The 137771-nt window shown below is 48.4% G+C and overlaps 24 protein-coding genes across 24 annotated transcripts; 12 read left to right on the top strand and 12 right to left on the bottom strand.

Moving 5' to 3' along the window:
• The first annotated feature begins 36086 nt into the window (after positions 1-36086).
• On the top strand, positions 36087-38366 carry MYCTH_2313070 (uncharacterized protein). The gene has a single exon (XM_003667292.1). It carries the CDS (start codon positions 36329-36331, stop codon positions 38324-38326), a length of 1998 nt encoding a protein of 665 aa, XP_003667340.1. The 5' UTR covers positions 36087-36328; the 3' UTR covers positions 38327-38366.
• A 1168-nt stretch (positions 38367-39534) lies between these two features.
• MYCTH_117145 (uncharacterized protein) lies at positions 39535-41995 on the top strand (the record flags this gene model as incomplete). The annotated part of the gene is made up of 5 exons (XM_003667291.1): positions 39535-39573; positions 39876-40082; positions 40142-40495; positions 40553-40896; positions 40940-41995. 5 exons carry the CDS (start codon positions 39535-39537, stop codon positions 41976-41978), a joined length of 1983 nt encoding a protein of 660 aa, XP_003667339.1. The 3' UTR covers positions 41979-41995.
• Positions 41996-42508: 513 nt separating this feature from the next.
• On the top strand, positions 42509-43991 carry MYCTH_2313065 (uncharacterized protein). The gene is made up of 2 exons (XM_003667290.1): positions 42509-43421; positions 43503-43991. Exons 1-2 carry the CDS (start codon positions 42662-42664, stop codon positions 43538-43540), a joined length of 798 nt encoding a protein of 265 aa, XP_003667338.1. The 5' UTR covers positions 42509-42661; the 3' UTR covers positions 43541-43991.
• Positions 43992-44453: 462 nt separating this feature from the next.
• MYCTH_2313064 (uncharacterized protein) lies at positions 44454-46616 on the top strand. Its single transcript, XM_003667289.1, has one exon. The coding sequence runs from the start codon at positions 44553-44555 to the stop codon at positions 46308-46310; it is 1758 nt and encodes a 585-aa protein (XP_003667337.1). The 5' UTR covers positions 44454-44552; the 3' UTR covers positions 46311-46616.
• A 400-nt stretch (positions 46617-47016) lies between these two features.
• Positions 47017-49805, bottom strand: MYCTH_2313063 (uncharacterized protein). The gene has a single exon (XM_003667288.1). It carries the CDS (start codon positions 49536-49538, stop codon positions 47067-47069), a length of 2472 nt encoding a protein of 823 aa, XP_003667336.1. The 5' UTR covers positions 49539-49805; the 3' UTR covers positions 47017-47066.
• A 905-nt stretch (positions 49806-50710) lies between these two features.
• MYCTH_117146 (uncharacterized protein) lies at positions 50711-56248 on the bottom strand (the record flags this gene model as incomplete). Its single annotated transcript, XM_003667287.1, has 12 exons — positions 56145-56248; positions 55967-56054; positions 55627-55908; positions 55110-55452; positions 54079-55015; positions 53499-53990; positions 53078-53440; positions 52822-52933; positions 51814-52029; positions 51528-51758; positions 51400-51473; positions 50711-51337 (listed from the first exon to the last, which is right to left on the bottom strand). The coding sequence occupies exons 4-12, from the start codon at positions 55169-55171 to the stop codon at positions 50711-50713; spliced, it is 3114 nt and encodes a 1037-aa protein (XP_003667335.1). The 5' UTR covers positions 55172-55452; positions 55627-55908; positions 55967-56054; positions 56145-56248.
• Positions 56249-59756: 3508 nt separating this feature from the next.
• MYCTH_2313040 (uncharacterized protein) lies at positions 59757-60892 on the top strand. Its single transcript, XM_003667286.1, has 2 exons — positions 59757-60184; positions 60354-60892. The coding sequence occupies exons 1-2, from the start codon at positions 59898-59900 to the stop codon at positions 60844-60846; spliced, it is 780 nt and encodes a 259-aa protein (XP_003667334.1). The 5' UTR covers positions 59757-59897; the 3' UTR covers positions 60847-60892.
• Positions 60893-61825: 933 nt separating this feature from the next.
• MYCTH_2313038 (uncharacterized protein) lies at positions 61826-63830 on the top strand. The gene is made up of 2 exons (XM_003667285.1): positions 61826-62806; positions 62934-63830. The coding sequence occupies exons 1-2, from the start codon at positions 61892-61894 to the stop codon at positions 63810-63812; spliced, it is 1794 nt and encodes a 597-aa protein (XP_003667333.1). The 5' UTR covers positions 61826-61891; the 3' UTR covers positions 63813-63830.
• A 727-nt stretch (positions 63831-64557) lies between these two features.
• MYCTH_2313036 (uncharacterized protein) lies at positions 64558-67394 on the bottom strand. The gene is made up of 2 exons (XM_003667284.1): positions 66878-67394; positions 64558-66762 (listed from the first exon to the last, which is right to left on the bottom strand). The coding sequence occupies exons 1-2, from the start codon at positions 67203-67205 to the stop codon at positions 64727-64729; spliced, it is 2364 nt and encodes a 787-aa protein (XP_003667332.1). The 5' UTR covers positions 67206-67394; the 3' UTR covers positions 64558-64726.
• A 5919-nt stretch (positions 67395-73313) lies between these two features.
• On the top strand, positions 73314-75476 carry MYCTH_96411 (uncharacterized protein; the record flags this gene model as incomplete). Its single annotated transcript, XM_003667283.1, has 3 exons — positions 73314-73419; positions 73648-73799; positions 74235-75476. 3 exons carry the CDS (start codon positions 73314-73316, stop codon positions 75474-75476), a joined length of 1500 nt encoding a protein of 499 aa, XP_003667331.1.
• A 97-nt stretch (positions 75477-75573) lies between these two features.
• On the bottom strand, positions 75574-76299 carry MYCTH_2313034 (uncharacterized protein). Its single transcript, XM_003667282.1, has 2 exons — positions 76155-76299; positions 75574-76064 (listed from the first exon to the last, which is right to left on the bottom strand). The coding sequence occupies exon 2, from the start codon at positions 75874-75876 to the stop codon at positions 75682-75684; it is 195 nt and encodes a 64-aa protein (XP_003667330.1). The 5' UTR covers positions 75877-76064; positions 76155-76299; the 3' UTR covers positions 75574-75681.
• Positions 76300-76375: 76 nt separating this feature from the next.
• MYCTH_2313032 (uncharacterized protein) lies at positions 76376-77217 on the bottom strand. The gene has a single exon (XM_003667281.1). It carries the CDS (start codon positions 77172-77174, stop codon positions 76401-76403), a length of 774 nt encoding a protein of 257 aa, XP_003667329.1. The 5' UTR covers positions 77175-77217; the 3' UTR covers positions 76376-76400.
• A 1798-nt stretch (positions 77218-79015) lies between these two features.
• On the bottom strand, positions 79016-80031 carry MYCTH_2313031 (uncharacterized protein). The gene has a single exon (XM_003667280.1). It carries the CDS (start codon positions 79933-79935, stop codon positions 79147-79149), a length of 789 nt encoding a protein of 262 aa, XP_003667328.1. The 5' UTR covers positions 79936-80031; the 3' UTR covers positions 79016-79146.
• A 1088-nt stretch (positions 80032-81119) lies between these two features.
• On the top strand, positions 81120-82391 carry MYCTH_2313029 (uncharacterized protein). The gene has a single exon (XM_003667279.1). It carries the CDS (start codon positions 81399-81401, stop codon positions 82368-82370), a length of 972 nt encoding a protein of 323 aa, XP_003667327.1. The 5' UTR covers positions 81120-81398; the 3' UTR covers positions 82371-82391.
• Positions 82392-83487: 1096 nt separating this feature from the next.
• MYCTH_117150 (epimerase/hydratase) lies at positions 83488-84878 on the top strand. The gene is made up of 2 exons (XM_003667278.1): positions 83488-83510; positions 83587-84878. The coding sequence occupies exon 2, from the start codon at positions 83611-83613 to the stop codon at positions 84769-84771; it is 1161 nt and encodes a 386-aa protein (XP_003667326.1). The 5' UTR covers positions 83488-83510; positions 83587-83610; the 3' UTR covers positions 84772-84878.
• A 15-nt stretch (positions 84879-84893) lies between these two features.
• Positions 84894-85585, bottom strand: MYCTH_2313023 (uncharacterized protein). Its single transcript, XM_003667277.1, has one exon. The coding sequence runs from the start codon at positions 85420-85422 to the stop codon at positions 85204-85206; it is 219 nt and encodes a 72-aa protein (XP_003667325.1). The 5' UTR covers positions 85423-85585; the 3' UTR covers positions 84894-85203.
• Positions 85586-86602: 1017 nt separating this feature from the next.
• Positions 86603-89014, bottom strand: MYCTH_2313022 (uncharacterized protein). Its single transcript, XM_003667276.1, has one exon. It carries the CDS (start codon positions 88444-88446, stop codon positions 86746-86748), a length of 1701 nt encoding a protein of 566 aa, XP_003667324.1. The 5' UTR covers positions 88447-89014; the 3' UTR covers positions 86603-86745.
• A 450-nt stretch (positions 89015-89464) lies between these two features.
• MYCTH_2131264 (uncharacterized protein) lies at positions 89465-91292 on the top strand (the record flags this gene model as incomplete). The annotated part of the gene is made up of 5 exons (XM_003667275.1): positions 89465-89481; positions 89547-89772; positions 89904-90013; positions 90768-90833; positions 91037-91292. The coding sequence occupies 5 exons, from the start codon at positions 89465-89467 to the stop codon at positions 91290-91292; spliced, it is 675 nt and encodes a 224-aa protein (XP_003667323.1).
• Positions 91293-91775: 483 nt separating this feature from the next.
• On the bottom strand, positions 91776-93981 carry MYCTH_2313019 (uncharacterized protein). The gene is made up of 4 exons (XM_003667274.1): positions 93424-93981; positions 93285-93346; positions 92815-93230; positions 91776-92755 (listed from the first exon to the last, which is right to left on the bottom strand). Exons 1-4 carry the CDS (start codon positions 93601-93603, stop codon positions 91839-91841), a joined length of 1575 nt encoding a protein of 524 aa, XP_003667322.1. The 5' UTR covers positions 93604-93981; the 3' UTR covers positions 91776-91838.
• A 730-nt stretch (positions 93982-94711) lies between these two features.
• Positions 94712-96116, bottom strand: MYCTH_112399 (carbohydrate-binding module family 1 protein). The gene is made up of 3 exons (XM_003667273.1): positions 95944-96116; positions 95248-95886; positions 94712-95149 (listed from the first exon to the last, which is right to left on the bottom strand). Exons 1-3 carry the CDS (start codon positions 96086-96088, stop codon positions 94887-94889), a joined length of 1047 nt encoding a protein of 348 aa, XP_003667321.1. The 5' UTR covers positions 96089-96116; the 3' UTR covers positions 94712-94886.
• A 9059-nt stretch (positions 96117-105175) lies between these two features.
• On the top strand, positions 105176-107049 carry MYCTH_96419 (uncharacterized protein; the record flags this gene model as incomplete). Its single annotated transcript, XM_003667272.1, has 7 exons — positions 105176-105260; positions 105763-106165; positions 106305-106323; positions 106386-106473; positions 106632-106705; positions 106768-106785; positions 106948-107049. The coding sequence occupies 7 exons, from the start codon at positions 105176-105178 to the stop codon at positions 107047-107049; spliced, it is 789 nt and encodes a 262-aa protein (XP_003667320.1).
• A 272-nt stretch (positions 107050-107321) lies between these two features.
• On the bottom strand, positions 107322-108895 carry MYCTH_2313014 (uncharacterized protein). Its single transcript, XM_003667271.1, has 2 exons — positions 108579-108895; positions 107322-108521 (listed from the first exon to the last, which is right to left on the bottom strand). Exons 1-2 carry the CDS (start codon positions 108813-108815, stop codon positions 107334-107336), a joined length of 1425 nt encoding a protein of 474 aa, XP_003667319.1. The 5' UTR covers positions 108816-108895; the 3' UTR covers positions 107322-107333.
• A 1-nt stretch (position 108896) lies between these two features.
• MYCTH_2313013 (uncharacterized protein) lies at positions 108897-109492 on the bottom strand. The gene has a single exon (XM_003667270.1). The coding sequence runs from the start codon at positions 109055-109057 to the stop codon at positions 108902-108904; it is 156 nt and encodes a 51-aa protein (XP_003667318.1). The 5' UTR covers positions 109058-109492; the 3' UTR covers positions 108897-108901.
• A 3061-nt stretch (positions 109493-112553) lies between these two features.
• MYCTH_2145809 (uncharacterized protein) lies at positions 112554-114716 on the top strand. Its single transcript, XM_003667269.1, has 3 exons — positions 112554-114001; positions 114128-114269; positions 114344-114716. The coding sequence occupies exons 1-3, from the start codon at positions 112794-112796 to the stop codon at positions 114524-114526; spliced, it is 1533 nt and encodes a 510-aa protein (XP_003667317.1). The 5' UTR covers positions 112554-112793; the 3' UTR covers positions 114527-114716.
• The last annotated feature ends 23055 nt before the right edge of the window (positions 114717-137771 follow it).

The following is a 137771-nucleotide window of genomic DNA, read 5'->3' as shown; positions in this document are numbered from 1 at the left end:
TAGTAGAACTAACTAAGAACCGACATTAATACCTTAGAGGCTAAGGATTAGAAGGAAGATAATAACCTATCTAATAAAGAAGATAATAAGTAAGGAAAAGAGTAGCCCCTAAGCAAAGTCTTATAAGGGGGCTAAAAGACTATAACTACCTAGAAGATAAGTTTATAGAAATTAACAAAAGAATAGATAGACCTTCTTTTCTCATTCTAATCTTCCTTAACTCTACCGGCTTCATAAACGCCTAAGTAAATAGTAGATATTCTAGCTATGGCGTTATTAATAAGAGAATATACTAGAAGCTCGGAATCGAGTAGATTAGTTTACCTATCATACGTACCCTTAGAACTATAACTAGGCTATAATAAGATTAGAAGATTACTCGGATAGCCTACATTATAATAGATATCAATAGCTAGGAGAGTTAGGCCACGTTTCATATAGTCCTAGGACTTATATATAATGTTATACTAGGCCTTCTATAGATAGAATACTAGGAGGTTAAACTAGATATATATCTAGGTATTCTTGAAATTAGGACATAACTAGGATTACTTATCCATAAGATCTCTTTACGGTCAAGACAGATAGGAATCTCCTAAATTATAGGTATAGTCTTTATAGGCATGGTTTAGAAGGTATAGAAGAAGAAGACTTCCAATACCTTCCTAGTTACTAGTATCTAGGAAATAACAACTATCCTAGAATCAAGACACCAATTTAATAGAGAAGGTATAGGGAATAGGGGCACCTAACTAGGGCCTAGTACGGAGTTAGAGGTTACCTTACTAGACAAACTTTACAACTTTACTAACCTCTTTAACAAGGAGAAAGCTAGCAGACTTCCCCTATATCACGGCACGGCTAATCATTATATCAAATTAAAGGAGGGCCTAGACGGAAAGATCCCTAAACTCCCTTAGGGGCCTCTCTATAATATGCTATAAGATCATTTATTAGAAGTCCGAAAGCAAGTCATTAACTTACTGGATAAGGGATAGATCCAAGCTAGCTCCTCTTCGGCTACTACCCCTATCCTCTTAGTAAAGAAAGCAGACAGAGGTTAGAGGTTCTATATCGACTATCGAGCGCTAAATAAGATTATAAAGCAAGATCGATACCCCCTCCTACTTATTAAGGAAACGCTTTACTCCCTAGCCGGAGCCAAGTAGTTTACAAAGTTAGATATCTAGGCGGCCTTTTACTATATCTGAATCGTGGAGGGCTACGAACATTTGATAGTATTCCGGACCCGGTTCGGCCTCTTCGAGTGGCTTATCTATCCCTTTAGACTTATAAGCGTATTTATAACCTTCTAATAATATATTAATAACGCTCTTAGCCTAACGCTTAGAGACTTTATAATAGTATACCTTAATCATATCTTAGTTTATACTTTAGGTAGTAGGAAAGATTATATAAGGTAAGTAAGGGATATGCTCTAAAGGTTATAGAAAGTAGGACTTGTATTAAACCTTAAGAAGTGCGTATTTACTATAAAAGAAGTCAAGTACCTTGGCTATATTATAGAGGTAGGGGCCTAGGTCTGTCTAGACTTTGAAAAGCTAGCCGCTATCCGCGAATAGGAGGTATTATAAAAGGTTCGGGGAGTATGAAGCTTCCTAGGGTTTACTAATTTCTACGAAGACTTTATCCTTAACTTTTCCGGGTTAACGAAACTCTTGACGTAGTTAACCTATAAGAATATTCTATTCTAGTAGGGGACTAAGGAATAGAAGGCCTTTAATACCCTTAAGACGGCCTTTATATCGGAACCTGTCCTTATATAATAAGACCCTAAACAGGAGACAGTACTTGAGGCAGATTACTCTAAGATAGCGCTAAGAGGGTGCCTATCTTAGTAGGGAGAAGATAGGGTCCTATACCCTATAGCCTATTACTCTATAAAACTAACCCCAGCCAAACGAAACTATATAATCTATAATAAGGAGTTACTTATAATTATCTTATACCTAATGACCTAGTTAGCTAGGCTTCGTAGTATTATAGCTCCCTTTTAGATCTTAACTAACTATAAAAACCTTAAATACTTTTCCTAGCCTTATTTAATTAGTAAGTAGTAAGCTCGATAGGCCGAGATACTCTCCCTCTTTAACTTTAAGCTCCGTTACTAACCCAGGTTGTAAGCGTCCTGCCCTAACGCCCTATCCTATCGTAAATAAAACTTTCCCAAAGATATATAATATATAGTATAACTTCTCCCTACTATCCGGATGGATATAATAGATTCCTTAATGTTATCTAAAGCATCCTACCTCCTAAAGGGGAGTACCATTTTTATAGATAAATAACTAGTAGCCTTATAGGATAAGGGAGTTATTAAGGACAAACATTATATATACTAACTCTAGGCTATACAGGATAAGGCCTAAAAATTTCCAAAGGAAGCGAATATAGTATAGATCTAGATTATAGACTACTCCCTGAATATATAAGGTACTCTCTAGTTCCAGGGTAGACTTTGGCTCTCTATATAGGAACTACTTACTACTACTATCCTTTAATATATCTATAACTCCCCTATGTTAGGTTACCTGGGGAGGAATAGGCTATTTAAAATGCTCTAACAGGACTACCATTAGGATTTTATATCCCTAGACGTAAAGAGGTTTATAAGGAACTATTATATATATCGAAGGGCCAAGGTTTTATATTAACTATAACAAGAACTCCTCTAGCCCCTACCTATCGCTAACCACTTCTAGAAATAGCTTTCTATCGATTTTATAGTTAATCTCCCTATATAAGACGAGAATTTACCCTGGTACCTTATAGTGATCACCGACCGGCTGTCAAAGTACATCTAGCTTAAAGCTATATCCTTGATAAGAGCCGAGGCATATATACTCTGGTTCTAGGACGTATAGTAGCAGTTTTACAGATTTCCGATACAAATTATTACTAATCGCGGTTCGGACTAGCTTAGCCAGTTTTAGACTACTCTCTATAAGACTATTAGGATCGAGTAACTACTATTAATAGCCTATTATCTATAGATGGATAGAGGTATAGAACGTATAAATTAGGAGGTGTAGACTATCTTATAGACTATAGTTTCCTTTGCCTAGTATAACTAGCCTAAACATCTACCTATATATTAGCTCGCGATTAATAACCGTAACTTGACGATAACTAAGACAAGTATAAGCTACCTCCTTTATAATTATAATATAAGCCTAATACAGTTTACTAACCTACTAGATACTCCTACCTTAACCCTATAAGGAAGAGTTACTAATTTCTTACGTTACCTAAGAGAAGGTATAGAATAGACCTAGGCCACTATCGTATATATATAGTGGTACTAACAAGAAAATGCTAATCGCTCTTAATGCCTAGCTAAGAGGTTTAAGGTAAGGGATAAAGTATAGCTATCCTTATATAATATTAGGACTAACCGCTCTAGCCGTAAACTTAATTAGGTTAATGCCAGGTATAAAGTGATTACAATACTAACGCTACTAACGGTAACTCTAAATATTCCTTATAGCCTCTACCTTACCTTCTATATTAACCTTATTAAGCGTACTATATCTAACCTACTACCTTTATAATATATATTAGATTTCTAACTAGACCTAGTATTAGAACTCTCCTAGGAAGGACTACTATAAGAGGAATATAAAGTAAAAGCGATCCTTATAGCTAGGAACGTAAAGGGAATGTCATAAGCCAACCATATACCACAACCCGGTGGGGCGTAGCAGGCTAAACGAGCCACCAATCAAGAAGCGCACGGAGCGAAGCTAACACAGGATCGCTAGGGAGCACAGGCTACTACAGGCAAACAATTGCCAAAAGGGAAAGATAGCAGAGGATAGCCAGCTACCAAAGGCAATCTAGGAGCAGGCTAGAAGGGGACCTTAAGCAACCGACAGAAGTATATATATATATAAATAATCACTCGTTATAGTAGACTTTAGGAGTTCATTAGTAATAGCAACCTACAATTATAATACTTATACTAAGTATCGCTAACTACTATAAGAGATAACTCTAGTGTTATTATAAACCCTTTAGCTTTACCAAATCCCTTAGACGACCTACACGCTTATCCCACCTAATTTACCTCTATCTAAACCCTTTTAGAAGAAGTCTAAGTTAGGTTCGTCATACGTTGCTATTACTCCCTTTGTTTTGTCATAGTTCAGGACGAAGGTAATTTCGACCTCGATATCGACATGGTTACTAACGTCACGGCTAAACAGCTGCTTGCCTAGCTTGGTCAACTCTAGCAGCAGATCTAGGAATTGGACTAGAGAGATAAGGTTGCTTAAGCTCGGATTAAGGAACTCGAGAATAGCGAAAAGCACTTGTAGAAGCTGGTTAACGAGGCCTACGCCAAAATTAAGGCACTCGAGGGCGCTAAAGCGAGCCGTATTAAGATCGAACTACCTAATAAATATAGAGGAACTAAGGAGGATCTTGTAGGATTCCTATCAAACCTCTAATCTTACTTCTAGCTTAATGATGACAAGTTTCCGGACGATAAAGCAAAAGTCTTCTATATAGCTATAAGACTAAAGAATAAGGCACTTAGATAGTTTAAGCTTATATAGAATAACTATCTTACTAAGGAAGACGAAGATGACTAAGATATATTTATATAGGTAGTCTTTCGATCTTATAACCGTTTTAAAGAAGAACTTTAGAAGGTTTTTAGCGACAAAGATAAGAAGATTTATATATAAGAAAGACTTACTAATCTCCGATAGACTAAGTTAGTAGCTTCCTATACTATATGATTTAGATAGGATATACTCAAGTCTTAGCTTAATAATAAAATATTAATATAATTATTCTATAATAGCTTAAAGGAAAAGGTTAAAGATAAGCTATATAAGTATAACTAGCCTAAGACCTTAGATAAATATATTATATAGGCTATTAGAATTGATGATCGACTCTATATATGAGAGTAGTAGAAATGAGGTTAGATAAATAGAATTGCGGTTAAGGCTAATGATAAGAAAAAACGAGTATATATTAATACCTTGTATAAGACGTATCTTAGAGCTATAGATATAGACGTAGTATGGAAGTAGGATAAGAAGAAGACGACTAAAGACAAGTCTAACGTTACTTATTATAACTATAGAAAAAAAGAATACTATAAATAAGAATGTCGAAGCCCGAAGAAAGATTAGAAACTAGTCTCTAAAAAGAAAATTATAGCTATTAATAAAATTGCTAGGGATGTTATCGAAGTAGCGGCTATAAGCTATAAAAACAGGGATAGTAATATAGATAGTCTTAGACACGATAGCGATAGTAAAGACGAATAAACACTATACTCCGAACTAGTCACTATAGACCTAGAGACAGGTCTTGCCGAATAGAATATAGTAGGAGAATATATACCACTAATTTCGATTTTCCTAACCTTAAGGCAGTAGGGTTTTATAGTTACCTAGAGGTAGGATAGATTGTAAATAACCGATACCCAAGGAATCGAAAGACCTAGACCTAATATTCTATTCCTCTAGGAACGAATCGAATGGTATTATAACAAAGTTTTCCGGCTTAATACAGGACTATATAAATAGGATGAACGCCTAATTTGACTTGCCTAGTAGAACAATAAGATAAAGGACGAGATAAGGGAACTCTAACGTATCGTAGAAACTATTAAAGGGGAATAGCCTGTAATATATAATAGGCCTAATAGCTACACCGAGTATTTTAACGACTAGCAACTTAGCTACAACGTATAGAACCTAGAGTACCAGTTTATATACGTAAACCGTGGAAAAGACGAACGTATGTAGGAAAACTACTAGAAGAAACACTCCTACCTTAGCATTAGAGTACCTATAGTCTATATATAGTAGGAAGGATTTGGAAAAGAATTCTAATACCTTCTAGGCAATACTATACGACTATACCCGCGATACGAGGTATATACACAAGTGCCCTAGTTCTAGTATATAGCATACGAATACCGATACCACTTTCGCGACAAATTTGAAAATAATTACTAGCTGACCCAATAAGGAAATGAGGACGGGAGTCTCTACCCTAGAGAATAGGTCTATAATGTAGGAAATAGAGCAGCCAAATTGCTCTAGAAGATCAAAGCCCGCGATCTAGAAGGCATTATAGTAGTTCCAAAACAAGCCTAGCCTAGGTATTACGGAATAGGACAAGATATATAGGACTTGTGCCGGAGTAACGACTACCTCTACTATACAGACGAAAAGAAATCGCGGATCTAGGAGCTTTAGATAAAGCTATAGCACATACAATGAAAAGTAGAACAGACCTAATAGTAAGAAGTTACTAGCACTTAATAGCTTATAGAAATAAGCACGATTGACGAAGCTACTATTAGCCAAATAACCGAAGAGGTTAGCATTAACCTAGGAAACGGGCCAGGGCCCTCCAAGGGGCCTAAAAACTATCAACGCCTATATAGCGGCAAGTAGTAGCGTAGTACAAGAGGAACTAACGCAAGAGACTACTATATCGAGACCTCCTAGTAGAAATATGGGAAATCGCTATAATCTTTAGGCAATAGCGGCAAGATAAGCAATTGTAGATAATAGTACAATGGAAATAGCACGAAATGCTCGTACTAGTGGACAGTAGAGTAGAGATAAACCTGATTTCGCTGATACTTGTAAATTAGCTACAGATACTCTAGAGAATGAAGCAGAAGTATAGCATAGTCAAAGGGCCATTTCCGATATAATAGGTATATAGAGAGACTAAACCGATTAATATCATTATGGTAAGGAAGACTATAGCAATCGTATTTAGTATTATAGATATAGGTAATAATAAAGATATAATATTAGGATTACTATAGTATAAAGATTACGACCTAGACATTAGCTAGAAGAATAGTAGCTACCTATAACCCTAAATGAAGTTATATTTGACTAGCGAGATAGGGAGCGTACAAGGATCGCAAGCAGACGATACTCAAGGGAAGGCATGTCCTATAGATCTACTATAAGAGACAAACAGTGGTAGGCAGACTACTACAGACTCTAGAAGAAGCGGTATAATGACACTAATGTTATAACAGGAGGAACGAGCTAAACCGCCGATAGCTATTCTCTCTATTAACAAATATAGAGCACTATAACTAGAGTAGTAGGTTAAGATAAGAGAAATCGCTAGTATCGCTATAGACGGAACCAAGTTTATATATTATTAGAAAGCCAAGAGACGAGACAAGACTAGGGAAGTACTAAAGGAATACAAAGGATACCTAGCATTTGAACCGAAGTATCTAGAAGGATTACTAGAGCACGGCCTATAGGATTACGAGATTAAGCTTAAGGAAGGAGTATAACTAAAGTTCTTTAAGATTTACTATATAAGCTAGATATAAAATGAAGAACTTAAGCGATATTTAGAGGAGAACCTTCGAAGAGGATATATCCGCCTGTTGACATCACTAATAGGCTACCTAATCCTATTTATACCTAAGAAAGATAGAAAGCTACGGTTATATGTTAACTATTAGTAACTTAACAAATAGACTATAAAAAACCGATACCCGTTACTACTAATCTTATAGTTCTAAGATTAGTTAGTAGGAGCCTAATATTTTATACGTCTTGACTTGCTATCGGCCTATAATTATATATAGATTAAAGAAGGCAACGAGTAGAAAACGGCCTTTAGGATACCCTATAGTTACTACGAGTATCTCGTCATATCATTCGGACTTACGAACGCGCCGGCAACGTTCTAAGCCCTAATTAATCAAGCTATCCGACCCTTTCTTGATAAATTTATAGTATATTATCTCGATAATATACTTATCTTCTCTAAGACGATAGACAAATACCAGAAGCATATAAAAGTAATACTAGACGCGTTATATATATATAAGCTATTAGTTAACAAGGAAAAGAGTGAATTCTATATTAGGAAAACGGTGTTTTTAGGATACGAAATATCCCCAGGACAAATCCAAATAGAACCTTCAAAGGTCGAAACCATTAAGGATTAGCTACGACCGACGTTAGTCATAGAAGTACGAAGTTTCATCGGGTTTACAAACTTCTACTAGATGTTTATTAGGAACTTTAGAGCGATCGTACGACCTTTGTACGAACTTACTAAGAAGAACGCTAAATTCCAATGGGAAGAATAGTACAAGTAAGCATTTACGTAGATCCGTGACGCCATTACTAAAGATCTAGTACTAGTACTACTAGACCCTAAGAAGCCATTTAAGGTGGAAACGGACGCTTTAGACTACGCTATTAGAGGACAATTAGGATAATAAGACAAATAAGGGAAGCTATATCCTATAGCCTTCTTTTTAAAGAAGCTTAATAGACTATATCTTAATTATCCAATCTATAATAAGGAACTACTTATAATTATCGAAGCTTTTAAGGAATAGTAACTATACCTTAGTAGTACAATTAAACTAATATAAGTATATATAAATTATAAGAATTTGCGATACTTTATAATAACAAAGGAGCTTAATAGACAATAAATACGATAGGTAGAATTTCTTATAGAATTCAATTTTGAGATCTACTATAAGAAGGGCAAAGAGAACATACAAGTAGATGCCTTAAGCCGACAAACAGATTATACAGAAGGACAAACAAAAACAACGCCACCGTTATTTAAGGAATGAATGGACGGAACGCTACATCACGAAACGTAGATACCCATAGAAGATAATCTACTCGACTCGTTCCTAGAATGTTATATAATCTTTCGAGAAGAAAGGATTAACAAGGTACAATATTAAGCAACACCTGGACTAGTAGTACCTGACGAAGTAGAAGAAAAAGATAGGAAACTCTAGTACCGAGGCAAAGTATATATCTACGACAAAGATTAACAGCTATAAATGATTTAAGACCTCTACGAGTCAAAACTCGGAGGATATAAAGGAGTTACGAAGACTGTCGTATAAGTTAAGAAATACTACGACTTTCTATACTTAACGGTATAAGTTAAGAAAGTTATATAGAACTACGATATCTACAATTGAAGTAAAATGGTATAATACAAGCTATATAGGCTACTTTAGCTATTGCTAATAGCTGACAAACTATAGAGTTTAGTTATAATAGACTTTATTACGAAACTACTAAAATCTAAGGATATAGCTATAGGGGTAATCTACGATAGTATTCTTACTATAGTAGACTGCCTGATTAAATAGGCATATTTCTTTCCCCATAAGGAGTCCTAGATAGTGGAATAGTTAGCAGATATAATCTATTGGCAATTCGTATTAATGTATACTTAGCTATAGGAATAGATTACCGATAGAGATACTAAGTTCGTATCGAAGTTCTAGCAAGCGTTAATGCGACAATTAGGTATTAATAGCAAACTGTTAACGGCATATTACCTATAAACCGATAGATAAACGGAGTGACTAAACCAAGTTATCGAGCAGTACCTCCGTTCTTATGTCAACTACTAGCAAGACGACTAGGTCATGCTATTGCTAATAGTATAACTCGCCTATAATATAACGCCAATAGAAACGACCAAAGTTATACCATTCTTCGCAAACTACGGATACGAAGTAGACCTTAGGTAAGGACTAGAGGTCACGGTGCCGAGAGCAGTAGTCAAAGTAGAACAAATGTACGTACTATATAAGAAGCTTAAAAAGGAACTCGAGTTTATTAGAACTAGAATGAAGAATTACTATAATAAATAAAGGCTTAAAGAACCTTGCCTAGAGAGGGGAGACAAAGTCTACCTGATTATACGAAACTTACAAACTAAATAACTAAGTATAAAGCTAGACTTTAAGCAGATTAGACCCTTCGTTATCAAAGAACGAATCTTAATATCTAACTACTAATTATCGTTACCGTTATCTATACAACTATAGACAGATGTTTTTCATATTTTACTTCTTAAACTAGTACTAAAGAACGCTAAGGTTACTATATATATCGAAGCAAAGGACGAAGAGGAAGAATAGGACGTCAAAGAAATTCTAAATTTATATATTATCAATGGAGAACTATAGTACCTAGTTAAATAGCTTAATTTTAGACTAGAAAATAACTTATAGGAACTAGTTAAGAACCTAAGTTACCCTAAGAAACTAGAGCAGTTCTACTAGCAAAATCCTAACCAGCTATAAGAACCGGCTTTAAAGCCTATTCCCTAATAGAAAAAGAGGGGAACCTGCTAGAATTAGGACTAGGATCTAATCTAATCGATTCCTAATCGAGCACGTCAAAAGCACCTAACACCTAAGCCTAACCTGTAAAGGCCTATATCTCTGACATCGGCAGAGGAGTATCTAGTTCTTCCTCCTCCTCTAGACGAGCTACGCTACGACGAAAAACTTCGGTACCACGATCGTATAGAGATTGCTATAAACGACGTAATCGACTTAAACGGCTTAGCGTCCAAGCAAGAAGCACCTTGGTCTTAGTAATCTCTTTCGAAACCTTTTCCTGCTCTAACAAATTCGAAAGGACTAAGATAGTTAGTAACCTAGGACTATAAAGGAAAATAATAAGGAACCTATAGGTATCTATAACGTTTAGGCTACTATACTTCTTACCTATATAAATATAGTTCTAATACTTATTTAAACTATCTATTATTATATAATGCTTTTACGGCTTTATATTCTAATAACGCTTATAAGGTATAGTAACCTCGTAACCCTCTTGCTTAATCTTGATCGTAATAGCGTGTCGTTCGTGCTTAAGATTGTAACAGTTCCTAGGAATACGATCAGCTATAGTAGAAAGAAGCTAGCAGAAGAAGGATGTTACCTATAGGGAAAAGAAGGGGTATTAATAGTATTTAAAACAAGTCATAAGAAGCTTTCGGGTCGAAAGCCCTAAAGAGGGGGCATCGTGTCACAAGCTAACTATATACTGCGACCCGGTAGGGCGTAGCAGGCTAAACGAGCTACTAATCAAGAAGGGCATAGAGCGAGGCTGATACGGGATCGCTAGGGAGCGCGGGCTACTACAGGCAAACAATTGCCAAAAGGGAAAGATAGCGGAAGATAGCTAGCTACCAAAGGCAATCCAGGGGTAGGCTAGAAGGGGACCTTAAGCGACCGACAGAAGTATATATATATGTAAATAATTACTCGTTATAGTAGACTCTAGGAGTTTACTAGTAATAGTAACCTACAATTATAATACTTATACTAAGTATCGCTAACTACTGTAAGAGATAACTCTAGTGTTGTTATAAACCCTTTGGCTTTACCGAATCCCTTAGACGACCTGTACGCTTGTCCCGCTTAATTTACCTCTGTCTGAACCCTTTTAGAAGAAGTCTGAGTTGGGTTCGTCATAGGGAAGAAGGAAGAAAAAATCGACGTAATATACTAATAAAATGGAAGGGATATAATACCCTAACTTAGGAACTATTAGAAAATCTAGAAAATACTAAGGCGCTTAACGCGTTTGAATAGGAGTAGGGAGACGTATATTACTATAATAGACTAGTTACGAATAGGAGGTAGGGGAGAGTATAAAAGCAAATAATATAAATTTTTCACATAGGTAGGCGAATTTAGGGCGAATAAGCGGCAGGCGCGTTACGGTCGTATTACAGACATATTATAACTATATTACAGACGTGCCTATAGAGATAGTCTAATTATAAAAACAAAAATAAATATACTAACTAGTATATAACGTACTTACTCTATAACCTCCTCCTCTTTATCCTCCCCTTCTAAAATAATGGTTACGGTGGCAAGGGTAGGGTCGTCACGGTTATAGACCGGGCGTACTACGTGATCGATAGGCGAGGAAGAGCGGCAGGCGCGGGAATGGCGGAAGTCGATCGGCATAGGTATAGGGCGTGTAGAGACGCTCGAGCAGGCGCGGGGGGCGGGTAATAGGGTGCCTAAGATGTAGGCGATAAGGGTAGCATTAGTATTAACTAAAGTTAATATATTTTTATTTATATACTATATCTAGTATAGTATACTATCGTTCTATATTATAGTATAGTGTATAAGCTGTCTAATAGCTTATAGGGTAGGGTTAGAGCTAGTAGTAGGCTAGACAATATCACTATAGTAGGTAAGGGTATTAGGGGTAATAGTAGTAGTGACTAGGGTAAAGTCGTTACTAAAATAACAAGAACTTATAGCCTAGGTAGGGGTAAAGGTAGCCTATCTAGGCGAGTAATTAGACTAGGTAGCCTTAAAGAGCGTAGAGAATAAATATACTAATATAAAGAACTTAGGCATTAGGACGGTATAATAAGCGCCTTAGTTAGTAATCTTATAGTAGGTAGGGGGGGCAAGGGCAATACTAGTATTATAATAACTTACGATTTTCTTAATATTTATATATAGGTAGAGGTTATTAGCCTAGAGCTATAGATCCTAAATATAGCTCCTATAGCTCCTATAATACATTATATAGGAAGTACCCTAACCCTAGACGTACTTGACCTTATTACCTCTAAGAAGTCGGTTAATATATAGTAGGTAATATTACTACTTCTTAGGCTATAGTTTAAACTCCTTATTAGAAGAGTTACCTTTAATAATATACCTACTAAGGAAGAGGTTAACATTCTTATATTATAAAATAAGGAGTTAGTCTATACCTTATATATATATATAATGGTCAAAAATTAGTATAAATAGAGAAAACTTATATAACGCTCTTTATTCTTATTACTATTAAGGTAGTAACTACTACTATTACCACTAAGCAAACTAGTAGCTATTAATATACTAGATAGATACTAATTAAAAAAAAAAAACTTTAAGAGCACGATAAGGGTATAGGTAGCAAGCGTAATTATAAGAGGCAAGGGTAGTTAAAGGGTATAGAGGAAGAGGAGAGTTAGTTATATGTCACGAAAATATACATACAAGACGCCGCCTAAGCCGCCTCCCTAACAGGCCAATAGGACAGTAGGAATGATGGGCCAATCAGGATAGGATCACACTTGGCAAGAAATGATCCCAGCAGAGGATCACTGGCTTACGATGTAAGCCAGGTAAGCTAGTACGGAGGATTACCACGACTATTAGTGATCCTAGAATTATATATACATATAGATAGTCACTCGTTATAGTAGACTCTAGGAGTTCACTAGTGATAGTAATCTATAATCACAGTACTTATACCAAGTACCGCTAACTACTATAAAAGACAACTCTAATATTGTTATAAACCCTTTAGCTTCACTAAATCCCTTAGGCGACCTGTATACTTGTCCCGCTTAATCTACCTTCGTCTAAACCCTTTTAGAAGAAGTTTGAGTTAGGTTTGTCACATTATAAGAGAAAGAATTAGGAGTAAGAAGGAAGAGGAGGAGGTATTTATAAGTATTAGGAGGAGGGCGGTAGGGGAATATATATAACCTAGGCAAATTGCTTATTATATACGTAACTTACTACTACACGTGCGGGTCGCGTTATTCTAACAACAAAAGGAAGGAGCTTAGCTTTCATCTAAATTCAAATAGCTGCCTATTTGCGCTTGACACGCCATTATACACGTAAGTCACATTATTATAGTAATAAAGGAAGGAAGGTATAAGACCTACTTATAGGACTAATATAGGGGTAGGATGTAAGACAGGTCGGCCCGGCAACCGCGAAAAAGAGAAGGGGGGGGTATATTATAGGCCTAGGCTGTACCTTGGCTGGATAATGCCTAGGCTTTACCCGGGCACTAGAATAGACCTACCCTACCCTACTCCTGTATGCCCTATAGGTCTGTAGAGCGTTCGTTACTCATTCGTAACTCGTCCGGTAGACACGCGGCCAGGGCCCGGTTAGCGCCTAACCTAGAGCCTAACCGGGCCCTACCTAGGTTATATATATATATATTAGTTAAAAGGCACTCCTCTATATGACTCTTGTATTTTTCCTCTTTTTCCTCCCTAAGGTAGTCAAATAGAATATTATACGCTTATCTGTAGTTACTATAAGGCTAGTATATTATAATATCCTTTATAAGGATAGGGAAGCTAAGTAATATATAAAGGACTTTAAGGTACTATTATATAGACTGATAGGGTATCTTATAGGATATCGTATATCTAATATCTATTATATTTGGATATCTAAGCTCGATAGGGTTATTATAACTTGTAACGTTGGCTTCGATAAGAAGACTTTCCATTATCTAGGCGAAGAGCAGCCGATAGAGTCGTTACTAGTGGTGGCGAGCTAGGAAGTCTATTAATTCGATCTTAGCGAAGATTCCTAGGATACCGATTTTCTCTAGGAAGCGTTATAATGGACCCGATAACTAGTGGAAGACTCTATTATAGTAGCTTAGCCATCTCTATCGTAAGAGAGTCTAGCGGTAGACTAACCTCTCTAATAGGGTCAAGACTCGGGGGTGAGGGAGCTCTCTAATATGTAACCTGTAAGCGAGTAATTAGTTCTAGAGACTCTTATAGCAGAGATATAAGTAACAGACAAACTTACCGAATAGATAGAGAGCTTTAGAGGACTCTTAACCCTTAAATATACGCCTAAGCCCTTGGTGACTTACCCCGTGCCGGCTAGTAAAGGGGATATCTACTAGTGTCACGAGCTAACCATATACCGCGACCCGGTAGGGTGCAGCAGGCTAAATGAGCCACCAATCAAGAAGGGCACGAAGCGAGGCTGACATGGATCGCTAGGGAGCGCAGGCTATCACAGGCGAACAATCGCCAAAAGGGGAAAGATAGCAGAGGATAGCTAGCTACCAAAGGCAATCCAAGGACAGGATCGAAGAAGGCCATAAGCGATCAGGAGGAGTATATATACATGTAAATAGTCACTCGTTATAGTAGACTCTAGGAGTTCACCAGTGGTAACAATCACAATCACAGTACTTATACCAAGCATTGCTAATTACTGTGAGAGATAACTCTAGTATTGTTATAAACCCTTTGGCTTCACCAAATCCCTCAGACGACCCGCCTACTCGTCACGCTTAGCCCGCCTCCGTCTGGACCCTTTCAGAAGAAGTCTGAGTTAGGTTCGTTACACGTTGTTACCACTCCCTTTGTTCTATCATGGTTTAGAACGGAGGTGACTTCGACCTCGACATCGACATGGCTACCAACGTCACGGCCGAATAGCTGCTCGCTTAGCTTGGTCAACTCTAGCAGCGGATCTAGGAGTTAGACCAGAGAGATAAGGCTACTTAAGCTCGAATCAAGGAACTCGAGAACCGCGAAAAGTACTTGCAGAAGTTGGTCAACGAGGCCTACGCCAAAATCGAGGCACTCGAGGGCGCTAAAGCGAAGCGTATCAAGATCGAACTACCTGGCAAATACGGAGGAACTAAGGAGGATCTCATAGGATTCCTAACAAACCTCTGATCCTACTTCTAGCTTAATAACGATAAGTTTCTAGACGATAAAGCCAAAGTCCTCTATGTAGCTATGAGACTAGAGGGCAAGGCACTTAGATGGTTCGAGCCTATATGGAACGACTATCTTACAGAGGAAGACGAAGACAATCGAGACGCGTTTATACAGGCAGTCTTCCGATCTTACGACCGTTTCGAAGAAGAGCTTCGGAAGGTTTTTAGCGATAAAGACGAGAAGATTTATATGTAAGAAAGACTCGCCAATCTCCGATAGACTAAGTTAGTAGCCTCCTACGCCGTATAGTTTAGATAGGACATACTCAAGTCTCAGCTTAACGACGAGGCATTGATGTAACTGTTCTATAACGGCTTAAAGGAAAAGGTTAAAGACGAGCTATATAAGTACGATCAGCCTAAGACCCTAGATGAATATATTATACAAGCTATCAGAATCGATGATCAACTCTACGCACGAGAGCAACAGAAACGAGGTCAAATAAACGGAACCATGGTTAAGGCTAATAACAAGAAAAAGTAAGCATACGTCAGTACCTCGTACAGGACGTACCCTAGAGCTATAGATATAGATATAGCATAGAAGTAAGATTAGAAGAAGATGACCAAAGACAAGTCTAATGTTACCTACTATAACTATAGAAAGAAAGGACACTACAAGCGAGAATGCCAGAGCCCGAAGAAAGAATGGAAACTAGCCCCTAGAAAGGAAATTACGGCTATTGACGAAATTATTAAGGACGTTATCAAAGTAACGGCTACAAGCTACAAAGACAAGGGCAGTAATACAGACAGTCTCGGATACGATGGCAACGGTAAAGACGAACAAGTACCGTACTCCGAACTGGTCACTATAGACCTAGAGACAGGTCTTGCCGAATGGGATATAGCAGGAGAATATACACCACCAGCTTCGATTCTCCTAGCCTTAGGACAGTGGGGTTTTATAGTCACGTAGAGGTGGGATAGATCGTAGACAACCGACACCTAAGGAATCGAAAGACCTGGACCTAATGTTCTATTCCTCTAGGAACAAATCGAATGGTACTATAACGAAGTTTTCCGGCTTAATACAGAACTACGCAAACGGGATGAACGCTTGATTCGACTTACCTAGCAGAGCGATAGAATGAGGGACGAGATAAGGGAACTCTAACATATCATAGAAACTATTAAAGGAGAACAGCCTATAACATATAATAGGCCTGATAGCTACACCAAGTATCTTAATGGCTAGCAACTTAGTAATGACGTGCGAAACCCGGAATACTAGTTTATATATATAAACCGCGGAAAAGACGAGCGTACGTGGGAAAGCTACTAGAAGAAACACTCCTATATTAGCACTAGAGTACCTATAGTCTACGTACAATGGGAAGGATTCGGGAAAGAATTCCAATACCTCCTAGGCAACGCCACGCGACTATACCCTCGACACGAGGCATATACGCAAGTGCCCTGGTTCTAGTGTGTGGCATACGAATGCCGATACCACTTCCACGACAAATTCGAAAATAATTACTAGCCGACCCGACAAGGAAATGAGGATAGAAGCTTACACCCTGTAGAATGGGTTTACGATACAGGAAACAGAGCGGCCGAATTGCTCTAGAAGATCAAAGCCCGCGATCTAGAAAGCATTACGATAGTTCTAAGACGAGCCTGGCCTAGGCACTACAGAATAGGACGAGACACGTGGGACTCGTGCTGGAGCAACGATTGCCTCTATCACACAGACAAAAAGAAATTGCGAATTCGGGAGCTTCAGATGAAGCTATGGCATATACGATGGAAAGCGGAACGGACCTAATGGTAGGAAGCCGCAAGCATTTAATGGCTTATAGAAATGAGCACGATTGACGAAGCTGCTATTAGCTAAATAACCGAAGAGGTTAGTACTAACCTAGGAAACGGGTTAGGGCCCTTCGAGGGGCCCGGAAACCATTAACGCCTATATAGCGGCAAGTGGTAGCGTAATATAGGAGGAACTAGCGTAAGAGACTACTATATCGAGACCTCCCGGCAGAAACATAGGAAATCGCCGCAATCTTTGGACGACGGCGGTAAGACAAGCAATTATAGATAATAGCATAGTAGAAACAGCACGAAATGCTTGTACTAGTAGATAGTAGAGTAGAGATAAATCTGATTTCGCTAATACTTGTAAATCAGTTACGGATACCCTAGAGAATGAAGCGGAAGCATGGCATAGTCAAAGGGCCATTTCCAACGTAATAGGTATATAGAGAGACCGAACCAATCGATATCACTATAGTAGAGAAGACTATAGTAATTATATTTAGCATCGTAGATATAGGTAACGACAAAGATATAATATTAGGGTTACTATAGTATGAAGATTACAACCCGGACATTAGCTAGAAGAATGGTAGCTACCTACGACCCCGAATGGAGTCGTATTTGACTAGCGAGATAGGGAGCGTACAAGGATCGCGAGCGGACGATGCTCAGGGGAAGGCATATCCTACGGATCTACTGCAAGAGACGGATAGTGGTAGGCAGACCACTACAGACTCTAGAAGAGGCGGTATAACGATATCGATATTACGATAGGAGGAACGAGCTGAACCGCCGATAGCTATTCTCTCCGTTGACGAATGTAGAGCACTGTAATTAGAGTAGTAGGTTAAGACAGGAGAAATCGCTAGCATCGCTATAGACAGGACTAAGTTTGCATACTATTAGAAAACCAAGAGACAAGACAAGACTAGGGAAGTACCGAAAGAATACAAAGGATACCTAGCATTCGAACTAAAGTATCTAGAAGGATTACTAGAACATAGCCTATAGGATTATAAGATTAAGCTTAAGGAAGGAGCACGACTAAAGTTCTTTAAGATTTACTATACGAGCTAGATATAGAACGAAGAACTTAAGCGATATTTAGAGGAAAACCTTCAAAGAGGATATATCCGCCTGTTGACATCGCTAGCAGGCTACCTAATCCTGTTTGTGCCCAAGAAAGACGGAAAGCTATAGTTATACGTTGACTATTGGCAACTTAACAAACAGACTGTAAAAAACCGATACCTGTTACCGCTGATCTTACGGCTCCGAGATTAGTTAGCAGGAGCCTAATATTTTACATGTCTTGACTTGCTATTAGCCTATAACTATATATAGATCAAAGAAGGCAACGAGTGGAAAACGGCCTTTAGGACACCCTATGGCCACTATAAGTACCTTGTCATGCCATTCGGACTTACGAACGCGCCAGCAACGTTCTAAGCCCTGATTGATCAAGCTATCCGACCCTTTCTCGACAAATTTATAGTATGTTATCTCGACGACATACTTATCTTCTCCAAGACAATAGACAAACACCGGAAGTATATAAAAGCAGTGTTAGACACGCTATATACGTATAAACTATTAGTTAACAAGGAAAAGAGTAAATTCCACGTTAGGAAAACGGTGTTTCTAGGATACGAAATATCCCCTAGACAAATCCGGATAGAACCTTCAAAGGTTAAAGCTATCAAGAATTAGCTACAACCGACGTCAATTACAGAAGTACAAAGTTTCATCGGATTTACGAACTTCTACCGGATGTTCATTAGGAACTTTAGAGCGATTACATGACCTTTGCACGAACTTACCAAGAAGAACGCTAAATTCCAATGGGAAGAGCAATACGAGCAAGCATTTACGTAGATCCGTAACGCCATTACTAAAGACCTAGTACTGGTGCTGCCAGACTCTAAGAAGCCATTCGAGGTGGAAACGGACGCTTCAGACTACGCTATTGGAGGACAATTGGGATAACGAGACGAACAAGGGAAGCTACATCCTATAGCCTTCTTTTCTAAGAAGCTCGATAGACTACGTCTCAATTATCCGATTTATAATAAGGAACTACTTGCGATTGTCGAAGCTTTCAAGGAATGGTGACTATACCTTAGTAGTACGATTAAACCGGTACAAGTATATACAGATCATAAGAATTTACGATACTTCACGACGACGAAGGAGCTTAATAGATGACAAATATAATAGGCAGAATTCCTTATAGAATTCAACTTTGAGATCCGCTATAAGAAGGGCAAAGAGAACGTACGAGCAGATATCTTAAGCCGACGAACGGATCATACGAAAGGACGAATGGAAACAATACCACCGTTATTTAAGGAACGAATAGACGAAACGCTACATCACGAAACGTAGACACCTATAGAAGATAATCCACTTGACTCGTTCCTAGAATGCTATATAATCTTTCGAGAAGAAAGGATTAACGAGGCATAGTATCAAGCAACACCCAGACCAGTGGTACCTAACGGAGTAGAAGAAAAAGATAGGAAACTCTGGTACCGAGGCAAAGTATATATCTATGACGGGGATCAATAGCTGCAAATGATTCGAGAACTCTACGAGTCGAAACTTAGAGAATACAAAGGAGTTACGAAGACTATCGCACAAGTCAAGAAACACTACGACTTTCCACAGTTAACAGCACGAGTTAAGGAAGTCGTACGGAACTACGACATCTATAATCGAAGCAAAACGGCATAATACAAGCCGTATAGGCTACTTTAGCCACTACTAACAGCTGACAAACCATGGAGCTTGGTTACAATAGACTTTATTACAAAGCTGCTAGAATCCAAGGACATAGCTATAGGAGTGACCTACGATAGTATTCTTACTATAGTAGATCGCCTGACTAAATAGGCATACTTCTTTCCCTATAAGGAGTCCTAGACAGCTAAACAGCTAGCAGATATAATCTATCAGCAAGTTACATTAGTATATACTTGGCCGTAAGAATAGATTACCAACAGAGATACCAAATTTATATCGAAGTTCTAGCAAGCGTTAATGTAACAATTAGGCGTTAATAGCAAGCTGTTAACGGCATATCACCTACAGATTGACAGACAAACGGAGCGACTAAACCAAGTTGTCAAGTAATATCTCTGTTCTTACGTTAACTACTAGCAAGACGACTAGGTCATGCTATTACTAATAGTATAACTCGCTTACAATACGACGCTAACAGAAACAACTAAAGTTACACCGTTCTTCGCGAATTACAGATATAAAGTAGACCTTAGGCAAGGACTAGAGGTCATAATGCCAAGAGCAGTAGTCAAAGTAGAACAAATGTATACATTATATAAAAAGCTCAAAAAAGAACTCGAGTTTGTTAAGACCAGAATAAAGAACTACTACGACAAACATAGGCTTGAGGGACCTCGCCTAGAGAGGGGAGACAAAGTCTACCTGATTACATAAAACTTGCGAACTAAACGACCAAGCACAAAGCTAGACTTTAAGAAGGTCAGACCCTTCGTTATCAAGGAACGAATTTCGACATCCAACTATCGACTATCGTTACCGTCATCTATACGACTACGGACGGATGTTTTTCATATTTCACTTCTCGAACCAGCACCAAAGAATGCCAAGACCGTTATAAGCATCGAAGCAAAGGACGAAGAGGAAGAATAGGACGTCGAAGAAATTCTAGATTTACGTATTATCAATGGAGAACTGCAGTACCTGGTCAAATAGCTTGATTTTGGACTAGAAGATAACTCATAGGAACCCGTCAAGAACCTGAATTGCCCTAAGAAACTGGAGCAGTTCCACCGGCGGAATCCTAACCGGCCATAAGAACTGGCTCTAAAGCCTATTCCCCAATAGAAAAAGAGGAGAACCCGCCAGAATTAGGACTAGGATCTAACCCGATCGACTCCTAATCAAGCACGTCAAAAGTACCTAACGCCTAAGCCTGACCTGTGAGGGTCTGCGTCTCCGATATCGGCAGAGGAGTATTTGGTTCTTCCTCCTCTTCTTCTAGACGAGCTACGCTACGACGAAAAACTTCGGCACTACGATCACGCAGGGATTGCTATAAACAACGTAATTGACTTAAACGGCTTAGTGTCTAAGCAAGCAGCGCCTCGGTCTTAGCAATCTCTTTCGAAACCTTCTCTTGCTCCGACAAATTCGAAAGGACTAAGACAGTCAGTAACCCAAGACTACAAAGGAAAACCACAAGGAACCTACAGGCATCCACGACGTTCAGACTATTACACTTCTTGCCTATATAAACATAGTTTTAACACTTGTTCAAACCCTCTATCATTATATAACGCTTCCGCGGCTTTACATTCCAACAACACTCGCAAGGCATAGCGACTTCGTAACCCTCTTGCTCAATCTTGATCGCAATAGCATGTCGTTCGCGCTTGAGATCACGACGATTCCTAGGAATACGATCAGCTATGACGAAAGGAAGTTAGCGGAAGAAGGACGCTACCTATTAAGAAAAAGGGGATATTAGTAGTATTTAAAACAAGTCATAAGAAGCTTTCGGGTCGAAAGCCCTAAAGAGGGGGCATCGTGTCACGAGCCAACCATATACCGCGACCCGGTGGGGTATAGCAGGCTAAATAAGCCACTAATCAAGAAGGGCACGAAGCGAGGCTGACACGGATCGCTAGGGAGCGCAGGCTATCACGGGCGAACAATCGCCAAAAGGGGAAAGATAGCAGAGAATAGCTAGCTACTAAAGGCGATCCAAGGACAGGATCGAAGAAGGCTATAAGCGATCAGGAGGAGTATATATACATGTAAATAGTCACTCGTTATAGTAGACTCTAGGAGTTCACCAGTGGTAACAATCACAATCACAGTACTTATACCAAGCATTGCTGATTACTGTGAGAGACAACTCTAGTGTTGTTGTGAACCCTTTGGCTTCACCGAATCCCTCAGACGACCCGCCTGCTCGTCACGCTCAGCCCGCCTCCGTCTGGACCCTTTCAGAAGAAGTCTGAGTTGGGTTCGTCATAACTAGGAAGTAGGAAGGTTTAAATTAGGGCCTTCCTAGTCACTAGCTAGCTAATTAGATACTAGGGAGAGTAGGGGAGCCATCGAATCTAACAGAGGAATACCTTCTATAGAAGAATCTAGTATATATAATAAGTAGATAGAAGAGCTAGGAGCTAGGGACAGTATTACTAATATATTATACCCTACTATAGAATAGAAAAAATAGAGCATTAAGCGAAGTCTAGATTAGCTAACATATCCTCTAGAGGGTAGAAATAAAAGAAAAGCTACTTGGCAACCTCTTATAAGGAGAGGCAAAGGTAGGAGGAGGGCTTATAAGCCTAGGGACCTTATCTAGTTAAGCGAACGGCTATAAAATAAAGAGAGGATTAATTACTACTACTCCTTTATCTATATAATGAAGGAACTCTAGTAATAGTTCTATAAGACTTACCTACCTAATTAATAGGAAGCTTACTTAGAAGACTAGAGCATTCGAATAGTATATATAGTATTCGCTACTATTATACGATAGAAGGATACTACATACCTTAGAGTAGCCTCAAATAAGTTATATTAGTATATCGACAATCTTATTTACGTTCCTACTAACTAGTAAGACCTATATAACCACCCGTTAGAACAATAGTTTAAAGATATAGCTCATAAGGAGATACGTAACTTAGAGAGTAGGGGAATATAGAAGATCATCCTATATAAGTGGGCAAAAGCGCGACCTATACCGTTAAAATAGGTCTTTGCGTATAAATTTAATAAAGACGGTTTCTTGGAGAAATGTAAGGCGAGGATCTATATATAAGGAGATCTATAAGATATAGCTTAGTAGAAAGTACGTACATAGCTACTCTAGTAGCGTAGTCGTTCTATATAATAATGGCAATCGCTATATACTTTGACTTAGAAGTCAAGTAATTCGATATAGCGTAAGCGTTCCTTAATGCCGAACGACCAGAAGACGATCCTATCGTCTATAAGTTACTAGAAGGATTTAAGCAGCTAGGGAAATGTATAGAGCTACGAAGAGCTCTGTACGGCTTGAGAGACTCGCTACTCCTATGGTATAAGGAGTTCTATAAAACGCTATTAGAACTAGGTATAGAACTATCAGGCGAAGAGAAGTGCCTCTTCCTAAGCTATAATAAACGAGTCATCTTGATCTTCTATATTAACGACTTCTTAATCTTCTTCTATAAAAGTAACGCTATAGCGGCCGAGCGTATAATAGAAGGAATTAAAGCTTGATATAATGTCTATAAGTAGGGTAATATTAGTTAGTTCCTTGGTATTAGGGTGATTTAAGACTTATCTATATATAAGATATAGTTAGTCTATAACTAATATATTAGAAAGATAATAAGAAGATATAGACTAGATATACCTAGTATATATAAGCTAACTCCTTTAAGTTATGAAGAACTTAAGAAGTTCGAAGGGAGTGCTACTAGTATATAGATCAAAGAGTATTAGGAGCTTGTCGGATTAATCTTATATTATATAGTTATACTATGTCTAGATATTATATATACCTATTTAGTACTCTCTTAATACCTGACTAACCTAGGACTAGATTACTTATCAGAGGTACGGTAAGTAATAAGATATCTATTTAGGAGCTCTTGCCTATTAATCTGGTATAGAGGTAAGTAAGCGCTGGATAGTTCGACGCTTATAATCGTTAAGGACGCTTTATATATAGATAATCTAGATATATAGTATTTATTATAGGGATATATCTTCTTCCTATTTAGAGGTCTTATTATATAGAAGGCATTATACTAAGATATTATCATAACGTTAAGCATTAAAGTAAAACTTCTAACGCTCTCCTTTATAGCAAGAGAGGCTATAGTACTTAAAAGACTATTTATAGATATTAATCTTAAGCTTAAGGAACCTTAGAATATCTACTATAATAATTAGTAAACTATTTAACTAGTAATAGCTAAAAATAAATATATTAATACTTACCTATAGTATATAAATATCTATAATATATAGTTATATTAAGAGGTAGTAAAAGGAATATTTAAAGCTATATATCTACTAACTAGTTAGATACTAATAGATAGGCTTACTAAATAACTTAGCTAATAAGCCTTTAAGCGCTAGAGGGCTTTCCTTAATCTTTAAGATATTAATTATAGGCTTATATAACTAGGGGGTAGAGAATAAGTCAAATTCGTTAAATAAAATACTACCTAATACTCCCTATCTACTACTATTAGCCGTTACTAAGATTAATAGCCTTACCCTTGCCTTTATCCTAGCTAGGCAATACTATAGTACCTAATATATTATCAGACGTACTAACACAAGTATTACAAGCCTCCTTGATCTTGCCTAACTAATAGAAGATATCGTATATAGAGTAGGCGATCTTTATAAAATATATAAGTTTAGCCTTATCAAGCTTATACTCCTCTATATCGTCTATACCGGTGCGTTTTAGGTCACTCCGAAGAACTATACGTAACTTCTTAAGATCTTATATATATCTATTAGCGATTTGCCTATACGTTAGGGGTAGAAGTTTAAGATCCAGGGACTTATAGAAGCCTTAGCTCTATCTAGTAAAGCCTTTATTAAATCCTTTACTAACCTAATATAAGAAGTAAGACTACTATTATAGTTAATATAAGTATTATAAGAGCTATCAGACGTATAGGCAATTATTATATATCTCCTTATACTTATAGGAACTATAGGTATAATAGTAGTAGCAGGAGCTAGCGCTAGAATGATCGCGACATTCGCTAAAAGAACGTCTTACTAGAGCTAACTATATATACATTCCGTAGGGCACCTCGCAAAGCTCGCTAGTAGTGATGTCGCTATCCTTAGTTAGCTTAAACGATCCTAACATGTGACGAACCTAACTTAGACTTCTTCTGAAAGGGTCCAGACGGAGGTAGGTGAAGCGAGACAAGCAGGCAGGTCGTCTAAGGGATTCGGTGAAGCCAAAGGGTTTATAACAACACTTAGAGTTGTCTCTCACAGTAATCAGCAATGCTTAGTATAAGTACTATGATTGTGATTGTTACCACTGGTAAACTCCTAGAGTCTACTATAACGAGTGACTATCTATATATATATATAATCCTAGGATCACTAGTAGTCGTGGTGATCATTTATATTAGCTTACCTAGCTTATATCGTGAGCTAGTAATCCTTTGCTAGGATCATTTCTTGCCAAGCGTGATCCTGTCCTAATTGGTCTATCATTCCTTCGGCTTAATTAGCCTGTTTGTGCTAGTGGCTTAGGCAGCATCTATATGTATATTTCTGTAATACGATGCCCTCCTTCTAAGGCTTTTGACCCAAAAGCCCTCTTTTAGGCTGTTTCAAATAGTACTAACATCCTTCCCATGTATGCCTCGTAATTTTCCCTTTTTCTATATTACTAGTGACTAATAAGATAGTAGATCGTGTTTCTAAGCGCCGATCCTCGAAATCCTAACAGCACGCCACGCTTGCTTCTTTTATTAATTCTTCTGGCGTAGACGTTATACTATATTTGTAATATTTTAAGCGGAACTTAGCTTATCGTATGGCGTTAGGCTCTTCTTGCTATAGCGAGTACGTATATCGGGGTCGTTCTTACAATAGTTCCGATATAGCGTCTGCTTGTTTGTAACCTGGTTTGTTGCCTTAATGTTTATAGCTAATCTTTTATAGTAATAAAGATTATATCTAAACAAAAGCGTGTAGAACAAGAAGAGGCCGATGCCGAAGAGGCCCTTTTTGTCCTTTAGACTCAACTTTAGACGGCTGTCGGTCGATTAGCTCGTCTTCGTCGCTAGAAACGTTTCTTAAAGGAGCGGGGTTCCGAGCTGTTTCGTCGAGGTATATAGTCTCTAGAGGAAATAGAGGCAGAAGAACGGAGGGTACGGGATTCTAAAGCACGCGTTATTAGTAATATACGGTCCTAGGGTGCTAATGTCCTATTTAACTAGTCTTCTTTAGGCCTAGATTTGTCGGAGGCTAACTTGGCTATTTTGTCCGAGCCAGTGCCTACAGTCGATCTAGGTTCTGCTAGTAGAACTGTTCTAGTTTCTTAGGGCAGTTTAAGTTCTTGACTAATTCCTATAAGTTATCTTTTAGTCTAAAATCAAGCTATTTGACTAGGTACTATAGTTCCCTATTAATAATATATAAATCTAGAATTTCTTTGACGTCCTATTCTTCTTCCTCGTCCTCTGCTTCGATGTATATGGCAACCTTGGCGCTCTTTAGTACTGGTTCGAAAAGTGAAATATGAAAAACATCTGTCTGTAGTCGTATAGATGACAGTAACGATAGTCGGTAGTTAGATGTCGAAATTCGTTCTTTAATAACGAAGGGTCTGACGTTCTTAAAGTCTAGCTTTGTGCTTAGTCGTTTGGTTTGTAAGTTTCGTACGATTAGGTAGACTTTGTCTCCCCTCTCTAGGCAAGGTCCCTCGAGCCTATATTTGTTATAGTAGTTCTTTATTCTAGTCTTGATAAACTCGAGTTCCTTTTTAAGCTTTTTATATAGTATATACATTTGTTCTACTTTGACTACTGCTCCTGGCACTATGACCCCTGGTCTTTGCCTAAGGTCTGCTTTATATCTGTAGTTCGCGAAGAACGGTATGACTTTAGTCGTTTCTGTCGGCATCGTGTTATAGGTAAGTTGTACTATTGGTAATAGTATGACCTAGTTGTTTTGCTAGTAGTTAACGTAAGAACGGAGATACTACTCGATAACTTGGTTTAGTCGCTCCGTTTGTCTGTTAGTCTATAGGTGATATACTATTAATAGCTTACTATTGATGCCTAATCGTTATATTAATGCTTGCTAGAACTTCGACGCGAACTTCGTGTCTCTGTTAGTGATCCATTCTTACGGCCAAGCATGTACTAATATAACTTGCCGATAGATCACGTCTGCTAACTGTTCCACTATCTAGGACTCCTTATAAGGAAAGAAGTATACTTACTTAGTCAGGCAATCTATTATAGTAAGAATACTATCATAGGTTACTCCTATAGCTATGTCTTTAGATTCTAGCAGCTTTATAATAAAGTCTATCGTAACTAAACTCTATAGTTTGTCAGCTGTTGGCAGTGGCTAAAGTAGCCTATATAGCTTGTATCGTGCTGTTTTGCTTCGATTGCAGATGTCGTAGTTCCGTACGACTTCCTTAACCCGTGCCATTAACTATAGAAAGTCGTAGTGTTTCTTGACTTGTACGACAGTCTTCGTAACTCCTTTGTATCCTCCGAGTTTTGACTTATAGAGTTCTCGAATCATTTATAGCTATTGATCTTTATTATAGATATACGCTTTGCCTCGGTACTAGAGTTTTCTATCTCTTTCTTCTACTCCGTTAGGTACTAGTAGTCCAGGTGCTACTTGATACTATGCCTTGTTAATCCTTTCTTCTCGAAAGATTACGTAGTATTCTAGGAACGAGTTAAGTAGATTATCTTCTATAGGTGTCTATATTTCGTGATGTAGCGTTCCGTCTGTTTGTTCCCTAAATAATGGTAGTATCGTTCCCGTTCGTCCTTCTATATGATCTGTTCGTCAACTTAAGATGTCTGCTTGTACGTTCTCTTTGCCCTTCTTATAGCAGATCTCAAAGTTGAATTCCGTAAGGAATTCTGCCTATCGTATTTGTCGTCTATTAAGCTCCTTCGTTATTATAAAGTATTATAGGTTCTTATAATCTATATATACTTGTACCGGTTTAATCGTGTTACTAAGGTATAGTCGCTATTCCTTAAAAGCTTTAATAATTGCAAGTAGTTCCTTGTTATAGATCGGATAATTAAGATATAATCTATTAAGCTTCTTTAAAAAGAAGGCTATAGGATATAGCTTTCCTTGTCTGTCTCATTGTCCTAATTGTCCTCTAATAGCGTAGTCTAAAGTGTCCGTTTCTACCTCAAATGGCTTCTTAGGGTCTGGTAGTACTAGTACTAGATCTTTGGTAATGGCGTTACAAATCTGTATAAATGCTTGCTCATGTTATTCTTCCTATTGGAATTTAGTATTCTTCTTGGTAAGTTTGTATAAAGGTCGTATAATCGCTCTAAAGTTCCTAATAAACATCCGGTAGAAGTTTATAAATCTGATGAAGCTTTGTACTTCTATAACTAACATCGGTTATAGCCAATTCTTAATAGCTTTAACCTTTAAGGGTTCTATCTAGATTTGTCCTAGGGATATCTTGTATCCTAAAAACACCGTCTTCCTAACGTGGAATTTGCTCTTTTCCTTGTTAACTAATAGCTTGTACATATATAGCGCGTCTAGCACTACTTTCACGTGCTTCCGGTGTTTATCTATTGTCTTAGAGAAGATAAGTATATCATTAAGATAATATATTATAAATTTGTCGAGAAAGGGTTAGATAGCTTGATTAATTAGGGCTTAGAACGTTGCCGGCGCGTTTGTAAGTCCGAATAGCATAATAAGGTACTTATAGTAGCTATAGGGTATCCTAAAGGCCGTTTTCCACTTGTCGCCTTCTTTAATCTATATATAGTTATAGGCCGATAGCAAGTCAAGACGTGTGAAATATTAGGCTCCTGCTAACTGATCTCGGAGCCGTAAGATTAGCAGTAACAGGTATCGGTTTTTCACGGTCTATTTGTTAAGTTGCCAATAGTCGACATATAACTATAGCTTTCTATCTTTCTTAGGCACAAATAGGATTAGGTAGCCTACTAGCGATGTCAACAGGTAGATATATCCTCTTCAAAGGTTTTCCTCTAAATATCGCTTAAGTTCTTCGTTCTATATCTAGCTTGTATAGTAAATCTTGAAGAACTTTAGTCATGCTCCTTTCTTAAGCTTGATCTCGTGATCCTATAGGCTATATTCTAGTAATCCTTCTAGATACTTCGGTTCGAATGCTAGGTATCCTTTATATTCCTTCGGTACTTTCCTAGTCTTGTCTCGTTTCTCGATTTTCTAATAGTATACGAACTTGGTTCTATCTATAGCAATACTAGCGATTTCTCCTATCTTAACCTATTGCTCTAATTACAATGCTCCGCATTCGTCAACAGAGAGAACAGCTATTGGCAGTTTAGCTTGTTCCTCCTGTCGTGATATCGATGTCGTTATACTGCCTCTTTTAGAGTCTATAGTGGTCTGCCTGCTACTGTCTGTCTCTTGCAGTGGATCTGTAGGACATGCCTTCCCCTAAGTATTGTCTGCTCGTGATCCTTATACGCTCCCTATCTTGCTAGTCGAATATAACTCTATTTGGGGTTATAGGTAGCTATTATTCTTCTAGCTAATGTCTAGGTTATAATCTTTATACTATAGTAACCCTAATATTATATCTTTATTGTTACCTATATCTATAATGCTAAATATAACTACTATAGTCTTCCCTACTATAGTGATATCGATCGGTTCGGTCTCCCTATATACCTATTGTATTAGAAATGGCCCTTTAACTATGCTATACTTCTGCTTTATTCTCTAGGGTATCTATAGCTAATTTATAAATATTAGCAAAATTAGGTTTATCTCGGCTCTACTATCTACTAGTACAAGCATTTCATGCTATTTCTACTATACTATTATCTATAATCGCTTGTCTTGCTACTATCGTCTAAAGATTGTAGCGATTTCCTATGTTTCTACTAGGAGGTCTCGATATAGTGGTCTCTTGTGCCAGTCCCTCCTATACTATGCTACTACTCGCCGCTATACAGGCGTTAATGGTTTCTAGGCCCCTCGAAGGGCCCTGACCTGTTTTCTAGGTTAGTGCTAACCTCTTTAGTCATTCGGCTAATAGCGGCTTCGTCAATTATACTTATTTCTATAAGCCATTAAGTGCTTATAGCTTCTTACCATTAGGTCCGTTCTGCTTTCTATTATATGTGCTATAGCTTTATCTAAAGCTCCTGAATTCGCAATTTCTTTTTATCTATATAATAGAGGTAATCGTTACTCTAGTACGAGTCCTATATGTCTTGTCTAGTTCCGTAGTACCTAGGCTAGGCTCGTCTTAGAACTATTATAATGCTTTCTAGATCACAAGCTTCGATCTTCTAGAGTAATTCGGCCGCTCTATTTCCTATATCGTAGACCTATTCCATAGGGTATAAGCTTCTGTCCTCATTTCCTTGTCGAGTCGGCTAGTAATTGTTTTCGAATTTGTCGCGGAAGTGGTATCGGCATTCGTGTGCCATATACTGGAACTAGGGCACTTGTGTATGTGCCTCGTGTCGAGGGTGTAGTCGTGTGGCGTTGCCTAGGAGGTATTAGAATTCTTTCCTAAATCCTTCCTATTGTATATAGACTGTAGGTACTCTAGTGCTGACATAGGAGTGTTTCTTCTAGTAGCTTTCCTATATACGCTTGTCTTTTCCGCGGTTTGCTCGTATAAACTAGTATTCTAGGTTCTATATGTCGTTGCTAAGTTGTTAGCCGTCAAGATACTTGGCGTAGCTTTTAGGCCTATCGTATATTATAGGCTGTTCTCCTTTGATGGTTTCTACGATACGTTGGAGTTCCTTTATTTTGTCCCTCATTCTATTGCTCTAGTAGGCAAGTCAAATCAAGCGCCTATCCTGTTTACGCAGCTCCGTATTAAGCCGAAAAACTTCATTATAATACTATTCGATTCGTTCCTAGAGGAATAGAACATTAGGTCTAGGTCTTTTAATTCCTTAGGTATTAGTTATCTACGATCTATCCTACCTTTATATAACTATAAAGCCCCACTGCCTTAAGGCTAGGAGAATTGAAACTGGCGGTGTATATTTTCCTGCTATGTCCTATTTAGCAAGTCCTGTCTCTAGGTCTATAGTAACCAGTTCGGAGTATAGTGCTTGTTTATCTTTACTATTATCATTATATCTAGGACTGTCCATGTTACTATCCTTGTCTTTGTAGCTTGTAGCCGCTACTTTAATAACATCCTTAGTAGTTTCGTCAATAGTTATAATTTCCTTTCTAGGGGTTAGTTTCCATTCTTTCTTTAGGCTCTAGCATTCTTGCTTATAGTGCCCTTTCTTTCTATAGTTATAGTAGGTAACATTGGACTTGTCTTTAGTCGTCTTCTTCTAGTCCTACTTCTACGCTATATCTATATCTATAGCTCTAGGGTACGTCCTATACGAGGTACTAATATACGCTTGCTTTTTCTTATTATTAGCCTTAACTATGGTTCTATTTATTTGACCTCGTTTCTGCTACTCTCGTATATAGAGTCGATTATCGATTCTAATAGCCTGTACGATATATTTGTCTAGAGTCTTAGGCCGATTATACTTATATAGCTTGTCCTTAACCTTTTCCTTTAGGCCGTTATAGAATAGTTATATTAACGCCTTGTCGTTAAGCTAAGACTTAAGTATGTCCTATCTAAACTATACAGTGTAGGAAGCTACTAACTTGGTCTATCAGAGATTAGCGAGTCTTTCTTATATATAAATCTTCTTATCTTTATTACTAAAAACTTTCCAAAGCTCTTCTTCAAAATAGTTATAAGATCGGAAGACTACCTATATAAATATATCTTGGTTATCTTCGTCTTCCTTAGTAAGGTAGTCGTTCTATATAGGCTTAAACTATCTAAGTGCCTTGCCCTCTAGTCTCATAGCTATATAAAGGACTTTAGCTTTATTATCTAGAAACTTGTCATCGTTAAGCCAGAAGTAGGATCAGAGGTTTATTAGGAATCCTACAAGATCCTCCTTAGTTCCTTTATATTTGCTAGGTAGTTTGATCTTAATACGCTTCGCTTTAGCGGTCTCGAGCGTCTCGATTTTGGCGTAGGCCTTGTTAACTAACTTCTACAAGTACTTTTCGTAGTTCTCGAGTTCCTTGATTTAAGCTTAAGTAGCCTTATCTCTCTAGTCTAACTCCTAGATCCGCTACTAGAGTTAACTAAGCTAAGTAAGCAGCTATTCGGCCGTGACGTTAGTAGCTATATCGATATCGAGGTCGAAGTTACCTCCGTTCTAAACTATAATAGAACAAAGGGAGTAGTAACAACGTATAACGAACCTAACTCAGACTTCTTCTAAAAGGGTCTAGATAGAGGTAGGTAAAGCAGGATAAGTAGGCAGGTCATCTAAGGGATTTGGTAAAGCTAAAGGGTTTATAACAACATTTAGAGTTATCTCTTATAGTAATTAGCAATACTTAGTATAAGTACTATAATTATGATTGTTACCACTGGTAAACTCCCAGAGTCTACTATAATGAGTGACTATCTATATGTATATATAATCCTAGGATCACTAGCAGTCGTGGTGATCATTTATACTAGCTTACCTGGCTCATATCGTGAGCTAGTGATCCTCTGCTGGGATCATTTCTTGCCAAGCGTGATCCCGTCCTGATTGGTCCATCATTCCTTCGGCTTGATTGGCCCGTTCGTGCCAGTGGCTCAGGCGGCATCTGCATGTATATTTCCGTGACATAACATGACTAGAATACTTACGGTTTGGAAGCTAGTTTAGAAGCTTTAGTACGCTTACGCTTTCGAGGTATTATGGGAGTAGGAGTCGACCTGCTAGTAGTTATAGTATTTGTAGCAGGCATACCTGATAAGTCATCCGTTGATTTAAGTATAAGAGGCACTATCTTATTAATTGTTACAATTAAAACTAGTAATACTGTCACTCCTACGACTACGATAGCTATATTTAATCTATAGCTTCAAAGGAATCGCTCTACTATACTCGACTCTTTTAGACTTCCGAATACAGAAGGCAGGCCCCCTAAAGGAGCCATCGAGGTAAGAGCGACAAAGGATATAACACCAGGAACAGTATCACTATAAAGAGTAGTTAAACGACTATCGCCTTTAACTAGGGGGTGTGTCAGAAGCTGTAGAGCTTCTAAGAGTATTAGCCACATACATGCCACAGCTGTATGAGGCTGTTTAACGCATTGGCCAGTCCCTTTGTCTATAAATACCACTCGTTTTGTCTCCTTTGTAGATAGTTTCAACAAGGCACTGTCTCCTTCGTATAGCCACCTACTGCAAACTGCTTTCAACGCTCCCGGAGCTCCCACTGCGTTCGGCAGAACTTGAGCCAGCGGTGAAGATGGGTGGGCTTCAGTTCTGCCCCACACTCCGAGAAAGCCAAGAAATCCGGGGTAACATTGAATTGGTGATCGCCATGATTTCACGCAGACCAGTTGTTTCCTTGAGGGGACTGGTTGGCGTGGCCTGAAAGGTCATATCTGAGACAAACATTCCTAATTTTTTGGACACAGCGTACTATGTACTTTAGTGTACACTAATCAATGAAATCGACAATACGCGCGAAGTGATGGTGGTACGGAGATATGTACTCCGTATGAACAGTACATATATGAACTCCGTGCACGGAACGATGATTGAAGACTCGACTCCAAAGTAATGCACAAGCGCCGTCAGGTGAAATGTCTAGGCCGGATTCACATTTCGAGTCGGTACTCCGTAGTGTATCCGTATATCGGTCAGGTATGGATGTACTTTACAATTACATTCGACGAGAGCGTGTCTCCTGCTCTCCTGCTCAGCTGATCAACTCTCCCGGCCGGCGAGGCTGCAGGCCTACGGCGGCCATCCAATCGATGGTCCCCGGAAGACCGCTTACCATACCCGAGCGCTCCATCGTGCGCCATCGGACCATTGCCGACATCAAGGACAAGGGCAGTTCGGAGGGACGTGGCGGTCAGCAAAGGCCATGGGGAACTGAGCATTTTGCCTTGCACACCGGTGTTAAATGGGAGAGACGTCGGCAACTGCGATCGGCTCAGGCAGGCCACAAAAAGACGAGAGTACTCCGTACAGAGGATTTACAATTATGGCGGCAGAGAACCCAAAGATGATAAAGTAGTGGTGTTTCAGACCAGCGAGAAAGCACGCGGATTGCGCAGAGCACCTCCCCGATGACGAGTGGCATTGTTGGCCGTTAGCGCTGCCTCGGATTGGGTTTTCTCGTGTGCGCTGGCAACCCCCGGTTCAACGTCCGGAGCTGGCCTGGAGGCTGGAGGAAACCGAGGCATAGTTAAGTGTTCTGACTGCTGACAGAGGCTGCCACGTTGAAAGTCTCGCTGTCCTCGACACTACAACACTAGTAGCAGTGTAGCGCATACTAGTACGGATACTGCACACTAGTGTAGTGTGTATGAACTTGGAGTGCACGTTCCAGACTTTTCATGCGTCGTCTGGAATTCGGATGGTCGCCGTCGAGGTGGGTGTGGGTAGCGGTGAGAGCAGAGGTGTGGGGTAACATTCCGGCAAGCAACTGTCTGACCCTGGTTCCCCTTTTTAGGTGCCCCTCCCGCGGGCGTCGGTATCCGGAACGACAGCATTCGCCATCCAATCGCTTGATGCTTGTTTTTGGATAGCCGTCCGGAACAGAGTGGGATGCCCTTCGATAGCGTAACTGCGAACGCCGGCTTAGAAATACCAGGCTTGGTACCGCCGGATTGCGAGCCGAAACTTGGGGGCAGTTGGTCATGGAGGTATCCTACAGCACCTGACATTGAAGCTGTTTTTCCGTGGAGCAAAGCCGGCTACTCCGTAGTAAACGTCCGATCCTCAAGACGGAGGCGAGGGTCTGCTAGGTACTGTACTACACTCAGCAACGCGAGCCACCACCTGAGCAGAGCATTCGCCTCGACCCTGAAGGTGGCGACCTTCAGGCTCCACTGTTGCCCGCGCTGTCTGATTTCGTCACTGGGCTTCGTAACCAGAAAGGCAGTTGGGTGATGGGGAATTTTTTTTTTTTGGGGAGGGGACCTTATCAACCAAGGGACCAGCGTGGGCGGCCACCAACGACATAGTGGAAATCGTCTGGTTTGCATCCCCACTGAATCCAGGGCACCTTCCTGTTCACTGTCTGCATGCGGAGTAGACCGAGCTGGTTCGGACGAGTTGGGTGGACAGCCGAGATATGAAGAAGGCCGACATATCCATAATTACCCTGTATAAACCTGATACACGGAGAGCAGCGACCGGGAGGATCGAGGTCCCAGTTTTGTAGTGGACTGACCCGATCCTTCTCTCAAAAACCTTTGTCTTCCGTCGTAACCGAGAGATACCAGAGAGGGACCCTTAGACGCCTTGGGATACCAGGTAAGGCAATTAGATCAGCGCCCAACATTCGCAGTCGTGCCTTGCGCTCGGGACGTCAACCCGCAGCGAAGCCTGATCTGACGGGTGGGATGATGTCAAGGCGCTTGCCGCATGTTGTATTGACAGGCGGCCGAGTGCCCGAGTGCTTGGGTGAGCTTGACAAGCGAGGAGGAAACTGCGACGTGCCCCGCTTATTTTACACAAGTAGTGTACTCCGTACATACTCTGTATACGCCCGGACAACTTGTGGAAAATGACCGCCGTGTGCATATGCACAGTAAAATTATACGGCACGCCTGAGGTTGATGACAATTTTGGCCTAAATAACTAATCGGGAAGATCAAGTTAGTTACGTAGCTAAGTTCCCGATACGGGGTGCTTCGATTTTCTCTCACAGGTGCACCCAGCTTACCTTAACCTTTCAATTGATGCATTTCTTGCTGTGGCGGTTGGCCTGCTCAGGTGGTAATCAATAAGGGTACACTAGTTCCGCTTTGTTCAGGGCTTTTTTACTCGCCTCTTCGTGTCTTCCTGTTACCGCAAAACACGAGGCCGTAGGTCACGCGGTATTACGGTCGTAGGGAGAGATTTAGACAAAGCCTTAGTGGAGTGCAGCTCACACGGTACTGTACCAGTACATACTGCAGCTTGACCCCACTAGCCATCCCACCTGGCACCTGGGTTTCGGACACAGCGGTAAGAGGTTGGCGGGCACAGCTAAAGTGCATCCCCATGTTGCTATACCCGCTTCGGCCACTTCCTGTGACCAGTCGCACTGCCTGCCCCCCACATCGTGGTTCCTGGCATTAGTTATCGGTCACAATACAAAACTACTTGTGTGCGGTACTGCGGGCACAGGACAAGCAATCAAGCCTCTCTCTCTCTCTTTTTTTTTTGTTCATATTTACTGCACCTCAAAACTGCAGTGGGCATACAAAGGGAGACGACAATCGAAAAAAAGTGGACAAGAACAGAACCCCACCAACACCGACTTGGGATTTGCACCACTGACTGACTAGTCCACCGCTGACTTATCGATCCGATCACCGACTGACCATACTGCCCTTGGTCCGGTCCGGTTCGCACATAGTATAACAGCTGAGAAGAGGATACCAAACATCACGATCCTCGAATGGCGAGCACAAAGGAGCGGCCGCGGGCGAGGTTTGCTCCTATCCCCATTGAAACCACCTTTGAGCGCTACCGAAAGACCATTCCGACCGGCGAGCCTACACCCAGTCCTTCACCGCGCTCGCCGACCCCACCGCCCCGCGAGAAGCGAAAGTTTGCTCCCCAGCTAGTCGAGTCTTCCGTCCGCCGGGTTAGACGAGCAGGCGACGAGGGACCCGCGACCAAGCATACCGACAAGACTGATATCACGCCCTATACCAACCACATCTACGCCCCCAAAGCCCGAAAACGATTCGGCCATGGGCCACCAACCGAGGAGCGGCCAGCCCAGAGAGGCCACGGCCGGCGGGAGTCATGCGACGACGAGATTGCCGGCGGTGTCTTCGACCTGGCCGCCCGAGATGCACAGAGGAAGCTCCAGGAGGTGGCCATGAGTGCCTTCCCCAACAGCGGGCAGAGGATAGGCGGCGCTGAGCACTACTACATGGGCGAGGGTTCGGATGATGACAGCCCCCGGGGGCGACCATTGACAAGAGGGCCCTGGAACCCCTTACAGTCGCGGCGGAACTCGTCTCAGGAGGACATGGGCTGGGCCTTCAAGGAGATGCAGGAACACGCGATGAAGCTCCAGCGCGCGCGGTCACAGAGCCGCGTGGACACGTGGGATCTCGACAACATGAGCATTGACGGCCCGCCGAGCGACGCCATGGGCTTGACCAGGACGCAGCGAACATCCATCGCCAGCTCCCCCATATGGACGTCACGGCGGCCCTCGTCTGGCTCTCTCAGCCCCGCCGGCGACTCGCCCATGCCCCTTCTCCGAGACGAGTCTCCCCTTCCCACCATCGGCGAGTCGACAATGCCCTACGTACCCCCGGAATCGCCGCCGCCAATCCGCCCCATCGGTGAGAGCTTCATGCCCTACATCCCCTCCGCGCCCACCGGCAAGGCCGGCGCTATGGCCTACGCCCCTGCCTCACAGATCCCCCCGGAGACCAGCTTTCGCAACCACAGCCCCTTCGCGCCCTATCCCGCAGAGCGCGACATGTCTCTCGAGCGGGCTCGCCGGCAACATCGTCTTCGCCTCAAGGCCTCCCCACCCATGCTAGGCGCCGACCTCACTTTCCGGCGGTGCCCCTCGCCCAAGCAGACCAAGCTCGAGCCCACCCACTTCTGGGAAATGACCGCAGGCGCGACTTCCGAAGAGCAGAACCGCGACCCGACCGAGCAGCGCGGCCTGTGGCGCGGGTACTGCTACAACCCCGACCCGAGCAAGAATCTTGCGCCGGCGGAGCGCCCGGCCATGCTCCACACGCCGCAGCCCGACTCCCCCACCAGCAGCAGCAGCAACCGCGACAAGGACTACTTCGCGCGCGAGGCCGCCGGGTCCGCGTCATCCCCGCTGTGCGAGGAGCCCGCTTCCATCGATGGACGCGGTGGCAGCAGCCGCGCAAGCACTCCTTCGGTTCCCGGGGCCGTGCCCGAACACCGCACCAAGTCGCAGGAACCCAAGGGGCTCCACATGCTGCAAAACATGCACGCCCTGGACGAGAAGCTCAAGAAGGAGAAGGCGGCAGCCGACCTCGAGGAGAAGATCGCGGCCGAGTTCGACGACCACTTCGTCACGCAGGTGTACAACTACCTCTCGCTGGGGTACCCGGCGACGGCGCGGCAGTACGACGAGGAGCTGAGCAAGATCAGCCGGATCGGGATCGCCGAGCTGGAGAAGGAGGACGAGGCCGTCATGGCGGGGCTGTGGGGCGCCAACGGGGCGGCCAACAGAGAGGGCGACGCGAACGGCGAGAAGAAGAAGGTCGGGGCCACGGGCCACATCATGCTCACCGAGGCCAAGGACGGCGTCCGCGAGGAGGACCGTTGCCCCCGCTGGAAGGCGCTCAAGCTGTACGTCTACGAATGGGCCCGCCAACATCCCGATCTCAACTCCATCAGCCCGCTGGCCTGGGGCGTGCAGGAGCGAAGGGGCAGCTGGGGGGTTTAGATTCCAGGCATTTGCTGTCCTTAGACCGCGGCGGCTACCAAGATGTGTTTACATCCCCATGGCATTGCCGCTTGAATATTTATTCTTGTACCCGGGGTACCCGAGCGTTGGGATTACAAGAGAAGGTTGGTTGCTTGCTTGGCTTTTTTCTCTTTGCAGGCGCTACTTTTTTTTTTCTCTTCTCCCTACTGTCGTTGTGCAGCCTGGTGTCTCGGTTGGGAGCGAGTTCGGTTGTTGATTTTTTTTTTTTTTTTTTTTTTTTTGGCTTGCCTTGTTCCCTCGGTGTTCTCGGGCATGTTTTAGGCGTGGCGCGCACGACCTGGACGATTTTATGACCCCATTTTCTTCTTTCTCTTCTTCTTTTCATGCCTTCCCTTGACTGGTACGACGGCGTTTGTGGCGGTTTCGCTAGGCGAGAGGTGCTGGTTCAACAGTGGTGCTTCTGCCGGACTGAAGAATCCAATACTATGGGCGCAGTGATCGCTAGAGAAAAGAAAAAGACGAAAGTGAGCCGAGAGAAGCGCAGGAGAGAAGAGGCCTTAGAGTCGATGGTGGTTTGAACTAGAGTCGGACTGTATATTTTTTTTGTTTCTCTTGTTTTTTTTCTCCCTTCGTATATCTATAATGGACCGTTTGACTGGGCTGCGAGGAGCTAGGTGAAATGCATTTCTTCCACAAACTCTAGTGTTCGCTGTATCATGTCTGAACCTATCAGTATGTGCGTGCATTGCAAACTCAGCTCCAGAGTTGCGCGCCTGGGGCCACCCTACCGTGATTGCAACTCAAACAAAACACAGTAACTAACGGGCATCTGAACTGGCTCAATCGATTGCCCCAGGCTACTCCGATTCAGCCTACTTGAGCACCAGGGCATGTCGCATCAGCGACTAAAGAGACATCCTTCATAATCGTTCGTCCCCCTACAAGTGTAATTCAGACCAAATATCCAACATATCACCAATCGCCACTTGTTTCAGCCTTACGGAGTACGGGTTGGGAAGAGACGATCCTACAGCAACACCGTGTTTCTCTGCACTGTCCGCCATTGAACAAACTGCCAAACCCGACAACTGGCCACTCCCCTGTCGTTTAGGTGGGCTCCCAGCTCTTATCGTTATCGACGATCCGACTCGTCATCGTTTCGGACTTGCCTTGCGTCAAACCCAAAGACATCCAGCTCCTGTCCCCTATCGATCCAAAGTTTCCACATGGAGCCGTCTCCCCTTACTCACCAGCCTCGGCCAGAGGTGTTCCAGCCTAAGATCGTTCGCCTGTACGAGGCGCTGTTCAAGGTCTGATCTGCTGTTCTTTTACTCGTTCATTGCCCACTTGCTCCCAGGAAGTCAGCACTAGGCCCTTGTACCGCCCTTACAACTCTGCTTAGCGCCGTCGCAGTACCGAGTTACTGACACTTTTGTTACTTTCTCCCAACAGGTTAGTGGTGCTCCTTGCCGTGGCGCCCGTGATCCGATGCGCAACAGGCTTTTTATTTTTATTTTTATTTTTCCCACATCCCGAGCACGCGTTGACTGGTAGCCCGACCGGATAGGACGATTCGGACGACACCGAGCGATCAGAAGGGTTCTGGAAAGAGTTCTTCCTCCTCAGGCCTGACCGGCCGGCTCTGCGGAAGATACTCGACGAGACGAGGCCCAATGACTTGCTGCAGCTTCAGCACCAGACCCAACAGCTGTTTGTACAGGCCATTGCCGCTCTGAGGCACCCATATGGCGTGGCGGACCTCCATGCGCTGGATGTGAGCATACACAGGGATCCAATGGCGGGAACACATCTTCTGACCTGGCTACTCCGCAGACCCTGAGCACGTTTATGCTCGCGGTGCTGGCCAAGAAGTATACGAACCCGAGCTCTGACATTATCGAGCTGCTCGCCGGCCTGGACCACATCGACAACGTTTTTACCGAGTTCGTCAGCGCATTGGAGTCGATCATCCGGACTGGGAGGAGCACGACGCACGAATGTTGCCCTGGCGGCATCGGCCATGTCGGGCAGGAGGAGCCGCGGGTAGGGAACCGAGCTAGCTGCACGTACACAGCCGACCTCCAGCAGAGGGCAGTCGAGGTAGCGTTGGCGGTCACGTCCGGAGCCTACCAGACCAGCCTGCTCACCTACTTCATCCAACGGGACCTTTTCCCAGCCATCATCAACGTCGGTGAAACCCACGAGACGGCCCCGTCGTCTTTTCTTCTCCGCTAACAGGCCCAGTGCATCCAATCACAAATCTCGTCCCCGGCGCCCAAGATATCCTCACCCTTCGTGCTCCTCGGGCTCCTGGCCAACTACAACAAGTTCGAGTTCCAGAACCCCTACCAGATGCGACTCAATGATTTCGTCAACGAGAGGGTCATAAGGGGCATCGTCAAAAGCGTCGGGCAGACATGCCAAAGGTTGAGGGCGCAGTACCTCGACGTGCAGGAGGACCTCCCAGAAGGCTGGTCACTAGCGGGTACGTTGAGCAAGATTGGGCTTGGGGCTATTGCTCCGGGGGGCAAGCCACCGCCAAAGCCAGCCTATGACGCAGACACGGCGAAGAAAATGTTTGCAGAGTTGTACGTCGTCCGAAAGCACCCACCCGCCCACCGCTGAAGAGAGTCAACTGACCCCAAGGTTCGTTCGCAGACCCGGCCGGGAAGCAGCTGTGCTGCTTGCCACGTACGACTTCACCCACGCCAACAAACTCTTCAGCTTGGAACTGGTCACCTGGACGCCGGGAAAGGGCGAAGAACAGCCGTTCGCGAGCTTCATCTCCCTGACCTCATACCTCCTCCAACACGCGCACCTCTCCCAGCGCACAACTCTCTACTGCCACCTCAACCTGATGGTCTTCCGCCTCCTCGTCGAGGACCCCATCCTCTGCAAGCGCATCTGCAGCGAGGACAGCAAGGTGCCCGTGCGCCTCTGCCGGCAGCGCTCTCCGTACCTCCCTCTGGTGCGCGGCGAACGTGTCCTGGCGACGGCCGTCATGGACACGATGCTGGACGCCATCAACCACAACCTGCGGCGGCGGCTGGACGCCGGGCTGTACACGGTCTGCGTCGGGATCCTGCTTCGCGTCGTTGGCTATATGTCGCGTTCGCGCACCCGCCTGCAATACCACTGGGCCGACTTTTTCCGCTCGCTCCTGTCGCTGGTGCGCTTCCTGACGACGTACGCGGCCGATCTCAAGGCGCTGCCGCATATTGACACGCTTCTGGATCACGTGGTGAACCTGATCGCGCTGGGACTGTCGGCAGGCGAGACATTTCTGCCGACGCCTGCGGCGTACGATGACCTGTTCTACAAGGTGGTCGAGTCGGGCGAGGTCCTCATCAAGTTCAGGGACACGTACGGCTTGGCGAACCGGGCGAGTAACTCAATCGATACGCTGGTCAACGTGAGCATGCACTACAAGGAGATGCTTGCCGGCAGTGACGGGGGGAAAGGGAACGCGGGTGCTGGGCAGGGAGCGCGCTCGCAGTTGACGAGTATGCAGGTCGCCGAGGTGATCAAGCAAGGGTATGAGACGCTCAGCATCCAAGCTAAGGAGGGTTTGGATGATTGGGAGAAGTACCGCGAGGCAGATGAGAGGACGCTGCTGAAGAAGATGGCGAGGGCTGCGGTGGGAGATGTAAGAGAGATGCTGGCGCATTAGTCTGGAGAAACGAAAGGAAAAAAAAAGAAAAAAAAAAAAAAGAAAAAGACACCAGATGGGTTTCCCCGTTGTCAAAGGTCATCCCATCAGTTTCGTTGGATTCGGACGACGACTGCGGTTGAGTGAAGGCCTCACAGTTGGCACCTAAGATACCACTCTGCGCTGGAAATGCGACACAAAACACCAAAGAGGACTGACTATATGATTGGATTCAAGTTGCTGCAGCTCGACGACCCATCGATGCCTTGGCCGACGTGCTCTTCCGCCCTCTCTGCTCAAGCCAGCTCCGCTGTTTTTTTTTTTTTTTTTTTTTTTTTTTTTTTTTTTGCATTTTGTGTTTGTATGTACCTGCATTTTAAACTACTTACTCTATCTCGTACCTTGCCTTATATAGTGTGCACTATCGGTATCCGTACTCTCGGGTCCATCAAGGGCCGAGGTTTGGTAGATCGGTGGCGTTTGGGGATGATTCCTAATGCCGAAGCGCTCATTGGCCCGGCGGAAACCGGACTGCCCCGAGGCTTGGCATCATGTCATTGCCGGCCCCAACCATTTGAGCTGCTTTTTTGCCTTGGAGATCAACATTGATGACAAACTTCCGGCAACTGCAGCGAGCAGACCCGAAGCAAACTGTGCCCCCTTGCGAACCGCCGTGATTGCGATCACTCGCATTACCAACCACAATGAATGCGCCGAGCTTGCTGACGAGGAGGGCCGCCTCCATCTGCTTCTCTTGCCGCCGCAATCTGTTGCGCCAGCGCCAATTCTCGACGAGCCCCTGCTCGCTGGTCGCCGCATTCCAAGCCTATACTCTCCCGTCCCGGCCGCCACCGACAGCGCGCAACGCCTCCGTCCCAGACACCTCGATCGCGACCCCGATAGAGACGCCGGCTATGCCCAAGATCCACGAGACCAGGCCACCACCGAAGCAGGGGGCACCGCCGGAGACAGCGGACAAGTCGATCCCGGAAAGGGAAGCGCAACAGTCCAAGGCTGGCTTTGCCGCGACACCGACATCAGAACCGACCTCGTCCCCAAACTCGTCTCCACAACCATCTCCAACCAGTGCCCCGTCGTCAGCGACGGCAGGAGCAGGAGCAGGGACAGGAACAGCAGCCAAACCCTCGGCGCGGCCCCGCTCCCGCCTGCGCGCCCGCAAAGCCGCCATCACCCTGACGCCGGCGGCGGTGGAGCACCTACGGGCGCTGCTGGACCAGCCCGAGCCCAAGCTGATCAAGGTGGGCGTGCGCAACCGCGGGTGCTCGGGGCTGGCCTACCACCTCGAGTACGTCGAGAAGCCGGGCGCGTTCGACGAGACGGTGGAGCAGGACGGCGTCAAGGTGCTCATCGACAGCAAGGCGCTCTTCAGCATCATAGGGAGCGAGATGGACTGGGTCGAGGACAAGCTGAGCCAGCGGTTCGTCTTTCGGAATCCGAATATCAGTGAGTTCCCTCCCCCCCCCAACTTCCGTATCCTGTTCTTTTCCAAATCTGGAGAGAAGACGAGAGCTAACCGTTGAGCAGAGGAGCAGTGTGGGTGTGGCGAGTCGTTTATGGTTTGATGGAGCGAAGAGGGAGGGATACTGGCACCACGCACGACCCCGAACGGGGAAGGAAAATTGGCTTCAGCGAGTTATGATATTGAGGGGTGACATGACACCCCATGTTTGCATGAGCACGCTGTCGCGTGAAGCCGGATTTGCTGGATCATTGTGCCGGCGTGAACGGGTAATCGCCCCGCGCCCCAAGTTATGTAGAATAGTTTTAGGATACCAGGTAACCGTTACGGCGTCTCCTTTCTCCCGGACGAGGCTGGGAAAAATTATGGATGCGATTAACAAACGATGACATACAACAGCGCACTTCTGGTAAGGTGTCATACACAAAAAACACAGATACGTAAGCCATGACCAAGAGGTTGCTATAGATAACTAGAATCCCCTCCTGTGGTTGGGGAAGTGTTTCAAGGTGGGGGGGACCTGACCGGAGGGGACCTGTCGGGACGGGACGAGCTCCCCCAGGTCATCACCGAACCACAGTGGCGGGTCCCTAATAAGCACATTAATTTAACTAGTTAATCCGTACACTAGTGCCCCGTCCTCCTCAGCCCACCACTTGCTTGCCCGCCTGGTCGAGTTGAGTCGATCCATAGGCAGGTGCGGAGGAGGCGCGGTTAGTTCCATCCTCGAGCAATATACCTTACAAAAATACTGTTCGAAAGTCACTTGCTCAGGCATCAACTAAGAAGACCACGATTCTACGCGTACCCGAATCACTTGGTCTGTTCCACTTCCAATTGCAAAGGGGCCGTGCGTTGCCACGCTGCAGAAACCGAGTGGGCCCGCGAATCGCGTCCAGGTCAATTAACTAACGGCTCCACCAAACAGCGCGCCTCGCGCGTCTGAGCAGAGCTGCACTGGATGTTGACTTGCAGCCAGCAACCACAAATTTGGTTGGGACAGCTTGTTTCATTTTTTTTAGTTCAGCAACAACAGTCTTGGACATAACAAAAAATACATTTCTTCTTTTCTTTTTTGTGGTACAGGCTGCGCATTTGTATATACCGTCCGTACCATGGTAGTCTGCCCAATTTGCAACCGAAGCGTCAAAGGCACCGAAATCAACGACCATATCGACTCGGGCTGCCGGACATTTCTTCTCGACGAGTCCGAGGAGCCGACCGCATCCTCTCCGCCGGGCGGGGCACAGAGCTACTCCGCGAGCCAGCCCCCGAGCTCGACTCAAAAGAAGCGATCCGCATCAACCTTCTTTCAGCCGCCCGCTGCGAAGCGACAGCTCACAAACGCGAGGCCCTCGGCACCGCTGCAATGGGGTAGCAATGGGACCAAGGCCGGAACTAAGCGGAGCTATGATGAAGGGCCGGGCTGCGACGGATCGCCAACCGACTTACCGAACGGCGCCCAGAACAGCGGCGTTGGCGACGATGGAAACAAGGATGGATCGACGGCATCGGTAGCAGACCCGCGGCCGCCCGACGGCGCAACCGGATCGAGCGGCCCGCTGACGAAGCGATCCAAGAATACTCGCACCGCGCCGCTCGCCGAGCGCATGCGGCCGGACACCCTGGATGACATTTTCGGGCAGGACCTGGTCGGCCCCAACGGGGTACTGCGCGCGCTGATCGAGTCGGACCGCGTCCCGAGCATGATTCTCTGGGGTGGGTCGGGCACCGGCAAGACGACCATCGCCCGGTGCATTGCGCGCCGCGTGGGCAGTCGTTTCATCGAGCTGAACGCGACCAGCACGGGGGTGGCAGAGTGCAAGAAGCTCTTTGCCGAAGCGGCCAACGAGCTGGCCTTGACGGGGCGGAAGACCATCATCTTCTGCGACGAGATCCACCGGTTCAACAAGGGGCAACAGGATGTGTTCCTGAAGCCGGTCGAGGCAGGGACCATCACGCTGATAGGGGCGACGACCGAGAATCCCAGCTTCCGCGTCCAGGCGGCCCTCCTCAGCCGCTGCAGGACGTTCACCCTCCAGCCCCTGACCGAGGACGACCTCCAGCGCATCCTCGTGCGGGCCCTCGAGCAGGAGGCCGAGCAGGGAGGCATCGAGATCTCCCCGCTGATCGACGAGGAGCTCCTCCGCTACCTCTCGGCCTTTGCCGACGGCGACGCCCGCACCGCCCTCAACCTGCTCGAGATGGCCCTCTCCCTGACCAACCGGCCGCCGGACCCGGACAACCCGGAGCCGCTGACCAAGGAGTCGATCAAGGCGGCCCTCACCAAGACGCTCGTCTACGACCGGGCGGGCGACCAGCACTACGACACCATCTCGGCCTTCCACAAGTCCGTGCGCGGCTCGGACCCGGACGCGGCGCTGTACTACCTGGCGCGGATGCTGCAGTCGGGCGAGGACCCGCTGTTCGTGGCGCGGCGCATGGTCGTGATCGCGTCCGAGGACGTCGGGCTGGCCGACAACTCGATGCTGCCCCTGGCCACGGCGACCTACACGGCGACGCAGCAGATCGGCATGCCCGAGGCGCGCATCCCGCTCGCCCACTGCGCCGTCGCCCTCGCGCTCGCCCCCAAGAGCACGCGCGCCTACCGGGGGCTCAACAACGCCCTCTCGGCCCTGCAGGAGCCCGGCGTCGCCGCCCTGCCCGTCCCCGTCCACCTGCGCAACGCCCCGACCCGCCTGATGCGCGAGATGGGTTACGGCAAGGAGTACAAGTACCCGCCCAACTACCGCGACGGCCGCGTCAAGCAGGACTACTTGCCCGACCGCCTGCTCGGCCGCCGCTTCCTCGAGGACAGGGACCTCGGCACCGAGGTGGATCCCGATGTCGAGATGGAGGAGGCCGCCGGATAGTAATTAGGGCAGGGGAGGTGATGCTAGCGTGGCGAGAAGAAGAAGAAGAAGACGAAGAAAAGCTTGGATTAGCGACAGCGTCGTTATGTAATTTTTTGGAAGAAATCAATGCAAGGGAAGTCGAGAGAAGCCGATCGTCTTGCTTCTTGTCCCTAAAAAGATGCATAAATCACCGGTTTGACCGAAACGGGGAATTGACTTGTACGATATTCGTCTGGATGGATGAATGGTTGGATGGGTGCAGCAACCATTCACACACTGTTCAAGCCGGCGTCGCGGTCTAACGGGGGAGAAACAAAAAAAAAGGGGTGGGGGGGGGGGTGGGGCGGCTACGCTTGGTTGGTTGGTTGGTTATCTGGCAGGAGGGGTGTCTTGCCCGGTACCGCGTTGACGTGCTAATGCAAAAAATTGTTGTTCTACACGAGCGGCGCCGACAGAACGTCATCCATGCTTCTTCAAAAGCGTCTCCCGAGGAATCGGTTTGCCCTCTCGCACCGACACGGCCGCCGCGTCCGGGCCGAACCAAAAGTCCAGCGTTCCCGCCATGGCAAAGTAGCACCAGCTGTCGCCATGCTCATCCTCATCCAGCGACGGCAGGTCGCCAAACAAGACCCGCACCCCTTCGCCGTACTCTGGCAGGTTCGAAAAGGCGATGAAGGAGGGCCTCGGGAACGTCCTGGATGGGTCCACGTGCAGTCGACACTGCCCGACGGCGCGCTGCCCACCGTTGTCACGGGCGAAGTCCCAGGTCTCAACTCAGGGCCGAATTTCCGTCACGAGTTGGCGCTCGATTTGATCCAGCTCGGCGAGGATCTCTGAAAAAAATGGGCGTGTCCTTGCTTGTTCCAGCAAGGTGACCGGACGTTGAGGTATTTCTTGGTGGCCAGCTTCTGTTGGCCTGTTCATGGTCAGAGCCGCATCTCTCACGAACTCCTTTGCTAGCTCAACTTCCCGCGCCCAATACGCCCTCGCTGCGTCGAGAGCGTCCCCCTGAGCGTATGACTGCTCATCGGAGGCTGCAGGATACAACTTCCCACCCCGCAGGACCACACCCGGTAGCCTTTGCTGGTTATTAGCCACCCACTCAGGCGCCCCGGCAGTGCAGGCCCGGATCAGGGGGCGGAGCACATCTGGGGTCCGCTTGAACTCGGGGAACGCTCTAGCCTTCCCCGACCTCGCCGACTCGTAGTCCGGATCCGGATCCCGCAGCACCTCGTGGTCGATGCCACACCTGACCAGCGGCTGCCCTTCGAAAATACACCACAGGAGCTTGCCGAGCATAAAGACCTGGGCCCGCTCCAGAAGATCACTTCCTTTCCCGTCGGATCCCCTTTGCCTTAGCAGAGCCAGCCACGGTGAGCTGAAGCCGCCCTTCGCGTTGTGGAACCGCGGGCTGGCCGCCCCCGGCTTCCAGTCGGGATCGCCGTAGTATGCCCGCAGTAGCTCGAGGATCTCATCTCTCTGCTCGCCCTCCTCCAGCCCGGACTCATCCACCAGGATCTCCAGATATTCCACGTAAGCCACCTCGGGCGGGCTCCAAGCGAACCATCCCCCGCGCTGTTCCATGTCAATTAGCACCGCGTTCAGCATCCCCGTTGCTGCGTCCTCCTTCAACACCACGTTGTCGGGCTTGAGATCCGGGTAGAAGCCGGCCCATCCGTGCTCGTTGATGTGGACCAGCGCCTGCGTGACCTGCTTCGCCCACCTCAGCCTCTGCGTCATCGGCGTTGTCCTCCCGTAATCGTCCGCGAGCAACCTCTCCCGGAGCGACCCCAGCGGAAACCATTCTAACAAGAACCCGCACACTCCCCTTCGGCTCCCAAACCGGCCCTTCTTAGTGACCACGCCGAGGGGCCGGGACATGACATTTGGATGCTCCCGGAGCAGGAGCAGCATCTTGAGCTCATTGTACATGTACCTCTGTTCCCGGAGCACGCTCTTGAGCACCACGACCGCCTCCTCCCCGTTATCTCCGCCATCTCCGTCATCCACGCCAACCAGAGATATCGCGTCGTGCAACTGCTTCCTGAACCGAAGCCTCTCCCATTCGACCACACGCAGCCCCTCCCACGCTTCCGACGCCACCTCCCCCTCCCACATCCTCCTGAGCGTCTCTAGACCAACCATCCCCTGCTCGGCCACGTACCCCGCCCCGGGCAAAAGACAAACCTGCACCCTCCCCGCTGCCGCTGCTGCCGGCGATTGGCGCCTGCTCCCCTCACTCCCCTCTTCTGCCTCTTCTTCCCCCTCCTTCTTCTCCTCCTCCTCGCTAGCGGCAAAATCCACAGCCACCATGCTCCCAAACGGCAGCTCCCACCACCAACGCTCCTCCTGCTTCTCGTCACCCTCACCCACCACCACCCCCTGCTTTGTCCGCTTCCCCTCCCCCTCCTCCCCCAACCCACACCCCAGCCCCTCCTCACCGACCCCTGCTCCGACCGCTAATAACCCGACCCCGAGACCGCCGCCGCCGCGAGCGCAAGACCAAGAGTGCAGCACCCTCGCCAGCCAGCGGCCAACCTCGAGGTCCGCCGCGACGCCGCCGCCGCCGCAGACGACCATGGCGCGCTCCGGGCGGACGACGGCGCGCAGCGCGGGCGGGAACGCCTCGGGCGGGGGCAGGCAGACGGCGACGCGCAGGGGGGGCCTGCCGAGGGCGAAGCGCGGCGTGGCGGCCCACAGGCGTCCTCGTCCGTCCACGGCGTCGACCTGCCAGGTGGTGCACGAGGAGGAGGAGGAGGAGGAGGAGGAGGAGGACCGTGACCCCCACTCCCGGGTGCGGGTGCGGGTGCGAGGAGGGTGATGATGTGTGCTGCATGTGCCCCTGCCGGGAGGAGGGGGCGTGGCGCGTCGTGGTTGGTGATGCTGCACTTCTCGTTCCTCCTGTCGGGTCTGGTGGCTGTTGTTGGCATTCTTCTTGTTGGCAGCGCTGCTGGCGCTGTTGGCGTTAACGGCGGTGCAGGGGGTCGGTGGCGGCATTGGGTCGGGAGGGGGAACCACGAGCGGGGCGAGGCTGTCGAGGCGTGATTGCGGGTTGAGAGGGGACGTCTGCCATGGTGTCGGTGTGATGCTCGGCGTGGTTGGGCAAGTTGTAGTAGCAGTAGCGGTAGTGTTGGTTGTTGTTGGTTGTGTTGTTATGATCGGTTCAGACCTCTTGCCCCTGCGAGGCCGGAGAAATGCGGCTACGGGGCTGAGCATCGAGGAGAAGACCTCGCTGGTGAGATCCATAATGGTCGATGACCGTGATCGGAATGAAACCGACGTGCAATGTATATGAGTAGTTGAGACGCTAGAAAGCAGCCTCCGTTTCAGAGTGGTTCGCAGATGGGCCACTAATACTCAGGAGGCCTTGTAAAGGGGCACTTGGAAGCCGCACGTTGAAGTTGACGAGGGCTAATTAGGTAGGTAGCTTCGGTATTCTTCCTTCCCTCTCCCTTCTCCCCCCCTACCCCTTCGCTCCCTTCTTTTCCCCTCGTTTCAAATGCTGCCATCCGGATTTCCAAAAGGAGCTTTCCATTCTGAGGTCGTCATGATTGCTCGTGTAACCTCTGCTCTCATTTGTCCTCCCCGCATGATCGAGCTTGGGGGAGGTAGGAAAGATGCCAGACGAAGGTGTACCCAACATCACGTCGGGCAACGTTGCTCAAAAAAAAAAAAAAAAAAAAAAAAAAATTACGTGCCGCAAAAAAAAACCGCGTCACACCACGTTTCTCTTGATTCCGCCCACCCGTCAGGTTGCTCCAAGGGTCCAACCCACCAACGCTAACACGCCCCGTAGCCGACGGATCCCGAACCGTTTCCCACCGGTTCGCCAGACTGATGCGGTGCAACGATGCCCAGACTCTGATCAAGCGCGGCGTGCGTGGGCCCCCCCGCCCTTTTCAAATCACGCTTGAGCGGAAGTCGCGTTGTTTGCTGATCTACCCCTATGTGGTCAGTCGGGCTGCACTGCTGATGCGAGAGCGTTTGATGCACGCATGGTCAGGCGCCGAGAGAACATCTCATTTTTTTGGTTGTTTTGGGATTTGTTTTCTGACTGGAAAGTTCAGGAAGTCGTCCTGTTGACGGAATTTCGAGTAATACCATTGTTGAGAGGAACCAGGAAAGCAAAATACCTAGAGAAAGAACAGATGAGGGGGGACAAAGGATGTGAGAGATTTCTGGTTGTATCTGGATTCTGGTATCGCAGACTGCTGTCAGAGAACAATGAACGACCGCCAATTGTACGTAAAACTAACAATGCTTCAAGGCACAGAGCGACTGGCAACACTGGAAAGGGTCATCCAAACGAAGAAAAAGAAAGCGGACGGAAACCAAGCCCCATTTCCAAAAAAAAAAAAAAAAAAAAAAAAAAAAAAAAACAGAAAGAATAAAAACAACCCCCCTAAATTCTCACCGACTCACGAACTGAGCCGCTCGCTCAACCGGAACATGATCCTGGGCGCATCGACAATATTCCACTGCTCGCCCAGCTCGTTCTCCTCGTAGATCCGCGCGTTGCCCGCCTGCAGCGCGCGCGGGAGCTTCCACGCGAGCTCCGGGTTCTTGAGCCACATCCGGACCAGGTATCGCGGCGCCTCCTGCGAGTCCTCAAACGCCTCCCGCGAGTGGAGGACCCCGTGGTTGTTGATGAAGAGCATGTCTCCCGGCTGCGCCTCCAGGACGACCTGGTTCCGCTCCGCAATCTCCTCGATCACGTCCAGGGCGCGGCGCTGCTCCTCCGTCAGGGACGCGACGCCGGCGGCGCGGCGGACGCCGTTCAGGCCGAGCAGAGGCTCGCGGGCAAAGTTGAGAATGATCCGCCCATCATGGTAGCAGAGGATCGGGCGTATGTTTGACGGAAGGAACCTGCCGCGGCTGTCAAAGGGCCAGATGGGCTGGGAAAGGAGCTCGCGCAGGTGTGGGTGCGTCTTTATCAGCTCGTTGTAAATCGTCCAGGAAGAGGCCAACAGGTTCTTACCGCCAACGGCGGCATTGTTGCGAGTTTGTAGAGCAAGAATGTCACAGAACGTGTCTGTGTGGAAGGTCTGTGAAAGGATTGTCAGGCACTTAGTGTTGCCACTGGGTGGATCAAGACGAGGCGACTTACGGATGCCCGTGACGAATATCTCGTTGGCCGATCCTGCTGCGGCGTTTTGGAAAGCTTCGCATCACGAATGTGCACTGGATGGCAGTTAGATGGCCAACTCTACCCAAATAAAGTCCCGGGGTATTTGCTCAGCATGTTGCCATCCTCGTCCTGCCGGCCGCGCTGGACGCCAATGTAACTTGATATGCCGAGGAAAACCAGGACGTTTTCCTCTGGGGAGAACTCGTTTGGGTTCAGTCCGTGGACCACCGCAAACCCCCGGCCACAGTGGATATCGGCTGCAAGCTGCCGAAGCTTCGGCCCAAGAGTAGGCAGAGGGAAAGTGCTGGGGGTGACTTCGCTTCCGTATAGCCCAAGTTCTGTCAACTTGTTAGCGTGCGAAAAAAGCCGTCGAGGGCGTCTCACAAGCCCTACCATTAAAGTGTTCAAGACCAGACTTGACCTCCAAGACCTCGTCCTCGGTCAGCGTAAGGGTGTAATCGTCCTCGGAGTTAAACGATGCCGGGCCCCATGCCATATCTCCCTCCATCGCGGCCGGCCATGCGTGTGAAACTGGAAAGTAGCGAGGAGCGCAGCTCGACTTGATCGCCAGGTCGGGCCAGGCTTGCCCTTGCTGCCCGAGAAGAACGGCTTCCACGCCCATGATGGGTCAAGTCGCTCAAGCACGGCGCGGGAATAGTCTAGCTAGTTTCGTTCTGGGCGGCTAACACGCAGTGCGTTGTTTGGAATGTGAAGTGCAGCGCGAATTTCGAGACTGTTTGGAGTCAGGGTATTAATAGGCAGCATGACCGGAGAGTCCGCTGCCCAAAGAATGTGCGACTTCCTCAAACCCATCTCCCCCGTTCGTTCTCCGCGCCTCATGTTACGGCTCCTGATGCCGAGCAGGCCTAAGGGCCCTCCTCCATGTTGCGTTGGGCCGTAGGGGGTCCTCTGCGGGCAGCCTTAAGATCACCAATAGAGCTTTCCCAATCCAGGACGTGCCCCCATCTCAGGGCGAGCATGCTGCAGGGTGATTAGAGCCCTAGAGCTCATTGGCGGGAGTGGAGTTTCGTGTACAAATTCGAGCCAGCTACCGGAGCCGAAACGGTCACGGTTGAAGTGAGGGGCTGTCGCGTAGGATGCGTGAACGGGTGCTACACTGGCCGTGGTAAGCGCGCACCTGTGGAAGGCGGAAGAAGATGGAATCAGGCCACAAATTCAATCGAGGGCTCTGCTGGCGGGGGGTGCTCTAAGGTTTCGCGCGGGGTCCAGTCATGATCAAAGAGCTGGCTGGTGTACCACCACTTCTCGTGATACACATCGCTGTGGTTGATGGTCTGAAACCTAATCGCTACACAAGGCCCCCTTGTCAGCGCCCGACGGTCTTTCTGTAACTCATACCGCGGGCAGGGGAAGGGGGGGAGGGGGGAGGGGGGCACGTACCTCTCTGGACCACAATATCCCGGCATTGACTCATAAAAGCACTTTGCTCGGCATCTAGTCGGGCCATCTTGCAAACCTTTGGAGAAGCCCAGTCAAACTCAGGAGTGAACAGCTGTTGACCCTTGTAGCAGTAGTGGAAGTGTGCCAGCATGGTTTTTGCTCCAGAGTTCGTCGCCCTGACCAGCGACATGTCTAGGTACCGTACCTTGTCGCCGTCAGCGCGTCCGGGCAAAAGAACTGTGATTCCTTTGCTTACCGGTGCCCTCCTCCTCTGGGCAAATTGCCTCTGGAACAACATCTGCATTTCGTAGTTTTGCAGGAGGATGAAGCAGGTCAAGAAGGTGACAAACCAATCCTTGGAATCATGATTGTTGAGAGTGTTCTGGAGAATGCGGAGCACGTCCTTTCTCAACGGCCTGAGAATCCGCTGGATGACAATCGAGGTCCATTGGTAGTCGACGTAGGGCGGTGGCGAGTCCAGGTCCTGGTAGAACGGGTCTTTGGGATTCATGGCTTGGATTTCGTCGTCAGCCCAACCGGTCTCGGACCAGCATCTCCATCTTGACTCGATAAATCGGCAAGCAACCCAGAGTCTCAATGTTTTCTTGAGCATTTCATTCTGTCATGTTGGTCAGCCAGTTGTGCAGCTTGGAGTGCGGGGCGATGATGACACTTACCGGAACAGGAAACACGGATGCCCTGTACGCGACCTGGAAGATATTCCAGACCAGCGGGTCCGTATCATCCAGATATGCGGCCATGTAAGCCGTAATGGCTCGGTCGATGTACTCCTTAATCGCTTCGACGACGGGCTCGGGATCAGCAATGGCCCATGGAACAGCGTACATTGGCCGCCCCTTAAGATCGACGTCATTGGAGTTCGCAGGAGGAATGAACCCCCTCAGCTCAATCTTGACATATATAGCACCGATCTGTCCAAGGCACAGGGTTTTGGGAGGCGAATCTGTCCATTGCCGTTCCAAGTGGAAATCGCCATAACGAGGCCCGACCATCGGATGCGTCCTGTAAAACGGCATGTAGTCCAGGCCGGTCCGGAAAAGAGTACTGTCTGTGACCATGTACCGGAGGCAAGGCAGCCGACTCATACGCATCGTTCTTTGCTGGCAGGTGAAACACGGGCCTCGAGGATTGTCGGGATCGGGGATACACTATGAGAACCAGTCAGCCGTCAATTTCCCGGTGTGATGATTCACACGGTCAGTTCAGTGTGGGCGGGAGACAGGGCATTCATCTTACCCTATTCCTCTGCATCCTGCACCTGACACAGGCGTGGAGTTGACGGGTGAGATGGGTATCAACACGCTTCCTGCCTTCATAAGCACGTCGCTTCTTCTTGATTCGGTGAGTCGAGCTTGCAGAGAGGGCCTGAGAGCTCGATTTGGCATTTCTAGGGGCGATCTTGTAATAGCGCCTGTCTGGCGAAGACGCCGAAGGTGTCGAAATTGGCATTGCTGTTGAGTCGGGAGAAGCAGATACTATGGCCCAGTCGGCTGAGGAATCGTCGACCATGGATTGCGGACCTTCCCCCTGGATGTGTTCGAATATAGACCCGGAATTACTCTCCCTCCCCGTCACTTGAACGTAGGACTCGTCTTCCGCGGCGAGGTGGCTGATAGTGACGTTGTCGTCGAATGCGAACCCCTGACCAGTGGGTATATCAGAACCCCAGAACGCGACATCGCATTCATAAGATGCCGTGTATGGATTTAGGAGAATGACTTCCGTTCTCTGAAGCTGAGAGGCTGGTGGTGGGAGCGCCTGCTCAGAAGACTCGCTCCCAAAGGTGTCGGACTGGGGATCGCCTAGATCGGAGTAGTCTAAAACTAGGTCAAAACACTTTTCATGTTGGCTTTCAGGGGTATGGCCCAGTTGATGTTCGGGTGGTCTCTGCTGGCCAAAACCGTGTTGGGGCCTAGTCAGGGGGGAGTCGTAGGCGGAGGGGATGCTGGCGTGTTTCTCGGCTTGAATGCGGCTCTGGTGGAGTAGCTCGTCTACGGTAAGCTTCAACAGGCCTGCAACGCGCTGGATGTCCTCTAGCTCCTTCCTTGAGAACTCCATGGAGAGAATTGGAGAGTTTGTGGGTGAGGTTGCTGATGCGTTGGTTGTTGCATTCCTCTGCGCGAGCGTTGTTGACTTGATGTGTGAATTTTTAATTCCGGACCACAGCGATCCTCTTTTGAACAGAGAGCGACTGGGTCGTGCAGCAAGCTGGACCAATCATGGTTGACCGGTGGTGGCCAACGAAACCGATCAATCGATGCACCAACAGCGTCGCGGCTGGAAACCGATGCGAGCCATCCAAACCGGCTGTCGCTGGAAGCCGCCACATCCTGCAGACAGCTGGGTTGCTCTAGGCACGCACGCACAGCCAATGGCGTAGCACATCCCAGGCAGCTCCAACACCATACACAGTCCAGCTAATGCGCCGTCATAGAAGGGGAACGCCAGGAGTGCTAGTGCTGGACGGCTGCTTGTTTGGCCACCAAATTGGGCAGGCCACAGCGCTGGTGATACCCACCTAGGCGCTGGAAATGAGGGTCCTGCTTGCGCTTCAAAGGACCCTGAATTGGAGTGGCGTCGTCACTAATCTAAGCAACAATCGATTCCTAGCTAGCATGGTCAGCTTCTCGCATGTTTGCGACCAATAATAATAGAACGTGGAGAGTACGGGAAAAATTAAGTCAAGAGAATGCCTAGGAAGAGCAGTGCGTCTTGAAGTGCAAAAAGCGCCCTATAACAACCGCAGAGTAAGACGAAAGAAATGGAAAGATAAAAAACTCTTACCAGACCCAGACCGGCAAGACCAGCGCTGACGTGTTGAATTGAAGTCCTCCCGAACAGTTTTGTTGGCGATTGAATGGCTTAAATAAGGTTCAACGTATTCGAGAAACCCAAAGCCGAGATCTCTCTTTTCGCCTGATCGGAGTGCTCCTCAAGCCTCAGATTGCGGGCTGTAATTAAGGATTGACGAACCGAGCCTTTGGCGGTGGTGATGCACTGCGCTCTGCTGTGACTGCCTGAGGTAGGTAGGCATCTACCCAAGGCCAAAAAAATGGTAATTAATTACTAGGCAGAGGTCAGTCCTCGACTAGTGGCGATCTCGGCTCTCGGCACACTCCCGTACCTTCAGCCTGATAAACAAGTACGCAATCTGCCGATACCGTGTCTCCGAGATTCTTCCGTTGCGTCGAGCTGATCGAGGCTTTCCAAGTCTTCATCCAAGCCCAATACCCGTTAGCAGCGTGAACTATCAAAGCACGTCGAGGATTGATTGAATAAGCCTTTCCAAACGGTCAACATACCCTTTGCGAGAAGCACCCCTTACTTATATAGGTCAGAATTTCCGCCCTTGTATAGCCCAATGCCAAATCGCTGCTTGCTTCCAGTAAAATGGTCGTCTCTTCTCATCTTACCGCTGGATGTTTGGGTCTCCTTCAAGCTGAAGATTTGGGTCTGATTCGTGAGCTTGACTCAAGGGCTGGAGCACTGCGTAAGCCGCACAACAGAAACTCAGGGCCGGTGCGGCAAGGGCCATATCATTAAGCTTGGTGGGGTACAGATGCGTTTGTATGTACTGTAATTACAGATTACGTATGTAGCATCCATGCACTTTGAAACTGCAGCATTGCGTGCGCACTCGGAGCCATATTTCTCGCGTGACCAAATTGCCAGGCTGCAGCCTTGCAAAAACGGGCTTTTGGTGCGGCTTATTCGTTTCATTTGTTACACCTGTTGAGTCCTGTTCCTTGATTCCAGAAAGTCCCAGGTCGCCGAGGTCAATTCCTTGCTTCTGGATCTACGTAAATGTAACGTGCCTGCCTTATACCTGCCCCGTTGGGACGAATTGGTTGCTATGGTCCAATAAAGAGTAGATGCCTGGGGCCCGATGAATGTTGGGTGCACCCCACAGAGCAGAGCCTAACTACCCCGCTTTAACCCTCGTTATCATTCAGTGCGAGCGTGTCCCGAGAAGCCTAAGCAGATACGCCGACGTGCACAAGATCGTGCTTACTTTGCATAGGATTTGTCTCCATAGGGACTAGTCCGAGGTACTAGCACGGAAAGAACTCCGTAACTCCGCCGGTACAGAGTACTACTGGATGCTAAATCAGACAGCATTTGCCATACATGTCTTGCATCCTAATATTCCCCGAAAATGCCGCCAATACAAGCAAGTGCTCTATCTCTTCCTACTCTTGTGGCTCCTTCACGACTACCTGACTGCCTTGATTAGTCCCTGGAAGCTGTTTCACTTCAGCTCGCCGACCTGAATACGAGCGAATCTCGGACTAGCTGTTCCCGACCTGCATATGCATCTGCCCTTTTTTGGCTCAAATCGCCAGCGCGGAACACTTAGTTACTTTGCAGAGTTGCTTCTTTGCAAAATCCCTAGCATCTTCCTTTTTTTGTTTTTTGCCCAGTCGTATGTCTTTTTTTTTTAAAAAAAAAGAAATCTGCCAACTGTCGGTGGTTTTACGTACCGTCTAGAAAATAATTGATTACAGTTGGGAGTCCCACAAGCAAGAAATAAGACATTTATCCCGCCGAATATAGCGTTTTAGTTTTGTGGCCAAGCCTTTGGGGGAACGCTCGCAAGGTGCTCCAGCAAAATGCGCGGGGAAACGGACACGGCCACATCAACTCTGGCTGACCTTATCAACTGCCCAGAACTATCGACTCATCAACCCAAGTAAAGAGCATGGTGCCGAAATCTTTGTTTGCCGGCGATGAAAATTATACTAACCAGCGCACTTAGTCAAACAGACTTGGAAGCACAATGCTGGGGCTGCTTAAAAAGGCCAATGACGCAATAGATGACCAATCAATTAGCACTCGACGAGTTAGTGGACGTTTCCAGGCCCGAAAGCAGGAACACAATCCTACTTCTCAATCGACGTTGCAGGGCCAACAAACCCGACCAAAAAAGGCCTTTTAACAATGTGCTCTGCGATGGGGAATCCAACTCGCTGGATAGCACCGAGCAAGACCCGTCCTTTGAACTTCAACTTACTACCACTCAATAACGATGATGTATAACTGGATTGAGAGAGTTTAGGGTAAGACTAATACTTTCTCCATTATTGCATGATTCTCGACTCTACGATTCCATTCTCTCACCTATTTCCCCTTAGCTTCAATATCTTCTCCTCCTCCTCCTCCTTCCTCGCCCGCCCGTTAGTCTTTTGGACGGCCGCATTGAGTCTTGGCACATCAGCTTCTTTGCACATGGGTTGGCGTGAAATAGGTCCCGTGGCGCCGGTGATCTTCAGTTGGTGGCAAACTCACCTTAACCGGGCCTTCTTTCCGGCCCATGCTACACTTCCCAAGTTTTTAACCTTGATTCTACATTCGAACAAGATGCAACTGGTTAGGATAACACCAATCATCCCACGAACACAAAACCGATCAGACGGACTTGGTCACACCTCGCCTTTACCGAAGGATCTGCTCTCTTACCTTCTCAGGCAGCAACAGGTACCTAGTTCTCAGTTGAAGCTCTGGTGGCCTGACATTACGTATGTCTTCATGGTTACTTCGGAATAGAATTGAACCGAGTGAAGAACGGGGTCGATGGAAATGGTGATGGCTGGAACATAAATGCTCCCATTTTTGGAACTTTTGGATATACGAACAAGGATAGCGCTTGCGCATCGGGCATACGAGGTCTTTTGGTGAATGAAAAAGGACGCTTGCTGGCACCCAATAGGACAGCCATTGACTGCGACTCTAGGACGGCGCCACTTCAGTATACAGAACGAAGCTGAGGATCATGTCTAACGGACAGCGGACCTCACCCGATATCCTGGAGCTGGTGGAGTACTCGAACTTGAGACCATCACATGGCACTTACACCTCGCTCATGCGGTGCAACGGTGAGGCTCCCGCATTGTGCCGGCACGGATATGAAACCAACTGCTAAGTACACTGCATATCCAGAGTTTGAGTGGCCTAGATCCGCTACGTCTTATTACTCACCAATCGTGACTTTGAAAGAGCAGAAGCTGAACTTAAGGGTGAGTGCGGCGGAATAAGTCCCCAGCATTAAGGGCCCCTTGAGCCGTGCTCGTCATTGCCGCGAATTGACCTGACACGCTATCAGCAGACCGTCTCGAATCTTTCAACCAGTGGCACAAACGCAGAAGGGAAGATGGGGAGCCTTGCGATCACAGCCATAACCGTCCCAGTAGACCTAACTGAAGAGCGAAACCAGAGCTGACACAAGACGAAATGCCAATATTGCTTTTCCTAAATCGCAATGGTACCCGGTTCCCAAAACTAACCTGCGTGTCTTGCCTCTTGCATTATCAGCACTTAAATTGGGAAATGAGTACTTCGTACTCGCATTTCCGCGACGCCATAGGACCGATCTAATTACACCATATGCAGCCAGATGCAAAACGCGGGCAATGGGATGCGAAAGGCCACGCCATGCAGAATGCGCGATTCAGGTTGAAGCGGGCATAGTGGGGCGCGGAGGGTCTAGGCTGGGCTGGCCGCGCTACCCCAAGCACAGATCGGGCCCCGAGGTCCGTAACTATTTCCAAACGCGTGGATCTCCCGGGGGCGGGCGGTGCAGGGGGACAACTAGGCAGCCAATGAGGGCGCTCGAGGTGCACCTCTCAGCTCGTTGTTGCTGCGACCTTACGTCATTATTAAACTGTTCTTGCTCTCGATGCCAAGAGACCCTTCCAAGGCAGGCAAGAATTGACCGAAAACATTGCAGCAGGGGCACCAGGGTCTCAGGGTCTTTTCACCTCTTGCAGTTAAGGCCATCTCAAGACACAGCTGAGGTCATGGCTCCAGCTAGGCCTGCGGGTGGCACTACCTAGAGACAAATGGGTACCGCTACCACGCACCCGTCCATGGCCTGTGTGGTTGTGTGTGTTTCTGACATGCCGCTCGCTGCCCGTGCCGAGCCGTCGGCCCCCCCCCCCCGGCACATTCGTTCCCTATCTTGTTATAACATATCCATCGACGACCGTGCAACCCTTTTGTCCAATTTAAGTTTTTGACATCGTGTCTCAGAGCTACTCAGACAAGGACCGCAATACACGATGATCGTCCGGCTGGGGACTTGGGCCGATCTCGAGGCCATGACGGCCGTCCTGATCGCGGCCTCGCCGCTCGACCCGGTCTACCCGTACCGCTTCCCGGACCGGCACCTGTACCCTGCTGAATTCGCGGCCGTCTGCCGGCAGAAGTGCGTCGAGTACCTCGAGACCAGCACCGTGGTCGTCTGCGAGCTGCCCGTCGACGCCTACGGCTCCGCCTCCGAGGTTGTCGCCTTCAGCGCGTGGGACCTGCCTCTGGCAGCGCAGCCTGCGAACGCCCCCCGCCGCAGCTCTGTCGGTACGTTGTTGCGTGACGTTTATTATACCCTTCCCCACCCACCTAGCACCCTAGTGTGTAGTAAAAAGGGAAGGAGTCCAAACGCCCGTTGCTAACGCGAGAGATATTTCAAATATAGAACCATCATCCCCCACGTCCGCCGCGTTCGCCCGCTCCCCAACCACCGTCGGCAACCTGACACGACAGTCGGCGTTCCGCGCCGCCCTGGCCGAGCACAAGCAGACCCTCTTCGACGCGCGCTACGGCTACGGCGGGCACGTCTTCCTGCGGATCCTGCTGACCCACCCGCGGCACCAGCGGCGCGGCGCGGGCACCGCGCTGGCCTCGTGGGGCGTCGGGCGCGCGCGGGCCCTGGGCGCCTACGCCACCGTGTTCGCGAGCCCCATGGGCCTGCGCCTGTACCGGCGCCTCGGCTTCCGCGAGGTGGGGCGGTGCCGCATCCGCGTCGAGGGCGACGCCGAGACGCTCGAGCTCCCCGCGCTGGCCAGGCCGCCCGGCCCCACGGGCGCCATGCGCGAAGCCACCGAGGGCGTCGCCGCCAAGCTGGACGGGCTCGTCTGCGGGCGCAGGGTGAGCGAGTGCGCCGTCGGTGGCGGTGGCGGCGGCGGCTGGGACGGGAGGGACGGGAGGGATGCCAGCACGGTGTGTGGTTGATGGCGGCGCCGATGCCGTCGGGTTGTCGCCGTCATCGGTTCCTTCGTTCTGAAGGAACCCTGTTATCTTGGATTGTTTATTAGTGGGTCGATCTAATTATTGCATGCGGACATGAATTGGATTTTGGGATTTTGGGAGTATACTCTGGGGAAGAGTTGGGAACACATACCGGGTGGACGTTTGCTACATGCACTGCATATTCTGTGGAACTGTTGGCCGGCTTTTTGGATTGCATTTGCAAGAGTCGAGGACCCCGAGGCGTTGGGCTTTGTGCCACTTTTGTGCCACTCCATCCTTTCGGAATAAATAGACGCTTTTCTCGGCGAGTGGGCGATTGATTGCAGGAGCTTTGGCCTGTGTAGCGGGTGTGCAGCCCTGTGTTTGGGGTGTGCTTAGCTCGCTGGCTGTTGCGCCTTGATTAGCGCATTGTCATCGAGACCGTTAAAAATGAGACCTGTTTTACTGAAAAGTTGGGCTTGCCAATGCGGTGTTTTGGGTAGCACAGCGTCGATGTGCATTCAATTGATACTGCTGGTTAAGCGGCCCAACTCTGTGTGTAGTTAATAATTATTATACTAGAGCTCCAGATTGTTTGGCAACCGACCAGGAATGCGATATCACTAATAAGCCAGGAAAAGGGACAGAGCAATTACCAGCTTCTGCTGAGAGCAACCCCAGGCCGTCGACGCCGGTCCGCATTGCTGATGTGGGCATCGTCTCCTCATTGTCAGCGGTCATACTCTTGAGAGCTTGCCTGTCATGGTCCACCTTGAATATTGAAAATGCGCCAACATTTGATATAGTACCTGTCTCTAGTTGTCTAACTAGCAACCAAGTAGACTTCAGGTACGGAGTAGAGAAGGTATTAGAGAATTCTGGGGGCACAGTGGTTGCAGGTGACACTGACTGTACGGATTACTGTGCGCTTATCTCCGCTGTTCCTTCCATCATTAACCACCCTCTAAACCGAGCATTGCATTCTGTCGCCGCCGCCCGGAAATTTCTCTCGACAGCCTCTAATGCACCAGACCGATTTGCCTCGCCCATGGCCCCGACACCATTTGTCTGCACCAGCTGCGCCCGGGCCCTCCGAACAAATGCGGTCGCTCGCACAAACGCACTTCCAAGACCGCGCCGTTACCTCTCACAATCTGCCCCCGCTGCCACTGCCCCTCCCGCAGGCACTGCCGAAGCTTCTGGCTCGAGCTCCTCCGGATGCCAAAGCAGCAATGTGCCGGATAGCCCGCCCAATCCTTCTGGCTCGACCACCGACTCGGGGTCCGAGCCGGGCGCCATGACGAGCCGCCTCGAGCAAGCGACCGAAGAAGCTCTGCTGACTGGTGGCCGCGCCGGGCGCCGGGCCATCGAAGAAGCCGGCTTCAGTGAGGAGCTCAAGGCAAGGCTGCTCGACAAGGTGGCTGGCGCCCAGTTCCAGCACGAGCACTCGGGCGCGCTGGCGGAGGCTGGCATTACCTCGCGCATCCCGGACTCGGCGGGGCCGGGCACACGGGCCATGGCGACAGCGCGGCCGTGGACGGGACAGGAGACGACCGAGGACGCGGTGCTGCGGATGCTGGACGACGCGCATAAGCCGCTGGCGCCGGGGCAGAGGGGGAAGGGCAAGCCGCCCGTGCCGCGGCCGGTTGACATGCGGATCCGCAGGGAGGTCGTCATGACGCCCGGCCAGCGCGCGGCCGGCGCGCGGGACAAGGCGCAGGCGTATGCGGGGATGGGGCTGAAGGACATCGGGCTGACCGAGGAGGAGAAGGAGGAGATGAGGAGGGAGTTCCGGGAGCGCTTCACGCCGGGGTTCAGGGCCATGCCCAGCACGCTGACGGGGCTGGCCTCGCTGGCCAACGAGCGGATCGAGGACGCGATCGCAAGGGGCCAGTTCAAGAACATACCACGCGGCAAAGGGGTGGAGAGAGATAGCAGGGCAGATAACCCCTTCATCGATACTGTGAGTGACCCAGTTAGCACCAAACCAATACGAGACCGTTCTCTCTCTCTCTCACACACACACACCCTCACCCCCTCCCTCTCCCTCTCTCTCTACACACACGCACACGTTCTCACGCCCGCGACAGACAGAGTACATCATGAACAAGATGATCAAGCGCCAGGACATTGTGCCGCCGTGGATCGAGAAGCAGCAGGAGCTCATCAAGGCGGCTGAGAACTTCCGCGGCCGCCTGCGCAACGACTGGAAGCGGCACGTGGCCCGCATGATCGCCTCGCAAGGCGGCACCCTCGAGCAGCAGATGGCGCGGGCAAACGCCTACGCGCGCGCCGAGGAGGCCTGCAACCCGCGGCGGAGGGGGCCGGAGCAGATCTCCATCCCGACCAGCACGACCGACGACGCGGTCAAGCTCCACACCAGCGCTCCTTCCTCGCCCGGCCCCTCGCCGTCATCATCATCATCGTCATCATCGGCTTCCTCTTCTTCCTCACCCGCGTCGTCGACCTCACAAGAAGAAGAAGAAGCAGCCGCCGCCGACCGGTCCCTCCCGACGCGCCCGTTCCGCGACCCGGACTGGGAGGCGGCCGAGCGGTCGTACATGACGCTGGCCATCGACAGCCTCAACGCGCTCACGCGCTCCTACAACCTGATGGCGCCCGAGCTGGCCCGCAAGCCCTACTTCTCGCTCGAGCGCGAGCTGCGCGCCTGCTTTGCTGACGTAGCCCCCCAAGTCGCCGACGAGATCCGCGCCCGCGCCACCCGTCCGGCCCGCGACCTCGTCAACGACCACCCGTTCGGCGGCGGCGGCGGCGGCTGGGGTGCGGGGAAGAAGGGGGGTGGCCAAGGCTCGGGCGGAGGCGGGGGAGGCCTGGGGTCGTCGTTATTTGGCGGCGGGTTCAGCTCAGGCATCAGCGTCGAGGAGGGCAAGGAGAAGGAGTACGGATTCCGGGAATTCTGGCGGGATCTGTTTGGCGGGCGGAGCAAGAGCAAGAATAAGCAGGGGTAAGGAAAAAAGAAAAGGGAGTGGGGGGGGGGGGGGGCCGGTTTGTTAGTGAGAAGCAGAGGGGGAAAGTACACGGTCTGTCGCGCAAGCGAGCTGTGGCATGCTATTCTACACCAAGCAATTATATAGATACATTGCCTCGGTGCACGCTGACTATTGTCCGTTGTCCGACCGCTTAAAAGTGGACTCCGGCTTGCTTAGACTCAGCCGTCGTCTTGTCATGTTACTAGATTAGAAGTGCAGGACAATAGAAGAAGGTAATAAGTCGTGCTGTAATTGGAGTCCCTCTAGGTCACTGCAGCCCAAGTCAGTCCAGACCACATTGGTAAGTTGTTCGTGTTGCCCCCTCGAGGACAAAGGACCTAGGTCGGATCATCCTTAGTTCTGGTTCGATGCGTGATTACGTCCTCTGTGATGGCCGATGCTACGGCGCATTTTCGTTGCCAGAAGACCGTATATGAGAGAACTTTGCTCGGCTATCGAGGTACCCTGGGGTCTGTGTTCCGTCGCTGATTAGATTACTAGCCTCTGACAATGATAAACAACGGCACTAGGGAGACCGTCCGCTATATGCTGACTGCCCTATCTCCAATAATTATCGATTGCTGATACCCTTCGCTTCTGACTCCACGCTCAACGCAACGAGTAGGAAAACAAGGGGGTCGCGGACAGAACTGATTGTTTGCTTATGATTAAGAGCGCAATACGTTTCATGTCAAGGGCACCGAGGGCCCTTCAAGCATTGTGGGCCAGAGTGCCCTTATAACCTACTATCCTAACCATGGTTCCCTAACGGGAGCCGATTCTCCGTTTTGGGTTCCGACAAGCATTGAATGAAAAGTACGTCAGAGGCCACGGCGACATTCACTTGGTGTTATTATGAATGGGGAACATGACAAGTAAACAGAGCGACTCTCTTAGACGATGGTCACGACGGCATCCTCCCCTCTCCCAAGCAGGCTGTCCACCCCCTTGTCCTGCCCGAGACTCGGGGGCCCGCCAGACACCTCCACGAGACCCAAACGGCGGTACACGTGCCCGTCTCCTGCCGCCGCTCGACCCCTGACCTCGGAGTACCCATCCTCCGCCTCCTCCTCCTCCGGAACCCGGGCCAGCAACAAAAAGAACCAAGCACTCCCGGGCTTCCCGCGTCCAATGAGCAAGAGATAGACGGGCGGAAGCGCCCCGTCCGCCGCCACCAGGCCCCGGCAGTCGTCGTCCAACGTCACGTTGGCCAGATACCCGCCCTCGGCGAGGATGTCCAGCGTCATCACGTCCCAGGGCTGCTGCTGCTGCTGCTGCTGCTGCTGCAGCCGCCGCCCCAGCTCTCCGTTCTCGGCGGCGGCGCCGCCACCGCGGAACCGCATCCCCGTCCGGACGAGACGCCCGCGCAGGACCAGCCAGCTGCCGCCCTCGCGCAGCTCCCCCATCGGGTCCGCCCCGGCCGGCTCGCACCGGACCTCGACCATCTCGCACCACCCCGCCGCCTCGACCCGCCCGTGCCCGTGCCCGTGCCCGTGCCCGTCCGCGAACCGCACCGGCGCCCTCACGCTCGCCCACGACCACGACGGCGCCCGCCACCCGCGCGGCCGACACACCCGCGCCGGACCCCACGACACCCCCGCCCAGTAGTCGTCGTCGTCGTCGTCGTGGTTGTTGTTGTCGTTTCCGTTGTCGTTGTTGTCGTTGTCGTGGCCCGCCTGCGGCGGGTCTGCATCTTTCCGGGGCGGTATTAGGGGCGGCAGGTGCACCGACCAGGCCAGGTCGCCACGCAGGAGTGTGTCGGTCCACAGGCCGGCGACGTAGCGGGCGGCGGGGGATCCGGATCCGGGTCCGGGTCCGCGGACGCTCTGCATCTGGCGCGCGAGCCCCGAGACGGCCGGGAAGGCGTCGCGGTCGTGGCTGAGGCGCAGGCGCGAGTAGTCCTCGACCAGGCGGCGCCAGCACGCCTCGAGGTCGTCGGCGGACGTGTCGGGCGACTGCCAGTGCCGGAGCGAGTAGTAGTGCTTGGGGCGCGCCACGCGGTCCACCAGGTGCCGGTAGTACCAGGGGGGTGGTCGTGGCTGTTGCTGCTGCTGTTCTTGGTCGTCGTCCCGGGAGGGCACAGGGGCGGTGCACTGGCACGCGGTGGACTCGAGGCACTCAAACGAGAGCTCCTCGGGCCCAAAGTGCAGGATCCGCGGGCACAGGAAGCGCTCCTGCATGATCCAGGCGCGGGTGAAGATGGGGAGGGGCGGGATGGGCGCGTTGTACGGCGAGGGGACGCGGTGGGGGTGCGAGAGGACGCGGCGGACGTGGACGACCACCTCCTCCTCCCTTTGCTGCTCCTGCTGCTCCTCCTGTTCCCGTTGTCGTTCCCGCTCCTGCGGGCCCCCTGACTTGAACCGGACTGTGAGGGGCCGGTGGGTGGGCGGAAGCTCGGCGTACAGGCCGCCGTAGGCCCCCGCCGCCTTGGCCGCCGAGACGACGAAGGCGGCGTTCTGGTAGACCGAGGCCATGCGGGAGGCCTCGCGGCGCCAGTCGTCGAGGTCGTCCTGGACGATGCACAGGCTGTCGATCCAGAGGTAGCGGATCCCCAGCTTGCGCACAAACTCGACGGCGTCCCGGAAGGTCCGGGGCAGCCGCGCCCACGCGATCTCGTTCCTGTGCTCCTCGAGGCTGCCCGACATGGTGCGCAGAAACGGCTTGCGGCCCCAGCAGTGGCTCAGGGCCGCGTAGGGAGCCGTCTCGCCCTGGGACACATACAGACGCACGCCCTCGCCGCCATGCGCCAACACGTCGAGCACCCGGCTGGGCAACGGCGCCGGAGGGAAGCTGTTGCAGGACTCGTGCGTCCGCTTGCAGTGCTCCAGCTGCTGGACGGCCCAGGCGGTGCTCTCATCCGACCAAGTGGCCGAGGGGACGTCGTTTCCTAGAGGCAGGTCCGGCATGTTCTCGGCTAGCCAGGGGGTGACTGTTCGCATGTGTAAGACAATCAGATATTAATTACATCAATCAACCAAGGAAAAAAAGACCCCCCGGCGTCCTGACCCTCGGCGTTTTTTAGGACTCGGAGCAGAGCAACCTACTCTCAGAGGCAAAAAACGACAACTTGACCGACGTCTGGAGAAAGGTAACCTCGACGCTCCGCCTCGAGCCAGCCAGGTTGAAATCGACGAGCAGCTCGTCCGCATCCTCTCTCCTGAGCGGGCTCCACTCGCTCCCGAGGAACTTGAGGATGCCCTCTGACAGGATCGCGCACACGTCACACCCGGCGTGCTCTGCGTTGGCGAGCATGGTGCTCAGGCGGGACCGGACGGTCGTGTAGCCGCCCGTGTACGCCGGTCGCGGGTGGTCGCATCCTCGGCAGCGGGGGCGATCGCCGCTTGATGGGGGGAGTTGAGATCCGGAGAGCATTCCGACGGTGTTCCTCCCTGTTGATTCCGACATCCTCTTGACCACGGCGACCCCTTACGCCTGTTTGTGTCGGAGGCGACAATCCGAAGTGGTTTGAGCTGTGGAGGACTCACCGCGCCAATGTTGCGCTGACTTTCCCTTAACAGTAGCCGGGACAATGTTCCACCGTACCCAGGGCATCTTATCCGATGAGAAAGCAGAGTACCAGGGGGGAATAAACACAGAATAAAAGAAGTAAAACGAATGACCAAACAAAGAATCCCGACCTGTGTAGTGTATGTACTTTCAAATATCACACTAGGTGACGCCAGAGCAGCAAGTTGAGCAAACTCGCCGTCAAATATAAATGCAACACCAACACCCGCTTCTCCTGTGCTCCCGACCAGTCCTTGCAACATGTCAGTGCGCCACTACCGTTATGCCTCAAATTAAACCAAACGATATCGACAACGGGCCCCGTGCGAATCCCAACACGGATGCATGTATATCAAAAGCACTTTTGCCTCCCATAACAAACCACTCCAATGCAGCCCCTCCCGGGGTATGTATTAGATTAGACCCCTTCCTTCCAGGCGCCAACCAATCCGCGTGATCAAACTCCAAAAACAGTTTCTCATGTTCCACGAACCCCTTACCTGTTGAGAACTCCACTAGTAACTTCATGCGACTCAATCGCGGCTCCTCGGGGACGGGGAACCTTTCGTTCTTAGCGGGAGCGCAGGCGCGAGGGCGAAGCCGCGCGCACAACCAGCGTTCCCCTCCGCCCCCGCCTCTGCCTCTGTCTCTCCCTCCTCGCCTTCCAGCACGGGCGAGCACACACTGCCTGCTAATCCCACCTGCTGCTGCTGCTGCTGGTAGTGGTGGTGGCTCCCGAGCGGCGAGGCGACCTGCGGCAAGAAAAGCGACTGCGGTCGCTGCGGCAGCGGCCCGTTCGTGCCGCCGCCAGCACCATTCAGGATGGCCCCCGCGCTCCCCGGCCGGGGCGGCAGCATCACCCCATTACTACCACCAGCATTACCACCAGCTGCAGCGGCATCCGCCGTTTCTTTCTCCTTTTCCTCCTCCTCCTCCTCCTCCGCCGCCTCGGAACAACTCCACAACGACAGCCCCGAATTGACCCGGACATGCCCCGCCAGATGCGCCGGCACGGGGGCCCCGTACGGCGACGACGACGCGCTCCCAGCACTACCAGCACCGCCGCCACCAGCAGCAGTATTATTATTATTGTCCAGCGCCGACATGGTCGAGGCCGGCGGCGCCCTCTCGGAGCGGGGACTGCCCTCGCGCGAGCTGCTGACCAGGCTGGCCTGGGAGCCGCCCCAGGCGCGGGAGCGCAGCTTCATCAGGGCCGAGAGGCTCATGCTGGCGTCGGCGTCGTCGGCGGGGAGCATGGCCAGCTGGGCCAGGCCGGGCGAGGTGAGCGAGTTGCGGTCGGAGCCGCCGCTGCTGCCGATGGCGGGCGGCAGGGTGAAGCTCATGACCGAGTTGCGGTTCGAGTACTCGGACCGCTCCGTGATCGGGGTCAGGTTGGGCTCGCGCACGGCCCGGCCCGAGGTGCTGCGGTTGAGCGCCGCGCTGGCGGGGCCGAAGTAGCCGCCGTTGGCGTACTGGAAGAGGCTCTCGGTGGTGACGAGCCCGTCCTTGGAGCCGGAGGCCTGGTGGTGGCTGCCGTGATGCGGCTGCGGGATGGGGGCCGAGTAGAAGCCGAATTCTTGGCCGTAGAATCCTTCCGAGTCGTTGGCTAGGGCGCTGGCGTTGGCCTCGGCAATGATCGCTTCGTCGTCAAAATCAAAATCGTCAAAGTCGTTGGCGAAGCCGTCGTTGTAGTCGTCAAGGTATCCGCTGGCCCCACCCACTCCGTCCGGGGCCAGACCATCATCCCCCAGGCGCTCGTCCGTCAACCCTGCGAGCGTCTCGGGCGAGGAGCTCCTCTTAAACTTGCCGGACGCTGCCGCTTTCTGTGCGGCCTCGGCCAGGGCGGCTTGGTAGGCGAGATCCTGGCGGGGAATTCCCGGGGCGGGCTGTGGTGGTCTTTGCGGCGATGAGGGCTCGTCGTCCAGTCCTCCTGGCTGGCCCGGGGGTTGCTGAGGGCCGACGCTGAGTGACGTCTGGCCCGTGGACTGGCCCGCGCCGGATTGTCCGGATGTGCTGGTTGTCATGTTCGAATTGCGATTGGAAGCCTGGTTCCGCTGCGCAGCCTGCATTGCTTCCTTGGCTTGAGCAAAGGCGCCGGGGATGGGCCGCCCGAACTGGTCGGTGTCGTCGATGTCGAAGATCGACTCGTCGAACGCGGTGCCGTCATGCTCGAAGTCCAGTTCGTCTGCCAGGCCGTCGTCGTAATAGATGTCGTCGTTGTCGAGGCCCAGTGGCGGTGGAGGAGGCGGGTTGGCAGGGGCAGGGCAGGTGGACTGCGACGCTGACTTGTCTTGGGCTTCTCCTGCACCTTGAGCCGAGGATGTCGCGTCGGGAGCAGGGGTATCGCCTTGTTGGGGCAAACCAGGAGGAGGACCAGCCGACATGGGCGAGTCAGCGGTGGTGGGAGTGGCATTGGTCATGGCAACGCCGATGACGTTGCCGGACGCATCTCGTGGCGTGGGCGCCATTCCCGGCGTGAGTGGACTTGTCAGCGACGAGGCGGGGTTGGACCGCTGGAACACAAAGCCGGCAAAGTTCTCTTGGTCATTGTCCGGATCGAGCGCGGCCTCGGGGTCTTCCCCGTACTCGTCGAGCTCATCGTAGTCGGCGTTGACGCCGGGAACCTTTTCTTCCAAGCCATCATCATCATCCATCATTGCGTCGTAATCGAATTCCTCGTCAAAGTCGTCAAATCGGGCATCTGGGTCGTCCGACATCTTTCTCTCCTGCTGGCGTTGTCGGTGCCGCTCCTCCAGGACCCGTTCCTGCTCGGCAGCGCCGATCATGTCGAAGCTGAACCGCGAAGATGTGCTCTTCATGTGTTTGGGGATGGCGGAGGCGGCCGAGTTCCGCTTCGATGCCGCGGACAACTGGCGAGAGGCAGTCGTCTTCACTGAAGCAGACGCTGAAGGCATGGGTTGCGAGGGGCCAACTTGTGTCGCTTTGGAGGCGGCCGAGGCCGAAGTGTACAAACTAGATCCGTCGTTCGGCGACGCTAGCGACCCTGGCTGGACCGGCGGCGAGGTGCTCGACGGCAGCCGTCCGCCTTGGGGTCCCTGAGAGCCGGCGCCAGCCTCGCCATCTCTGGGCGCCTCTTTGGTATCCTGAGCAGGTGGTTCCGCTGGGGAGTGGGCAACGAGCCCGTCCTCGGGCGTAGCCGCTGCAGGCTGCCCGAGTGCTGTGGGCCCAGGAGCTGTCGGTGACGGTTCCTGCTTCGTCGCAGATACGGCACTGGGCGATACTGTCTTCCTGGGCCGTGGCGCGCTGAAATCGTGCACCCTAGTGCCCTTGATGCGCGGGTCGTAGCTCGGGGCTGGCGGTTGGGTTTCCACCGGAGCCTGGGCGGCCTTCCTCCTCATCAACAGCGACGACATGGGGTTCTTAAGAAACGGCAGACCCTTCCGCCCTTTTTGCGGTTCTGAAGCGAGGCTAGCGGCCGAGTCGCTTGCTAGCCGCGGTCCGGACGGCCGCTTGCTCAGGGCCCCGGTTCCCTGAAGGTCTGTAGGCGTCGAAAACCACGAAGTCTTTGACTGCTTGCCTCCCGAGATTGGTGGTCGTGCAGTCGCGCCGGTTGTATTGATCGGTGGTGGCCGGGGGGTTGCCCTCGAAAGCTGGTTTTCGGGGAGCTGGCCGGCCATGGGTGTCCCAGCGTCAGGCCCCGGCTGCGACTGTGATGCCTTCCGCTGATTCCGCAAAGCTGCCCCGCCAATGAAGCCCGAATTGTTGTCGTCGCGGCCAGGCCGGGCCTGGGGCTGGCGGGCGTCTTGGGACGGCCGCGGGGCATCGGCGGGTGGGGTAAAGAAATGGTCGGAACCTGTCGACGCCACTCGGGTGATGGGGGGCAGTGTCGGCGGCAGCTGGGAGGAATTGGGGGAACGCGGGCGTGCATCGGGGCGCGGTGAGACGTCGCGAGGCGGGCGAGAATGCGGGTGCTCGCGTTGTTGCGCAACAGCGTCCCAGGAGGGGGCCTGCTCTGGCAGAGGGGAGCTCGGGTTCGACGGGGCGCGTCGATGGAATCGGAGGTGCGACAGCATCTTGAGGGTTAGTCTAGACGGCCGCGCGCCGCTGCTGCTGCTGCTGCCGCCGCCGCCGCCGCTGCCGCCGCTAACCTTGTCGGAGCTGGATTGGAGAGTTGCAAAGGCCTCGGACTAGAGGCGGCCGAAGGAGCATTTGAGCCGCCGCGAATGAACGCGGTCCCCACGGGGGCGTGGAAGCGATTCGGCTGCCCGTTTTTCCCCGCTGGCGAAAAAGCTGTCAGGTCTAAGCAATGCAAATGGGCATGCAACTGAGAATGGGCGATGAAGCTGACTCTGGGCACTCGCAGAGCACTCGCAGCTTCCATGGCGGTTCATCCGAAAATTGAAGAAACATCAGCGCTAGGGATAACGAGGGATTCAGTGGGGACCCTTTGAGGTCAAACTGACATTGGAATGGCCCGTGCGCCAAGGGACCACCTGCCGTGGGGCGTGTTATCACTGATGAGAGAGCCTGAGACTTGCAGCAGCGCTTTGTTTAGACAGGAGGTTCTCGAACTTCGGCGCTTGTTCCAGAACCTCTGGACTTCGATGCTCCAATAAATTTTGCAATTTCAAACTCAACAATCGTTCGATCATGACACCCCGAAGCGAAACTAAGAATTGAATATTTAGTGCTTTAGAATATAGCCTATATGCCCGCCAACGCACTGCTTTGAGCGCCAACGCAACACTGGGTGAGCCTAAGGTATTCACTGAACACACCGCACGATCTTTGAGCAGCTGCCTTTTAATTACACTTCATCTCTGGCAGACAATCACGATACCCCTCATGGAGAGAACGTTACGTCCTCCCCCCCCCCCCCCCCCACCAAAAAAAAAAAAAAAACACAGGAATCGGAATGAAAAATGTAATAAAGCGAGAAAGACTGATATTATAACTGATATCATTGCCCGCATCCTGTTTCTTGAGCGACAATTAATCCTACAAAGGCCCAAAAGCCAGAATACTATTTAACCCTTTTCAGCGAGGAGGCAGAGTGATAGCGTTCTTGGTGCGACTGCTGCCCCATTACCAAGTTCCTAGATATACGCCCACTTCGTTTTCTTTTAATTCCAGTATTTGTTGTTGTTTCTCCAAGGCCGAGTCTCGCCCCCAGTTGAGCCAGGTTCGCGGAATTGGCGTTAGACGTAGCAGAATCTAATTACATACAAGGATAGGAGTCACAGGAAGAACGAGCTAGGACCCAGTTGACAAGTTGCCTCGGTCCCATAGGTACCCGCAGTGCATGTCAACTGCTCTAACATGGCTTCAGTCCGGGTTCTTGACCTTGTCCACGGGAATGGGCCACTTATAAAAGCGATAATAGGCCACACGCTCCGCTCCCCTATAATAATAGTTGGTGCACCTTGATCGGGAGCACAAGCTACTGTCGTTATGCTGGAGCCACATGTCTGGTTCCTAGCATGAAAAGCTGCCTAGGTAGGTAGAGAAACCCTTAAAACCATAAGCCGTCTTCTTGGGAAACCTATACCTCCAGATCAGCCCAGCATCGACCCCTCTCAAGCGTTGAAATAGCAGACATGAGATCTTCCCGTTTTTTTATCGAGGGCTTAATGTGCTAATGACACATGGACGAAACCCCACCAATCCCAATCCGGTGAATGACCGTCACGCACTCGCTCAATTCCTGAAGGGGCTATGATTCAGGTGATGTTGAATGTCCGAGATGGGCAATCCCAGCTAAGAAGGTTGCCACGGAGAGATCGAAGCCGAGGTCGAAGATGGTTATAAGAGCACTAGACTGTCCGCACGCGATGCACATGCAAGTACTATGTCCATGAACTACATGTTCAACTGACGTTGGCTCTTGGTGGCCCTAATTACATTGTAATTACTTATGGCTCCGGAGACTTGCGGCTATCTACGTTACCTTAGCTAGTATTCTCCGTCCTCTAAAACTATAACAGGGAAGCAGGGTACCAAGCAGGTGAACACATGTATTGCCATGCAGCGAACATCTTGGCCTCTAAGGTTCTTGTGTCATGCCCGACCTTCTGCATAAGCAGCTGCAGACGTGACGCTTCGAAGAGTCCACCGAGACGTACGTCCTGAAGACACAGGACGCGTATTCTCGCGCGTTCAGAATCGCGTTGATGGATGGACTGTAACCAAGTATAAGAGTACTTAGTCATTCTCCAAGAGCTCTTCCCCCGTAGTCTCCATCAGTCAGCCTTTAAGTCTAGTCTTGCGCTTTCAGCATCTCCAGCGCTCCCATCCCACAAAAGAAAAAGAAAAAAAAACATTCTCAGCAAGACGTTGGCTCGCGTAGTCTCTCTTGACCTGGTCACCACCGACGGATCAGATACTCTGACCTCGAACCTACCTAAGCTCCTGACGCTTTCCGGAGAGTTCGGACAGGACATCTTGGTCTTATATAACATACAAGAAGCAAGGACTGATCACAACGCATTTGTCTCTCGGGTGAGTCGGACGTCAAGATGCGTTCTCGCATTTTGTTTTCTGATCTGTTCATATTTCCGCGCACCGTCTTGATCATGTTCGCCATCCAGCACTTTGTTTCTGGGGGGGGATATGCCCGGCCAGCAAAGTGGGAATATCCATCAGTTTCAGCTCATTTGATGTCCAAGTCTGAAGCATTTGTTGATCTTGAATGTTTGCTACCGGTGATAAGGAGCTTCGACGGTCTAGAGAACGCTTCTAATAGCTTCCCAAGACCGGGCCCTCACCTCATGTCTCCCCTTTCGGCGCCCCTTCTGACCGGGTCGTTCCCCTCCACATCCCCGGCTTCCCTCTTATCCTCCCCTGACCTGATGAGCAGCACGACCTCTCGCTAACCATTCTGCACAGGCATACAAACCGACCGAGAAAAAAAAACAAAAAAAAAAAAAAAAAAAGATACCACCCCCGGCCGGGCGGGCGCCCAAGAGTCCCCTCTTCTCCTTGGCACCCACCACCACCACCACTACCACTACCACTACCACGACGACGACGACGACGACGACGACGAGGATGAACACCCCAGCCGACGCGCTCGTCCTGGCGCAGGACGCGCTCTCCGTCGCCGTGACGGCCGTGACGGCCGCCCGCGCCGCCCACGCCCGCGCCGCGAGCCGGCTGTCGTCGCTGCGCGCCCAACTGGCCCGGCACGAGCAGTCGTCCGCCGCGTCCGCCGCCGCCCGGCGCGCCGCCGCTCTCGGTCGCGGTCGCGGTCGCGGTCGCGGTCGTGGCGGTCGTGGTCGTGGTTGTGGCGGTCGTGGCGGTGGTGGTAGCGAGGGGTGCGGCGACTGGCGCGCGGCGGCGGCAGCGGCGTGCGAGGAGCGGGAGCGGACGGAGGCGCTGCGCGGGCTGGTGCGGGACGCGGCGGCGGAGGAGCGGGCGCGCGGCGCCGAGATGCAGGTCGCGGAGCGCACGCTCGCGCGGGCGTGGGCGCTGCTCCGGGCCGTCGTCGCTGGGCCCTCCTGGTGGGTGGACATGGTCGTGGACGTGGGCATGGGGAGGACGGAGGTGGAGAAGGGGATGGGGATGATGGCCGTGGACGGCGGCGATGGCCCTGCTGCTGGTGCTGCTGCGGGTGCTGGTGCTGGTGCTGGTGCTGGTGCTGCTCGGACGAGTCAGGGGCAACAGGGGGGAGAGGAGAGCGAGGAGGGGCGACCGGCCGGGCTGCGGCAACGGTGCCGGCAACAGCAACAACGGCAGCGCCGGCCGGGGGCGTTGCTGGGAGGTACGGGCGGCGGGGGTGTTGGGGATCGTGCCCGCGAGCAAGTGGCTGTGGGAGATGCGCCTCGTCCCCTTCCGGACCGTGGTGATGATGATGATGGGCTCGTGGGTTGGAGGGACGGACGGACGGTGCTGGATGGAGATCAGTACCGTGCTCGACAGGGGATTCGGGACGACTTTGTGCGGCTGGTGCGGGAGCGAGCCGAGCAGTCGACGAGCGCCGAGGAGGCGAGAGCCAAAGGCGAAGTCGCCTCTGCCGACAACGCGACGAGATTGTGGTGGGAGGCCGAGGACGGAGATGAGGACTGGACTGATGACGAAATCTTTATCCCCGCGATACTGCCCCGTCGGACAGCGATACGACGGGAAGGCAGGAGGGAACACAAAGGAGAGCCCTTATATTTAATAGACCGACCTTGATTGTTAACACACTTACTCGGGACCTTGCTCCTGCTCCGTTTCCCTAGTGCATATGCGGTCGTGGAACTCCCCTTTGGATGAATGTGTCACTCAAGAACTCCATCGAAACTCTAGATTCTTGATTGTAATAATTACAACTTATTACCCTCTCCCCCTCCCCCTCTCTCCCCCCTCTTTGCGGCCCTTTTCCGCTGCTATCCGGTCCTCAGGCCTCCTTTGGCTCCTCAAACGCGGCGGTCTCTTGCCTCCCGCGTTTCATCCACTCCCGTCCTTTCTCGACATCCCCCGCAGCAGCCCACAGCTGTCCCAAAACCTGATAATGCCCGCCCAGATGCGGGACCAGCCCCTCCTCCCTCACAGCGTCCACCGCTTCGGCGTAAAGACCGACCGCCTTCTCCATGTTCTCCTGGCCGCCGCGCTCCACCAGCTCGATGACCTCTTGACTCAGCCGCGAGATCCGGGTCCGCCTCTCATCGGAGGCGGCTATCTCGTCTGGGGGAAGAGAGCACAGGTCACACGTGTAGTTGAAGCCCCACGTGGACAGGAGCTTCTTTTGGCGGGCTTCAGAAGGCAGGCCGAATGTGGAGTCTAATTGGAGAAAGAAAGAAAAGAGCAAGAAATGAATTGTTAGTCCAAGGCCTAATTAGGTCTGGAGGACCTAGACAGGGAGGGACATACAGCTGATGGTGATCTCTTCGCCGGGCAGGATGTCGCGGAAGGCAATGGCGGTGTTGGAGAGCGTCGTGGCATTAAAGCGGGTTATGGCGCTAATCAAGGGAGAAAGCAGGTCAGTTGCGTGTAATTAGGTAAGGTATGTACATACCTATGCTAACGTGGCGGGCTAGGGCTAATTAGAGGCTGACCTTGGCTTGCAAGCGTGGTTCATTCTCTGCGGATAGTGCGCATAATTAATAATGCCAGTTTTTAACTACAGGTTGCTAGTCCACTCACAGCGATCCTTGGAAACAGGGCCATATAGTCTTTGCCGGCGATTTCCACAGTGAAGGAGTTGGTCCTTATGACGTCCTCGACCACGGGCACGTTATCAGGGTCAGAGCTGCTCCTTGCCAGACCCAAAACCTCATCTGCCCCTGGCAACCTCTCGACGGCTTCCTTCAGGAGCTGCAGTCCTTGGGCCCGCCGAACAAGGCGTGGGAGTTGGGCATCTGCTACGATGGCGGCATAGTCGACCATGAAGCTGTGGCCGCGCGGGATCTTGCGCGTGGCGACGAGTCCTTTCCCTTTTCGCGGGATATCTCGCACCTCGAACGGGGATGGCGGTTCGTCGGCCCGCGAGCCAGGAGAAGCGGCAAGTGACGAAAGGAATTCGGCGATGGAGGTAAGTGCCGAAGCGGCATGATTGTCCGAGCCGGACGGCCGCACGTCAATAATGCTCACGCCCCGGTTTGGGCCCCGAAAATGCGAGTTGGTGAAGACGCAGTAGCTGGTGTTGTCGGCGCAGTATGGACGAGACGTCCAAGGCGCCCAAGGTCTATCGCCTTCGTCTGCCGCGGTCACGCAAGTCGGATAAGCGTCGAGTTGGAACGGCCCCGGGAGGCAGTGGGTTCCAAACATGGGCTGCTGAGCGAGCTCGGCTGGTCGACGGGTGGCACCATCTGTCGCTTCGGCGGCTCGGACGAGAAGCGCGGCGCAGAGTGCGGCCGATGTCTTGACAGAATAACAAAATAATGGGGCCATCATTGTCTGGCGGCGGAGGTTGGGTCAGTCGCGACAACAAAACAAGGCCCGTCTCATTGTCGGCGCCTCGAGCAGCAGCACGAGTGTATAATTAATAATAATAATACTATCTGGCTCTTACTAATTACTATCTGCCGCTTAGGACACGGCGCTCTCTTTTCATCTTGACTGATGCATGCGTTCTTGGTTCGGGGCCCGGTTGGTCCCACCGCCGAGCCTATCGTGCCGTCTGAGGCTGAAAGCCGGAAAGGTGCCAACGCTTCCCCCATGATTGCCCTATCCCTTCAGGATCGGTCGATCGGCGCCGAAGAGGCCTCACACTGGCTAAGGGGGGATGGGACGGCACACGCGCCAAGGTCTGGGCGGAGGTTGGGCGGAGGTTGGGCGGAGGTTAGGCCGTGTTGGTGGGGGAACCCGAGGGGGGATTAAACGGGCAATCCGGAGGCTGCATACAAGCAAGGATCGAGGATCGCCCGGACGAATCCTGCTCGACAAACCACGACCATCCGGCTCGGCCGATACTGCCAATACTGCCAGAGCCCTGATCGTCATGCTTGCAGTGGCGGACCCGACCCGAGCTCGGTGTGTCGGACCGGCCACTAGCATCTCCGTTGCCTCCCGTCATTAAATATTGGTTTCTCGGCGAAGCTTGATTCGTTTTCCCCACTAAAAAGCGGAAGCTCGCGTACCTACCGTAGGTAAGGTCTTCGACTATTGTAAGCAGGAAACAACATTGAGAGCTGGTCTCTTTCGACTATCATGCCGGAGCCAGCCAGATAAACGAAACCCAAGGCAACCACGTCCCCAATATTAAACCCCTTTACGCCATCTCCCAAATGGGAAAAAGATGCAACAACAATCTGTTCAAAGCAAAGCTAACTATCAGAATACCCATACTTAAGGTGCAATTATTAGCAGGCAACTACGGCATCGCTTTTGCTTTTCGACAGTTATAAGCCCTTGGTTAGTATAGCGGTCTACGCACCGCAATTCCTCGGCATATACAAGCCAGGATTACACAAGAGGCCCCAGGTTCAAATCATACTCAAGACTGAGTTTAGCACTCTAGGAATACTAATGCTACAGCTCGGTGGCTGCAAATCAGTACAGCTCAGAAGGGCTGCAAATAGGTACGACACCACAGCGGTATTCGCGCGGTGGGCGGCACTCCTGGACCAACTGGTAGGGTCTGCAGAAGTAGGTGATAAAAGCGTTGATTGTTCCAAGTGCCAGAGGCACTTGGAGATGCTGTCTAAATACATGTCAACACCCTGGCTTGTCATCCCTGTTGGTGGGCCAGCCAGATCTGACCCACTGGCAGTCAAATTCTGTAACAACTACTCCGTAAGGTATAAGTATATCCTAGAAGAGTATAATACTATAACTAGTAGGTATAGTCCTTAAAGAATGGAGTATAAAGGCTGGGGTACATCCGATGTGGAGTACTAGTGGGTCACGAGAGAGTTGTGAGAGGCAGATCGAGTCAAGCCTCTTTCCTCGATCTAATTAGGGGGTGTGTCAGAATACCCATACTTAAGGTGCAATTGCTGGCCGGCAATGGTGGCGTCGCTTTTGCTTTTTGACACTAACAAGTCTGGCAAACCCGCGCAGCGTAGTCCGAAGAGACCAGCTCTATTCGATGGCAAAACAAACTACCGACCCTCTAGCTACTCTACGAGCCCCGCTGGCGGGACTTACTTCTAATGAATGAACGGCATACTTGCCAGACCAGCTAGCTTTCCGCCCGTGAGACAAAAAACAACCGAATCACATGCTCCATCCTCCACCGCTCACCCCTGCCAGACAACAATCCGATAAGACCAGCTGTCTCCGGCTTCTCCAGTGCAAATTCCCCAACCGAGCCCTCCTTCTTCTGATTGTCTGATCGTCTGCCTGACCCCTTGCACCCGGCGGGTGGACAGGGAGGGAGGTCACGTTTTATCCACTGCCGCCAGCCAATGCCACCAGTGATTCAATAGAGGGAAATAGGCTCCCTAGGGGCCTCTAGAACCATGTCAAGAGCGGCATTTATGGCTGATTCGACCTCTTCGTTGGTCAAGAAACGGGCGGCCCTGAGCCGGTGCAGCGCGCCTTCCAGCCAGTTCTGGCAGTTCCATTCCGGGTCCTCGTTGTCAATGCGCGCATTGTAGATCGAGTCGCGCAGCTGCCTGTCGCTACGGCCCTGAGCGCCGTGGCCGACCATAAACGACTTCACCGGAAAGGCGCCGTGGTAATTCACGCTGTTCCTGGGGTTCCGGTTCACGCTCTCGCGAACCCGCCACATGCACTCGGCTCCCTCAATGTCGATCATGTTCCTGCGCCAGAGGCCGGCGGCGTTCTCGTGCTCGATTAACAGCGCGCAGTGCCGCTTGTTGTACGAATCGTACGAGCCGTTTGAGAACACAATCACATAAAGTTTCTGGTACTCGGCCAGCTCTTCCTCCTCCGTCCCGTCCTTCTTGTCCTTCTTGTCATTCCTGTTAGATGTGCTCCTGGCTGACCCGCTAGAGCGATACCCATTCCCGGTAGACGAGGTGGAGGAGGAGGAGGTGCTGGAAGCGGTTGAGGAGCTTTTGTTTCCTCCCCCCTGCGTTTTGGACTGGGTGCTTGGGCCGGAACCAGAGGCGGCACGGCGCGTGGCGGTGACGGAGCTGTTGGTGGCATATCCGTTACCGCTACCTCTGTTAGAAGAGGAAACGGAACGTGCGGTCCCACCAGAGGTGGTGCGGGAAGGAGTGGCCCGGTTGGTTCTACCGAACATACTGCCTGCAGATACGTCCAGCTAATAGAGTTTTGGGGCCGTCGCTTGCCGACGTAATGAGGATAACGAGAATATCGAGGGAGGTGGTTGGTTGAGGGCAAATAAGCGGTTGGAGTTCGTGGTTGGGGGGATGATGCTGAATGAGAGAACGAGGTGTTGCTGCTGTCTGATGGGGATCCCCTGAAGGTAGGAATGAGTCCAGCTTTTATGTCTTGCGAAAGACGTATCGTCATGGCAGGATCCAACCTGAGCAGCTTCATCCGCCCATGGCCGGCAGATCTGGTCGTCATTTCCCTCGCGGCCAACGACGGCGAGGACATGACGCTGGCCCGAACTACCACACGCCTGCACGGCTGCAACAGAAGACGGGTTGGCGAGAGGTTCAGACCGTAGCTGAAACACGATGAACTCATTGTTGGCTGCTGATCTAGACCACGCACGGCTATGATTAGTAGTTACACCAACTGGGCCCAATGTGGCTAAAGTTGACGCCACCGGAGGGTCAAAGGGGAGATGATCACACCTGGCGCAAGGAACATTCGAGTGAGGTAGTGTAGTATGGCCCTGGAAAGACCGGCTGATGCCTCAATCTGGAATCATGAACGGCAAGAGGTCGAAGGGGAGCATGTCTGTTTTGCGGGTCTCCCCATCGGAGTCCAGACTGCACATTGAAGATGCTTCTTTCCTGGTTTAGTACCCAGGCACGTGCTAATAATTATGCCAGCACCGTACCTAAGAAACAAACGCGAGGCGAGGCCGTGGCTCGGTGGTTACGTAGTATACACTTACGGTGTAGGTGAGCTAAGTAAGGTAGGTACCAGGTACGGTGATGATCTCGGCCACAGCTGCGTGGAGTCAAGGGTGTTGTTAGTTAATATGCTAAACCATGATCATGAGCGGCACATAAAGCAGGGACACAATGCCGTCTTGCACAGCATGCCGCAACAATAGGCAGTATTGCGTACAGGTACATACCTACCTAAGGTACATACACATGCATGTACATATGTGTGTACAATGTACCGGCAGGTAGGCTTGTGATCCCGTCTCCTGGTGCCATCTTTAGGCGCGGATGTGGCCCTTGATATTGGCCGATGTCCAATTTTAGATATCATCGCATGTATCATCTCATGTTTCGCATGTTCTGTGCCGTATTTTGCGTTTTGCCGTCTCATGTTTCGGGTGTTTCATCCAATGCCAACAACAATACTGCGCAAGAACTCGATTTCGGACCCCAGCCTTTCCGGCGTTAAATGCGCCAACTGCATCTCCTCGGCTACCTGCTGTACAGTACACTGCATACTGTGCCTACTGCGTGAGATGCATTGGTGCCTACCTCAGGTATCCTCAAACCCCCCACTCTCGCCCTTAATCCTCGTCCTCGCTCCCCAACTGCAAGTCCGCAATAAACTCGCGTCCAACTCGAGCACAACAATTTACCCAGGTACGGTCGGTCAGTCAGTATGTCCAGCAGCAAACAGCCTCTCGAAGCGGAAGGGAAGAGCCGGCCATCGTCGCCATCGCCCGAGGTCGTCCCGCCAGCCGAGGATGCAGAACAGGATGACTTCGAGAGGGACAGCGTGCGCCGGTTACGAAGGCGGATGCGAAAAATAGCGCGAGCCAAGGGGAAACCGTTCCCCGACTCACCACCTCCGCTACCCTCGTTGACCGAGTCGCACCCGCTGGCAAGGGAGCTGCTCGATGCCGGTGGCGAGGTTATCTATAAGAAGATCAGTTCCTGGGTCGTCAAGCACGGATGCGGCACCAGGGTGACCAAGTTCGACCGGGACGGGATCCGCCCTTCCGAAGTCGAAGCCATGCAATTCGTTTCCGAACACACCACCATTCCGGTGCCCCGCGTATACGACGTTGGCGAGAAACATCTTACCATGGAGCTGATTGAGGGTGAGACGATCGCGAAGGCGTGGGAGAACACGCTTTCGGCCGAGGACAGGGCTCTCGTGTCGCGCCAGCTGCGCGATTACATCAGCCAACTGCGCGCCATCAAGAGCCCTGACGGCGTCATCTGCTCGTTTGGCGGCCGCCCCGCTATTGACACCGCGCGCTTTTATCCCTTGGAGGGCGGGCCGTTCGCTGACGAGGCCGCTTTCAACGACTTCCTGCTCACCGGCCTGGCCGAGAGGAGCCCGAACGTGCCCGGCATAATCCGCGGGCAGATGCGAGAGGACCACGAGATCGTGCTGACGCACGGCGATCTGCATGGCATCAACATCATAGTGCGGCCGGGGGTCGGCGTCGCGGCCATCATCGACTGGGAGCTGGCCGGCTTCTACCCGGAGTACGTCGACCTAGCCAGGCTGTTCAGCTACGCCGACTGGACGTGCGGCTACTACCACGAGCTGCTCAACATCTTCCCGCAGCGGTACGACGCCGAGTGCGTGGTCGAAATGGCCCGCCGGTCCTGGTTCCGTTAAAATCGCGTGGGCCTTGGGCGGGAGGAACCGAGGATAAGGTAATCACGGCCCGCCCGGGCCGCCATCATTTGTGGACCAGGGAGGCGCAAGTTCCGACGGAATGCAACATGTGGGGCTGTCAGATGGTGGGCAAGTGTTTGGGTTCTGAATCGTAACTTCGGTGGCGACATCAACCTGACCGGCTTCGCCCTCCTCTTCAAACATGGCGGTTTCTTGCCCTTACAACCACTCGTTATGGACTATCCTTCTGAGCAAATAGTGTGGCATTTATTGACAAACTCTCAATCCGCATCCCTTGACATTTTTTTCCTTTCAAGCACGTCGCTTTTCGTAGTTTATTAATAACCATTCCTTCACCTGCATCCCTCTTGCTTCACTCCCTTCAGCGATCCGAAAGATGCCAAAACCCCAACGCTTCGTCTTGCGGTTGATCGACCCGTCCACTTCCACCTGCCATTGAATCACGCAGATATCCGGCACCCTGTTGGTCGCGGCAAGTGAATGACGGCGTCAATAAGCAGCCCGCCTACGTCAAATTCGGGCGATGCTCTCAGTGGCCAAACCTAGTCAAGCCACGCATCGAATTGCATTCTAATATCGCAGCGTCTTCAAGTGCCTCGAAGTCAAGCCGAGTGCGGGGAAGAAGCACAGTGGGGGAAAGCGTGGGATGAGTTTCGGCGGGCTACGATGGTAGCTACGAGCGATGATGCACTGCTGGGTTCGGGGAAAGAGCGGTATTAATTACCCAGGGATTCAATTTTTGGGAACATCTGGATCCCCCAAAGTTCTGCCAACCTACAAATTTAAGGTAGGAAACTCTCTCGATCTCTCGACAATGCGCTTCGGCAGGCCGATGACTGGTGAAATACTAGTTAATTAGTCATCCGCACAGAATAACCAAAGCTACAGAGTCGTTCGCAACAATGGGAAGAATCGTCTCGATTTCTTTGCTTCCAGCTGTGTAAAAACACCCTAATATGCGGTGGCTCACAAGGGTTCGGGTTACGATGCATGACGAGACTCGGGGAACGACCAAGAGGAGGGGTTCAGATCCTCATCTCGAGCTTCCCCAACTTTGAACTGTTTAGTCAGTCAAGGGATGCAGAGTTCCGGTAATTAGACATCGCCGTTGTAATTAAGGTAGGCTCCTTACCCGCCTCTGCCTACGTTACCTACGTAAGAATCCTGGGTACTCACCACCTTAAATAATTAATAGCCCCCCCGAGCCCTTATCCCCGAAATGCCTGAAGACAACCGCCAAACCAAGAACATACTGATCACGGGCGCAGGCGGCCTGCTCGGGCCCCTTCTGGCGGCCCGCCTGCTCTCGGACCCGCAGTACCGCGTGCTGCTGACCGACGTGGTCGAGCCCGCGGTGCCGCAGCGCGGCACCGCAGCATCCTCCCCATCCTCCCCCTACTACCCGGAGCACGCGACGACGGTGCGGGGCGACCTGACGAGCCCGGAGTTTGTCGGCGCGCTGGTGGCGCACCCGGCGGCCCAGCCGCGCCTGCACGCCGCCTTCCTCTTCCACGGCGTCATGTCGGCCGCCGCCGAGGCCGACCCGGCCCTCTCGCTGCGCGTCAACTTCGACTCGGTCCGCCTGCTGGCCGACGCCCTCCGCGCCCGCCACCCGGGCGTCCGCGTCATCTACGCTTCCTCCCTCGCCGTCTTTGGCCCGCCCTTCCCCACCACCACCACCACAACCACCACCACAACCACCACGGCGGCGACGGCGCCGACGACAGACGGTGGCGGCGACAACAGCGACAGCGGCAGCGGTAGCAACAGCGGAGACGGCGCCGTCCGGCGAGTCAAGGTGCCGCCGTCGGCGTGGCCGCCGACGCCGCAGAGCACGTACGGGGCGCACAAACTGATGGCGGAGGTGTACCTGAACGAGGCGCACCGGCGCGGGTGGCTGGACGTGGTGATCGCGCGGCTGCCGACGGTGAGCGTGCGGCCGGGGAAGCCGACGGGGGCGGCGTCGAGCTTCCTGAGCGACATGATCCGGGAGCCGATGGCCGGGCGCGAGTGCGTGGTGCCGCTGCGGGACCGGTGCTTCCGCGCGTTCCTGGCGTCGCCCGCGACCGTGGTGGAGAACCTGGTCCGGGTGCTCTCGTGGGACGGCCGCCGGGCGCTGGCACTGCTGCCGCCGCACGCGAGGCAGGTGCTCTTCCCCGGCATCGCGGTCAGCATCCGGGAGCTGAGGGACGCGCTGGCGCGGCACGGCGGCGAGGACAAGCTGCGGCTCATCCGGGAGGTGGAGGACGAGGGGCTGGAGAGGATCCTGAGGAGCTGGGCCGAGGACTTTGACATCGACGAGTCGCTACGCCTGGGATTGGCGGTGGACGAGAGCGCGGATGCGCTAGTGAGGCAGTACGTGGAAAGCCTGCGGGCTTGATTAGTAGGTAACAGTGTAAGTACCTTGGTTACTACAGGCTGCTAATTGGATCATCCGAGGTACTTGACTTGTTGGGTAGTAAGTCCAATCGAATATTGATACAGTCTAATCTGTGCCTAAACTGCTATGTTCAATGTCTCGCATTTTACTGTTCTTATTGAGCATCGATGTATATAACACGGGTGTGTCGTGGCCAAATCACCGCGTTGATCCCAGCCATGAATCCCAAAACGACATCCACCCATGTCGTACAGGTTCATCCATTGCGCACTGCTTAACTGGAGTACTTCGGGTCGACCTTCTTGCTATTGTTACAAACCATTCTGTCAGCCATCTCTTGGTATAGATAGTATTCAAAGACTCTTGGGTATAGAGCCTCGGAACCGGGAGAACGCACAAAAAAAAAGAAAGAAAGAAAAAGGGAGGGGGGAACTACCCGGTGGCCTTCTCAAACACGCCGCGGGCACTGTCGGTGATCTTCTCGGCAGTGCCAGAGCTGACGTTGAGACCCGATTTCTTAGCGGCGGCGTCAAACACCCTGTCGCCGATGTCGTTGTGCTGGCCGGCGGCGGCGTTGTTGGAGGCCCCGGCGCTGCCGGATTTGTTGCCACCGGCGATTCCGGAGCCAGCGAGGTTGCTGATCTTGTCCATGTCGAGAAATACGGTGTGATTGGGCTCGGATGTGATTAAATTGATCCAGTTGAGTGCTGCTTGTCTTCAAATTGGGAAGGTGTTTGGTGAGAATTTTAGGAGGATATCATTCCAGATGTGTTAATTACGTTTTAATTAATTATAGTAAGTAGGAGGCAGGTATGTAATTACCTATTTTGCCCTTCATACATAGGGAGGTAGCTTGCTAGTCTTATATCTAGGTCATGATTTCTTGCGTGCTAGGGACACTAAACGGGCCTTGTTTCTTACCCTTGCCACTACGTCTTTTCGGCGCCCTAGTGAGACACAACATCGTCATGGAGCAATCGGGTGGGGGGTTCTGACGCTGTTTGGCATTACCTACGTCATCATCAGCGTGCAGTGTGCCAGAGAACGACATGAACCGTTTTTTCTCCTGCATCTTAGATCCGATTGTTCCTAGGACATCCCTTGGAGTATGTCAGCGAGCGAGTAATATGGGTTCGGGTAGGTAGGGAATAATAAAAGCAGGGTTAATAATATACCGTCGCTTTAAGACCGCAGGCTACCGCATTCCAAGACATCAGTAGAGACATCAGTCTTGATACCAAGGTAGGTAGGTGTATCAATCAAGTTTGGTACGTGCTGTTACGGTGGCCGACTTTGACAAGGCGAAATTGACGACATTAAGCTTCAGCGCCCTGTCGCTGGTTAACTCCTTTGGTCAGTTCACGCAGGATATTACCGCGAGGGAGAGCAGGACCCCTATACATCAGGCGTACTCTGGCCCTGAGAAGGTATGCAAAAGGGTTACAGGATTTGGCTGCTAGGGGGTCGGATCTGACAGACCCACTACCAGGAGGAACTATTAACCAGGGGTCATGACTTGTTATTTAGACAACACCTTCCAATGCCTCCGGCATTTGGAAATAATCAACGAATTAATATCACCACCTCCGAGGCTCATCCAAGAGTTCCGGGAGTGCCTGCCACGGCGCTCACACCGCTATGGTCAGTCAGGTTTGCAGCACATCTGACCGTGCTGTAACAAAAAGCACCATTTTTTGGTAGAGCAACTTTTTATAAAGATAATAGCAGAACAATGAGGGACGTACATACTTGGGTTTACAGAGACCATATCATCATGTGCCATCAGGTGATTTTGTGACTAGGTACCTAAGGTAGGCATCTAGGTAGTGCGCTTAGCGGCTCTTCCCGCTTCATGTAATTATGATTAATTCCACACGAAGTAACGTTAGTCGGCACAAAGGCTGGCGGCATCTTCAGCCGCAGTATCTAGGCCCCTGACAACGAATCTCATTGATGTGTTTAATTGATGGTCGTCTACTCGTTCAATCCTGTGTGGGGACTCCTGATTTCCATCCTTGGATCGAACTCGAAGTGAAATCTATCCACGTGGCGCCAGACGCTGAGTTTCGGCTCCTCCCTGCCGTTTGCATACAGGCTGTCGTACCGATCGCCCATGACGTAACGTTCGGCCTTCTCTTTGAGTGCTTTGTGTTCTCTCTCCCACATCTTCCCTGCCCTGATGCCTGACACGTTCTCGATCCACCTCTGAGGATAAACATGTAAGTTGGTGTAAAACCCGGCGAGACCGTTGGCCCCCTCGGTCAGCTGCCTAAGAGGTTGCAAAATGCTCATATATGCCCGGTAAACCTTGTCCCGTTCAGCGACGGTGTGGGGCAAGCCTGGCGGGCGAATTTCGTCCTCTTCTGTCACGAACAGCCTCATGGTAAGTGCGGGCCCATTGATCTTATCCCGCAGCCAGGCGACCGTGTCCCGCCAGTCTTCCGTGGCCGGGTGGTCTGTTTGCGGCCAGGTAGCGTGACGGTAAAAGGGAAAGACTAACTCGAGAAAGCGAAGGTAGGCGATGCAGTGGGGAGGGATGATTTCTCGCAGAAAATGGGAGGCGGCGAAGCGCCTGAATGGGTAATCCCCATCAATAATTTCCCCCTTCCAGTGAGGGTAGGCACCTGGGTCATCTGTCGACTGAGGGTAGGCAATATCGAGGTCGTGGACGACGAAACGGTTAGCCGAGAAGAAGACAAGCTGAGCATCCCGACACCAGGCGCGCGAGACGAGAAACAGGGCAGGTCCGGGTGGGGCCCAGCAGGTGCATGTGGTTGAAATGGCGGCATGGCGACGGCGGCAAAAACAGCCGATGGACCGCTCGCTCATGGTGACGACGTGAGTCTTTCTGCGGAACCAGCATTCAGAAATTGAATTGTAAGGGCACTCCCAGCGCCACGGGTCCACACAAGCCAAGCGACCTTGATTTCCTGACCATGAATATCCGAAGTCTTTTCTACACCACCAGACCTCTTTGGTCGGGGTAACGAGGTCGGTATATTCGAGGATACGGAGCCGAAGCTCGCGCGGAAGGGTGAGGAAGGTGGTTTTTCCCGGGACAGGCTCGAGATAGGGAAGAGTGATACCGCAGGATTGCATGACGACATCTCGGGCCAATCGGCTGAGTCGCGGATTTGGCGTCTCGCACAGGCGGATGTGGCAGTCTCTCAGCAACGGTAAATGACGAAGCGGCTCGAGGGCCCGGTTGGCCAGGTCGATAGCGTCTTGGTGCTGGGGATCAATATCGCAAACCAGACCGAGCTCCAAGCGTCCGGGGGTGATGTGGGATGAGAGATGGCTAGCGGCCGCGTGCCACTCGCTCAGCAGATCTGTGGCTGCGGCTGACGGGTCGTCATTGTCGGCTCCGGGGGGCGAGTGAGGCAGCGGAAGCTGGTGGATTCCAATATGGAATCGTCTGCAGTGAAGCTTGGAGTAGCCTCGCACGCAGCAATCTAGGTAGACCCACGTTTTCTCGGCTGGGTGATGGCAGGCGGTCTGGGTGAGAACGATCTTGAGCGAGGCGAGGGACGATAGGACCGGTGGGGTCAGGGCAAGAAGGGGTTGGAGGGACCCAGGGGTCTCGTAATGGAGGACAAACTCGTTGGCCGAGTAGAGAAGAGCAGCCGCCTCGAGATAGATGCGGCTGCAAGAGAGCAACAGACCGTGGAATGCCATGGAACCTGGCTGCTCTTCGTTCCAGAACGGCCCCGGCATATCACCACGGCCTAATACGCGACGTAAGTAGAACGTGTATGGACGACCGTTTTGAGAAGCCAGACCAACGAAGCTGTAGATGCGAAGCCGGAGGGGTGGGGGGAGGCGCAGCAGCGGCGACTCTGGGTTGTCGTTACGGGAGGCCGGCATCACCATCTTTGATTTGGCTTTTGCTGCTTTTGCAGCAGCTGCTGCAGCTGCTGCAATACAGCGTAGTGTCGAATGGTTTTGAGTTTTGGCCTGAAAAATGGCGGCGTAGTTCAAGATGTAGCCAAGTTGGCTGATAAAACGATGGTTGACCCTCGGTTGTTGACTCGAGATTAATTATTTGCTCCTCCAGCTACATACCTTCGGTCAGGTAATAATTAATTAAGGCCTGTTCGCCCGTTCCTGGTGCGGCGACGTAGAAGGGATAAAATCAAGAGATTTTAAACCGAAAGGGCCAGTCGCAACTCAATGAGGTGATGAGCGCTTGAAAGAGGCGTGGGATTAGCGATGGCATGTAGAGTTTTGGCTTGCCTCTCCTTTGTTGAAGCCTGAGGGGGTGTTTCCACGCGGGCGGGAAAACGCGCGCCCCTCACAAAACACTGAGAGGCAACTTGGGAAGGACATGCCGTCGCACTGTGCTTCATGCATTCCGACGCTCGCGAGTGCCCGGTGAAGCCAACTAACAGCATCTGTCCCGCACGCCCGCATTTCTAGCCCGACCGCCTCGCCCCTCTTGACAGATGCCGCAATGGTCGCTGACCAGTTTTTATTCGAGTCACTGGTTAACGGCCCACGTGTGCCTGCGTGGTTATTACAGGGGTTCATGTTGCTTGAAAAGTATGTAATTACATATACCGCATGTCCAAGCTGGTAGGCAGGCCTCGGGCGCGAGTTACCGCAAGAGACTTTCACGATGGATAATCAGATCACACACACACACACCAAAAAGGTAAGAATAAAAAGAGTAACAAAAAATAAGACGGAAAAGACAATGGGCAGCATAGCTAGGTACACATACGCGCCCCTGTCCCCGGACGCCGACGACGAGATCTGGCTGCTGTAATTACCTCGAGCAATGCGTCCATCACCACCGATCCGAGAAGGAGGAGGGGCCCCGTCGGCATCCCCGTGGGTGCTCTGGGCGGACGCGGAGTGCATCAACCAGGCCGACGCGCGCGCGAGAAGACGGCGCAGGTGCGGCTGATACGTGAAATCTACTCGCGGCCCGTCCGCATGCTCGTCTGGCTCGGCGAGGACGGCGGCGGCCGCCCGAGGTGTTGTTTGAGGCGGATGAGCTTCGTCAGATTTCGTAGCGAGTCTTTGCTGAGGCCCTGGTAGGCAACCTCTTCTTTTTTTTTTCTCGTCTCACTCTATCTTTCTTCTTTCTCTTTCTCTTGGTTTAACAAGAAGGGCTTGCCGTCTGCCATAAGGTGATCCAGGAGGTCGCGCTCGCCGACGACGGCGTGCCGCGGCTCGCCATCTGCGGCGATATCGAGTTTGCCTGGGAGGATCTCGCCCGCGTGGCGTACCGGCTCGGGGTGTATGGCATAAGCACGATCCTTTCTGCCTAGTCACCAAGTATGACATTCTGATTCTTTTTATGACAAGTCTTGTAAGTTAGGTAATACGTAATAGGTGTCGGGGAAGGGAGGGCGCTAACGATCTGCCGCATTGCGTGGTATTCCTCCATTCTTTTTCTCTTATTCTTTGACTTATGTTTATTCTTCGCTTCCTCTTTGCTTTTTCCTTTTTCTCGAACAGAGTGACCAAACAATAATAGCCGCATCTAATTAACCTATCGACCCTAAAAAGGGGTTGTGATAATCACGGCCTGCCTTGTTTCACCTGCTAAGCACACAAACAAAGCACATGCAAATGCCGGTCTTCCTCCCGAGTATATTGTTCCCCATGGGTGTCGGGAGGATCAGACGGGGCGTGGTTTGGCAGAGTTCCGGCACGTTGGGGCCGGCTAAGTCCTTCCCTGGCATTTGATATAATTATAATTAATAATTAACGTGGAGTCGAGTCCCCAATATATTAACACCCGCCGGACGGTTACCATACGCGCGCTCAGGGCACGACATTCGATGGTACAGCAACATACACCTACCTGCGTTACCCCGTCCAGTAATTTCACTCGCCTGTTTCGCCCTTAATGAGCCGATGCGCCAAAGGTCAGGGTTCTCGCCGCATAGCTTCGCCAGATGATCAGCATCGACGCCTATCAATTCTCTCCTCGGCCGTCTCGCTGACGACTCGACCGGCAACCGGGCATGTCAAACAATATCTAACAGGTCGTCAGGGAACATCCCGGCCGGCAAATGGGACAACATTCTGGACCTGAGGAGGCCTTGGTTGAAGTGAAGTCATCCAAACCGACGCTATGGGCTCGGCCTAGCAGATATAAAATCCCGCCTCCCTCCCTCCCTCCCACCTCTCCTTGGGAGTTAAGTGTATACCCTACGTTCTCAAACATTGGAAGAAGAAAAAAAATAAACACAAACAAAGAACGGACATGCTGACACTGTTGTTGCCCTCCCGGCGGCCCCCCAGATCACGCCAGCATGATCCGCGGCCTGGTGCCCAAGGAACGCCTGCTCGAGTGGTACATCGAGGACGGCTGGGAGCTGCTGTGCAAGTTCCTCGGCAAGCCCGTCCCCGACGTCCCCTTCCCCCATGCAAACGCCGTGAACGGCGGCTGGAAGGCCCGCGAGGAGCAGGCCAACAAGCGCTGGATCGAGAGAGCCTTTCTCAACCTCATTCTCCTCGGTATCGGCCTGGTCATCGCCATTCTGCTGGCCAGGTTGTACCTCTTCTAAGGAAGGGGGTGGTGCATCGGTACGGGCACATCTGCTTACCTAATTCAATAATTAGTAGCGTACGGAGTAATTAGCTCTAATTCATTCAATTAAATATACAGGTTTTTCAACGTGGACCACCTGCAACACCAACACGGAGAATAACAAACCACAGTGTAATACGTACTGTACATACATCTACTTCAAGAGGTCCACAATCTGATGCATCCTTTCGGCGTTCCTTCGTATGAAATCTTCGTGAATGGCCGGGTCTCTATCTCATCACTCATCACCAGATTGCTCCAGTTGGCAAGCGCCCCGTTCCAATGGCCGTTGCTCAGCATACGACCAAGAAGACAGAACCTGTATTCAAAATTTCCCCGCACTCTGATCCCAAAGACCAGCACATCCAAAACCAGAGGGAGCAACGTTGAGTACTGAGGACCCCCATTGCTAGTCCCCTATAAAACGCCATCTAATGCAACCTCGCCTCTTTTCTGTGCACAACACTCTAACGGGCCAGAAAAATGCATGCCGGCCCTGGTTTTTGTTCTCTCTATTATAGGATCAAGAACTCCGCCTCCCGTACGGCTCGAAAGGGAACAAGGCCGCCACAACCCCCAGCGCGGCAAACAGCCCGCCGCAGATGAAGATGGGCGCCGACGTCGCCGTATCTGCCTCGGTCGCAATGACGGCCGACAGGGCACCCATGACGCGGTTGCCGGCGATCGCGACACCATTGCCGGTCGCGCGGTGCGCGCTGGGCAGCACCTCGGGGGTGTAGGCAAACAGCACGCCGTAGTAGATGTTTAGGCAAAACGCGATTGCGCACGAGAAGCCGACGTTCTGGTCCTTGGTGCGCACCGCCGTGTACGCGAAGAAGAAAGCGGACGTCAGCAGCGCGCCGATAAGCATCGTGTAACGGCGGCCGAGCAGCGGGATATTGCACATCCAGGCGGCCAGGATGGGGCTGAAGATGCCGCTGATGTTGGTCAGAGTGTAGTTGCGCCACTTCTCAAAGGGCGTGACGTTGAGGTTGGCGCCCAGCGAGGCGAGGTAGCTGGGGAGAAAGGCGTAGAACAGAGGGTACACGAGGCCGATCATGATCCACGACAGCCAGAGCATGATGGTCGAGATGCTCATCTTGCGCGTGATGAAGAGACCACGGAGATGGCCGGCCATCTCGGAGAACGAAAACTTCTTGTGGGCCTCGACAGACAAAGTACCGCAGGCCTCGAGCTTCTCGAGAGTCAAGCTGCAGGGACGGTTGTACTTCTTGGCCAGGTATTCAAAGGTGTCGACCACCTGCTTGTCCTCCCGCATGCCGAGCAGGTACTTTGGCGTCTCCCTGAGCTGGACTAGCGTAAGGCGGAGGATCGACATGACCAGGACCAAAGCGCCGCTGGTGAACATGACGTATCGCCAACCCATATTGTTGGACCTGGTGCAGGTCTCCACCGAGGAGCAATTCCACTTCTCGTCGACTAACCTCCTCGCGTTAGCATACCGGCAGGCGATCGGCTCGCTCGAGCAGCGCACATACCAAGGAAACCCCAAGCGATAAAGCCCGTGATGGCCTGACCGACGCCCCACCACGCCGCCATCAACGTCACGGCCCACTGCTTATTGCCCGGCAGATACTCCAGGAAGACCGTGGTGTCCAAGACGAGGTTGCCGCCAGCGCCGAAGCCGAGAAGCGAAATGAAGAGGCCGAGCGAGGGCCAGTTCGGCATGCCGCCGGCAACAATGGTGGCGACGCAGCAGATAATCAGCGAGAAGTTGAAGGCGTGCTTGCGGCCGATAATGTCGGCCCCGAAGCCCCAAAACAGCGACCCGACAAACATGCCCGCGTAGAGAGCAATCGTCATGGCCGTCTCGTACCCGTGCTGGCCAAACTCGAGGTAGGCTTGGCCGGCAATGACGGACTGGAGCAGCATCACGAGGGAGTCAACCGCGTACCTAGGAGGTGGCTCAGTCAGCAAAACTGGCCGCTCTAGTGGGCATAGAGCTTACCCGAAACCATTGAGAAAGAACAGCTTGGTGTGGTAGGGTGTCCAACCGAGCTCGTCGATGGCCTAGAGACACAGGTCAGCCTCGAAAATCACACAAATTGGGGGGGGCTCGGGGGAGTCCCCGGAGAAGGTGAACCAACATTGTTGACCAGGCACATCTTTCTGCTCAGCGCAGGATCCTGACCATGATGCGCTAGCAAATCCCTCTCCTTGTCCGACTCCGACATGGAGTCATCATTGCTGTGCTCCGAGACATAGCCGCCGATGTCTCTCTCATCATCGGGCTGCAGACCCGGCGTGAGACTTTTTTCTGTAGACATGGTGATGTTACAGCAGTGCCTGGCGCACGTACTCTCGTGGCCAATTGACGTCTCGTGGAAACGGGCGAAGAAAGGAGGAGTCTGACGATTGTTGGGGAGCACCGGCTCGGGAATGCGAGAAGGCGGAGGAAAGAAAGAACGGTGACACCGCCAGTAGAAGAAGGGGGGGGGGCAGTTCTTCTTTCTCTCAGAAACAACGAAGAAACGCGGGAAGACAGCGAGCCGCTAGAGCCTGCATAAAATAAGTCGGAGGGAGATGAACGACGTGCGATCCAACTCCAGGAGAGTATCTTTTGTCCAAAGTCCCTTGTGATTGTTCTCTACACCATGAGGCGCAAGTGATTCGAGAGGGGTAAATTTGAGAGGAGAACCGAGAGAACGGAAAAAGAAAATCACACAGGTGGGAGATCGACAGGGTCCTCGTGGGCCATCTTATTCGATCCGGAAAGAGCGGGCAACAGCACATGGGGGGGAGGGGGAGAGGGGGGTTTCACGGTCTCAGGAACCTTTTCCCAGAAGCCGCCATGGCTGCCAACGGTGCCAACTTTTTGACGCCTCTCGGCTGCATCTGAATGAGGACAAGATCGACGAGCTGGCGTGGAGTCGATTGTGGGTTTCCAAACACCCTTCCATTGAACGTTATGCTGGGTTTTTCTGGGAGAGCCCTGCTGCTGGAAGTGGCGCGTTGGTGCTCAACTGCCATTTTGAGCTTTCAGCAGCAACTGTGACTGGCTGCCAGTGTTTGGAGGGGCACTCTTGGCGCTCGTCAGCCAAGAGGCGAAAACGTGGGGCGGGAAAGGGTGTGGGCCTGTTCAAAGTTTTACACCGAGTCAGAAGCCAAGAAACACCGCAAAGCACGGATAATCGGATCCCTTTGCTGCCCCGACCCTGGATCTGCCCCAGCCACGCAGACCTCGGTCGGAACAAGAGGCAGGCGGGATGCCTGGGATGCGGCGATCTTCGGCCCATCTTGCAAAGCTGTGTGGTCAACTTTCCCGCTGCTGCACTCGTTTCGGGTCGTATTTTGACATCGCGCAGTGAGCCCTGCGTGAGAACTTGATTCCAGATGCACCTGGGGGGCGCACTGAACAGAGTTGGACACAGCAGTGGAACAAGCGCACGTGGTGGTGACGCAGTCTATTTACCAGTTGTTTGCGGCTTGGGCTAATCGCAAATGAGCAACAAATATCGACAAGAAGCGAATAGATACATATGCAAGCTCCCCGGACTCCGATGGTGCACTCCTTTCGACAAATACCCTTCTCAGCCATACATGCATGGACTTAATAGCACTGTGAGTAGTAGTCGTTGATGAAGTTGCACTTGTAGGGCGACGCGCACGTGGTGCAGCCGGTGAAATTGATGCCCCCGCACTGCGCCCACTGCGCTGCAGTGCAACCACCGGAGCCCGCAGTGGTGGAGGTGGCAGGAGCCGAGGTGGTAGTGGCCGAGGAGGCCTTGGTGGTCGAGGTAGCAAGCGTTGTCGATGGGGGGGCCACAGTGACGCTAGTAGTGCTGTTGCCGCTGCCGCCGTCCGATGGAGCACCTATTAGTAGCGGGATGGTGTCAGCTGTTTGGTCACATTATAAATCTCCAATGACGTATTAATCAATCATGTCCCAGACCCGGCGCCATCAAACGTACCAGGGCCCGCGATGTTGGTGGTGATGCTGCCGCTCTCAATGTAAACGCCAGACCAGTAGTAATCCTCGGTGGTGTCGGGGTAGCCCGAGCGCGGAAGCTCAAGCACGCCGACGTGCCAGTCGGCGCCGTTGCTACTAGTGCTCGCGCTGATGGGGGCAACCTTCTGCGTCAGGGGGTCGCTGCCGGTCGAGTGCCAGAAGCCGACCGTGTTGGCGCTGAAGTCGATTTCGTACGCGACGTTGTGCCACACGTCGGCTTCCCAGTCGGTGCTCCACTGGGTCTGGCCGCCGACGCACCACCGCAGCAGCGAGTCGGACTCGCCCGGGGCGCCCGACAGCAGGCCGGATTTAAGCTCGGTGAAGTGGCTCTCAAAGAAGGCGATCTGGTGCTCGCGCGTGGTCGCTGGGGGGTTGGTGTTCTTGCGCATCAACGAGAAGTGGTAGTACACCTTGCCCTGGTTGATGGCGGCGCTCGTCTGCGGGATCAGCTCGGTCCGGCGCATGTTCTGACCGTTCCAGTAGGCTGTGTTGTCCAGCGTGATCTTAGCACCCTGTTTGGAGCCCGAGTCGGCCGGGTTCTTGTAATCGGGCGACAGGTTGACGTAGGCCGTCACCGAGGACGAGCCGTGGATGTACCACTCTTATGAGAACGGTCAGCTGTTGTCCGCTTCCGTTGGAGCAAGGAAGCGAAACATACGGTAAGGGCCGACCTGGTTGGCCCACGACCATTTTTCCAGGTCCTTCGAGGAGCTAAGGTCATTAAAGCGACCATCCCACAGGATGGTACCCGCCGAGGCGGACAGCGCGTTGGCAAGGATGCTGGAGAGGACCGAAAATCTCATCTTGGCCAACTGAAAACCGGTAACCTCGATGGTTGGGGGGATGTCAGGCTCAACGGCCTACGGATAGGAGACGGCTGTCGCCGTATTATTATAGGGATGCCAGCGCCAGCTCCACCGTGCTGCCTTTTATCCCGGCTTCCTGGTCGTCGTCTGGTCGAGAACCCGCTGCAGCAGGGGGAGGACGGCTGCAAAATTGCGAGAATGCGACATGGTCCGTAGCCATTTGACATGACGAGGGCACCGGGGCTTCGCACGCCCGCGAAGGCGGGCCGTTTCAAATACGGGTGCGGAGGGAGAAGGCTTCCAGTGTTGCAATCTTGCGGAAGGACCTCGAAATATGTCCCTTTTTGGTTCTGGTCCCTCTGGTTTCGCGTGAGCAATGGTGGAGCCCGGTCTGGTCTTCCTTCCGAAGCCACGGAAGTCGCGCCAATCAAACGGACAGTACACAGGGGGCGCCAAGAGATCTCTCCAGAAGCTTGTGCGGTTGTTTCGAGACTGTTGAGCCAAAGCAGCCGCAATCCAGGATTCCGAAAATAATAATCAGACTCCCGCTTCCCATACAGCCTGGTAAATTGATGCCCACGTGAAACTCGCCGATTTCCTTCTAGCGAGCCCTTTCCTGTCTGACGACGTGTATTGCACCCTCGGCTCTGCCCCTCTTGCACGAAAGTGAAAGATGGAAGGCAATGAACTGTTATTAATTAGTGAAACTTCGTTTGCTGCAGTGAGTCAGTTTCGCTCTTGGTCGACCGCGGCCCGCATAGCTCAATTTTTATTCCGTGATGAATGTCAAACGCGTCTCAGCAGCTGCTAATGTTGCATGTTGAAAAGCAGACGTCCGCCACGCGGAAAACCCCCATTAGACTCGTCTCTATTCCATCAGTGGCCTTTGTACTAAGAGAAAGGCAGCGCACTTTGGATTGAGAAAGGGTTCGATGCGTTCCGCTGGATGACGGACAAAGAAGGCGTACGACGTCACAGTTGGCACGAAAGCGACATATTATCCAGACTGCTGAATCTGGCCGGCTGTCGCACGGTAGAGCGTAATGATGCCCCCTGTGGCCTGTATGACTGATCAGGAGCTTTGGCTACTGTAGAACAAAGCAAGCAATTTGCAGCTCGCTTGATCCAGGGATTCGAGTTCACCCACAGCTTCTCTTGAAGCGGAACCGATTTCGGGGTAAAAAGGTACCATAATGAGTGATGCAGTACGTTGTCTACGGACGCGTCCATCGTATAAGGTTGGATAAGATAAGCCCTGTAGATCTGGCAAACGGGTTGGCAAATAGAGTGTTCTTTGTTCCTATCCTCTACTTATATAGAGCCAACAGGGCCAGCCAACGTAGGAAGGAGACATCGATCTTTTGAACTATTTACAACTTACCAACTTTTCTTCCATCAATTGGAGACTATCTTCCATCAAATGGTAGCGGAAACTCTGCTCTAACCATCCAAAACCATTAGCACTGGATTCGTTTCGCGTTGACGAACAGTTTAGTACCACTTTCGCGATAGTTGCGTTTAGTTTCGGCGACTTGGTAACCGAACTAGGTAATTCTGTTATAACTACCACAAAATCCCTCTGTTCCTGGCGACTTGGTAACTAGGGTAGTTATCTATCTACCTACCTCCTCTTATCTATTAACCTTATCTTTATTTAACCCTAGTAACTTGGTAACCGGTGGCTAGGTAAATCCTATATTAACCTTAGGATCCTTTCCTATAGAGGACCTTCCTAGCCCCCCTCCTTATCCTTTAAATTCCCCTTCTAAAAAGCTATTATATAAGGAACTATCTGACTTTGCTAAGAGTATACTATAAAGGCGTAATAAGATGCCTTATATACTATAAGTATAGGTATTAGATCCTAATAACTAACCTTAAGAAGAACCTTTATAAGAGCTAGAATTGCTACTCGGATTTACTAACAACTATAAGCTATATTAAGCCAAACCTAACAATTTCGGCGCTAATAAGGAAACGATAAGCTAGTTAAATAGCAAGATAGATCTTTGATTTGACTAGTTAAAGGAACGAACCGACCGCTTTTCTAATAAGACTAAAGGAGCTATCTATAAACTGTCGTAGTAGCTTGAGAAAAGTATAGTCTAGATGGATTGTAGCTTTATAAGCTACCTAAAGGGAGTCGAAGATCGACTCTATAGCTGCCTAGAGAAGGACATACAAGTAATAATAGATCTAATGTTTGACTATATTAATGATCTAGAAATATATACGTCGTAGTATAGAAATATACTTGGCCGGATAGTAATATAAATAAAGGAAATAGTTAATATGATATATAGTTAAGATAGCGAAAACGACGATCTATTACCTAGTCGTTAGTAATCTTCATTCGATCTTACTAGACTAAGTGCTATTATAGAAGAAGTCTAGTAAGTTAGTAATATTATAGAAGATATATAACGTAATAATAGTACTTTCCTTATACCCCCTAAGGGTATAGGAATTGGCTATCGTTATAGTCTTGGCTGCTCTAAATGTATATAGCTTTCACGTAGGATTCTATACTTTGTAACTAGTAGTAGTAGAGGCAGAGAACTAGATTCCTTAGGATCTAGTAATAATAATACCCTATCTAACCGTTGCTAACCTTTAGAAGACTAGAATCTAGGATACTATTATAGCGTCCTATACCTTAGTAATGGTAGTAGTGGTAACGGTAGCAGCGGTAACAGTAGTAGTAGCAACATTAGTAGCGATAATGGCAATAGACATCGTAGATATAAGTCAATATATAATACTATTATAAGTATATAGAGTTGCTTAGACTTTAAGATTAAGAGGGACGATATTAGCTAGTTTAATCCTTCTTTCCCTAACCTATATTCCTTAGGTATTATTAATGATAGTAAGAATCTAGTATTCACTAATGTCTATTATTTCACTAACTATATTAAAACCTTCCTAGAAAGCGACCCTAATAGCAGCATTAAGGTATAGATTCTATCCTTCTTCTAGACCCTTCTTAGCGGCCTAGCTATCATTTGGTAGACTAATAAGTTAAACGGCTCTATATATAGATAATTATATAAATAGAGTCTTTAAGCTATTATAGATTAACTATAGGAGCGCTTTATACCTAACGCTATAACTACTACCTACAAGTTTAATAAAGCTAGCCTATATCTAAAGGATATTACAAAGGACAAGCAAGCGCTTAGTTTCTTTGTATAGAAGATACTTCGTTAGGTATACTTAATATATATACTTAACGAACGTAATAACAACTAGTAAGGTATCATAGTTTAAGTCTAGTTAGCTATAGACCTCTATATTAAGTAGTATTTAGATCCTCCCTAATGACATTCTTCACTTAGGACCTATATATAGTATATCAAGTAGTCTCGATCTATTGTTTTAGCGGCCGCTCTTAACTACTACCCTTATCTAGAGAAGAAGATATCTACAGATAGCAAGCTAAAATACCTAAAGGCTAAAGACTACTCTTATAAGCCTATATACTATAATGCTAATAAACTATACTAATTCGACTATAGATATAACAAGTCTCTAAGATATAACTAGTATAACTATAGATTTGAACGTAACTACGGATTTGACCGTGACTACAGGTTTGATCGCGATCGTAGATTTGACCGTAACCGCGACTAGGATCGCCACGATTAGGATCGACGTAAGTAGGGTAATCGTGGCCAAAAGTAGGTCAGATTTGACAAGGACAACCACTAGCAAAAGGAGTATCGCGACCGTGCTAACTTTGCTAAAGAAGCTAGTAATAGTTCTAAGTCAGCTTAATCTAACGCGTAGTTAACCAAAAGCGCCTCTAAATCTAGAGCAGGATCTAAATCTTTAGGCAGCGACACTAGTATCGTATACCTCGTTCTAGATTTATAGCTTATCTACTATAAGTATTACAAGTCCTTTAGCTTATAAATCGAACTACGTACCTACGTCAAGCGATACCATAGAACTAGCCCTCTTCCTTCTATCTATAACTACAAAGCTAATCTTATAGATCTAGCTTACCATACCTATAGTTTCTATAATACTACTCTAGAATCGCGAAATGCTCTCTTCCGGCACTTGAAATCCTATAAGGACGTAAAAGCTAGTAACATTCGCCGCCTAGCAATCCCTTTAACTTTAAACGATACGCTAGATCTGCCTACTTTGCCGTTAGAAAATGTATATTAAGCTATAGACGTGCTAACCATAGGCATTTTGGCAAAAGCGTACCAGGTCAAGGACGTACCTCCTAGGTATACGCTTAACTGCTATGGTTTACTATTAGGATATACCTATCTATGTGTTAGGGTATACTACGAACCTATAGATTGTAAAGCTGTAGAAGTGTGCCTAGATCCTAGCGCTAGCTGCTCCCTTATCGACCGAATATTTCTATGGTAATTAAACTACTAGATCGAACGATATAAAGGCAAAGTCAAGGGCGTAGGAAATGCTATATTAAGCCTTAACGAATAGGCGTCCTTTGATATCTATTTGCTAGGTATAGAAAATAATACTCCTACCTTGGCTAAGTTTACCTATATAGTGTAGGTTATCGACTCTCTAGTGCCGAATCTGTTAATAGGTAACGAATTCCTAGATTTGTATGATGTAAATATTGACTACTAAAGTAAGGAAGTTAAATTACAGCTATTTAACTTCCGTTTTCCTTTTTCTATATATATATACTCTATACCCTATATATAGAAGGTCAAAACTACTTATAAAATCACTCTCCTACCTAACTAATAGGCAATAGTACCTATCAAGTATAAGCCTCTTCTAATAGGTCGCGCCTTTATATTTAACTTAGCTTATATAGCTATCTATAACTTCGTTATAGATACGAAGACCCTAAAGGTAGTACCTGTCGAAAATACTATGTAGGGAACGTTACGTATCCTAAAGAGGCACCCTGTCGGAAGGATCGAAGAAATGGAAAATAGTAGCTACTTCGCCTGTTCGTAGAATACTGCTTTTTACACGGCAGCGATTATAACTGCTACTTTAATAATAGCTACGCCTATAGTAGTAAACGACGTTAACCCTATATTAGTAGTCGCTAATTTATACGACGTTATACCGGTTAACGCTTCCTTTAATTTGAACTACTATTCGAACGTAATCCTTGAAGGCAGTTACGTCCCTATAAAGCTACCTATAGCTATAGCCTTATTTGTAGCTACTAGCAATATAAAGGTCGTTAACGACGCTAATTTAGACATACCTATTAGTAACTTCGTCTTTTAACTTACCTAGCAATCTTAACCTTTTCTACTATAGGATATTTCGCTAGAAGCGATCCTAAGAGCTAACAAAGTTCCTAGCAAAACGAAACGCAAGCCACGTATACCTAAGAAGTATTCCACCCTAGGATTAAAGATATTAGGGTCCCTACCTAAGGTCGTTACAGACAACGGCGTCTATATATACACTGGCAATACAAAACTGGCTAAGAAGTTTGCCGACTTGGTTAACGGATTCCTATAACTCTAGAACGATGCTAGTCTAATCGATATTCTATGGAACAAATAGATAAAAGTGCCACTTATAGAAGGCTAGTAACACTAGAAAGTACGCTCTCGTACGTACCTGTTAAGCCAGAGGGATAGAGAAGTCCTAGATAAGACCTTTGACGCCCTCTATTAATAGAGCAAATTACGGTTCGCGAAAGACGCTACGCCTTTTGCCCATCCTGTTTTCGTGGTCTGGTATACCGTCAAGGGTATCGCTAAGGGTCGCGTCGTCATCGATCTATATAGTCTAAATAAGGTTACCGTTCCTAATAACTACCTACTACTACTATAATTAGAAATTATCGTGGCTCTATATAGAAAGAAGTTTATTATAGTAATTGACGTAACGTCGTTTTTCTACTAATTTAGCGTATATCCTCTATATTAAGATAGGTTTATACTAATTAGCCTCTATAGTCTAGAATAACCGACTATAGCATTTATAGAATACTATAATTCGCCTGTATATATATAACGGTTTATAGATTAGTTGTTATAACTATATTCCTCTTACTGTCGTACGTTTATCGACGATATTATTATCTTCTTAGATATAGCTAAAGATTACGTACGGCATTTAAAGACTATCTTTAACCTATTCTAGAAGAAGAATATTACTATCTTACCTAGAAAATCATATATTAGCTACCTAAATATAGAACTACTTAGCTTTTATATAGATAGTCTTGGCCTTACTAATATAGATTAGCATATTAAAGCGTTTAAGTAGTTGTCCTTTCTATATATATTAAAGGCGCTGGAATAGTACTTAGGCGTTATTAGCTTTCTATAATACTTGATTCTATACTATACAAAGATTGCCAAGCCGCTCTAGAAACGTAAGACTAACCTGCTTATATATAGCCGAAAAACTAGCGAACTAGAAGTCGGAAATCGTACTAGAAGGATAGGCTATTATAGCTATACCTCCTTCGAGCTAACCAAATAGAAAAAGGCGTCCTTTGCCGCCCTATAGGAGGCCATTTATCACGAAAACCCGGTAATCCTCTACCATTTCAATCCTGATAAGCAGCTATATATTTAATTCGACGGCTGTTTAGAACGTAGATTTAGCGTTATAGTCTTCTATACTCGTGACGGATATGACTAGCGCCTAGGCAACCCTATCCTAGCTAACCAGGTGCTACCTATTATATTCCTAAGCCGCTTGTTAACGAAGGCTAAGATACAATACAGACCCTCTAAACAAGAAGTTGCCTATCTAGTCTAGGTAATTTGTAAACTATATACAATAGTCTATTCGGCATATATACTAGTCATTGTTCTAACTAACCACGCTGCTATATATAGTATTATAGAACAAACCAACCTAGATATAAGTTTAACTAACTATGCTAACCGTCGCCTAATGTCACGGAAATATGCATGCAGATACCGCCTAGGCCAACGGCACAGACAGACCAATCAACCGAAGAAACGGAAGGACCAATCACAACATGGGAAGCATTATGATCACTATGTTCACCAGTGATCAGGGTAATCACCACCATACGCTCACTCACGATCACCGTGATCAGGAGTGATCACCAGGGTTATATATACATGTAGATAGTCACTCGTTATAGTGGACTCTAGGAGTTCACCAGTGATAGCAACCTAACCCACAATCACCGGTACTTATACCAAGCATTACTAACCATTGTAGGAGATAACTCTAGTGTTGTTGTGAACCCTTTGGCTTTACCGAATCCCTTAGATGACCTGTACGCTTGTCCCGCTTAATTTACCTCCGTCTGAACCCTTTCAGAAGAAGTCTGAGCTGGGTTCGTCACACCTAATTAACGTATCTATCTACTTATTATAGTATGACCTCAAAGTCTACTACCTGCCTAGAAGACTTAACTTTGTACTAGATGCCTTAAGCAGATTAAGCGCCTTAGGGGACCCTAAACCTTCTAAACGACTAGATAGATTAGCTATACTTAACGACGTTTAGTTTGCCTTTGCTAAGGTATAGATAGAACCTAAACTCAAGGCAAGGTTCGTTAACGGCTATAAGACAGATACCAAGTACGCCTCTATTATTAAGGACCTTATTAAAAATAAGCGTATAGATAGGATAGTTAACGATAAGGGCATTACTATTTTCTCGCGCTATAGGCTACCGTTCGTCCTAATTGACGAGCTTCTCTACTACATTTACCTAGACGGTATACACGTACTATACGTTCCGTCGAGCTTTATATAATACATCCTAAGCTTGGCCTACAATAAGAAGTATCACTTCGGAACTAATAGGATGATATACGACTTGCGTAGTATTACGATCGATAGAAAAACCAGGTATATATAAGACTATATAAAGCACTACCCTGTCTATTAAGTTAACACTACCGATCGTAATCTTCCTATAGGCGACTACTAGCTAATTCGCCTATCTGATACGCTACTAATACAAGTAATCGCTATTGACTTTATAGCAGCTTTACTATTAGTTCTATCGGCTAGAACGCTATAGCATTTAAATAGGTACGATAAGTTCGATTTGATAATAACCGTATCTTATAAGTCGTCTAAACGAACGCTACTTATACCCAGCTACTCTAACTATACCACTATAGACTAGGGCTATATATTAATACAACAACTGCTCCTATCTAACTAGGGAGTACTAACCGCCGTTATATCTAACCGTAACTATAAATTCACATCCAAGTTATAGACTAGTATATAGAAAGCGTTAGGCACAAAGCTATTAATAATTACTATATACTACCCTTAGGGAGACGGTCTTATAAAGCGAAAGAACTAGACGGTAGAAATCGCTTTATACTTCTTTATCTATAAGAAACTAGATGACAATTAGACTACTATACTTCTATAGCTCTAGTGGCATTTAAATAGCACATACACCGCCTCTATTAGTATATCTCTATACGAGCTGCTATACGGTTTCAAACCAGCCAGACCACTAGAAACGCTAATAGCACTATCGTCAAAAATGGCATAGGATATCCTAGTTCTATACGAATATCTACACCAAGACGCCTAGATGGTAATAGACTTTGTAGCGGCCTACGCCAAACGCGGATACGACGCTAGCCACCGTGACATCAAGTTCAAGCTAGTCGACCGAGTATATCTATGCCTTTACCACGGTTACCACTTACCTAGATAGCCGTCGTACAAACTATCCTAGTAACGCGTAGGTCCTTTTAAAGTCGTTAAATGCGTTAGCCGCCTAGCTTACCATCTTCGTCTACTACCGAATATAGACATCTATCCTATAATATTAGTAGTATACTTATCGCCTATACCCCTAGGTACCGACCTATACGACCGTGCTATACCGCCTCCTAACCCTATTAAGGATAGCTATACCGATAGTGGTTTAGAATCTAGAGACAAGTACAAACTTAAGCGTATCTAGAACTATAAACTTATATATAGTAAGTATAAGTATCTAGTTAAATAAAAAGGACTTGGCTATAAATATAACGTCTAGAAAACCGACTTCTAACTACACTATATACACAAGATAGTTAACGAATACTAGGCATGTTAAGGAGGTCAACCTATAACGGCTCAAGCCACGCCAACCACTCCTGTAAAGAAGACTATGACTAGTAAACGCCTACGTAGATGCCCTTACAAGAAGGCATCAAAGACTCCTCCGAAGGGAGACGTAGACGGAAGACGCCAAGGTAGAGCCATAGGTAGCCAAGAGGAAGACATATAGGATACTATAATAATAGGATAACGCTACTACTTTCTGTTACAATATTGCTATAGAAAGAAAGCGCGTTTGAAAGCTATTTGGAGCTATAGTATAGGCACTGCGTTTTTCCTTCTGGGCGGGGGACTTGATGTAGTACGTTGTCTACGGACGCGTCTATCGTGTAAGGTTGGATAAGATAAGCCCTGTGGATCTGGCAAACGGGTTGGCAAACGGAGTGTTCTTTGTTCCTATCCTCTACTTATATAGAGCCAACAGGGCCAGCCAACGTAGGAAGGAGACATCGATCTTTTGAACTATTTACAACTTACCAACTTTTCTTCCATCAATTGGAGACTATCTTCTATCAATGAGCCACCAAGTGATTTCAAACTTGTCAGAATATAAGGTTTAATTGCTGGACCAGCAATTGTGGCGTCGCTTTTGTGTTTCATAAAAAGTGTTATCACTACCACTTTCTATACAACAAGGTCTTCCTACCGCCGAGGCACAACTTCGACGACTTGAGACTGCGAGGACTGCCTACCGAGACAGGGAAGTCGATGTCGACGCTATGAAACGATACCTGGCTGATCTGCTCGAATTTGAAGTCATTTGGATGAATCTTGACCGCCCTGTCATCCGTTATTTCACTGCGACTGTTGAGGCCCGGCGCATTGAATGGGAACTCTGGCTGGAAGGACTGGAGAAGGCAGGCACGAATACCTGGCAGAAGGCGGTCAACGTCAGCCGCATCACTGGCGCCGCCCCTATCAACGGGCTTATCCGCAGGCTGCAATGCACGGATGCCCTGCTTAATACGCTCTTCCGAGCCCTGAAAGGGCCAGGAGCAGAGAATCGGTCACAATTCTCGACCGAATATGCCGACACATTGTAAGTGTTGCTCCTGATTGGCCTTAAGCAAACTCTAACAAACCAGAGCTCAATTTTAATGATTCAATTTTCCAGCTTCTAATGGAGTTATTTGAGTCCCAACACTACTAGAGTATGCCCTTAGATCATAGATAAGTAGGCTATTGGTGCCTACCTATGTGAGCCGTGCATCTAATGCGGACAAAATAGGGGTGTAAACTAAGTACCTTATCTTACCTAGAATGCTAGGAGTAGTACAAAAGATGGCTCAAACATGTGGCATGTGCTGGTTACAGCTAGCAGTGGTTGGCCGGGAATAAGGTACTCAGGTCTGTTTGAATCGCGTTGGGACGGCAGCTGCCGTCCTGCTTTGCTGCCCCTCTTAGTTGTTCCTGCCCGTCTAAGCTCCGTCTAGGCTCAACTGCGTAATCACTCCTTCCATAAATGGGAACACTTGAAGGAACACGAAGTACTTACGGGGCTCTAGAGGACTCAGAGCACAGGAAGAAAGAGGGACTATACTCTCAGGGTTCCTTGGAACACTATAACAGAGATAGTCTTGTGAGTTCAATTGGAACGAGAAATGCCGTGTATGTACTCCTCAAGTTGAAAAAGCCTCACAGGTTTTTACATATCCCTTGGTATGTTACTCGATGCATGATGTTGCAAACTTTACCAACTCTACAATTTGTACATGGTTCAGAAGGCTCACCCATTCGTTTCCTGTCAGTAATTCAAATTCCTCTGTCCGATGAGATACTCGATACTAGAAAACACGCTATTAGATCACTTTATTTCTCCAGGATTGGAGTGAGGATAAGTCACTCCTATTCGCTCAGGAGCTGAATGTGTTTCACATGAAGAAACGTAGCAACACTAGACGTTGGATGATGGAACATAAGTGAACATGAAGAGTAAAAGTATAGCTCCCTTGATGGAGATCGTCAAACGATGATTACCTTAAGCCTTGAGGCATTGAGCATACTTATTAAGGAACAAACGGTCGAGCGATTCAATCTATATTCCCTTCTCTGCACCGCACGTTCTATATGCGAACTTTATTTGTACAATACCAACGCCGACAAGCCCATGCCAAATCGCTAAAAGACAAGAATTCCCAATCCAAAAAAAAACAAGTTCGGCCGTTATTCTAAGCCTTTCTTGACACCATGCTGTCACTGCCGCTTGGCTACCACAGCTTGACCTTCTGCATGCTGCCCTCCTCGCTCAGCGCCTTGTGCATGTCGAAGGCGTTCCACAGCAGGTGGGGCTCGTGGCCCATGCCCTTGCGCAGGCACTCGCTCTCGGCCTTCTCGAAGTAGGCCTTGAGGATGGGGCGGTAGACCTCGTGGGCACACTTGTCAATGATGACGCGGGCGCGCTCGCGGGGGCTGAGGCCACGGACGTCGGCCAGGCCGTTCTCGGTGACGATGATGTCGAGGTCGTGCTCGGTCTGGTCGACGTGGGTGCACATGGGCACGATGCAGCTGACGCCGTGCGGGTCCGTCTTGGAGGGGCGGGTCGAGGGCGTGTGCATGATGCTGTACTTGGCGTTGCGCAGGAAGTCGGCGGAGCCGCCCAGGCCGTTGAGCATGCGGCTGCCCATGACGCAGGTCGAGTTGGCGTGGGCGTAGATGTCGACCTCGACGGGCGTGTTCATGCCGATGACGCCGAGGCGGCGGATGATCTCGGGCGAGTTGGACACCTGCTGCGAACGCAGCAGCAGCTTGTTCTCGTAGGACTCCCAGTTCTTGTAGAAGCGCTCGAAGCCGGACGGGGAAAAGCGCACCGAAGTGGCCGTGGCGAAGTCGAGGCGGCCCGAGTCGAACAGGTCGAGGAAGGTGTCCTGGATGACCTCGGTCCACACCTTGAGATTGCGGAAGTTGGAATTATCCAGGCCACCAATGACGGCGTTGGCAATGTTTCCGATGCCAGACTGCAGCGGTAGCAAGCTGGGAGGCAGGCGACCGTGCTTGACTTCGTGCTCAAAGAACTCGATGAGGTGGCCGGCAATCTTCTGCGAGACCTCGTCCGCCGGGGAATTGGGGAGGGTCTGGTCCTTGTAATCCGACTCAAGGATACCGACGACCTTCTCGGGGTCGATTGGGATCGAGTTGGAGCCGATGCGGTCCTCGACGTTGGTAATAAGGTATGGCTTCCGGCGTGGCGGCAAGTCGGTCATGGTAATGTCATGTAGGCCGTCGAAGCTGGGCAGAGCCGTGTTGACTTCGATAATGATCTTTTCGGCGAGCTGGAGAAGCTCGGGCGTGGCACCGACAGAGGCGCCTGGAACGATGCTGCCATCCTCCTTGATCTCGGTCGCCTCCACCACGGCCACGTCGATCTTGTTGCTCATCCTGTCCTTGGTGTAAAACCCCTGCGACTCCGGTTACCACGCTGCCGTGCTCGCCGGCGCTGTAGAAGAAGCGCTTACATATACGAGGTCGACGGGAAACATGCTCAGATGCTTGTCGAAGAACTTGATGCGGCCTTCGTTGATGCCCTTGGCGATGTTCTTGCCAACTTGATGGGGGCTGCGCCTCTCGATCATGTCGAGAGCCGCCCAGCGGTTCTCGGTCTCTGCGCCCGATGAGGCACCCACGAACAGGGTGTAGCGTAGCTTGCCCTGGAGGTTATTCTTCTCGACATGGTCCGCAAGGAAGGTGGGCATTTTCCTGGAGAGGAGCGAGCGGGCGGTTAGTAATCGACTCGAGACCCCAATCGAATCCTGTGGCTTCGCCGTCACAGGCGAATGTCTTACTTTGGATAACCAACGCCAGTGAACCCGGACCAGCCGATGTAGGCGCCGTTAGGGAAGTGTTGGAGCAGGTCTTGAGGCTGGCACAGCTTCTTCAGCATCGAGGGGCGCTTGATGCGCGACTTGAGAGCCGCCGAGGCCATTGAAGACGCCATTTCCGAGTCTCCGGGCTGTTCGAGACGAGAAGCGCTTGGGGGGAGGAGCGGGACGGAGAGATGTTGAAAGAGGAGCAGATAGGCGACGTCCTGGTAACCGCTGGTGCAACTCGAGAGGGAAGAGAGGAGAGAGTGGTCAAGGTGTTTTGCAGAAGAGAGTCCGGGGTTCCGGGTGGCAGCTGGGCCGGTTTAATAAATTGCCCCAGGTCGAGATGGGGAGATAGAAAATGCAGGCGATCCCGGATGCCGGGTTGTCTCCATCATTCCCCAGTCAGGCTTCCATCTCGCAGAAACTACCCCCCTTCCCCCCCATAAAGAACCCGTAACTCAGTCTCGCATGGACAAAAAACGGTGACGGGGAAAAGCTGTTCACTCTCAGGCAGAAGATGCATCCTGAAAACATACATCTCTTATGTCAAACTTCTTGAAAGCTTAGCCTGTGTCCCTTAATGCTATATACATTCGCGCTTCGAGAGATGCTGGGAAAGAATCACTGGTGCGAAGCCGGTGATGTCACAAAGGGTGACTTACCCAAAATCGTCCAATCAGAATCCCAATTGCGAGGCGGCAGCCCTGCAACCCTCAGGGCACGGCCCAAGTCTGGCCTCCAGAGACCCACCGGAGCACTGCATCGAAGCTCCGTTCAACCGCGCCGAAGCCATTAAGCTCGGCTATGGCGCTGTGCTGTGGGTCTCCCGCTCGCCATTTCGCCGAAGCGCGAATCTCGAGACATCTCCGCGAGCTGTCTACGTGCATCAACTCAGTACAGAGATTCGATGGAATCTGTCAGGGTTCATTGGGATGCTCTGTCGTGACTATTTCGGGGGAAGACGCCCTCGCGAAGACCTCAGCGGTCGAGCTCAACGGGGGAACGAGATGGGAATCGTGAGCACAAGACGGATCGTTACCGACACCAAGGAGCTAAAACGCGGCCTTCATGTAACACAACCGCGCCGATTATGAAGATGCCGCAGTCGGAGTTAACGGCCAACGCAGTAGTGACTCCTGTCGCAACGCGAGAGAGCCAGCCGGAGTCGTTCCAGTCGAGCGGCGCCCGGCCCGCGGGGGGCTCCACATTGCCGGGCCGAGCGGCACAAGCGGGCGGGAAAGGAGCGCAGCTCCGTATGGGGAAAGAAGGGGAATCCGCTTAGTCTTCCGGTCCGGCAACAAGGGGTCGGTTTCCTGTACGTCCGTTTTGTGGTCTCGGCACGCACTACTCGGCATGCCAGTGCGTGCCTTATGAATGGCGTGTTCCCCCGCTAATGTCCGGTTCAAGCCGGGCCAAGCCCGGCCAGCTTATGATCGAATACCACGGGAAGCATGAGCAAGCTAGGATTTAAAGAAATCGGGTTCGAGGTTGAATGAAGCAACTGACAAAATTAAAGAAAACAATTTGACATCCTTGTGAACATTTCTAACATCTACATCGAGAATGTTGTCGCTGATATGTTAAACGAGAACAAGAGCAATGGTTAACGGAGCAGCACACTTACTTTTTCATGGGCAAAATGATCCCAACATCTCCGCTAATATCCTTTATAACACACTTGTGGGGGGCCTCCGGTAAGGTCCTGGCTGTCCAACGACAAACGAGGGAGGAAACCGGCAGCTTGGTAAGAGCAAGCAGGCGAGACGAGGGAGCCAGGGAAACATCAAGGTAACATCAGCCCCACCTCAACGACGAGGTCAACGGACTCTGGCAGTTTCCTATCATGTACTGCTAGTAGTTAGCGTACAGGTCGCGTACTGTATGTACATGCACGGGCTCTTGTTGCTTCAAACTACCTGAACCACTGCGCAGGGCCGAGATGTAACCTCGCCCTTTCGTAGCAGCTCATTCAGGTGAGGCGGCGATACAAGTACGCTATAGCACTGCATAGTGTGCACCACCAAAACATTGATACCCGGCATCTTGTTAATGATGGGCGACACGGTGTACGTACGGATTACATGCCTTCCTTTCCCCTGGGTCAGGCTGTGCCGCGGGATCTTGGATTGGATGGAATCTCACAGCAGGCGCTCCCTCAGCGGACCGAAGCAGATCAATTCTGCTGACAGCATCTGGGGATGATCCCTCTCGTATTTGTAGCATCTATCCGAGGCGTGACAAAACACCAGTTGATGACTGCTTTTCGGTTTGCTCACCAGCCGTAAATGAACATCCTTGGTAGTGTATGTGCGCAAGTGCAGTAACACGACGCGGTAGTGGCGAGCAATCTAAGACCTGAAGCTCGCGGCCGACCTGGGAGCCAGGTGCCATGCGCGCGGGCCCAGAAGATCGCTGTAAACCGAATTGGAGAGTGTTCCATTCTCACATGACCTTTCCAGATCGCTGGAACTTGAGGGCCCGTGTAACATTCTCATCATTATCTACCAATGCCCGTGTTCTCTATCGCTGAGAAGAGGTCCGCAAGAGCGAGCGATAGATCGATTGTTTGGTTGCAAGGGACTTTGTGGTGGCACCCTCCCACTGGAACCCAGGAAACGTTACATGACGAAAAGAGGGGGGCACGTGCCGGCCTCCAGCCAGCCCAAAGCCTCCTGAATCGTTGTGGACACGTCCCCGCACCAGCTCTGCCCAAGCTTAGTGTATTCCCCCCAACCCCCTGTGATCTCCTTCCTAAAGTGACCCTCGATCCACCTCCCCGCCAATTAGCGCACTCCCGCCCGGCGCTCCTTCCCCAGCGTTCGAGGCCAACCTGGGGAAGAGTGGCCGGAGCAGCAATCAGCGGCGCCAATCAACCCCCTCGAAGCCTACAACTTATTCGGTCCGGCCCAATCGATTAGTTATCTTTCAAGCTTCGAGTATCAGCCGATCTCCTTGATAACCAATTGGTAGGACGAGATAACAAGCAAAAAGGGTTTCTCTTAATATTCTAGTCCGAAATTGACAGTATGGAAAACGAGCAAGAGTGTTATAGGTTAACTACCTGAACGCAGCAGAAACGGCAGAAACCTGATTAGACCCCGGACTTCAACTTCACGGCCCGGCCGCATCCAACACGGCTACGCAAACTTGAACTGTCTCCACTGCAAGCGGCCTTGGATCCCGTGCCGGGAATGAGTGGGCAAGGCTACCAACCTATCTCCTCGTGTCTTGCAGGCCACCCCCGAGCGCCGCCCCGACTCCTTCGATTGTCACGTTGACTTCGGACGATAACAAGTGGTAGGATTCCCAACGCTCAGCCGCGGCGCAAAAGATAGGGCATCGTCGAACGCAGGCAGAACTTTAGACCCCATCCCCCGTTGCTACGTTTGACGAGGGACCCGCCTTCTCCGGGGTGCGACACGAACCCGGCGCGCTGCAGCGTTGCATCTGCACTGGACTGCACCGCACCGAGGCTGCACGGTTTCCCTAGGGTACCCCGCCAGCGACCAATCCCGATATCGATCCTGCTGCTACGGCCTGTAATCCCAGCAACCCCGGACGGCTCTATTTTTGTTAGTGCACCGCGTGTTTCCGCTCCCTTGCCAGGCCAAGCTTTCGTCGTGCCGGGGGGATTTTGCCTTCATATACAGAGTAGCTGCCGTCGCTCACCAAGCGTGATCATTCCGCTTGCAGCTCCGTTCTTCCCTTCACGCGAGACCCGGCTACGGGGTGTTCCAACACCTTCTCCAAACACCGGACAATCTCCTCGCACATCCTTCCCCTCCCAAACCACCACTAACCCTCATACCGATCCCGAAATCCCGGGTAAGCCGTGTCCGACGGAATACGAGAGGGAAACACCAAACAATGGCGGACGAAAAACACGCCACAGAGCCGACGGCGGAGGCGCCCGGGCTGAGGCTCGAGGATACCACCGGCCCGATTGAACGGCCAAAAGGATGGATGTACAAGGGATTTAGGATCGGGGGCAAGGAGATCTGGTACGCGTCGCCAATCGTCCAGCTGCTCATGGTCGCCATGGTCTGCTTCCTGTGCCCCGGCATGTTCAACGCCCTCAACGGCCTTGGCGGCGGTGGGCAGGTGGACGCGACGGCCCAGAACGACGCCAGCACCGCCCTGTACTCGACCTTTGCTGTCGTCGGCTTCTTCTCCGGTACGATCGCCAACATGCTCGGCGTCAAGATCACCATGGCGATCGGCGGCCTCGGCTACTGCATCTACGCGGCCAGCTTCCTCAGCTACAACCACAACCAAAACCACGGCTTCGTTGTCTTCGCCGGCGCCTTCCTCGGTGTCTGCGCTGGCCTGCTCTGGACTGCCCAGGGTACCATCATGATGAGCTACCCCCCCGAGCAGAAGAAGGGTCGGTACATCTCGTACTTCTGGATCATCTTCAACTTCGGCGCCGTCATCGGCTCCCTGGTCCCCCTCGGCCAGAACGTGAACGCCACCGGCACCACCAACGTCACCGACGGCACCTACATCGGCTTCATCGTGCTCATGGTCCTCGGCGCCGCCCTGGCCCTGGCCCTGTGCAACGCCGACAGGGTCCGCCGCGACGACGGCAGCAAGGTGATCCTGATGAAGAACCCGAGCTGGAAGACCGAGATCATCGGCCTGTTCGAGACCATCACGTCGGCGCCCTGGGTCATCCTCCTGTTCCCCATGTTCTTCGCCTCCAACATCTTCTACACGTACCAGCAGAACGACTTCAACGGCGCCCACTTCAACACCCGCACCCGCGCCCTCAACAACCTGCTCTACTGGCTGAGCCAGATCATCGGCGCCATCATCTTCGGCTACGGCCTCGACATGCCCAAGGTCCGCCGCTCCGTCCGTGCCAAGGCCAGCTTCGTCGCCCTCTTCTCCTTCCTCTTCATCATCTGGGGCGGTGGCTACGCCTGGCAGAAGCAGCAGGCGCCTCGTGAGGTCACCGAGGATAAGAACTTCGTCGGCTACGACTGGACTGATGGCGGCAAGCTCTACATTGGGCCCATGTTCTTGTACATGTTTTACGGCTTCTTTGATGCCGCGTGGCAGACCTGCATCTACTGGTTCGTCTCTCTCTCTCTCTCTCTCTCTCTCTCTCTTTTTTTTTTTTTTTTAATATCTCATTTTACCCTTAACCCCCCTTGTTCACTATCCGGAGACGGCACAAATTTCCTAACTCGCAATACCAGGTACATGGGCGCGCTCAGCAACTCGGGCCGCAAGGCGGCCAACCTCGCCGGCTTCTACAAGGGTATCCAGTCGGCCGGCGCCGCTGTCTTCTGGCGTCTGGATGGTCTGAAGACGTCCTTCGATACCATGTTTGCTGCGTCGGTATGTTTCTTTCCCCCGCCATTTCCCTCTTGTTCAACGACGTCCCGGAGCTGACTCGACGCCTTCACACGCAGTGGGGTCTTCTCGCCGGAGCGCTCGTCATCGCCGCTCCCGTCATCTTCCTGCGCATCAAGGACACGGTCTCCATTGAGGAGGATCTCAAATTCAGTGACGAGACGATTCAGGACGTCGTCCCCGACGCCGTCCCTGCAGGCGACATCAAGATGGTGGGCAAGGAAAGCTCTGGTTCGGCCTGATGCTGCGTCGCTTTGCTGTATGTCACAGTCTGGATGTTTAGTGTGCCTCGCTAGCTCAGGCAGGGGCTAGAGGCAAGGGAAGTTGATGTTTGCTGTGCCCAGCGGAGGAGATATCAACTTTGAGTGGCTTTGAATGATACCAGGTATAATAATATATGAGGTAATAATATATTATCTGAGTTGCCAATTGCTCCTTGTCGCTTCATCTTCTCAGCTCGCTTTTCCTTATCGTGTAACCACTCAGCTTGCTTGACTCCGGTCCCCAGCAGGACAGGACTTCAGCCCAGGACTATCCATACGAAAGGAGAGGCGTTGAAGCTCCAAGAGGGCCCTTAGTCCAAACTCTCATGAGCTTTATGGTACGTCCAACAAGCCTTGACCATTCGGTGCGAGACACAGCAGGCGGATCCCTCCCTTGCCATGCTTGATGTTGAACATCTAGGACTCGACAACAGCAGGCAAACAGAAGAAGAGCAAATCGGCCAAATGCTTTCCGGTCAGAGCTCTGGTCATCCCGTGAAGTGTTGGGCAGACATCGGCCAAGCTTCCAGCCGAGCGTTGACGTCTGGCCTTAACACCCCGATATAGCTTGGCCAACGTTGACGATGCATCATTTGCTGTGCGTAATTACCTAACCACTTTGTGGTTTGAGATTTCTTGGGACATCAACTTATCGTTAGGCCCGGTTGTCAGACACTAGATTGACCCTCTCCTTCCTCTTCTCCTCCTCCTCCTCCCCTCCTCGTCCTTCTTTTTCTTCTCGCTGTCAATGTTCACTGCGCACCTGTGCATTTGTCAACGATGAAAATGTATGCCGTTCCCTTTATTGCCTCTATGACCGCGGTCTGCTCGATTTGTGATTACGAAGCCGGTCATCGTATGGCAGCGATACGGCTACTGTTGGTCCGAATAGGCATACTAATATCAACTATCGCTATTTACTATGTGCCGAACACAGTGATGAGCTTCCGGGAGCGTTGAAAGCAGTCTTGCCGAACGCAGTAATAAGCTTCCTAGAGCGTTAAAAGCAGTCTTATAGTAGGTGGCTATACGAAGGATTAAATGCCTTATTGAAACTATCTACAAAGGAGACAAAACGACTGATATTTATAGACAAAGGAACTGGCCAGTGCGTTAAACAGCCTCATATAGCTGTGGCAAACGCGTGGCTAATACGTTTGGAAGCTCTACAGCTTCCGACACACCCCCTAGTTAAGAGCGACAGTTGTTTAACTATGCTTTGTAGTAATACTATTTTTGGTGTTGTGTCCTTTGTTGCTCTTACCTTAATAGCTCCTTTAGGGGCCTGCCTTCTGTATTTGGAAGTCTAAAAGAGTTAAGTATAGTAGAGCGATTCCTTTAAAGCTATAGATTAAATATAGCTATTATAACCGTAGTAATGATAGTATTATTAGTCTTAATTGTAGTAATAATGGGATGACGCCTCTTACGCTCGAATCAATAAATAACTTATCGGGTATGCCTATTACGAATACTATAACTGCTAGTAGGTCGACTCCTGCTCTTATAACGCCTCGAAAGTATAAGTGTACTAAAGCTTCTATATTGTAAGTGTTCCTATTGTCTCTATTTAATTAACTTTATTACTAGTTTTATAGTTTTTTTCTTTAGCGATTCTAGCGATTTAAGCGAGTTAATATGGTTTGGCTTCTTTTAGTTGATTTGATAGTGACTCTATTATAGTTTCTAGTGCTCTGCTAGTTATATCTAGATCATTTAAGCTAATTAAATATAGTAATATCTAAGTTAGTAAGCTTTGCAAGGTGCCCTATGGAATATATATATGGTTAGCTCTAGTAGGACGTTCTTTTGGCAAATGTTATAATTATTCTAGTGCTAGCTCCTACTACTACTATTATACCTATAGTTCCTATAAGTATAAGGATATATATACTAATCGCCTATATGTTCAATAGCTCTTATAATACTTATACTAATTATAATAGTAGTCCTACTTCTTATATTAGATTAGTAAAGGATTTAATAAAGGCTCTATTAGATAGAGCTAAGGCTTCTATAAGTCCCTAGATCCTAAACCTCTACCCCTAATATATAGGCAAATTGCTAATAGTTATATATAGGATCTTAAGAAGTTACGTATAGTTCTTCGGAATGATCTTAAACGCGCTGGTATAGACAATACAGAGGAGTATAAGCTTGATAAGGCTGAACTCGTGTGTTTTACAAAGATTACCTACTCTATATACGATATCTTCTACTAGTTAGGTAAGATTAAGGAAGACTATAAAGCTTGTATTAGCGTGTCTAATGACGCGTTAGGTGCTATATTGTCGCCTAGTTAGGATAAAGGCAAGGGCAAGGCTATTAATCCTAGCGATAGCTAACTATAGTAGATAGGGAGTATTAGGTAGTATTTTGTTTGGTAAATTTAACTTATCTTCTACCCCCTAGTTACGTAAGCCAGTAATTAATATCTCGAAGATTAAGGAGAGCCTTCTAATACTTAAAGGCTTGTTAGCTAAGTTATTTGATAAGCCTATCTGCTAATATCTAACTAGTTAGTAGATATATAGCTTTAAACGTTCCTTTTACTACTTCCTAGTATAACTATATATTATGGATGTCTATATACTATAGGCGAGTATTAATGTGTTCGTTTTTAGCTATTACTAGTCTAATCGTTTACTAATTATCGTAATAGATGTTCTAGGGTTCTCTAAGCTTAAGATTAATGTCTGTAAATAGCCTTTTAAGTACTATAGCCTCTCTTACTATAAGGGAGAGCATCAGAAGTTCTGCTTTAATACTTGACGTTATAACAGTATCCTAGCGCGATACCTTCCATATAATAGGACCTCTAAATAGGAAGAAGATATATCCCTACAATAAATACTATATATTTAGATCATCTATATATAAAGCGTCCCTAGTAATTATAAGTGTTAGACTTCCCAGCGCTTGCTTACCTCTATACTAGATTGATAGGCAAGAGCTCCTAAATAGATATCTTACTACTTGTTATACCTCTAACAAGTAATCTAGTCCTAGGTTAGTTAGGTATCGAGAGAGTATTAAATAGGCATATATAACGTCTAGACGTAGTATAACTATATAATATAGGATTAATCTAACGAGCTCCTAATACTCTTTGATTTATATACTAGTAGTACTTCCTTCGAACTTCTTAAGTTCTTTATAGCTTAAGGGAGTTAGCTTATATATACTAGGCACATCTAGCTTATATCTTCTTACCACCTTTCTAATATATTAGTTATAGACTAACTATATCTTATATATAGGTTAGTCTCAAATCACCCTAATGCCAAGGAACTAATTGACATTACCCTGCTTGTAGATATCATATCGAGCTTTGATTCCTTCTATTACCTGCTTAGCTGCTATAGCGTTACTTTTATAGAAGAAGACTAAGAGATTATCGATATAGAAGATTAAGATAACGCGTTTATCATAGCTTAGGAAGAGATACTTCTCTTTGCCTAATAGTTCTATACCTAGTTTTAATAGCGTTTTATAGAACTCTTTATACTATAAGAGTAGTAAGTCTCTTAAGCTATATAGAGCTCTTCGTAACTCTATATATTTCCCTAGCTACTTAAATCCTTCTGGCAATTTATAGACGACAGGATCGTCTTCTAGTCGTTCGGCGTTAAGGAACGCTTATACTAGATCGAACTACTTAACTTCTAAGTCGAAGTATATAGCGATCGCTATTATTATTTGGAACGATTATACTACTAGAGTAGCTATATACGTACTTTCTACTAAGCTAATATCTTATAGATCTCTTTATATATAGATCCTTACCTTATACTTCTCTAAGAAACCGTCCTTATCAAACTTATATATAAAGACCTATTTCAATAGGATAGGTCGCGCTTTCGCCTACTCGCGCGGTACGATCTTTTATATTCCCCTGCTCTCTAAGTTACGTATCTCCTTATAAGCTATATCTTTAAACTATTGTTCTAATAGGTGGTTATATAGGTCTTACTAGTTAGTAGGAACGCGAGTAAGATTATCGATATACTAATATAGCTTATTTAAGGCTACTCTAAGGTATATAGTATCCTTCTATTATATAGCGGTAGCGAACACTATATATATTATTTTAAAGCTCTAGTCTCCTAGGTAAGCTTCCTATTAATTAGATAGATAAGTCTTATAGAACTATTACTAAAGTTCCTTAGTTATATAGATAAAGGAGTAATAGTAATTAACCCTCTCTTTATTTTATAGCCGTTTGCTTAACTATATAGGGTCTTTAGGTATATAAGCCCTCCTCCTACCTCTGCCTCTCGAAAGGAGCTTCTCTTACATCTTTGCGAAAACCCCACCAAAACACACGAAACTACCATCGCTAGAAAGCTCTCGAAAAACGCTATTCAACGGTACCGCTTTCAACTACACGCAAGCCGTTGCGGTTGTGCAACAGGCATCGCAAGCGTGGAAGCCGTATCCGACCGCATTCCGACCGTACCTCGCACGCCCGTTAAAATTTTCACCACACGGACTACCCGGAGCCCCTGAACGCCCCTGAATATAACGTCAATTTAAAGCCTACCGCTAAGCCACTAAGTAGGGAGGCCTATAGCTTCGAACCAATCAAAGGGGGGCCTACTATAGGCCTACCTTACCCTAGATATCAAGGAGCTAAGGGGTCTTGTCGTATAGCTAGTCGACCTTATACCAAGCCCTAAACGGGGTAGAGCATAGGACCTCGCTAATAGGCTCTTATAGGGCCTTATAACTACTATTATAGGCCCGGTTCCAAACTTATAGGAACTCGTAGCTAAGGAAGTTAAAAAGGGGCTTAAAGAAGCCCTTAAGGCTACCCCCCGCCCTACCTAGGCGTAGGTGGCCGTAGGACCGTAATAGGGGGCAATAGCCCCCTAGGGAGGCCTGCCGTCGGCTAAGGCAGTGCCGTTACAGGCCTCGCGGGATGTCACGGAAATATACATGCAGCTGCCACCTAGGCCACCGACACAAACGGGCCAATCAAGCCAAAGAATGATAGACCAATTAGGATAGGATCACACTTGGCAAGAAATGATCCCAACAGAGGATCACTAGCTCACGTCGTGAGCCAGGTGAGCTAGTACGGAGGATCACCACGACCGCTAGTAATCCCAGGATTATATATATATATAGATAGTCACTTGTTATAGTAGACTCTAGGAGTTTACTAGTGGTAACAATCATAATCACAGTACTTATACCAAGCATTGCTAATTACTATAAGAGACAACTCTAAGTGTTATTATAAACCCTTAGCTTTACCAAATCCCTTAGACAACCTACCTACCTATCCCGCTCAATCTACCTTCATCTAAACCCTTTTAGAAGAAGTCTAAGCTAGGTTCGTTACACGTTATTACTACTCCCTTTGTTCTATTATGGTTTAGAACGGAGGTAACTTCGACCTTGATACCGACATAGCTACCGACGTCACGGCCGAATAACTGCTTGCCTAGCTTAGTCAACTCTAGCAGTAGATCTAGGAGTTAGACCAGAGAGACAAGGCTACTTAAGCTCGAATCAAGGAACTCGAGAACGGCAAAAAGTACTTGTAGAAATTGATTAACGAGGCCTACGCCAAAATCAAGACGCTCGAGACCGTCAAAGCAAGCCGTATCAAGATTGAACTACCTAGCAAATACAGAGGAACTAAGGAGGATCTTGTAGGATTCCTGATAAACCTCTGATCCTACTTCCGGATTAATAATAACAAGTTTCTAGACGAAAAAGCCAAAGTCCTTTACGTAGTTACGAGACTAGAGGGCAAGGTACTTAGATGGTTCGAGCCTATATAGAACGATTATCTTACCAAGGAAGATAAAGATAACCGAGACGTGTTTATATAATAAAGATAACCGAGACGTGTTTATATAGGCAGTCTTCTAATCTTACGACCGCTTCGAAGAAGAGCTTTAGAAGGTTTTTAGTAACAAAGACAAGAAAATCTATATACAAGAAAGGCTTACTAATCTCCGATAGACTAAGTTAGCAGCCTCCTACACCGCATAGTTTAGATAGGACATATTCAAGTCCTAACTTAACAACAAGGCATTGATACAATTGTTCTATAATAGCCTAAAGGAAAAGGTTAAAGATAAGCTATATAAGTACGATCGGCCTGAGACTTTGGACGAATACATCGTACAGGCCATTAGAATTAATGACCGGCTCTATATATGAGAGTAGCAGAAACGAGGTCAAACGAATGGAACCATAGTCAAGGCTAACGACAAGAAAAAGCGAACGTACGTCAGTACTTCGTATAGGACGTACCCTAAAGCTATAGATATAGATGTAGTATAGAAGCAGGATTAGAAGAAGACGACCAAAGACAAGTCTAATGTTACCTACTATAATTACGGAAAGAAAGGGCACTATAAGTGAGAATGTCGAAGCCTAAAGAAAGGGTAGAAGCCAGTCTCTAGAAAAGAAATCGCGGATATCGACGAAACTACCAAGAACGTTACCAAAGTAGTAGCTATAAGCTACGAAGATAAGGATAGCAATATAGACAGTTTTGGACACGATAGCAATAGAGAAGATGGATAAGTACTATACTCCGAACTAGTCACTATAGACCTAGAAATAGGTCTTGCCGAATAGGACACGGCCGGAGAGTACGTACTACCAATTTCGATTCTCCTAGCCTTGAGATAGTAGGGTTTTACAGTCATATAAAGGCAGGATAGATTATAAACGACTAACACCTAAGGAACCGAAAGACCCGGACCTAACGTTCTATTCCTCTAGGAACAAATTAAATAGTACTACAATGAAGTTTTCCGGCTTAACACGGAACTATACGAATGAGATAGACGCTTGATTTGACTCGCCTAGTAGAGCGATAAGATAAGGGACAAGACAAGGGAACTTCGACGTATTATAGAAACCATTAAAGGAGAACAGCTTATAGTATATAATAGACCTAATAGCTATACTAAGTACTTTAACGATTAGCAACTTAGTAATAATATACAGAACCTAGAATATTAGTTCATATACGTAAACCGCGGAAAAGACAAGCGTATATAGGAAAGCTACTAGAAGAAACACTCCTACCTCAGCATTAGAGTACCTACAGTCTATATATAGTAGGAAGGATTCGGGAGAGAATTCCAATACCTCCTAGGCGACGCCACGCGATTGCACCCTCGACACAAGGCACATGCGCAAGTGCCCTAGTTCCAATGCGTGGCACACGAATGCCAATACCACTTCCACGACAAATTCGAAAACAACCACTAGCCGACCCGACAAGGAAATGAGGACGGAAGCTTATGCCCGGTAGAGTAGGTCTACAATACAGGAAACAGAGCGGCCGAATTGCTCTGGAAGATTAAAGACCGGAGTCTAGAAAGCATTACAATAGTTCCAAAACGAGCTTAGCCTAGGTACTACGGAATAGGACGAGATATATAGGACTTATGCTAGAGCAACGATTACCTCTACCATACGGACGAAAAGAAGTTACGAATTTGGGAGCTTCAGATAAAGCTATAGCACGTACGACAGAAAGCAGAATAGACCTAATAGTAGGAAACTACAAGTGCCTAATGGCTTATAGAGATAAGTATAATCGACGAAGCTACCATTAGCTAAATAACTAAAGAGGTTAGCACTAACCCAGGAAACGGGTCAGGGCCCTTTAAGGGGCCCGAAAACCATTAACGCCTATATAGCGACGAGTAATAGCATAGTATAGGAGGAACTACCACAAGAGACCACTATATCAAGACCTCCCGGCAGAAATATAGAAAATCGCTGTAATCTTTAGATAACAACGGCACGATAAGTAACTATAGATAACAATACAATGGAAATAGCACGAAATGCTTGCACTAGTAGATAGTAGAGTAGAGATAAACCTAATTTTGCCAATGCTTATAAATTAGCTACGGATACCCTAGAGAATAAAGCAGAAGTATAGCATAGTCAAAGGACCATTTCCAACATAATAGGTATATAGGGAGACTAAACCGATCGACATCACTATGGCAGGAAAGACTATAGCAGTCGTATTCAGTATTATAGACATAGGCAACAATAAAGACATAATACTAGGGTTACCATGGTATGAAGATTATAACCCAGACATTAGCTAGAAGAATAGTAGCTACCTACGACCCCGAATAGAGTTATATTCGACTAGCGAGATAGGGAGCGTACAAGGATCGCGAGAGGACGATGCTCAGGGGAAGGCATATCCTACAGATCTACCGCAAGAGACGAATAGTGGCAGACAGACCATTACGGACTCTAGAAGAAGCGGCAAAACGACACCAACGCTATAACAGGAGGAACAAGCTAAACTACCAATAGCTATTCTCTCCATTAATAAATGCGAAGCACTGTAATTAGAGTAGTAGGTCAAGATAGGGGAAATCGCTAGTATCGCTATAGACGGAACTAAGTTTATATACTATTAGAAAACTAAGAGACGAGACAAGACTAGGGAAGTACCAAAGGAATATAAAGGACACCTAACATTCGAACCGAAACATCTAGAAGGATTACCGGAACACGGCCTATAGGATCACGAGATTAAGCTTAAGGAAGGAGCACGACTAAAGTTCTTCAAGATTTACTATACAAGCTAAACGTAGAACGAAGAACTTAAGCGATATTTGGAGGAGAACCTTTGAAGAGGATATATCCGCCTGTCGACATCGCTAGCAGGCTACCTAATCCTGTTTATATTAAAGAAAGACGGAAAGCTACAATTATATATCGACTATCGGCAACTTAACAAACAGACCGTGAAAAACCAATACCTATTACCACTGATCTCACGGCTCTAAGATCAGTTAGTAGGAGCCTAATATTTTACATATCTTGACTTACTATCGGCCTATAACTATATATAGATCAAAGAAGGCGACAAGTGGAAAACGGCCTTTAGGACACCCTATAGCCACTATAAGTACCTCGTCATGCCATTCGGACTTACAAACGCGCCGGCAACGTTCTAAGCCCTAATTAATCAAGCTATCTAACCCTTTCTTGACAAATTTACGATATATTATCTCGACAATATACTTATCTTCTCTAAGACAATAGACGAATACCAGAAGTATATAAGAGTAGTACTAGACACGCTATACATATATAAGCTATTAGTTAACAAGGAAAAGAGCGAATTCTATGTTAAGAAGATAGTCTTTTTAGGGTATAAAATATCCCTAGGACAAATTTAGATAGAACCTTCAAAGGTTAAAGCCATTAAGAATTAGCCACGACTAACGACAGTCACAGAAGTACAAAGCTTTATCGGATTTACAAACTTCTACCAAATGTTCATCAGGAATTTTAGAGCGATCGTATGACCTTTGTATGAACTTACCAAGAAGAATGCTAAATTCTAATAGGAAGGACAACACGAGTAAGCATTTATACAGATCCGCGATGCCATCACTAAAGACCTAGTACTAGTATTACTAGACCCCAAGAGGCTATTTGAGGTAAAAACGGACGCTTCAGACTATGCTATCGGAGGATAATTAGGATAACGAGACAGACAAGGAAAGCTATATCCTATAGCCTTCTTTTCAAAGAAGCTCGACGGACTATGTCTTAATTATCCGATCTATAACAAGGAACTACTTACGATTATCAAAGCTTTCAAGGAATAGCGACTATACCTTAGTAGTACGATTAAACTAGTGTAAGTATATATAGATTACAAGAATTTATAATACTTCACGACGACAAAGGAACTTAACAGACGACAAATACGATAGGCAGAATTCTTTACGGAATTCAACTTCGAGATCCGCTATAAGAAGGGCAAAGAAAATATATAAGCAGACATCTTAAGCTAACGAACAGATTATACAAAAGGACAAACGGAAATAATACTACTATTATTCAAGGAACAAGCAGATAGAACGCTACATTACAAAACGTAGACACCCGTAAAAGATAATCTACTCGACTCATTCCTAGAATGTTACACAATCTTTCGAGAAGAAAGGATTAACGAGACATAGTATCAAGCAACACCTAGACCACCGGTACCTAACAGAGTAGAAGAAAGAGATAGGAAACTCTAGTACCAAGGCAAAGCATATATCTACAATGGGGATCAATAGCTGCAAATGATTCGAGAACTCTACGAGTCGAAACTCGGAGGATATAAAGGAGTTACGAAAACTATTACACGAGTCAAGAAATACTATGACTTTCTACAGTTAATGGTACAAGTCAAGGAAGTTATACGAAGCTATGACATCTACAACTAAAGCAAAACAGTACGATATAAGCCGTATAGGCTACTTTAGCCACTGCTAATACCTGATAAACTATAGAGTTTAGTTACGATAGACTTTATTATAAAGCTACTAGAATCTAAAGATATAGCTATAGGAGTAGTCTATAACAGCATCCTCACTATAATAGATCGCCTAACTAAATAGGTATACTTCTTTCCTTACAAGGAGTCCTAGATAGCAGAACAGTTGGTAGACGTGATCTATTAGCAAGTTATATTAGTATATACTTAGCTGTAAGAATAGATCACCGATAGAGACACCAAATTCATATCGAAATTCTAGCAAGCGTTAATATAACGATTAGGCATCAATAGCAAACTGTTAATAGCATATTACCCGCAGACCGACAGACAAACAGAGCAACTAAACCAAGTCATCGAACAGTATCTCCGTTCTTACGTCAACTATTAGCAAAACGACTAGGTCATACTATTACCAATAGTATAACTCGCTTATAATACGACGCCAACGGAAATGACCAAGGTTATACCATTCTTCGCGAACTACAGATACAAAGCAGACCTTAGGTAAGGACTAGAGGTCATAGTACTAAGAGCAGTAGTCAAGGTAGAACAGATGCACGTACTATATAAGAAGCTCAAAAAGGAACTCGAGTTTGTCAAGACTAGAATAAAGAAATACTACGACAAACACAGGCTCGAGGGACCTTGCCTAGAGAGGGGAGACAAAGTTTACCTAATCTTACGACACCTATAAACTAAACGACCAAGTAAGAAGCTAGACTTCAAAAAATTAGGACTATTCGTTATTAAAGAGCAAATCTCGACATCTAACTATCGACTATCGTTACTATTATCTATACGACTACAGACGGACGTTTTTCATATTTCACTCTTGGAACCAACGCCAAAGGACGCTAAGATTGCTATAAACACCGAAGTAGAGGATGAAGAAGAAGAATAGGACGTTGAAGAAATTCTAGATTTACGTATCGTCAATAGAGAACTATAATATCTAGTTAAATGGCTTGATTTTAGACTAGAAGACAACTTATAGGAACCTATTAAGAACCTAAATTGCCTTAAGAAACTTCAGCAGTTCTACCACCAGAACCTAGATCGACTATAGGCACTAGCTCGGACAAAACGGCCAAGTCGGCCTCCGACAAATCTAGGCCTAAAGAGGACCAGTCAAACGGGACATTAGCACCCTAGGACCGTACGTCACTAATAACACGTACCTCGGAATCCTACACCCTCCATTCTTCTGCCTCTATTTCCTCTAGAGACTATATACCTCGACGAAATAGCTTGGAACCCTGCTCCTTTAAGAAACGTTTCTAGTGACAAAGACGAGCCAATTGACCGACAGCTATCTAAAGTTAAGTTTAGAGAATGAAAAGGGCCTCTTTAGCATCGGCCTCTTCTTATTCTACGCGTTTTTGTTTAGATATAATCTTCGTTACTATAAAAGATTAGCCACGAACATCAAGGCAACAACCAGGCCACAAACAAGCAGACGCTACGTCGGAACCATTACAAGAACGACCCCGACGTATACACTCGCTATAGCAAGAAGAGCCTGACGCTATACGATAAGCCAAGTTCCGCTTGAAACACCACGAACACGGTATAACGTCTACGCCAGAGGAGTCAATAAAAGAAGTAAGTACGGCGCGCTGTTAGGATTTCGAAGATCGGCGCTTAGAGATATAATCTACCATCTTATCAGCTACTAGTAGTATAGAAAAAGGGAAAAAATTACGAGGCATATATAGAAAAGGATGTTAGCGCTATTTAAAACGACCTAAAGAGGGCTTTTAGGTCGAAAGCCTCGGAGGGAGGGCATCGTATCACGGAAATATACATGTAGCTGCCGCCTAGGCTACTGACACAAACAGGCTAATCAAGCTAAAGAATGATAGACTAATCAGGACAGGATCACACTTGGCAAGAAATGATCCCAGCAGAGGATCACTAGCTCACGTCGTGAGCTAGGTAAGCTAGTACGGAGGATTACTACGACCGCTAGTGATCCTAGGATTATATATATATATAGATAGTCACTCGTTATGGTGGACTCTGGGAGTTCACCAGTGGTAACAATCACAATCACAGTACTCATACCAAGCATTGCTGATTACTATAAGAGACAACTCTAAGTGTTGTTATAAACCCTTGGCTTTACCAAATCCCTCAGACGACCTGCCTGCCTGTCTTGCTCAATCTACCTTTGTCTGAACCCTTTTAGAAGAAGTCTAAGTTGGGTTCGTCACACGGGAGGTCACGATACGGAATACGAGCCTATAGAAGGACCTTAAAGCCTAAACCCTAGCCGAGATAGTCTAAGCAGTTAATAGAGCTTCTAGCTGCTAGGGAGCCGTTGTAGCTAGGAAGCTCCTAAGTAGGGATATAGTAGTAGTCTTCAAGGACAAGGCTACTAAGGATTGGTATTCGGCTAATAAGCGGTAGGTGGCTATAGCCTTCGGAGAGGAGGCTAGGGAGGTCGGTAGGGCCTATATGGTCCTAGCTAAAGGAGTCCGGAAGGAGGAGTTATAGGGGGTTAGCGAATAAGACTTTAAGGGGGCTATAGGCCTATACTCGATCGAAACGGTCAAGTTCCGGCTGCTAAAGAGCCTGCAAAGGAAGTGGGCTATAATACTCCTAGGCCTATAAGACCTCGAAGAGGCCCGGAAGGCCTATAACGAGGGCGTAGTCTGGGATGCCCGGGTGCTAGACTATGAGCCTTACTAGGATACTCTAGAGCTAAGGTAGTACTATAGGTACTAGAGCTTTAGCTATACCTGGTAGTACTACTAGCGGCCGGCCTATTATAGCCGTTATAGCGCAAAGGCCTATAGGGAGGGGGGGAAGACTAGGGAGGCCTAGTGCCCTACCTACTCTAACCAACTCCCTTATAGGTATACGGCCTATAGGGGCCCCTATATAGCTTGGCATAGGGGCTGCCTAAAGAAAGTCGAAGCCTAGGAATAGGCTAGGGAGGCCTACTAGTATAGGCCCTAAACCTTCTAACCATTAGAGTAACTATACTAAAAGGTAGCCTTCGAGTTTAATAACTAACCAGAAGACGACGACTACTACTAAACCGGGGCTGAACGCCCCTATAGGAGGCCTACCCTAGCCTAGCAGGTAGCTAGGAGTGCCTTATTCGACGCCCGATAGACCTATATCTCCTTTCTATAGCCTAGAACCCCCTCCTTTTCGTAACCGGCCGAGGGGGTAGTAGCTATAGAGCCTACTACTATATCTTCGGCTTTTGCCTTAGCTACCTCGAATGCAAATTAAGATCCTTTAGTAAAATACCTAAGGCAATAAATAGGCCCTTAAGGTCTTACTAGAAGAGGCTAAATACGACCTACTAGCTATCTAGGAGCCGTAGATTAACCGGTTTATAGGGTTAATATACTGCCCCTAGGCTTCGAAATACCACCTAGTTTACAAGCCTAAGGGCAAGGTAAGTATTCTAGTGGCTAAGCGCTTCCCGGTTAGCCAGTAGGACTATTCGGTAGAGAAAAACTAATGTAGGGTGACCTTTCCGGCGCTAGGAGAGAGGGGGTTCGAGCTCTAGTCAGTCTATAATAACAAGGGAGAGCAGGCCCTCTTATAGGGCCTATAAGCCCTACCTTGGCTAACCTACCCCCTAGTTCTTATAGGTAACTTTAACCTCTACTACCCGGTCTAGAACCTGTTTGACAGGCTTAGCCTAGGGGCTAGAGACCTCCTTAGCCTTATAGACTAGTAGGACCTCGACCTATATACGCCCTATAGCCAGGTCACTAGGGCCCCCTAGGGGGACTAACGTGGCCGGCCCTCTACGATAGACCTATTCTAGGCCTCGGCCGGGCTAGAAGTAACCTATAGGGATATCGCGGAATAGGGGAAGTCTAACTACTACCTATAGGCCCTATACGTCTCCTTCCAGGGGACCAAAGGGCCTGTACCGGCTAGTAAAGGGTAGGACTAGAATAGCCTAGATAGGGAGGTTATACGGGCCGAAGCGGCATACCTCCCACTCTAGCTTGGCAGATAGGTATTAGCCCGGGCTAGGCCTGTCTTCCAGGGCCCGGAGGAGCTTCTACAGGCCTTCAATAGGCTTATAAAGGCCCTCGAGGAGATAGCTTCGGCCTCGGCTCCGGCAAAGAAGGCTAGTATAAGTAGCAAACGAGCTCGATGGTAGACAAAGGAGGTTCGAGAGGCCCGGAAGAGGGCTAGGGAGGCAGAGAGAGCCTATAGGGGCACCTTAAACCCCTATATATAGGAGTGTCACAGAAATATACATACAGATGCCGCCTAGGCCAACGGCACGGACAGACCAATTAACCGAAGGAACGGAAGGACCAATCACAACATAGGAAGCATTATAATCACTATGTTCACCAGTGATTGGGGTGATCACCACCATACGCTCACTCACGATTACCGTAATCAGGAGTAATCACCAAGGTTATATATATATATAGATAGTCACTTGTTATAGTAGACTCTAGGAGTTCACTAGTAATAGTAACCTAACCTATAATCACCGGTACTTATACTAAGCATTACTAACTATTGTAGGAGATAACTCTAGTGTTATTATAAACCCTTTAGCTTTACCAAATCCCTTAGACGACCTGTACGCTTGTCCTGCTTAATTTACCTCTGTCTAAACCCTTTTAGAAGAAGTCTGAGCTAGGTTCGTTATATATTGCTATTACTCCCTTTGTTCTGTTATGGCTTAGAATGGAGGTGATTTCGACCTTGATATTGATATGGCTACTAACGTTATAGCCGAATAGCTGCTTACCTAGCTCGGTTAACTCTAGTAGCAGATCTAGGAGTTAGACTAGAGAGATAAGGTTACTTAAGCTTAGATCAAGGAACTTGAAAACGGCAAAAAGCACTTATAGAAGCTAGTTAACAAGGCCTATACCAAAATCAAGGCACTTGAAGGCACTAAAGCGAGCTATATCAAGATCAAACTACCTAGTAAATATAGAGGAACTAAGGAGGATCTTATAGGATTCCTAATAAACCTCTGATCTTACTTTCGGCTTAATGACGACAAGTTTCTAGATAATAAAGCTAAAGTCCTCTATATAGCCACGAGACTAGAGGGCAAGGTACTTAGATAGTTCGAGCCTATATAGAACGACTATCTTACTAAGGAAGACAAAGACGACCGAGACGTGTTTATATAGGTAGTCTTTCGATCCTATGACCGGTTTGAAGAAGAGCTTTAGAAGGTTTTTAGTAATAAAGACGAGAAGATTTATATATAAGAAAGACTTGCTAATCTCTAATAGACTAAGTTAATAGCCTCCTATGCTATATAGTTTAGATAGGACATGCTTAAGTCTTAGCTTAATGACGAGGCATTAATATAACTATTCTATAATGGCTTAAAGGAAAAGGTTAAAGATAAACTATATAAATATGACTAGCCTAAGACTCTAGACGAATATATTATATAGGCTATTAGAATCGATGATTGACTCTATATATAAGAGTAGCAGAAACAAGGTTAGATAAATAGAACTATGGTTAAGGCTAATGATAAGGAAAAACGAGCATACATTAGCACATTATATAGGACGTATCCTAGAGCTATAGATATAGATATAGTATAGAAGTAGGATAAGAAGAAGACGACTAAAGACAAGTCTAACGTTACCTACTATAACTATAAAAAGAAAGGACACTATAAATAAGAATATCGAAGCCCGAAGAAAGACTAGAAACTAGTCCTTAGAAAGGAAATTATAGCTATTAACGAAACCGCTAAGAATGTTATTAAAGTAGTAGCTATAAGCTATAAAGACAGGGATAGCGATATAGATAGTCTTAGATATAACGGTAATAGTAAAGACGAACAAGCACTATACTCCGAACTAGTTACAGTAGACCTAGAGACAGGTCTTGCCGAATAGGACACGGCGGGAGAGTATACACCACCAATTTCGATTCTCCTAGCCCTAAGGTAGTAGGGTTTTACAGTTATATAGAGGCGGGATAGATCGTAGACGACTAATACCTAAGGAATCGAAAGACCTAGACCTAATGTTTTATTCCTCTAGGAACGAATCGAATGGTATCGTAATGAAGTTTTCTAGCTTAATATAGAACTACATGAATAGGATAGACGCTTGATTTGACTTGCCTAGTAGAGCAATAAGATAAGGGATAAGATAAGGGAACTCTAATGTATTATAGAAACTATTAAAGGGGAATAGCCTGTAATATACGATAGGCCTAATAGCTACGCTAAGTATTTTGATAACTAGTAACTTAGCTATAACGTACGGAACCCTAAGTACTAGTTTATATATACGAACCGTAGAAAAGATAAATATATATAGGAAAACTACTAGAAGAAACACTCCTACCTTAGCATTAGAGTATCTATAATCTATGTATAGTGGGAAGGATTTGGAAAAGAATTCTAATACCTTCTAGGCAACGCTACGCGACTATACCCGTAATACGAGGCATATATACAAGTGCCCTAGTTCTAGTATATATTATACAAATGCTAATACTACTTTTACGATAAATTCGAAAACAATCACTAGCTAACCCGACAAGGAAATAAGGACAGAAGCCTCTGCCCTATAGAATGGGTCTATGATACAGGAAACAGAGCGGCCAAATTGCTCTAGAAGATCGAAGCCTACGATCTAGAAGGCATTATGGTAGTATTAAAACGAGCCTAGCCTAGGTACTACGGAATAGGATAAGATATATAGGACTTGTGCCGGAGTAATGACTACCTCTACTACGTAGACGAAAAGAAATCGTGGATCTAGGAGCTTTAGATGAAGCTATGGCACGTATAACGAAAAGTAGAATGGACCTAATGGTAGGAAGCTATAAGCACTTAATGGCTTATAGAAATAGGTATGATCGACGAAGCTGCTATTAGCTAAATAACTAAAGAGATTAGCACTAACCTAGGAAATGGGTTAAGGCCCTTCGAGGGGCCTAAAAACTATTAACGCCTGTATAGTGGCGAGTAGTAGTGTAGTATGGGAGGAACTAGTATAAGAGACCACTATATCGAGACCTCCTAGCAGAAATATAGGAAATCGCTATAATCTTTAGACGATAGTAGCAAGACAAGCAACTATAGATAATAGTATAATAGAGATAGCATGAAATGCTTGTACTAGTAGATAGTAGAGTAGAGATAAACCTAATTTCGCCGACACTTACGAATTAGCTATAGATACTCTAGAGAATAAAGCAGAAGTATAGCATAGTCAAAGGGCTATTTCTGATATAATAGGTATATAAGGAGACTAAACTAATTAATATTACTATAGTAAGAAAAACTATAGTAGTTATATTTAGTATTATAGATATAGGCGACGATAAAGATATAATATTAGGATTACTATAGTATAAAGATTATAACCTAGACATTAGCTAGAAGAATGGTAGCTACCTATGACCCCGAACAGAGTCGTATTTAACTAGCAAGATAGGGAGCATACAAGAATCGTAAGCAGACGATGCTTAGGGAAAGGCATATCTTACAGATCTACCGTAAGAGACAGATAGTAGTAGGCAGACCATTACAGACTCTAGAAGAAGCGGTATAACGACACCGACGTTACGATAGGAGGAACGAGCTAAATCGCTAATAGCTATTCTCTCCGTTAACGAATACGGAGCACTATAACTAGAGTAGTAGGTTGAGATAGGAGAAATCGCTAGCATCACTATAGATAGAACCAAGTTCGTATACTATTAGAAAGCCGAGAGACGAGATAAGACTAGGGAAGTACCGAAGGAATACGAAGGATACTTAGTATTCGAACCGAAGTATCTAGAAGGATTGCTAGAGTATAGCCTATGGGATTATAAGATTAAGCTTAAGGAAGGAGCACGACTAAAGTTCTTTAAGATTTACTATACGAGCTAGATATAGAACGAAGAACTTAAATGATACTTAGAGGAGAATCTTTAAAGGGGATATATCTACCTATCGACATTGCTAGCAGGCTACCTAATCCTGTTTATACCTAAGAAAGATAGAAAGCTATAGTTATATATTGACTATCGGCAACTTAACGAATAGACCGTAAAAAACTAATACCTGTTACCGCTAATCTTACGGCTCCGAGATTAGTTAGCAGGAGCCTAATATTTTATACGTCTTGACTTGCCATTAGCCTATAACTATATATAGATCAAAGAAGGCGACGAGTGGAAAACGGTCTTTAGGACACCTTATAGCTATTATAAGTACCTCGTTATGCTATTCGGACTTACGAACACGCTAGCAACGTTCTAAGCCCTAATTAATCAAGCTATCTAATCCTTTCTTAATAAATTTATAGTATATTATCTTGATAACATACTTATCTTCTTTAAAACGATAGATAAATACTAGAAGCATGTAAGAGTAGTACTAGATACATTATATATATATAAGCTATTAGTTAACAAGGAAAAGAGCGAATTCTACGTTAGGAAAACGGTGTTTTTAGGATACGAAATATCCCTAGGACAAATCTAGATAGAACCCTCAAAGGTTAAAGCTATTAAGGATTAGCTATGACCGACGTCAGTTACGGAAGTACAAAGTTTCATTAGGTTTACGAACTTCTACCGGATGTTTATTAGGAACTTTAGAGCGATCGTACGACCTTTATACGAACTTACTAGGAAGAACGCTAAATTCTAATAGGAAGAATAGCACGAGCAAGCATTTACGTAGATCTGTAACGCTATTATTAAAGATCTAGTACTAGTGTTACTAGACCCTAAGAAGCCATTTAAGGTAGAAACAGATGCTTTAGACTACGCCATTGGAGGATAGTTAGGATAACGAGACAAACAAGGGAAGCTATATCCTATAGCCTTCTTTTTAAAGAAGCTTAATAGACTATGTCTTAATTATCTAATCTATAATAAGGAACTACTTACGATTGTCAAAGCTTTTAAGGAATAGCAACTATACCTTAGTAGCACGATTGAACTAGTATAAGTATATATAGATTACAAGAATTTGTAATACTTTATAACGACGAAGGAGCCTAACAGATGACAAATACAATAGGCAGAATTCCTTATGGAATTCAATTTTGAGATCTGCTATAAAAAGGGCAAAGAGAACGTATAAGCAGATGCCTTAAGCTAACAAACAGATCATATAGAAGGATAAATAGAAATAACGCTACCGTTATTCAAGGAACGAATAGACGGAACGCTATATTACGAAACGTAGACACCTGTAGAAGATAATCTACTTAACTCGTTCCTAGAATGTTACGTAATCTTTTAAGAAGAAAGGATTAACGAGGTATAGTATTAAGCAATACCTGGACTAGTAGTACTTGATAGAGTAGAAGAAAAAGATGGGAAACTCTAGTACTGAGGCAAAGTATATATCTACAATAGGGATTAATAGCTACGAATGATTTGAGAACTTTACGAATCGAAACTTAGAGGATATAAAGGAGTTATAAAGACTGTCGTACAAGTTAAGAAACACTACGACTTTCTATAGCTAACGATACGAGTTAAGGAAGTTATACGGAGCTACGACATCTACAATCGAAGCAAAACGGCATAATATAAGCTATATAGGCTACTCTAACTACTGCTAATAGCTGACAAACTATAGAGTTTAGTTATGATAGACTTTATTACGAAGCTACTAGAATCTAAGGATATAGCTATAGGAGTGACCTATAATAGTATCCTTACTATAGTAGATCGCCTAACTAAATGGGTATACTTCTTCCTATATAAGGAGTCCTAGATAGCTAAATAGTTGGCAGATGTAATCTATTAGCAAGTTGTATTAGTGTACGCTTAGCCGTAAGAATAGATCACCGACAGAGATACCAAGTTCGTATTAAAGTTCTAGTAAGCATTAATGTAACGATTAGGTATTAATAGCAAGCTATTAACGGCATATTACCTATAGACTAATAGACAAACAAAGCGACTAAACCAAGTTATCGAGTAGTACCTCCGTTCTTACGTTAACTACTAGCAAGACGACTAGGTTATACTATTACTAATAGTATAACTTGCCTATAATATAACACTAACAGAAACGACTAAAGTTATACCGTTCTTTACAAACTATAGATACAAAGCAGACCTTAGGCAAGGACTAGAGGTTATAGTGCCAAGAGCAATAGTTAAAGCAGAACAAATATACATACTATACGAGAAGCTTAAAAAGTGTGACGAACCTAGCTCAGACTTCTTCTGAAAGGGTTCAGACGAGGTAGATTGAGCAGGACAGGCAGGCAGGTCGTCTAAGGGATTCGGTAAAGCCAAAGGGTTTACAACAACACTTAGAGTTGTTTCTCACAGTAATTAGCAATACTTGGTATAAGTACTATAATTATGATTATTACCACTGGTGAACTCCTAGAGTCCACTATAACGAGTGACTATCTATATATATATATAATCCTAGGATCACTAGCGGTCGTGGTGATCCTCTGTACTGGCTTACCTAGATTACGTTGTGAGCTAGTGATCCTCTGCTAGGATCGTTTTTTGCCAAGTGTGATCCTGTCCTAATTGGTCTATCATTCTTCGGCTTGATTGGCCCGTTTGTATTAGTGGCCTAGGCAGCAGCTGTATATATATTTCTGTGACACGATGCCCTCCCTCTAAGGCTTTTAACCTAAAAGCCCTCTTAGGTCGTTTTAAATAGCACTAATATCCTTTTCTACGTATACCTCGTAATTTTTTTTTTCCCTTTTTTCTGTACTACTAGTAGCTAATAAGATAGCAGATTATATTTCTAAGCGCTAATCTTCGAAATCCTAACAGCGCGCCGCACTTGCTTCTTTTATTGACTCCTCTGGCGTAGACGTCATGCCGTGTTTGTGGTGTTTTAAGCGGAACTTGGCTTGTCGTATGGCGTCAGGCTCTTCTCGCTGTAACAAGTGTGTACGTCGGGGTCGTTCTTACGATGGTTCTGACATAGCGTCTGCTTGTTCGTAGCCTAGTTATTTAGTTTGTAAGTTTCGTGTAATCAGGTAGACTTTGTCTCCCCTCTCTAGGCAAGGTCCCTCGAGCCTGTATTTGTCGTAGTAGTTCTTTATTCTGATCTTGATAAACTCGAGTTCCTTTTTGAGTTTCTCATACATTGTGTGTATTTGTTCTACTTTGACTGCTACTCTTAGCACTATGACCTCTAGTCCTTGCCTAAGGTCTGCTTTATATCTATAGTTCGCGAAGAACGGTGTGACTTTGGTCGTTTCTATTAGCGTCGTGTTATAAGCGAGTTACGCCGTTAGTAACAGTATGACCTAATTGTCTTGCTGGTAGTTGATGTAAGAACGGAGGTACTACTTGATAACTTAGTTTAGTCGCTTCGTTTGTCCGTTAGTCTGTAGGTAAAATGCTATCGACAGCTTACTATTAATGCCTAATCGTTACATTAACGCTTGCCAGAACTTCGATACGAACTTGGTATCTCTATCGGTAATCTATTCTTGTGGCTAAGCATGTACTAATGCGACTTGCTAATAGATCACGTCCGCCAACTGTTTAGCTGTCTAGGACTCCTTATATAGGAAGAAGTATACCTATTTAGTCAGGCGATCTACTATAGTGAGAATACTATCGTAGATTACCCCTATAGCCGTGTCCTTAGATTTTGGCAGTTTTGTAATAAAGTCTATTATAACTAAACTCTATAGTTTGTTAGCTATTAGCAATGGCTAAAGTAGCCTATATAGCTTATATTATACTGTTTTGCTTTGATTGTAGATGTCGTAGCTCTATATAACTTCTTTAACTTATATCGTTAACTATGGAAAGTTGTAGTGTTTCTTGACTTGTGCGACAGTCTTCATAACTCCTTTATATCCTCTAAGTTTCGACTTATAGAGTTTTCGAATCATTCGTAGCTATTAGTCTTTATCATAGATATATACTTTGCCTTAGTACTAGAGTTTCCTATCTTTTTCTTCTACTTCGTTAGGTACCGCTAGTCTAGGTGTTACTTGATACTGTGCTTCGTCGATCCTTTCTTCTCGAAAGATTACGTAATATTCTAGGAACGAGTCAAGTAGGTTATCTTCCACGGGTATCTGCGTTTCGTAATATAGCGTTCCGTCTATTCGTTCCTTGAATAACGGTGGCGTTATTTCCGTTCGTCCTTCTATATGATCTGTTTATTGGCTTAAGGCATCTGCTTATACATTCTCTTTACCCTTCTTATAGCAGATCTCAAAGTTAAATTCCGCGAGGAATTCTACCTATCATATTTGTTATCCGTTAAGTTCTTTTGTCGTCATAAAGTATCGTAAATTCTTATAATCTATATATACTTATACTAGTTTAATTATACTATTAAGGTATAGTCGCCATTCCTTAAAAGCTTTAATAATTGTAAGTAGTTCCTTGTTATAGATCGGATAATTAAGATATAGTCTATCGAGCTTCTTTAAAAAGAAGGCTATAGGATGTAGCTTTCCTTGTCTGTCTTATTGTCCTAATTGTCCTCTAATAGCGTAGTCTAAAGCGTCCGTTTCTACCTCAAATAGCTTCTTAGGGTCTGGCAATACCAGTATTAGGTCTTTAGTAATGGCGTCGCGGATCTACGTAAGTGCTTGCTCATGTTACTCTTCCTATTAGAATTTAGCGTTCTTCCTGGTAAGTTCGTATAAAGGTCGTACGATCGCTCTAAAGTTCCTAATGAACATCTGGTAGAAGTTTATAAATCCGATGAAGCTTCGTACTTCTATAACTGACGTCGGTCGTAGCCAATTCTTAATAGCTTTAATCTTTAAAGGTTCTATCTAGATTTGTCCTAGAGATATCTCGTATCCTAAAAATACCGTTTTCCTAATATAGAATTCGCTCTTTTCCTTGTTAACTAATAGCTTATATATATATAATATGTTTAATATTACTTTTATATACTTCTGGTATTTGTCTATCGCTTTGGAGAAGATAAATATATCGTCAAGGTAATATACCGTAAATTTGTCGAGAAAGGGTCGGATAGCTTGATCA

The sequence above is a fragment of the Thermothelomyces thermophilus genome, chromosome 7 (genome assembly GCF_000226095.1).
Source record: "Thermothelomyces thermophilus ATCC 42464 chromosome 7, complete sequence".
Classification (NCBI taxonomy): Eukaryota; Fungi; Ascomycota; class Sordariomycetes; order Sordariales; family Chaetomiaceae; genus Thermothelomyces; species Thermothelomyces thermophilus.
Note: the sequence above shows the minus strand (reverse complement) of the source record. Positions and strands in the feature narration are given on the sequence as shown.

Excerpts from the sequence above, each read along its gene's own strand:
- MYCTH_2313070 (XM_003667292.1), top strand. The coding sequence starts at position 36,329 with ATGGCGAGCACAAAGGAGCGGCCGCGGGCGAGGTTTGCTCCTATCCCC.
- MYCTH_2313065 (XM_003667290.1), top strand. The coding sequence starts at position 42,662 with ATGAATGCGCCGAGCTTGCTGACGAGGAGGGCCGCCTCCATCTGCTTC. Across the intron at positions 43,422-43,502 it reads CTTTCGGAATCCGAATATCA|AGGAGCAGTGTGGGTGTGGC; the intron begins GTGAGTTCCCTC and ends ACCGTTGAGCAG.
- MYCTH_2313064 (XM_003667289.1), top strand. The coding sequence starts at position 44,553 with ATGGTAGTCTGCCCAATTTGCAACCGAAGCGTCAAAGGCACCGAAATC.
- MYCTH_2313063 (XM_003667288.1), bottom strand. The coding sequence starts at position 49,538 with ATGGATCTCACCAGCGAGGTCTTCTCCTCGATGCTCAGCCCCGTAGCC.
- MYCTH_2313040 (XM_003667286.1), top strand. The coding sequence starts at position 59,898 with ATGATCGTCCGGCTGGGGACTTGGGCCGATCTCGAGGCCATGACGGCC. Across the intron at positions 60,185-60,353 it reads GCGAACGCCCCCCGCCGCAG|CACCGTCGGCAACCTGACAC; the intron begins CTCTGTCGGTAC and ends CCGCTCCCCAAC.
- MYCTH_2313038 (XM_003667285.1), top strand. The coding sequence starts at position 61,892 with ATGGCCCCGACACCATTTGTCTGCACCAGCTGCGCCCGGGCCCTCCGA. Across the intron at positions 62,807-62,933 it reads ATAACCCCTTCATCGATACT|ACAGAGTACATCATGAACAA; the intron begins GTGAGTGACCCA and ends CGCCCGCGACAG.
- MYCTH_2313036 (XM_003667284.1), bottom strand. The coding sequence starts at position 67,205 with ATGCTCTCCGGATCTCAACTCCCCCCATCAAGCGGCGATCGCCCCCGC. Across the intron at positions 66,763-66,877 it reads GTCGTTTTTTGCCTCTGAGA|TCACCCCCTGGCTAGCCGAG; the intron begins GTAGGTTGCTCT and ends ACATGCGAACAG.
- MYCTH_2313034 (XM_003667282.1), bottom strand. The coding sequence starts at position 75,876 with ATGGAGAAGGCGGTCGGTCTTTACGCCGAAGCGGTGGACGCTGTGAGG.
- MYCTH_2313032 (XM_003667281.1), bottom strand. The coding sequence starts at position 77,174 with ATGGCCCCATTATTTTGTTATTCTGTCAAGACATCGGCCGCACTCTGC.
- MYCTH_2313031 (XM_003667280.1), bottom strand. The coding sequence starts at position 79,935 with ATGTTCGGTAGAACCAACCGGGCCACTCCTTCCCGCACCACCTCTGGT.
- MYCTH_2313029 (XM_003667279.1), top strand. The coding sequence starts at position 81,399 with ATGTCCAGCAGCAAACAGCCTCTCGAAGCGGAAGGGAAGAGCCGGCCA.
- MYCTH_117150 (XM_003667278.1), top strand. The coding sequence starts at position 83,611 with ATGCCTGAAGACAACCGCCAAACCAAGAACATACTGATCACGGGCGCA.
- MYCTH_2313023 (XM_003667277.1), bottom strand. The coding sequence starts at position 85,422 with ATGGACAAGATCAGCAACCTCGCTGGCTCCGGAATCGCCGGTGGCAAC.
- MYCTH_2313022 (XM_003667276.1), bottom strand. The coding sequence starts at position 88,446 with ATGGCATTCCACGGTCTGTTGCTCTCTTGCAGCCGCATCTATCTCGAG.
- MYCTH_2313019 (XM_003667274.1), bottom strand. The coding sequence starts at position 93,603 with ATGTCTACAGAAAAAAGTCTCACGCCGGGTCTGCAGCCCGATGATGAG. Across the intron at positions 93,347-93,423 it reads AGATGTGCCTGGTCAACAAT|GCCATCGACGAGCTCGGTTG; the intron begins GTTGGTTCACCT and ends CTGTGTCTCTAG. Across the intron at positions 92,756-92,814 it reads TATCGCTTGGGGTTTCCTTG|TCGACGAGAAGTGGAATTGC; the intron begins GTATGTGCGCTG and ends CGAGGAGGTTAG.
- MYCTH_112399 (XM_003667273.1), bottom strand. The coding sequence starts at position 96,088 with ATGAGATTTTCGGTCCTCTCCAGCATCCTTGCCAACGCGCTGTCCGCC. Across the intron at positions 95,887-95,943 it reads CAACCAGGTCGGCCCTTACC|AGTGGTACATCCACGGCTCG; the intron begins GTATGTTTCGCT and ends CGTTCTCATAAG. Across the intron at positions 95,150-95,247 it reads CACCAACATCGCGGGCCCTG|GTGCTCCATCGGACGGCGGC; the intron begins GTACGTTTGATG and ends CGCTACTAATAG.
- MYCTH_2313014 (XM_003667271.1), bottom strand. The coding sequence starts at position 108,815 with ATGCCCACCTTCCTTGCGGACCATGTCGAGAAGAATAACCTCCAGGGC. Across the intron at positions 108,522-108,578 it reads TTCCCGTCGACCTCGTATAT|GGGTTTTACACCAAGGACAG; the intron begins GTAAGCGCTTCT and ends CCGGAGTCGCAG.
- MYCTH_2313013 (XM_003667270.1), bottom strand. The coding sequence starts at position 109,057 with ATGGCGTCTTCAATGGCCTCGGCGGCTCTCAAGTCGCGCATCAAGCGC.
- MYCTH_2145809 (XM_003667269.1), top strand. The coding sequence starts at position 112,794 with ATGGCGGACGAAAAACACGCCACAGAGCCGACGGCGGAGGCGCCCGGG. Across the intron at positions 114,002-114,127 it reads TGGCAGACCTGCATCTACTG|GTACATGGGCGCGCTCAGCA; the intron begins GTTCGTCTCTCT and ends TCGCAATACCAG. Across the intron at positions 114,270-114,343 it reads ATACCATGTTTGCTGCGTCG|TGGGGTCTTCTCGCCGGAGC; the intron begins GTATGTTTCTTT and ends CTTCACACGCAG.